Source organism: Stegostoma tigrinum, chromosome 12, assembly GCF_030684315.1.
Source record: "Stegostoma tigrinum isolate sSteTig4 chromosome 12, sSteTig4.hap1, whole genome shotgun sequence".
Classification (NCBI taxonomy): Eukaryota; Metazoa; Chordata; class Chondrichthyes; order Orectolobiformes; family Stegostomatidae; genus Stegostoma; species Stegostoma tigrinum.
The window spans coordinates 61,297,811-61,441,989 of record NC_081365.1 but is presented as its reverse complement, the minus strand read 5'-3'; the positions used below and the strand labels follow the sequence as shown (position 1 = coordinate 61,441,989).

General features: G+C 41.5%; 1 protein-coding gene across 2 annotated transcripts; it reads left to right on the top strand.

The window, feature by feature from the left end:
• The first annotated feature begins 39,924 nt into the window (after positions 1-39,924).
• arhgap31 (Rho GTPase activating protein 31) lies at positions 39,925-143,739 on the top strand. Of its 2 annotated transcripts, XM_048541340.1 has the most exons (13): positions 39,925-40,525; positions 105,640-105,742; positions 116,750-116,894; positions 118,638-118,720; positions 119,474-119,581; positions 122,722-122,867; positions 124,244-124,442; positions 127,093-127,217; positions 131,575-131,634; positions 134,810-135,151; positions 135,254-135,430; positions 137,249-137,541; positions 140,620-143,739. In XM_048541340.1, exons 1-13 carry the CDS (start codon positions 40,423-40,425, stop codon positions 142,807-142,809), a joined length of 4,074 nt encoding a protein of 1,357 aa, XP_048397297.1. In that variant the 5' UTR covers positions 39,925-40,422; the 3' UTR covers positions 142,810-143,739. The 2 variants fall into 2 exon arrangements, with proteins under 2 accessions (XP_048397297.1, XP_048397296.1); XM_048541339.1 differs by having other exon boundaries at positions 134,810-135,430.
• Positions 143,740-144,179: the final 440 nt, after the last annotated feature.

Here is a 144,179-nt window from a genome sequence, read left to right as displayed (position 1 = left end):
GGAGTGTGACATTGTTGCCGGTTTAGTACTGAGGGAGTGCTGTATTGTCAGCAGATCTGTCTTCGAATTGTCAATTGATTTTTAAATATTAGCCAGAAAGCTCCCAAGAACACCTACTAGTCATATTATGTGCGCTTTGAAAGGCACAAATTATATTTATACTTTACGGCATTCATAACAAGAGGAATTGAGTATCGGAGCAAAGAGGTCCTTCTGCAGCTGTACAGGGCCCTGGTGAGACCACACCTGGAGTATTGTGTGCAGTTTTGGTCTCCAGATTTGAGGAAGGACATTCTTGCTATTGAGGGAGTGCAGCATAGGGTCACGAGGTCAATTCCTGGAATGGTGGGACTATCATATGTTGAAAGATTGGAGCAACCGGGCTTGCATACACTCAAGGTTAGAAGGATGAGAGGGGATCTAATTGAGACGTATAAGATTATTAAGGGATTGGACACTCTGGAGGCAGGAAGCATGTTTCTGCTGATGGGTGAGCCCAGAAACAGAGGACACAGTTTAAGTTTTTCAAAATCCTCTTGAATTTGATTTGCATTTTCCTGACAGCACACATATCCACCTAACTTTGTGTTATCTGCAAACTTCAAAATATCATATTTGTCCTCCAAGTACTTTCCTTATGGTACTCCACCAGTCATTACCTACAAACCTGAGAATGACCTGTTTATTTCCACTCTCTTTTCCACCTGTTAGCTGATTCTCAATCTGTGGCAACATATTATCTCCTGTCCATGTGCTTTGATTTTGTTGATCAATCTCCTGTGAAAGCAAAAGCTTCTGAAAATAGATTTTTTAATTTCAGAATCCTCTCCCCATCCCCCTTTTCTGACAAAGGGTCTAGGCCTGAAATGTCAGCTTTTGTGCTCCTAAGATGCTGCTTGGCCAGCTGTGTACATCCAGCCCCACACTTTGTTATCTCTTGTTTTCCTTATTCATTTTTGGGATGTGGGTGTGGCTGGCTGGCCAGCATTTCTTGCCCATCCCTAGTTGCCCTTGAAAAGGTGGTGGTGAGCTGCCTCTTGAACTGCTGCAGTTGTCCTACTGTGGGTTGACCCACAAGTTCATTAGGGAGGGAATTCCAGGATTTTGACCCAGCGACAACGAATGAACGATGATATATTTCCAAGTCAGGATGGTGAGTGGCTTGGAGGAGAAATTGGAGGTGGTAGTTTTCCCATATGTCTGCTGCCCTTGCCCTTCTAGATGGAAGTGGTCGTAGGTTTGGAAGGTGCTGTCTGAGGATCTTTGGTGAATTCTGCTGTGTACCTTGTAGATAGAACACACTACTGCTACTGAGCGTCGGTGCTGTGGAGGTTGGATATGTGTAGATGCATTGCCAATCAAGCGGCCTGCTTTGTCCTGGACAGTATCAAGCTTCTTGACTGTTGTTGGGGCTGCACTCATCCAGGCAGGTGGGGAGTATTCCATCACACTCCTGACTTGTGCCTTGTAGATGATGTGATAATGGGAGCTGCAGATGCTGGAGAATCCAAGATAATGAAATGTGAGGCTGGATGAACACAGCAGGCCCAGCAGCATCTCAGGAGGACAAAAGCTGACGTTGAAGGGTCTAGGCCCAAAATGTCAGCTTTTGTGCTCCTGAGATGCTGCTAGGCCTGCTGTGTTCATCCAGCCTCACATTTCATTACCTTGGAGATGATGGACAGGTTTTGAGGAGTCAGGAATTGAGTTAGTTGCCCCAGTATTCCTAGCTTCTGGCCTGTGCTTGTAGCCACTGTGCTAATGTGGTGAGTCTGGTTAAGCTTATGGTCAATGATAACTCCAGGATGTTGATAGTGGGGGATTCAGTGATGGTAACACTATTTGAACATCAAGGGGCGGTGGTTAGACTGTCTCTTATTGGTGATGGTCATAGCCTGCCATTTGTGTGGCAAGAATGTCACTTGCCACTTGTCAACCCAAGCCTGGTTATTGTCCAGATTTTGTTGTAATGTGAACATGGGCTGCTTCAGTATCTGAGGAGTCACAAATGGTGCTGAACATGGTGCAATCATCAGTGAACATCCACATGTCTAACCTGATGATGGAGAGAAAGGCATTAATGAAGCAGCTGAGGATAGTTGGGCCTGTGACACTACCCTGAGGAACACCTTCAGAGATGCCCTGGAGCCGAGATGATTGACCTCCAACAACCACGACCATCTTCCTACGTGTCAAGTATGCCTTCAACAACCAGAGAGTTTGGCCCTTGATTCCAGTTCGCTAGAGCTCCTTGATGCCGCACTCGATCGAATGCAGCCTTGGCATCAGGGGCCAGATGAACACAGCAGGCCCAGCAGCATCTCAGGAGCACAAAAGCTGACGTTTCGGGCCTAGACCCTTCATCAGAGAGGGGGATGGGGTGAGGGTTCTGGAATAAATAGGGAGAGAGGGGGAGGTGGACTGAAGATGGAGAGAAAAGAAGGTAGGTGGAGAGGAGAGTATAGGTGGGGAGGTAGGGAGGGGATGGGTCAGTCCAGGGAAGACGGACAGGTCAAGGAGGTGGGATGAGGTTCGTAGGTAGGAGATGGAGGTGCGGCTTGGGGTGGGAGGAAGGGATGGGTGAGAGGAAGAACAGGTTAGGGAGGCAGAGACAGGTTGGACTGGTTTTGGGATGCAGTGGATGGAGGGGAAGAGCTGGGCTGGTTGTGTGGTGCAGTGGGGGGAGGGGACGAACTGGGCTGGTTTTGGGATGCGGTGGGGGAAGGGGAGATTTTGAAGCTGGTGAAGTCCACATTGATACCATTGGGCTGCAGGGTTCCCAAGCGGAATATGAGTTGCTGTTCCTGCAACCTTCGGGTGGCATCATTGTGGCACTGCAGGAGGCCCATGATGGACATGTCATCTAAAGAATGGGAGGAGGAGTGGAAATGGTTTGCGACGGGGAGGTGCAGTTGTTTATTGCGAACCGAGCGGAGGTGTTCTGCAAAGCGGTCCCCAACCCTCCGCTTGGTTTCCCCAATGTAGAGGAAGCCACACCGGGTACAGTGGAACAGTCCCTCTTCTGCACCTACACAGGCCCCAAACCCCAACTCTTCCTCCGTTACATTGATGACTGTATCGGCGCCGCCTCTTACTCCCCAGAGGAGCTCGAACAGTTTATCCACTTCACCAACACCTTCCACCCCAACCTTCAGTTCACCTGGGCCATCTCCAGCACATCCCTCACCTTCCTGGACCTCTCAGTCTCCATCTCAGGCAACCAGCTTGTAACTGATGTCCATTTAAAGCCCACCGACTCCCACAGCTACCTAGAATACACCTCCTCCCACCCACCCTCCTGCAAAAATTCCATCCCCTATTCCCAATTCCTCTGCCTCCGCCACATCTGCTCCCACGATGAGGCATTCCACTCCCGCACATCCCAGATGTCGAAGTTCTTCCAGGACCGCAACTTTCCCCCCACAGTGGTCGAGAACGCCCTTGACCGTGTCTCCCGCATTTCCTGCAACACATCCCTCACACCCCGCCCCCGCCACAACCGCCCAAAGAGGATCCCCCTCGTTCTCACACACCACCCCACCAACCTTCGGATACAACGCATCATTCTCCGACACTTCCGCCATCTACAATCCGACCCCGCCACTCAAGACATTTTTCCATCCCCACCCCTGTCTGCTTTCCGGAGAGACCACTCTCTCCGTGACTCCCTTGTTCGCTCCACACTGCCCTCCAACCCCATCACACCCGGCACCTTCCCCTGCAACTGCAGGAAATGCTACACTTGCCCCCATACCTCCTCCCTCACCCCTATCCCAGGCCCTAAGATGACTTTCCACATTAAGCAGAGGTTCACCTGCACATCTGCCAATGTGGTATACTGCATCCACTGTACCCGGTGTGGCTTCCTCTACATTGGGGAAACCAAGCGGAGGCTTGGGGACCGCTTTGCAGAATACCTCCGCTCGGGTCGCAATAAACAACTGCACCTCCCCGTCGCAAACCATTTCCACTCCTCCTCCCATTCTTTAGATGACATGTCCATCATGGGCCTCCTGCAGTGCCACAATGATGCCACCCGAAGGTTGCAGGAACAGCAACTCATATTCCGCTTGGGAACCCTGCAGCCCAATGGTATCAATGTGGACTTCACCAGCTTCATAATCTCCCCTTCCCCCACCGCATCCCAAAACCAGCCCAGTTCGTCCCCTCCCCCCACTGCACCACACAACCAGCCCAGCTCTTCCCCTCCACCCACTGCATCCCAAAACCAGTCCAACCTGTCTCTGCCTCCCTAACCTGTTCTTCCTCTCACCCATCCCTTCCTCCCACCCCAAGCCGCACCTCCATCTCCTACCTACGAACCTCATCCCACCTCCTTGACCTGTCCGTCTTCCCTGGACTGACCCATCCCCTCCCTACCTCCCCACCTATACTCTCCTCTCCACCTACCTTCTTTTCTCTCCATCTTCAGTCCGCCTCCCCCTCTCTCCCTATTTATTCCAGAACCCTCACCCCATCCCCCTCTCTGATGAAGGGTCTAGGCCCGAAACGTCAGCTTTTGTGCTCCTGAGATGCTGCTGGGCCTGCTGTGTTCATCCAGCCTCACATTTCACTATCTTGGATTCTCCAGCATCTGCAGTTCCCATTATCATTGATGTCAAGGGCCGTCACTCTCACCTCACCTCTTGGATTTCAGCTCTTTTGTCCATGCTTGAACCAAGGCTGTAATGAGATCATCCAACCACCCTCATCAATACTGTTAATAACATCCTCTAAAAATACCAACAGGATCATCAAACACAATTCCCTATTCACACTACCACAATGGATATGTCCAATCAGGTCATTTTTATTAAAAGGTTCATTAAACAAATGCTCTGTAATAAGCACTAACATTTTTCATGGTCCTGATGGAAAGATAATAGGTCTGTAATGCTCTGCGCACTCCCTCCCTTCAGGCTCAAGGGATTAACTGCTTTAGCCCTGTTCCTCATTTGTGTGCCTCTTCTGAAAAAGTGGGGTGACATTTTTCTAATCATCAGGAAATGCTCCAGAACCTATAGAATTGTGGAAGGTGATCACCGGTGCTCCGACTATTTCTGTAGCTACCTCCACCAAAACTCCAGTCTATGCAGGTTTCTCATCCACGTTACCATCCGAGTAAATCTTTTCAGTACCCTCTGCGGAGCCGTCACATCCTTGGGAAATTTTGCTACACAGAATCAGACACAATGAATACAATCTGTAGATCTTTCATTTTGCTTCTGCCATTGTGAATAAGTATGGATTCTGACCTGGCAGTTGCTGTTGCCCCAGTGCTGCCAGGATCTTCCTGGAGGTGGCAGTTCAGAGGCTACTTCTGGGACAGCTGTTCCATCAGTGGTTGAATAGGGCACCAGCAGGCCCAATAGGAGTGCCCACAGGGATGCCCTGCTGGCAGCTACGCTGAAGGAAGGGGTATTGCTAAAGCAGGGAGGAGACCGCAAAGGAACATTTTGAAGATGAAGACACACTTTGAACTGCCAGACAATCAGTATGGAGAGAAACTGCAGCCCAATAATCCAGCCAGCCACTGAAAGGCACTTACGTGAGAGGATCCACTCTTATGGAATCAAAAAAAGGTCCATGGGGAGCCCCTATTTTCTCCCTTAGGGGACCTCTTAGGCTATTCATCACTGTTGGGTAAATAACCACATTTACTCAATATCCCAAAGACTTTTAACCTGGAAAGCCAGGGGTGTGACAAACTGTGAATGTGTTGTTAGGAGGTCTCTGGTGTATATGTTACAGAAAACCAGTCTGAAGACAGCTCAGAGGCCGTTGTTCGTCCAGTGTGAATGATTAATTTGATCTCCAAGATATACACACTACTGTCAGTTGGTGACCATGGAGTTGTTTAGTCGATGGGATTTCATAGGGCAGATGATTTTGGATGATTTCAGGAGCAGTTACTTTAAACCACGCAGTGTCACCGGCGCAGGGTAAGCCAGCAAAAGGCGCCTCCTGTTTCCAGGCCTTTCTGGAAGTGCATTTCAATACGTGAGGTCAGAAAATGTTTAGGAAAAGGAACCTTCAACAAAATACTGCCAAGGCTGTCCCTTGGGCTTTCCACCTGAACTACTCGAAAGCTCTGGACGTCCAGTACTGCAGCCAACCATTTACCATCTTGATTGGGGCCATCCATGTCAGACTATCCCCCAGTTACTGACTTTCTGCCCCTAAAGATCCAACTCTGAACACTTCACAAACATAAACATTGCAGGGCCTGAAACCTTCAAATGGGTTTTCTAAATCAACACTGAACTATAGTTGCTTGCCCAGCATGTGAATTACAGAAGTATTAAGTGTAAATTGTATCTTCTCAGCATAGTCTTTCTGCTGACCATGCTGACTGTTTACAGAAGACCTGTTTTCTTGGTCTGATTACATGTACCTTTAATGGTTGCCTCATTATATGCACACTGTTTGATGTCCTGTAAACCCGCAGTTAATTTTACTAAATTTTCACCACAGTTTGTTATTTACTGCTATCTTCACTGTGACTATTATTTAACACTATCATCTTAAATGGAAGATAGGCCATGCAGTAGGGCAGACCATTTACGAAACTGTGAGTGTGATGCTCTTGAAGCCAGCGTTTAAAGTGAGAAGGCTGGATTGCCTCTTGTGGGGTCATACATTTTTTTGTTGTGACTAATGAGAGCCATGGAAGTTGAAGCAGATCCTGCAACAAATAGCTAACAGGACATAGAACAATATGGGCTTGAACAAGGCGTCACTCAGCGTTGGTTTACCTCCATGCCATCAGTAGCATAATGCTAGGCCAATGAAGCCTTCAGATCCCCTGTTTAGTACGAAGCGCCACACCTTGAAGATCGCAAGGAACAAATGTCCAGCACCGTTACCACTAGAGGGCACTTCTGTATTTAATGGATGTTCAGAAGAAATATTACTTCAGCCCAGCTTTACACACTCACAGAATTACTAACCAAGGAGGTCATTAGATTGCAGTCCACACATCACTGCATTCTGGAAATTATCTTTGCCAGCAAATCATGTCTGTTGTAAACTTTGTAACTTCCTCCAACCTCAAGCCTGCAAGGTAGCTTCATTCCTCTAAATCTAGCCTCTTGAACATTTCCAAGGATAATTACTCCACCTTTGGTGACTGTATTGGTTTGTCTCAGTGCCAAGCTCTGAAGCCCTCTACCAAATCATCTCTCTGTCGCTACACACTTCCCTCACTGGAGATATTTCTTAAAATCTACCTGTTTGAGCAAGTGTTTAGTCACCTGAGTTCCATGATAATGTGGCTCCTGTGAAGCTCCTTAGGATATTTTATTGTGGAAATTTAAAGTTTTGTTCTGGCCCTTACGAAAAGAATCAGCTGTTTTCAACCGTGTAACTGATATAATGTTATTCAATCTGCATGAACAAACAAAAGAAATGGAATACATGATAAATGGTAGGACCTGAGAGGCACCGAGAATCAGAGGGACCTTGGTATGCATGCACACTGGTCCCTTAAGGGCAGGTGGACAGCGTGGTTAAGAAGGCATATAGTATACCTGCCTTTCTTAGTCAAGACATAGAGTTTTAGAGCAGGGAGGCTACGCTGGAATTGCATAAAATATTGTTTAGGCCCCAGCTGGTCTATACTGTGCAGTTTTAGAATACACACTCAAGCAGGGGTGCGATAACCCCGGAGACAGCGAAGAAGAGATCTACCAGAATGTTGTCTTTGGTAATTGTGATGTCAATTTTGAAATTCTTGATTTACTTTGACCTGATTTCCTTTGATACTGTAAGGCTAGCAGCAATCCCTGTGAGAAAGTGTATTTTCCCTTTCTTTACCTACACTCTAGGGGTGCTTAATGGCCTTTCTCAAAGTGTGACTTTCATAGCAGGCTACTCCACACACTAGCACATTAAGCTATTCACACACAAAGTCCAGTCATTGCAGTCAATTTTCTTCTCATTTCTTATATGTCCCTAGAAGACTAAATCACTATCGTATCTGAAAGAGCTGGCTTCCTATTGATAAAGAATGAGGGTAGTCAGCATCTCATTATAGCTTCCTTTTTAGTCTTTCTGTTTGAAGTTTTCCAGACTCTATACAGGCTGACATTCAATGAGTCCACTCAAGATTTTGCCCAACAGTCACTGAATTTATATTCACAGTCATCTTTTGGCTGCAGCAGTTGTTCTTTTTCAATGCATACGTCAGAATTACATGTTTGATATGCTCATAAGTGCTTCATAGTTCTGACCTGTTGTCACGACAGGGGGAGCTGACAGTCAGATCATGACAGAGAGGATTTCTGGCCCCGACAGGCTTAGCAAGCAGTTGTTTTTCTTTCAGAAGTGACTTTGGCAATAGTTTCCTGTGGGCCAGGGAGTCAGTTAGTTCAGCTGACTCGACAGCTGGTTTGTTCTGCAGAATAACACCAATAATGTGCGTTCAATTCCAGCACCAGCTGAGGTAACGGCGAGGGACTCTCCTTCTCAAACTTTCCCCGAGCCTGAGGTGTGGTAACCATCACATTAAAGCACCACTAAGCACCTCTAATGGAATACAAAGATGCTGGAAGTCTGGAACAAACGCAGATATTGCAGGAGAAATTCAGCAAGGCTGGCAGCATCTCTCTCTAAGAAGAGAATAGCCCTAAGATCTGGTACCTTTCACCTTGTGGGCCATGTAGATCAGGGAGCAGATCTCACCAGAAAATCTTGGGACTTGCGCATGACAGACTCCTTGCCATGGCTGAAAAATGTCCACTTTCAGATAATCTAGACATGAAGTAGTATCATCGACAATAGTGTGCACGCCCAATGCAAAAACTAACAAACTCAATATTGATAGTATGATTGGAGGTACTAAATATTCACCAGTATTTGCAGGCAGGCCAAGAAAGTATATCAGTCTTTGCAGCAAGCCTCACACAGAGTGGGAGTCTGCGCGTACAGCATTATTTTAGGTAGACAGAGATATTGTTAATCAACACTGAAACACTGGACATCAACATCCTCCAGTTAACAAGATACTGTCAATCAGCATTGGAATACTATGTTCTGAGGAAGGGTCACCAGACCCGAAACGTTAACTCTGTTTTTTTCCTTCACAGATGCTGCCAGACCTGCTGAGCTTTTCCAGCAACTTTGTTTTTGTGTAGGAATATTAGACATCAATATCCTCCAGTTAGACACAGCTACTGTCAGTCAGCATGGAACACTGGACATCAACATGCTCTAGTTATATTAAGGTATTGACAGTCTATATCACATCTGTTGTCTTGGGCATTCAGTGACTTGTTTCAAATAAACTGTTTCATACAAAATGGGGACTATTTTTTGAAGAATGCGTGGCTTTAAACAAATTATACTTGATGACTTAATATTATTGGCCTATTGACCAGTTTTGTACTTAATTGATGTCAGGAGGAACATTCGCATGACTAAGATCATTCAGTGATAAGATCAAGGAACTTTCATAAGACACCTGAAGTTTTAATGTGGTTATTATTTGAAAAATATGTTTTGCTCCATGCTTAAATAATATTACATGGGCAAGTGACGGCCTAGCAGTTTTATCACTAGACTATTAATCCAAAAACTCAGCCAATGTTCTGGGGACCTGGGTTTGAATTCTGCCACAACAAATGGTGAACTTTGCATTCAATTAAAAAATTCTGGAATTAGGAATCTACTGAGGACCATGAACCCACTGCTGATTGTTGGAAAAACTCATCTGGCTCACTTACGTCCTTCAGGGAAGGAAATCTGCCTTCCTCACTTCATCCAGACCTATAGCAATGTGGTTGACTCTCAGCTGCCCGCTAAAATGGCCCAGCAAGCCACTCAGTTCAAGGGTAGCTAGGGACAGGCAATAAATACTAGCCAACCAGTGACACCCATGAGTGATTAAAAAAATCCTTTTCTTATCACATGCACTGCCATAACTCCCTTGCCTCATTCAAATTTAAATGTTTAGTTTTACAAACACAGATATAGTTAAAAACAACTTGAGACCATTAATGTAAAACCACATTGCTGTTTTCACACAGATCACAGACACAAGTATCAAATTTAATGGTGCATCACATAGGTGATATGTTACATGTTAAACTCTTATTCCTCTTTGTGTTCATATAATTGGTGAAATAGAGCAAAAGTACTTTGTGATTGCATCTTCCTTCTTAATTGTTGACATGGATAATCATTTTGTGTTTGGTTGCTTTTTACTGGCCCCTTGTTGGAGAAAGGTTAGTTCAATCCACTAATATTTGGAATTGAAACGTGTTTTGAACTGACAAGATGGTGAGAAAAGAGGAAGAAATAGTTAATGGCTGTGAATGCAACAAAGTCAAGGGCAGTTGGGACAACAAGACCTGAGATATCAGTTAAAGTTAAAGGGCACGTAGGTGAGTGCGTCATTCAAGACTATCATTGTCAGTGATGAGCTAGCCCTTAACAAACAGCACTCTGATTAACTGGAGAAAGTGCAGATTTTGACTCAGGACGATTGTTCCCATTTCTGGGATGAGGGTGTTTCTGACCAGGCAGTATTTATTGCCCATCCCTAATTGCCCAGAGAGCAGTTCAGAGTCAATCAAATTGCTGTGGGTCCGGAGTCACGTGTAGGCCAGACCAGGTAAGGATGGCAGTTTCCTTCCCTAAAGGATATTGGTGAACCAGATGGGTTTATCCCAACAGTCGACAATGGGATCATCGTCATCACTGGACTCTTAATTCCAGATACTTTATTGAATTCAAATTCCATCATCTGCTATGGTAGGATTTGAACCTGGGTCCTCAGAAAGTTATCTGGGTCTCTGGGTTAACAGTCCAAAATACCACTTGGCCAACACCTCCCCAGTGGGCTCAGGCGTTCAAAAATGGATCTGTTCTGCAATATCTCAGAGATTCATATAGAAAAAAACATTATCTTTACAAACACCGAGTTTATCTTTGAACCAAAAACAGTCTTCTATTTCCACCCCATTACCAGCATGTCACCCTGCTGTTGTACCTGTTGGGGAAAAAAAACATCAGTTTTCCAGCTTGGAAATCTGAAATTCTGCGGACTAATTTCGTATTGAGTACGTGCACTTAGATCTTACATTTTGGAGTCAAGGGCTGATGAGTGAATATTACTCTCAGCCTACCTTTGTAATGTGATTCGTGCTTTATAGGCTATTACTTGGTGTAACCTGAGCAAGAATAATTGTCATCCTGTCACTGGAAGTATAGAGGCTTTCTCTTCAGGCACTGGGCTCTCTGCCTGTCTCAGCCAATGGCGTGCAGGGTCCTCGGCTACCTAGAGCATCCCATGCTTGATGGGATCCATATCTATGGAGGCTAAGAGATGGAAAAGAATGTTTTTGTTCTCTTCTTACAAAATGAACATTGATGAGCTTACCGACTCAAGCACTTGACATTTCCCCAGCCACACTCTACAAGTACTTCCCCACCCCCTTGTGGATAGTCTTTGTTGCAACAATTGATTAACTCACATTCTATTTAACCGTTGTAAATTGCACTCATGTCTTTTTGTCCCTTGAATCACTGTGCCTATTCATTCTAAGTGAATCGACATAATCTTTGTTCTTTAGCAATTAGGGACTGCTAGTTCAAATGTAGAATTAATCAAATGTAATATGAAATGGATTCTGATTTGTCACTAATATGTCTACCCATCTCAGCTCTGTGAAAGTCAGAAATAATTGTGCGGAGAATGTGCGCAGTTAATATATATCTTAAGTTCCAAATGAATTTTTAGACAGTCCATTAACATCAAAAATAAGCTAACAATTTTTAAAAGTTAATATTGGTTATAGAAATGGTCCTTCTATACTCCAGTAACATTGGTCCCCATTATAATCAAAAACACAAATAATACAATGGAATAGATGTTCAAAATTATATCAACAATTACAAGTAGCACTTTCTTCAATAGCTGTATTATCTAATCTTTAATTAATTGTTCTGCCTTTCTGAGCCTTAGACAGTCTGTCTGAATGACTGATGCCAAGCAGGCACTCAGCCAAACCAGAGGAATTGAATTAATACACCCATTATTGCTATTCCGGCTAGTGTCTCAACTAAGTGAGCCGAAGTTCTCAAGCGGCTTTCTGAAGTAATGGTTGTCGATCAGGCTCGACGGCCTCTTTCAGTTTAAGGTGGAACTTTCCGACTTGCTGCTTACTTCCAATAAAGTCTGAGATCAGTGTCTGGGCGCAACAGGAATATGGACCAAATCTGAGCAGACATTTGTTCACATTTGAGCAGACACTATTCTTGTGGGATATTGCAGTACAATTATTTCCACAACATGTCATGATGTCAGTGCTCAGGAATTCACCCTGATTACAGTACAAGTGTCCCTTCAGAGCACTGCTGTGTCAACAGGGGAGCAATTTTGGGCCTTCATAATCCTTAACTGTTTCCATTGACATTATGTGTTTCCACTTGGGATTTCCCCCTTGATTGCTTTATTCGTACCCCAACTACTACCTTCAAAATTCACTCCCTCCACCATTGATGTGCAAAATGTGCCATCTTCAAGATGAATTGCAGCAATTCACCGAGCTTCCTCTGACTACATCTTCCAAACCCTGACTTCTGCCAATTAGATGGATGAAAGCAACATCTTTTGTTTTTTGTGCATGGCATGCAGATGTTCCTGACTAGAGCAACATTTATTGCCCAACCACAACTGCCCTGGAAAAGATGGTTGCAAGCCACTTTCTTGCATAGCTGTAGTCTGGGGCTAGTAAGTACACTGTCTCTTCTATTAGGAGAAAATTCCATGATTCTGAAACAGTGATGGTGAAGGAACGGCAATATAGCTTCATGTCAGAATAGTGAGCTGCTTGGAAAAGAACTTGCAGACAGCGGTACTCCCATGCATCTGCTATCCTTATCTCGTAGGTGGCACAACTTCAGAAGGTGCAGTCAAATGAGTCTTAATGAGTTACTGCAGCTCCTATTTTTGTGGGTGCACACTGCATCTGCATTGAATCAGTGTTGAGGAAGTAAATGTTGAAGGTGTTGGATGTAGTGCCAATCAAGTGGACTGATTTATTCTGGATGGTGTCAAGCTTCTTGAGTTTTGTTGGAGCTGCACCCATCCAGGCAAGTGGGGAGTATTCAACCACACTGCTGGCTTGTGCCTTGTAGATGGTAGTCAGGCTTTGGGGAGTCAGGAGGTGATACATCTACAAGGCACAAGCCAGCAGTGTGGTTGAATACTCCCCACTTGCCTGGATGGGTGCAGCTCCAACAAAACTCAGAAGCTTGACACCATCCAGAATAAATCAGTCTCACTTGATGTGGACAGTGAACATCAAGGTGAAATGATTAGACTCACTCTTTTTGCAGACAGCCAATGTCTGGTACTTATGAGCTGCAAATGTTACATGCAACTTATCAGCCTAAGCATGAATATTATGCACATCTGTCTGCTTATGGTCTTAGCTGATTCAATATCTGAGGATTCGCAAATGGTGTTGAGAATTGTGCAATTAACAACAAAGATCCCCAGTTCTGACTAATTGATGGAGGGAAGGTGTGTCTTAGAACACTAACCCAAGGAACACTTGCAGTAGAATCCTTGGACTGAGAAGATTGACCTCCAAAAAGAGTATTGGAACACAGCCGCTTGAAATTTTCTCTCCAAGCCACACACCATCTTACTTTGGAATTACATTGTCCTTTCTCTACAGTCCCTGGAAGACCCTCTCTAACAGTACATGTGGCCACACCCGATGGAATACAGCAATTCAAGATGGCAGCTCCCCACCTTCTCAAAATCAGCTAGGGATGGGCAACAAATGCTAGTTTAGCGAGAGATGCTCATTATCTTTAAAGAACTTGTGAAAGGGGAGAACTGGTAATTATTTTTAAAGACAGCATATTCAGGAAAGAAGAAGAATGGTATAAAGGTATCATTACAGAGCGGGAGAGAATATCCCAGAGACAATAAGGACAGAATCTACTTGGCTACAACAAAGAAACAATAGAAGGATCATTGCATTCCTGGACATAATACAGACACCACCAATAAGTGGGAAAGATATTGAGAGATAAATTTACAATGAAGAATGTAAATGTAGCTATAATGAGGGACATCTAAAGTATCCAACTATAAGCTGGGATAGCAATAGTGTAAAAGGGGTAGGGGCAGTTGAGGAAGGGCAACAGCTTCTAGAGTGTGTTCAGAAGCATTTTCTACATCAATATGTTTCTACTCCAACAAAGCAGGAGGCATCTGCATCTGGCTTGGGGAATGAGGTCTGTCAAGCGAATCAAGTACCAGTAAGGATACATGTAATTTATAATTACATCACAAGCTTCGATTGTGTATGAATTATAGAAACATAGAATCCCAACAGTGCAGATAGAGGCCGATTGGCCCATTGAGCCTGCATTGACCCACCAAAGATCTTCCCACCCAGGCCAAACCTCGCCCTATTCATAAACCCTGTACTTATCATGGCTAACCTACCTAGCCTGCACATCCCTGGGTACTAGGGGGCAATTTAGCACAGCCAATCCATGCAACCTGTATACCTTTGGACATCTATGGAGAAGGACAAGAACAATCCACAGAAGAATGATTAATTGGGGTAGGGCCAACATTGAAAGATTGAAAAGGGCTTTGACCAATTTGAATTGGAATCCAGATTGGCAATCAAAACTTTAACAGAGCGATGAACTTCCTCCTAAAAAGGCAGTTTAGTTTTGGCACAATCCAGGTGCATTCTAATAAGGGAGAAATGTAGGGCAAACAAATCCAGCTGTCTCAGAATGGCAAGAGAGGTAGAAAATAAGGTGATTTAGCAAAATAGTGCTTGTGACAAATATCAGGCAGATAACACAATTGAGAGGGAGAGCAAATGTAGAAGGAAAAGGCAGAAATTGGTCAAGTAAGACCAGCAAGGAAAGAGTATGATAAGAAGCTGGCAGCAACATGGTAAGGAATTTATAGGTCTGGGCACAGAGTGAAGTGCCAGCGGACATTAAGACAGAAGATGAGTGGTACATGGAGAAGCAGCAGGGTGGTGAGCTGCAGTGTGGTATGAGAAAGAACCATGAATTCAGCACATACAGTCTTTGTCAGTAAGTGGTGAGAGTGTATGCAGCTTGAATAGAGGAGCTAAATACTAATTAGATGGAATAAAGTCTACAGAGAGGAGTGGCACAGAGGGATTTGGACATTCTTATGTATAAAACACAAAAAGCCAACTTAAACGTTCAGTCAGTAATGTGGATGGCAAATGGAATGCTCTGAAGAAATCTCCTGACCTGAAATGTCAGCTTTCTTGCTCCTTTGATGGTACCTGCCTGCTGTGTTCCTCCAGCTCCACACTGTTATAAATGGAATGTTGACCTTTGTTTCAAAAGAGAGGACTATAAAAGTGTGACATTGAATAGTTTTGGTCCCATTACTTAAGGAAATATATACCAGTCTATGAGACAGTCCAGAGAAGGTTCAAGAGGTTGACCTAGAATACAGAGGGATTATTTTATGAGAGGTGGTTGAGTACAGTGTGCCAGTACTTGTTGGAGTTTAGAAGGATGAGAGAAGCCCTTCCTGAAACATACAAGATTCTTAGGAGACTTGACAGGGTAGATGCAGAAAAGTTGTTCCACCTTGTAAGAGAATCCAGGACTAGGCGACATAGTCTCAGAAGAAGGGGTCACATGTTTAAGACAGAGTCATAGTTGTGCAGGTCTACAGCACAGAAAGACGCTCTTCAGCCCATTGAGTCTGCACTAATCAAAACCAAACACCTGACAATTCTAATTTTTCAGCACTTGGCCGATAGCTTTATATGCCTTGACATCACAAATGAACATCTAAGTACCTTGTGAAGGTTAGGATGGTTTCTGCCTCGAACTCCCTTACAGGCAGTGAGTTCCAGATGCCCACCACCTTCTGAGTGAAAAAGCATTTCCTCACATCCCCTCTAATCCTCATGCCCCTTACCATGGGGAAAAGTTCCTTCCTGTCTACCAAGAATATACTCCAGAGATGAAAAGGAATTGCTTCTCTCAGAGCATGATGAATCTGTGGAATTCTTTACCACAGAGAGCTGTAGAGTCTACATTATTGAGTATATTCAAGATTGAGATAGACAGGTTTTTAACCAGTAAGTGAATCGAAAGTTGTGGGATAAAGCAGGAAAATCAAATTGAGGATTTTCAGATCAGCCATGATCTCATGTCGTGGCAAAGTGGGCTCAAGGGGCTGAATAAATTACATCTGCTCCTGCATCTTATGTCATACACTCCTAAAGATATTAAGCCATCCCCATGAGGACTGAAGGTTAAAAATCATAGAATGCCTCTCCAACCCACTGTTGCCTTATTTTATGGCTATTGTGTTCGATGCAGCCATGCACCCAGTCATTGAGAGGCGGGGCACGGATGTGAAATTCCCACAGTGCAGTTTGGAGCCAGAATTGAATTTAATGGTTGCCATATGGGTTTCCTAAGAATCAGGAACCACAGCAGTGAAAGGATGCCAAGAGCTGCCAAATCCAGACAGCAGCAGAGTTTTACATCACTCCTTATAGGTCAGAAGGAGCAGGATTCAGCACCTCTTTGAAAACGGGTCGTTTAAGGAAACTTTCATGCTCCCCTCTGCTGATCATGATCTCTTTAGGCCATGTCACATTCAGCCACTACCATTCATTCAAAACCTGCAAGATTCATTGCTTGGTCATTATTCTTTGATATTGACTATTCTAGAAGCACGGGAATAGGGATAGGCCCCTCGAACCTCTTATTAAGGTGATTTTGGTAAGATACAGAAAAAAGTTTAGATAACAAAGTGTAGAGCTGGATGCATACAGCAGGCCAAGCAGCATCTTAGGAGCACAAAAGCTGACGTTTTGGGCCTAGACCCTTCATCAGAAAAAAAAACTTTTTCTGATGAAGGGTCTAGGCTCGAAACGTCAGCTTTTGTGCTCCTAAGATACTGTTTGGCCTGCTGTGTTCATCCAGCTCCACACTTTGTTATCTCAGATTCTCCAACATCTGCAGTTCCCATTATCTCTACAGAAAAAAGTTTGTTAGGTCGCATGGTGGGAAATCCTCCAAAAAACGTTAAAAAAAACTGACTTAGCCAAAAAAAAAGCCCAGAAAGAGGAATTTAGTTCTCCCTTTGAACTTGCTGTAAGGTGCTAGGGAGTATTTCCTGGAGTTAAGTTTGATTCTGCCCTAGTTTGTTCAATTTCTTGAATTCAGGAGGTATACACCCCTTTGTTATTTCCTGTAGACTTCTTTTTAAATACATTTATGTATTTATTGTTCAGAATAATTATTCAGATAAGTAACACAAGAAACGCGTTCTTATCAGACATAAACGTGTCTTTTATCAAACATTTGTGTAATTAAAACCAGACTGCTGTGCAGCACTTGGGCCAAATCCTACGACCGTAATGTAGCATGACGTAATCTTCCCTGAAGACCTTTAGCTCAAAAGTGACATTCTGTCTCGTGATTAACTGGCTCTTTCTGATTTGAAGTGGACTTGTGTAAAGTTTCTCAACTATAAACCAGAAAGGAGCAAAGAAGAAAAGGAACATGCAGATGGCGTTGCAGATCCTGAACAATTATTTATAATGTGATCTTCTCAGAGTCTGAGACAAAAATTGATATTGTAGTGGAGCTGTCATACTGCAAGTAAGAGCTTGCTCAAAGGGATGGGTTTTACTGAGAAAGGTCTTAAAGGGTCAAGAGTGGGACCTGTACATGAAAACACAACTGCTGAGGGCAGAGTGAAATAACAGAGATGCACAGGAAGATCAAATCAAAGAAACAGAGAGTTCTCAGAATTGTAGAAGGTTGCAAACATAGGAAAAGGAGAGATCATGAAGGCATGTAAACCAGAGTGAAATAAATTTACATATGATTATTTCTGACTTTTGTTGAAGTTTTTTTCTTTGAATTCCTCAGGATAATACACTGATTTATTAATTCAAGGGGAAACCTAACATTGATACTGCTGACTAGTTAGCAAGTGGACTCTGACAGATGCATGTGTTGCTATGCATGCATTAATGATAATTGCCAGTTAGCTGCCTGATCTTACTTCACCTTTGGACCAGGTAGGTTGAGGTACAACCATGTACTTGTTGAAGAAACGTCGAAGAGTAATTATTGAAGAATTCAATAGAAAGCTTGCCTGATCCTAACATACCTGTGAATTGTACTATGTAGTTGATATCTCACATTTGCTTTTTGTTGAACCTCTGCCTCAGGCATACAAAGCATTGCTCGATAGTACAGAACATGAGTATCACTGGAAAAGACACATATTGTTGAAGCATTATCAATTGCATCCACCAGAATGATTCACAAGAATATTAATTCAAGGATACAACCAGCATTTATACTGCTGGCCACAAGATACATCAAATAAAAGCGGAAAAGCTTGGAGTGAGCTGAGATTTACAGAAGATAACAAACTAACAAGAGACATTCAGCTAGTTGAACCTGGAGGTCTGGAGGTATAACCTGGCAAGGTATGAATGATGTCTCAGCAACAGATAACTGAGACACTGGTTAAGGCATGTGATACAATGGAGGTAAAATGTAGTTGTCTTTATAACAGGGAGGATATAGAAGGACAAATTTAGCTTGACATAAAATAGAGCATATAGGTAGCAATTAGCCTTGTCCGACCTGAGAATGTGGCTGGTGAGGAGGAAAGAGTTACTTGCAAGGATGCAGTAGCAGAGTCCAATGAGGGTGACGTCGATTTTTTTTCTCATCCTTAGCTGAAGGAAACTGTAGCCATGGTAGATTGAAAGCCAGGAAAGCAGACTCTCTCACAAGGAATCGTAGAATCCCTTGAGTTTGGAAGCAAGCCATTCAGCCCATTGAGCCCACACTGACCCTCTGAAGAACATTCCACCTGGATTCAACCCTGCAGTCTTGCATTTTCTATGGTCAATCCACCAAACTTGAACATCCCTGGATACTATGGGCAACTTAGTATGACCAATCCACCTAACTTGAACAGCTTTGGACTGGCGTAAGGAAACAGGAGCACCCAGAGGAAACCCATGTGACACGGGAAGAATATGCAAACTTCACAAAGTCACCTAGGTCCCTGGCACTGCGAGGCAGCAGTGTGAACCATGCTACCCTAAATGTGGTGGAAGAGCTGAGACTGATAATAAAGACTTTCAAAAACTGGCTCTCTGCCTGTAGATCTTCATACCAAGAGGCCACAGGTGAATGAGGACATTGGCTGCACATAGAAAAGATCTTTGGTCACTCCAAAAGTAATAACACAATGATGGGAATAGAAGCCATTGACGGAAGTTCTGCAACACAGTTGATAGCAATGGAACCAAGCAAGGGCAGTTCCCTTGCATTGGCCAGTGGAGGTGTATCAGATGAGAATGGTGCTGTCAGCCATACCAAAGGCTACAGAATGGACAAAGAAGAAAAGTGCAGCATGATGACAGTCACAGAAAAAATATTCTGTGAATTTAGTAAAGAATACTTCAGAGAACGGCAGAGGTCCAATAGGAGTTGCTAAAGAGACAAACGCATATTTAAAAGGTGAAAACATATTCAAGAAATTTGGAGAAGAAGGGGAGGTTAGCAATGCAGAGCTATTCTACAAAACCAGGTGCCATGGGTAGGATTTTATGAGAGGCTGATGATGATGGGCATAAAAGGAAATGGACAAAAGAAGAAGGTATTGATGATAACTAATATGGGCTTAGGAGGCGAAGTTAGATGCTCAGCAATTCAATGCAAACGGAGACAAGGAAATAAAGGGTGGGGATCATAAATAAATTCAGAAAGGGCACAGGTAAAAAAACTTGAAGGAAACATTTTTTTCCATTTATTGCTGTGACATCAGGATGTCTGTAGCCCTGGTGTTAATATATCATCATATGTCTGGGGACTTCAACGGGAGTAAAAGTAAGGAGGAAAAGGGGTTACCATCTTTCTAACATCCATCTACATGACTGCATTTAATCAAGATCTACACTTTGCATTGTAGTGTTCAGGTTTTTGTTGATCACTACTCGAAGTAAATTAATTCTGCAATGAAAGGGAAGAGAAAATTTTCTCTTTTGAGTGTCTGTGAGCTTCAAAGTGTTCTCAAATCAGGAATCATGCAGGAACAAAAAACTGTGCCAGCAACTGTTATTTTAACCCTGGCCTGAGTCCATAAGACCATAAGACATAGGAGTGGAAGTAAGGCCATTCGGCCCAGCAAGTCCACTCCAACATTTAAATCATGGCTGATGGGCATTTCAACTCCACTTCCCTGTAGTCTCCCCGTAGCCCTTGATTCCTTGTGAGATCAAGAATTTGTCGATCTCTGCCTTGAAGGCACCTAACGTCATGGCCTCCACTGCACTCCGTGGCAATGAACTCCACAAGCCCACCACTCTCTGGCTGAAGAAATGCCGTCTCATTTCCGTTTTAAATTTACCCCCTCTAATTTTAAGGCTGTGCCCACGGGTCCTAGTCTCCCCGCCTAACAGAAACAACTTCCCAGCATCCACCCCTTCTAAGCCATACATTATTTTGTAAGTTTCTATTAGATCTCCCCTCAACCTTCTAAACTCTAATGAGTACAATCCCAGGATCCTTAGCCGTTCATCATACGTTAAACCTACCATTCCAGGGATCATCCGTGTGAATCTCCGCTGGATGGTCTCCAGGGCTAATATGTCCTTCCTGAGGTGTGGGGCCCAAAATTGGACACAGTATTCTAAATGGGACCTAACTAGAACTTTATAAAGTCTCAGAAGCACATCGCTGCTTTTATATTCCAACCCTCTTGAGATAAACAACAACATTACATTCGCTTTCTTAGTCACAGACTCTATCTGCAAGTTACCTTTTAGAGAATCCTGGACCAACACTCCCAGATCCCTTTGTACTTCTGATTTGCGAATTTTCTCACCATTTAGAAAATAGTCCATGCCTGTATTCTTCTTTCCAAAGTGCAAAACCTCACATTTGCTCACATTGAATTTCATCAGCCATTTCCTGGACCACTCTCCTAAACTGTCTAAATCTGTCTGCAGCTTCCCCACCTCCTCAGTACTACCTGCCTGTCCACCTATCTTCGTATCATTGGCAAACTTCGCCAGAATGCCCCCAGTCCCTTCATCCAGATCATTAATGTATAAGGTGAACAGCTGCAGCCACACACTGAACACTGCGGGACACCACTCGTCACCAGTTGCCATTCCGAAAAAGAGCCTTTTATCCCAACTCTCTGCCTTCTGTCAGACAGCCAATCCTCAATCCAAGCCAGTAACTCACCTCGAACACCATGGGCCCTCACCTTGCTCAGCAGCCTCCCATGAGGCACCGTATCAAAGGCCTTCTGGAAGTCTGGATAGATAACATCTACTGGGTTTTCCTGGTCTAAAATACTTGTTACCTCTTCAAAGAATTCTAACAGGTTTGTCAGGCACGACCTCCCTTTACTAAGTCCATGCTGACTTGTTCTAATCTGACCCTGCACTTCCAGGAATTTAGGAATCTCATCCTTGACAATGGATTCTAGAATTTTACCAACTACCGAGGTTAGGCTAATTGGCCTATAATTTTCCATCTTTTGCCTTGATCCTTTCTTAAACAAGGGGGTTACAACAGCAATTTTCCCATCATCTGGGACTTTCCCTGATTCCAGTGACTTTTGAAAGATCAGAACCAAAGCCTCTGCTATTTCTTTAGCCACCTCTCTCAGAACTCTAGGATGTAGCCCGTCGGGGCCAGGAGATTTATTAATTTTTAGACCTTTTAGCTTTTCTAGCACTTTCTCTTTTGTAATGCCTTCCATACTCAACTCTGCCCCCTGACTGTCCCTAATTGTTGGCATACTACTCATGCCTTCCACTGTGAAAACTGACACAAAGTACTTATTAAGTTCTTCAGCTATTTCCTTATCTCCCATCACTAGCCTTCCAGCATCACTTTGGAGCGGCCCAATGTCTACTTTTGCCTCTCGTTTGTTTCTTATGTATTGAAAGAAGCTTTTATTATCATTTCTAATATTACTAGCTAGCCTACCTTCATATTTGATCCTCTCCTTCCTTATTTCTCTCTTTGTTATCCTCTGTTTGTTTTTGTAGCCTTCCCAATCTTCTGATTTCCCAGTGCTCTTGGCCACTTTATAGGCTGTCTCTTTTTCTTTGATATATTTCCTGACTTCCTTTGTCAGCCATGGATGTGTAATCCCACCCCGGATAATCTTTCAAACACATTCTAAATGTCACTCACTTCCAATTCCAGTGCCAACCAATCTTTTCCGTACGCAATCCTGAGTTCATGTAGAGGGGACACACTTATGGCAGATGAGAGCCAAATTCTGAATGGCCCCTCCAATTTAGGAAATTCCCTGAGAGAGCACCAATTCTAGCCATCCTTTATAATAGGAGAGAGGTACATCATTTCTGACAGGTGTTAACTCAAACAGAAAGATATATGTATACACAGAAATCAATCGATTTTGGCACTGATCTGAATAGCCAGACCGGGCAGTGATTTGTTCGACATCCCACAAACTGCTTCAGGAAAAGCTCAAAGAGTGAGGAAGAGATACCATAGCAGCATGTAGGGAATCTCTGCAGAGTGCTATGATTCCAGATGTTGTAATTACTGAACAAATCAGATCCCAGCCTGAAATACAACTTGATAAGTCATTGTTCGCTTTATTTTTTGTTTTAACAAGGTATTCTCTCGTTGATGAGCATGCAAAGTTGCAGATTGTTTTAATAATAGAACACGTTTATTTCACAAGAAATGAAAATTAAATGGAATAAACACAAACTATTAGCACATAACACCAGCTTAGATTGTGAAACACAAAATAAAATTTTATTCCATAATCGAGAAACACTCCTTTACAGTACCCAAAAACATCCCTTACATATGAGAGGAAACAAAATGTTTCATTATAAAACCTCAACAGGTATAATTTAATTGCAACTTCTTGTGGAATTCCCAGTCTGGCAAAATTTGATGGTCTTTTTCCTGGGGCTTTTATACTCCTGGTTTTAAATGTTCTCAGCTTCAAGCAGGTTCTTCAAAGTTTTATTGAAACACTTCTGGTCTGGGACTAAAATTCCTTACTGTAAGGTGATCTAATTTTCTATTGTCTTCTGTCTTTTTCAGGAGCACTTTTTTCTCTATCTATCTTCACCAAGGACTTCTGCAGAATTACCTAAACTAAAATGAAAAAAGAACTTTATTTTCAGTATCGGCGTCTTCCTGAATCTCAAGAAAAAACCCATTCCAGAACTTTTTAACAGAAACCCTGATGCACAAATTGCTGACCTCACCTGATGGTAAACTCTCCTAATGAAAACAAAAGCCAATTGGTTTGAAAGTGATGTTACCATCAAGTTTCTTTTTCATTTTGAAATAAAGGCATGACTACTGAAATATTCTCAAGTTAATCATTAAACCCTTCAGACACACAGGAAAAAAACCCTTGTGTCACGAATTCAAAGTTTAAAAAGAAAAGAAATCATATACCTTCCATCACATAAGCTTATAGAAAAAAAGTGATCCTTCCTGAGGAGATATTGCATTTGTGGGGAACCAAACTAATATGGTTTGGAGTCCAAGCAAAATCCTTTCCTGCATGTCACTTCTGCCTCCCCATTTCACTCTGAAGCACGTGGGGATTTGAAATAACTATTTCACAATGATTAATTCTTTAAAAGAAAATCAAACCTTGCGAGATAAACCTTCACTGATGACATTTTTTTAAAGATAGAAGTAAATAAATATTTACTAAGCTACATCTATTTTACAATCATATATATTGGCTTTCTGTGTTTTGTTTGAGCTAATAGATCATCTTCCACTTTTATCAATTTAATTTTTTCGAAGCCTGGGTGAGAATGGATTTGAGTTCATCCATTTTCAACTAAGTTTAAAATGTAACATCTTTGATTCTGAGCAGTGAGGCTGATCAGATTGGAAGAGGCCTTCTGATTCTGTGAGATAGCAGAGATGGATGTGAACACTGTGAAGTCATTACTTGACAATGATTTGCAGAATCCTGACCTCCAAATCATTTGCTGGACTGCTGATGATTAAAATCTAAAACGTAAACATGTATTATTATTTCCACGTCTAGAAGTTGGAAGCCCAATTAACTTTGGATTGTGGTTGAAATGAGGTCAGCCAGGTGGACCTCTTAAATGTGAGTTCACTGATTGGGCTGTTAATCTGGTGCAATCAGGGAGCTCTGTGTGATGGATATAGACAGTAATGTCAGCGGTTTTGTTCACTGTGTGAGCGGGATGTGAGGGAGCTGGATCAGTGTCAAGGACTCTCCACATGTGAATAAAAGGTGGCTTGGTGATGGAATATCAATCTCTGTGGAATTATTTCACTTCACAAACATGAAAAGGACAGCAGATGAAAGCATCTTCAAAAATAAGCTTTTCACAACCTTTTCCCCACATTGTATAATTAAACATACTGATTCAGTCCCATTCACAAGGTCAGAACACCACTGCAGATTGGAATGGAAAACAAAATACTGAATGAAAATAGAAAGTGCCAGAGAAACTGAAGAGATCTGGCATCGTCTGTGGAGTGAGAACCTGAACTAACAGTTTGAGTCAAATTTGAGTCTTCTTTGGAACTGAAACGATTTGGAAAAGTCCTGGATATTGTAGTGCTGAGAAAGGAAGGGGGCAACAAGAACAGAAGGGCTGATCAAGGAAAGGCTAAGGGTGCTTGTGGATTAAAAACGTCATAGAACAAAAGACAGAAGGAGTGGTGATAGTCTAAAAAAGCGTGGATCCACGGTAGGTACTCATATTTGCTTACAGAGGAGTTCTGACTGAGAAAAAAATACCTGGAAAACCAAGAAATAGACACTGATGGGAGCAGGAGGCTGGAGGAGGATGTGTAATTATCCATCTGGCTCACTAATGTGACTCCAGACAAGGAGCAATGTGGTTAACATTGCGGCAATGTGGCTCAGTGGTTAGCACAGCAGCCTCACAGCTCCAGAGACCTGGGTTCGATTCCAGCCTCGGGAGACTGTCTGTGTGGAGTTTGCACATTCTCCCTGTGTCTGCGTGGGTTTCCTCCAGGTGCTCCAGTTTCCTCCCACAGCCCAAAGATGTGCAGGCTAGGTGGATTGACCATGCTAAATTGTCCGTAGTGTTCAGGGGTGTGTGGATTATAGGTAAATGGGTCTGGACGGGATGTTTCAAGAGGTGGTGTGGACTTGTTGGGCTGAATGGCCTGATTCCGCACTGTGGGTAAGCTAAACTGTCCTCTGAAATAGTTAACAAACCGCTCAGTTTGTAACAATTGCTACAGAATCTCAATAAAAAAGAAAAGAAACTGGCCAGACCACAGATTTCAACGTAGGCATTGGAAAAGACATCAGCAGAAACAGCCCTGTCACCTCCACAAAGTCCTCCTTACTAGTGCCAAAGCCGGCAGAACTGTCGAACAGACTAGTCAAGTAACAGCCCGATATAGGCATACTCATTGAATAATACCTTACAGACAATGCCCCAGACATGATCATCACCATTCCTGGGTATGTCCTGTCCCACTGGCAGGACAGGCCTGGCAGAGGTGGCAAACAGTAGGAAAGGAGTTGCCTTGCAAATCCTCAACTTTGACTCTGGACCTCGTGATGTTTCATGGCATCAGGTCAAACTTGGGCAAGTAAATCCCTTGCTGATTACCACTTGGCTGATGGATCAGTATTCCTCCATGCTGAACAACATTTGAAGGAAACACTGGCACGATAAGGGTGCAGCACGTGCTCTTGGTGTGGTCTTCAATTATTGCCAGCAAGAGCGGCTCAGCAGCAGCACTACTGTTGGAGCTGGTCGGCTCATAAAGGACACAGCTGTTAGACTGGGTTTGCAGCAGATAATGAGGGAACCAGTGAGAGGGAAAAGCACTCTTGACCTCAACCTCACCACAATAATAGAAACTTTAATTCAGACTGCTCACCACCACAAATGAAAACAAACTTATTGAATGTTTAGTGGCAAATTGTCATTACCAAGATTGGAGCAGAAGAAGTCATTCAAACTGGGTTTTGTAGTTTCCTAGCTGGGGCCAGAAAGAGCAGACACGCTCCATTTGTTATCATGCAGAAGATTTAGGTCTTCATTGCCTTGCTGTATTCCCAACCATGAGATGGCCTCAGAATCCTCAACCCCACATTAACACATTCAGTACCAGTTTGTAGCTACTAATCATCAGATTCTCTGCAACTTAGTGGCCACTTCTCATTCCAAAAGAAAATCGAATGGTTAACATATTAACCAGGTCCAGCCAGCAATTAAAATCCCCATGACCTCATTCTGCTGTGAGCGGGGTGGAAATGAACTGACTCCTACATTCCCACACTGGAACATATGTTGGGGTTCTTCACCTCCCTGGTTAGTTTAGATACGCTCTCAACAGAAACAGGAATATGAAAATAGGGTTCAGAGTCAGTACTTGGAGTTAGGACAAATGTCTGGAGGAAGAACACTAACAAGAATGAGATAGATCTGATTTTGGTTTATAAATTGCAAATAACATGACTTCATGGTCTCAAAATTGCATTGAGTTCCAATGCACCTCCAACTCATCAATTCTCATCTGCCTTTGATGGATATTAAGTTGCAATGAGATTATTTTGAAGAAAAGTAATTTAGTTACCCTGGTCTCCTGGCAGCACTTATACCTCACTCAACATCTCTATAATCAAATTATCGAACAATGAATTATCATCAGTGCTTCAGGATTTGCTGCATGCAAACTGACTGCCATAGTGTTTTCATTGTGAAGCACTTTGGATTGTCTTGAGGTCATGAAAGGTTTCAAAGAAATGCATGCTCTGTCTTTTGGGTAAGGTATCATTCCCACTCTGTTCTTACATTGTCGATGTGGGTGATCTGAAGAAGCAGATGCATCATTGAGTTTACTTACTTGGTCACTGTTTACTTGCAGACACTGACTGGGTTCCCTCAGTCTGGAAAGCAATTCCTCAGCTTGCTGAGATCTTCCAGGCCCGAAGGAATGGTGAAATCCCATTTTGTAAACAAAGAGTAATTGTATAATTTAGGTTTGCAGTTGTGGTAAAATTGCTGTTCTCGCACACACATACCAATGAAAACACAGAAGTTTTAGTACTAACCGTGTGGTGATAAATTAATTGTAAGAATTTTAAAAGTCACTATGCATCTGTGGGCTGATATTGTTTTTTTACATTCTGATTGCTCCTGCCTTTCTTTAAAATGGAAAGTTTTAACTTGAACAAATTGAATTGAATTGAATTGAATTCGTTTTATTGGCACACGTATTCAAATGAGTACACGGAAAAGTTTACAAGTTGTCACTTACAGTGCCATCTTAGGTACAAGGTACCTAGGCACAGATTCTTCAATACAAGTTCTTAGAATAACAGAAGAGAAAAATAAAGAAATAAAACATCCAGCATTACAGATCATAGAAGTAAATTAGAAAATGGAGAAATAGAACAATAGCCCTTTCGACCCAGCCCAGTTGGGTTGTCTCTGGTTCATACTTGGACTTGACTCCACACTGCGCTAAGCTTCACCTTGAGGCTCTTCAGGCCAAGAGACCACTCTGGAATCACCTTAAGACCAGACATCTGTGCTCAGGTCAGCTTGGGCCAAAATATTGCCAAACCAGTCCACCGAGAGACCGCCACGCCAGGCAGGGGGACCTCCACCAAAGTAACACCAAACCTCATCTGAGTTTATCAGAACAGAAGGAGATTTAAAATGGGGCTTTTAGCATAGGAACCTCTGCTGAAGGCGAGAGAGCAAAAAAGAGAACTAACCCTCAGGTATTGACATATAAACCATAATCAAAGAGCTTGCTTTTATACAGTGTGTTTCAAAACTTCAGGAAACTCCAAAGTGAATTGTAGAATCCCTACAGTACAGATAGAGGACATTTGACTCATCAAGTCTGAAGAGAATCCCACCCAGATCCAACCCCCTACCCTATGCCTGTAACTCCACATTTCCTATAGCTAATCCACCTAACCTACACATCTCCTGGATAATATGAGGCAATTTAGCACGGTCAATCCACCTAACCTGCACATCTTTGAACTGTGGGAGGAAACCAGAGCAACCGGAGGAAACTCACACAAACATGGGGAGAAAGTTTAAACTCCGCACAGACATTTGCCCAAGGTTGGAACCAATACTGTGTCCCTGGCGCTGCAAGACAGCAGTACAAAACTGCTGTGCCATGTAACATTCCAGCACATCAAATGAATGACTTTTGAAATGTAAGCAGCAGTTTGAAATGTATCACCCTGGAAACTAGCTGTTGCTAACCAGTAACTTTACAAACTGGGAAATAAACTGGAAAAATAGATTGGAAATAGTGAAAATACTCAGAAACAAAAAACAGAAATTGCTGGAAAAGCTCAGCAGGTCTGCCAGCATCTGTGGAGAGAAATCTGTCAAAGATTCAGGTCCGGTGACTCTTCTTTAGAACTCTGGTAGCTAGGAATATGTTGGTTTTTGTGCAGAAGGTAGGGTCGGGATGGGGGTAAGGAGAAAACAATAGCTGAAGATAGAGCCCAAAGAGAGATAAGAACTGTTGGACAGACAAAGGAGTGGCTAATGGTCAGTCTTGGAGAATTAATAGCTACTAATGGGGACTATTAGTGGCTAACAATGGATTATGTGTAAAAGCAAACCATGTGATAACAAGGCCTGGTGTGTGGGGGTTGGAGAAAGGGCGTGGGAGAAGCTGCCTGAAGCCCTAAAACAGTTGAACTTGTTATTGAGTACAGTAGTCTGTAGAGTTCCCAGGCAGAAAAGGGGGTGTTGTTCGTCCAGCTTCCCAGAACACTGCAGCAAGCCTGTGACAGAGATAATGGGAACTGCAGATGCTGGAGAATCTGAGATAACGAAGTGTGGAGCTGGATGAACACAGCTGGCCATGCAGCATCAGAGGAGCAGGAAAGCTGATGTTTCAGGCCTAGACAAAGGGTCTAAGCTCAAAATATCAGCTTTCCTGCTCCTCTGATGCTGCTTGGCCTGCTGTGTTCATCCAGCTCTGGACCTATTATCACCAATGTTCAGCTGTTTTGTTTGAAAATACGTGTTCCTTTTGTTGACAAAAAATACAAACAGGGCTGTGTAAATAAAATCTGTAAAAAGGGTTTCTGCAGTTTTAAGTGCTCCTTTGTGCAATACTTTCTTTAATAAAGTGTGGAGCTGAATGAACACAGCAGGCCAGACAGTATCAGAGGAGCAGGAAAGCTGACATTTTGGGCCTGGACCCTTCCGCTAGGTTTCCTGCCCCTCTGATGCTGCTTGGCCTACTGTGTTCATTCAGCTCCACACCTCGTTATTTCAGATTCTCCAGCATCAGCAGTTCCTACTATCTCTGAGCTTCTTCTTTAAACTCATACAAGTTAGATGGGTAGAGCACACAATGTAATTCTGATGTAAAACAGGAAATCAAATAAAGATACATTTAAATCTACTTTCATACGATAATGATACCTATTTCAGGCTTTCAGAAGACCTCACCCAGTGCCAAGCCAATAGGCAGCATGTTAAGTATCAGGCATGTCTATCTACTTGAATTTGACCAATCCCATTGAGGTTATTTCTACAACGGAGACAACAATAAAAGTGATGTCGAGGGTCTTCTGACTCATGAACGCCCCAAAGAAAGATTCTTTTTCCAAAAGAAATCAGGGTCCTCTTAAAGAAACAAAGAAACAAGTACATCCGTGCCCCATTAAAAAAAATGGAAAACCATTAGGCAGATGTCACCTTAAACTTAAACTGAACGAGTTTCTGGATTTCTCGAAATCATGAACGTTGGACTATTATTAGTGTCTTAAAGATGTGGAGGACCCACTGTTGGACTGAGGTGGACAAGGTCAGAAGTCACACGAGACCAGGTTATAGTCCAACATTTTATTTGAAATCACCAGCTTTCAGAGCACTTATCCATCACGTGACCTCTGTATCTTGATCTCAGCTGCTGCACTGTGGGTGTTGTCACTTTACGGTTAAAATGTGGAACTGAGAACCATCTGTCTCTTTGGGTGGATGTACAAGATTCCACAGGACTATTTCAGATTGAGCAGCGGAGCCTTCTCCGGTGGATCCTGAGCAATGTTTGGCTCTCTTCCCATTTATCAGGTTGTTCTGGCATTGCCATTTACAGCACCTTATGGTGCACAATTTAGTTGCTGCACTGTTTTGCTGTGCCACAACAGTAACTGAAGTTCAAAAGTGCTCGTCTGGCTGCGACAGTTAAGGCCTATTGAGGCTGTGGAATGTAAATGGAAGTAAATTTTGTCATGGAAATTTCCAACCGACCACGACAGAAGTTATTCTCAGCAGTCCGTTTGGGATTGTTGCTGGAATACGGGGAAGCTGGCGCTCATAATCACTTAAAATAATCTTCCCTTCCCACCCACCTTTCAAGGCCCATTTATGGATGTCTGCCTTCTACAATTGGTGTTCACTTGTTTGCTTTCTGGTCTGCCTACTCTGGAACACGCATACAGCCTTTTCCTGTTGAAGAGGGTCAGCAATTCAAAACAATGCAGCCAAGACTCACAAATCACGCCGATCAGTTCTCTGCACTGAATGTCTGCTTTTTGACACATTTCATTTGTTTTGCAGCAGGTTCCCTGCCCAGAATCCTGTGGCCTGGTTTTCTCCCAAGAGACCCAGAATATCCCCAGGGCCCAGCTGAGGACAGAATGATATTGTCCCAGAAGTCCAGTGCTGAAGTTGGAAGGTTTGCCAATGCTGATTGATCTTATACTTGGAGGTTTCAGTAAGTGACTGACTGCCACACATGATCAAACTATCTTCATACCCCATCTTCAATTCTTTTATAATTAGCGCCATGGCCATAAGTCAGAACCGTAACGTACTGCGGGCATTTTACACCGTAATTCCGAAATGTATTTTTTTCAAAAGGTTGACACGACCAGAACTGGATGCAGATGTAATTAAGTATCTGACTGAGAGACAAAGAAAGGGAGACCCATGGAATCCTCAGATGCAAAGGGCATTTCAAACAACAACCATCCAGAGGAGTTGAGAGGTCTACCAGGACTAAAAGCAGTGCCACCCACTTACATCTCATCATGTCTCTTCTTAATCTCATTCCAGGAGAAAACTTACCCAACAGAGCTGAGAAAACAGGAAAGCTGACATTTCGGGCCTGGACCCTTCCACTAGGTTTCCTGCCCGTCTGATGTTGCTTGGTCAGGAGAAGATAGAGGCTGTTCTTATGGTGATGGTTCTCCTGGCATCCAGTAGGAACCATTGTTTCCCATTACACCCACTGTGAATATGCTCTTACCATGCTCAGATATCTACCCACATTTCATAATTCATTCCCTCTCTTGCCTCTTGCAGGTACCAGTATCACATATACAGTCTCTGCCCTGAAGAAGTCATGACATCTCCTCGTCCACCTCAGAATAAGAAAGCACAATCCCCTCAGAGGAAGCAGCAGCGAGGCTGCTCCTGCACCTTCCCTTAGCTCAGATTGTGGCACCTTGATGGGTACATTAGCCATTGTTGTAAAGCGGAAGTTGACCTCCCTCTGAGAACTGAAACTGAAAGACCCAAAGAAGAGCACCTCGCCCCATGATCTATCAGAAAGGAGTGTGGAAAGTGGTGTAACCTGCCTTTCAGAAACTTCTAATGGTTAAATAAAATAAATACCTGACACTCAATTTACAATCAACAAGCAACAATTTATTTATCCAACTCTAACAGCGAACAAATTAACTAAACTGTTAACAAACTTAATAAACCCCCTTCTAGCTATTAACTAGTGCCAAATAAAATAAGAATCAAATGACATACTGTTCCAATAAATATGAGTCATACTTATATAATATAAAAAGGTAGTATTTTCTATTTTCTTCAGAATGTTCTGTGCCTTCTTCATCGATTCTTCCATCAGGAATATTAACTAGTTGTGCCCTTGGTACCTTTGATTTAGGTGGTACTTTCTCTAAGATTTTGAGAAGAGTTTGAGAGCCAGTGATTTTATCTTGAGAGTTGAGAGCTGTTAACTCTAGCAGATGACAGTTGGTTCTCCTGTCTTTGTCCAACTTCTTTTATACCCTTGATGACATATCAATTTCTTACTATAAGATTGGGCCAATGTTGTCAAAACTATCAGATTTAAATTTAGTAGGTTTTTGTTATCTGAGAGCCCGGTTCAAATTGATTGGCTAAATTCAAACCTTATTGTCTTGGTAAAATTGCTACTTTTAGCCTGCTAACTGTATAAATTTTTGATATAAATGTTTCAATTCTAGTGTTCTCTGTGCATCTGAAAACCCAAAAGCTGCTGCTCACATACAATTTTTTGAATCTCTAAGCATAGCAAAAGCACATCATCCTTTGAAGGGACCATGCACTGCTTTGTCCCCAGGAGTTTTACAAATGAGGAGTTCTAACTTCCTGCTTCCCAATCCATAAGTACACTTCCCAACCTCACAACACTAGAGAACAGTCAGAGGCACAGTTTAGTGAGAACAGCACTGCCACATCTCTGCTGGTGGTTGAGAAAGAAACAGCCAGGTCACCGACACTCCTGGAGACTGGCCAACAGTCCAGACTGAGGCAGAAGAGGGCTCCACCAATGCAATCTGAACCATGCTGCCTGTACTACGCAAGCATCCAGCTGCCTTCTTGAACGTTGGCAGTTGCTATGGACAGCCAAGTCCAGCACCCTCAACATGTGCTGGGTATGTGCTGAGAGCTGCATTCCATCACTCTGGCTGCAGTTTCTCATCACCAACACAAAGTGACAGAGGAGCCAGGGGCCTTGACCTCACTCCAGCTGCCTCTTCCTCAAAAGGATCTAGAGTCATCAGAGACTAGTCTAAACTTAATGGGAAGGAAAGGAAGAACCTTCTGGGAGCCCATAGATGGCATGGGTAATACCAAATCTTTCATTGAAAGTAAATTATCACACTTTTAATAAATGTTCAGTTTTTATCATAAACACTGTGGCTATAAAAACTGGTCAAATGCTAGAATCCTGCAGTGAGTAGCTCACCGCCAGAATTCCCAAATCTTGTTCGTCATCTATGAGGAACAAGTCAGGAGTGTGATGGAATACTCCCCTATTGCCTGGATGAGTGCAGCTCCGACAACACTCAAGAAGCTTGACACCATCCAGGACAAAGCTGCCCAATGATCACAACCACATCTACAATAATCCAATCCCTCCAGCACCAACATGCCATGGCAGCAGTGTGTACCATACCATATACGAAAGGTATCCATATCCCATTAATGAATTTTTAAGAAATCATCTCTGACAATGATTGTGATCTTAGGTGCAAAAGCAAGAATTGTGCCATCCTCAGTACCACACAATGTTCTAAACCTGTTTTAATGGTAGCTATCCCTTCCACAGTGGCCATAACAGGACAAAACTTTGTCAGGATTGAATGGGGGATCTTCAGATGTTGAGAAGATGTCCATTATAACAATGAGCATATGCGGGCAATATCAGAAAGATGGCAGTAGCCCGATTATATCATCATTCAGCAGTCATGCACATGCATTAACATTTAAACGCAGTCCTCAGAACAGAAGGCCAGGAGAATGTATCTACATCAACATTGTATATCATTGCCTTGATTCAGCTGTCTGTTGCTCAAGCCTTTTGGTGCATGTACAGTCGGAGATCGTAAATGTGGCAGCAAGGTGTGGACCGCTCCCTCACCCCCAATCCTCAAAGTACCCAAGAAAGTCGGCATTGCAAATAAGGGAATGGTATAGACATTTTATAGCCCAGTGGTGAAGTGAGCAGCTTCACATATGGACGACGATGATACTAAGGCAACTGATGAATTTTTCCAGGCCACAAGATATTGCTGGTACCTCATAATCATCACCTGAGTTGATTTGTAAAGTTAAATAATGTGCTCAAGAGTATTTGAGGCCAAGATATAATGGGTCAGTGTGTAAAGTCCACACAACATTTTGTGGTAATAGATGTTCTGCTGCTTTACTGTATAGGTGTCTGTTTAATGGTATTGCCCCTTTGAAGGGGTTTACATCACAAAAAGGCCATGTCTCTCAGAAAAGGAAATACTTACACTGCCAACTCCAGTGTGGTGGCATACATTTTCTTTTCCATCGTGCACAAATCATTTGGATGACGATGAAGGCAACAGAGGTCATACTTCATGGGGAGGGTCACAAGTTCAGCTTTTCCACTGAGGTGATCCCCTGATTCCTCACGTTCCCTTCTTCTTTGCCTCCCTGTCAAACCCATCAGCTTCTCCAAAATTCCCACGCAGTCCTTAACTGCTCCATTTCCCTTTGTTAACCCCTGCGTTGCAGCCATACAATGTAGTTAGATCAATCACACTCATGCACAGTTCAACCATCAATACCAGGATAGTCAATAACACACCCTCCCACAGCACCCCTTTCCCTTTCATGGCCTATCATCTCTTACCCTCAGATATTGAGAACCTCCTTAACAATCATCGATTCCTCTGCATCTCAGCATGCTGTCTCCAATGTACACAATTGATGTTCCCACGGTTTCAACCACAGCAGTGGCTCCTGACGATACCTCTTCACTTTCAGTGAACAGACCCTCTGGAGTGAACATGGCTACTACCTCTACCAACATGGATGGATAGCCCTGTTGTTGAATAAGTAGACCACTGGCCTATTTCCAAGCAGCCTCCTGAATCACTTATCATGAACGTGCAGACATTGAACTGGACCTGTGGGATTGACCATGGCCCCCTATCTGGACTGAAGAGGTGCAGACCTCTCACCATGACTGTCCCAAGTGGCCAACTGACCAGCTTTAAGTCCTTTGACTGATATTGGTCACTACACTATGCCAGTACACTCAAACTGAAGGACACCTCCTTTACCCTGACTGAGGAGTTCTCCCCATAGCATTTGAGACATGGCCATTTGGTTGAAATGCATTCAGTGTGTTTGCCACATACATTGTTGGTGCATGTTGCAGAAATAGCAGTGATTTAGCACACTGACACATAGCAATAAGTCCACTTGCTTGACTGATTGCTGCTGAAAACCATGACAAGTTGATTGGTTTTGTTTCTGCACTAAGCAGCAAGGCAACTCAGAGAGCTGTGAACATTCATACTCTGATTATGGCAGCCATATGAAAAAAGGCAAAATAAGGCAGAGATCATAGAATGCCTACAGTGTGGAAACAGGTTAATTGGCCCAACAAGTCCACACCACTCCTCTGAAGGTCATCCCACCCAAAACCATCCACCTACCCTTTCCCTGTAGTTTCCATGGCTAACCGACCTAACATACACACGGCTGGACACTATGGGCAATTTAGCATGGCCAATCTACCTAGCCTGCACATCTTTGGAGTGGCAGAGGAAACCAGAGCACCTAATACAAACCAACACCCATTACAAAGCAGACACGACAAGAATATGCAAAATTCACACAAACAGTTGCCTGAGGGTGGAATTAGTTGCAGAATCAGACTTTCTTTTCTCGACGTTAGGAAGCTTATTTGTTCTAATTTTGTCATATTTTCCTGACTGAGTTGCCCTTGTCCAGTTTGTTCAGGATTTGGGACGATTCCACAATGTGGAACTCTGATATTAGCCTGTCCCGGCCAAACTACCTATAATGATGCGTTGAGGAGAGAAGACCAATCGAATGAATTTTAAGGAGATCCTTGGAGAAAAAAGAAACATGTAGAGGAGGAATATACTAAGAAATAAATTTCAAGGACTGGGAAGCAAGGAGATAAGCAGGGACAAATGCAAATATAGGCCAAAGATCTGGGAATGAGTACAGGCTAAAGCAAGAAACAGCAAGCAGTGGCTGTAAAAGTAGAAAGAAAAAAAAATTAAAAATAGCGAGATGGAGGCCATGAAGTGACTCTCCTCAGAAAGAGAATATTTTTTAATTTGATGCAATGTGGAACAGGGAGGGAATGTAGGTCAGCAAAGATATAGGATAATGGACGAATAGGGTATGTTTCAGGAAGGGAACTTTGCTGTCAAACTTTGCATGAGCTGAAGTTTAAACAGAGTGCAGGACTGTGGATTGACAGAAGGCGTTGGAATAACTGAGATTCAAGGTGACAATGGTGTGAGTGCACATGTAGAAGTTGCCAGCTTCTGCATTTGTTATCTTGAGAATTGTTTGTCACAATCTATTACTTACTGGTTTTCTCTTGTTTATAGGCCTATGGAAAACAAGATCTCTGAAACTGACAGATTAAGAACATAAGAACTGTACAGCACAGTACAGGCCCTTCAGCTCATGATGTTGTGCCGACCTATTACTCTATTCTAAGATCAAACTAACTTGCATACCCTACATTTCATTCTCAACCATGCGCCTATCCAAGAGTCACTTGAATGTCTTCACTACCACTGTTGACAGCACATTCCACACACCCACCACTCTCTGTGCAAAGAACGTACCTCTGACATCTCCCCATACATTCCTCCAATCACCTTAAAATTATGCCTCCTCATAATAGTTATTTCTGCCCTGGGAAAACGTCTCTGGCTATCCACTCTATCTATGCCTCTCATCATCATCATCTTGCAGATATTCACTTATTGTTTAACATAAATCGTAACTGCTGGGTTCATGTGGAGAGAGTATTGATATGAACTTCATTGTTGAAAATTATTAAGATAGTCTCTCAAATACATCTGAGATATTGCAATATATAATTGTCTTTAAAGTCTAATTCGTTTAGTTTATAAGTATAAGGTAGGAACGCACATGCCGTTCACATGAACTACAGTTCCTCATATTTTGCCTCTTTCCCATTTAAACAAATGTCTTTTTCAATAGTTGTCCAGCATGTTGTTTCAGACCGTGCTGAAATACAGTGCTTTTAAGCAAATAAGTGTCATTGTACAACACAGATTGCAATAGAAGAAACTAAAAGTTATGCTGTAATAATAGAATCTTTAGGATTTGGTGTCAGAATGGAGCAGTGAGATTAGTTGTTTCAAGTGCTGATAAGAATGCAGTATTAGAAAGGAAATTACCCAAACAATGAAAAGGCTGGGAGTGAACAAGGCATTCCAAAAATAGCCACACTGTTGTCTCTGCCTTTAGTTGTCAGGAGTCCAGATTAAGCAATGCCAAGCACTGACTGACATCATGGCCCACGTCACTAAATTACCTAAACAGAATGGGATAGAGTCTAACTGAAGACATTAGCATTGTATAGTGCAGCACAGTCTCCCCTGGTTATACCTTGAGAGACTCTACTCAAATGTGTCAGCATTTTGTACATACAAATGCCATTATAAATGTGAAGGATCTTGAGTTTACATGGCTTTGGAAAATGGATCCTGAATTATTATCATTCTCGTTTTGCATTATAGCTATTAATTTCCTTTACAATATTAGTTTATGCAGCTGCTTTGAAAAGCTTTCGTCCTCAGAACACGTAAAATGATATCATAAAAATGAAAGGGTCCTTTAAAGATTTCAGAATGGTAAAAGCCAGCACTGCACAGATTTGGCTACTTGTCAAATAAGCAATCTATGCAAAAAGAATTAACATGGCCTCTCTACTGCCTTCTCTGAGGCTGGTTTATCATTTAAGCCTACCTTCACCTTTTACCCTGCAAAACGCAGCATCCTAAACTGGCAATTCTGAAGGATTGCTACTCCTGGCCATTCTCTACACATCGTGGATAGTGCACTGGCTTCTGCCCGTCAGATGACGATGAAATGGGTCTGTGTTTCATTGGCCTGTTTCTCACCATCTAAGCTCACAAATGGAAAAAACTTTCTTTTGTAAGAATCAAGAGACCCCCTGATATCAATGAAACCCATGGCAGAAAAGGGAGAAAAATACAGGGAATTAAAAGTGAAATGATTCAAATATCACTAACGAAGAAACTGAGGATTTCATTTATATAGCACCTTACACAACCTGATGATAATTCATAGCCCTTTGGAGCCAGGAAAATATACTTTTTTGAAGAGTAGCCACTGTTACAATGCAGAAAACATGGCAGCCAATTTGCAGATAAGATGCTCCTGCTAATAGCAAAGAGATAAATAAGCAAATAATCTGCTTTATTGATATTGGATGAAGGGCTAATATTGATCAGAACGCTGGGAGAATTCACCAGAGTTCCCTCTAAGCTACAGAGTCATGGGTTGTGCAACAATCCAAAATATCCTTTGTAGGCCACAAACGACTCAGTCCTATTGAGGTTGGTTGGCTCGCCGAGCAGGTTTGTTGCTACTGTGCTTGGTAACATCCTCAGTTTCCCATTTCCTTGCCAGTTTGAGCGTTTTGCGCCCATAAGTCTCTAAGGTTTTGGAGTAGATCTGTAGCTCTGGTTGTGGGTGTTGAGTTTGGTTTGCTCACCGAGCTGGTTTGTTGTTCCACAGACGTGTTGTTACTGTGCTTGGTAACATCCTCAGTAACAAAATGTCTACGGAACAAACAAATCAGCTCGGCGAGCCAACCAACATCAATGCCCACAACCCGAGCTACGGGTCTAACGAAATGTCTACAGAACAAACAAATCAGCTCGGCAAGCCAACCAACATCAATGCCCACAACCCGAGCTACAGGTTTATTCCGAAACCTTACAAGTCAGTCCCTTTAAACTACTGTACAGCCTTGCAAGTAAATAAAGGAGGGACCATACACTTCTATAAAACATGGGTGCACTCAAAGATAAAGACAGTAGAGGAAATTTTGGAATTTACCTACTGTACTTCAAAATACTGTCATGGGATCTGTTTGCATCCATCTAGAAACTGAGTGTGACATTATATTTTAAAGAAAGTGCTTCTGACAATGTAGCGCTCACTCAATACTACATTTCAGTCTTTTATTAGTCTTCCAGTCCCTAGCTTGGGATATGAATACCCCATCTTCTGACTCAGAAGTAAGCCTGCTACCATAGAACCAATGCTCAGTTGATGAGGAACTGTGGTGCAATGCAGCCAACAGCAGAAAACCACAGAAAACCAAAGAAAACATTGTTGGGTATGTGGAGGTCAAAATATTTACATTCAATGCAAAGCAATTATCTAATTTATTGTGAAGGAATGCCATTCTGGTAATTTTTTTTCGAATTTGTGGTTTGCAAACACAGATTGGAGACCAGTGCACAATAAGAAAATAGCAACCATACTCTAAAAGGAGTTCACTGAGTGCAAAGTGCTTTGAGATGTCCTAAGGCCATAAAAGGTACTATACAAATGCAAGTTCTGGCAGTCTTTCAAGTGTTTTTTTCACTGCCACAAGATGCATTAAATCAATACAGATTACAAATCTTTCCAAAAATCTTTATCTTTCACACTTTTACTGGACATTTTTGTTGCACTTTGCCTTGACACAAATTGAACAATTCTGATGGTCACGTAGTTGGCTGTTTACTCCCATTCTCTGTACAAGGAGGGACTCAGCTTCTCAGCTCTGGACTGCAGGTTAAAGCAACACAGCTCTATCAAATCATTGCCAAGTTGTAGACAAGTAAAGAAATCTCGGTAAATTACCCAGAGTAATACATTAACAGCCAATCTGTAAAGAATTTCTCTTCCAGAAGAACACACAAAGGTGAGGAGGACAGTAACTGCAGCAGCAAATTTAATATTGATTTTGCACTGGACCCCATGCTTTAAAATTAAATATTTAGTGATGAACTTTGTGATTCAGTTTGCTGGTCATGAAATAAAGTATTTTCAAAGAGGAATTAACTGAATTTGTACACTATTAAACAGCAATGTGAAAAAGATATTTCCTTAATTATGATTATGTCATAACATTTTAGTATACACTTAATAAAAACCATAGGACTTTTTTTTCTTGTGTGTATGAATTTTGAAAGAGACTTTGCAACAGGATGTGGTTTAGCACTGAGCACCAAGCCTGGCCTACACCAGGTTTCCTGTCAGGCTGTGACTGTTAAAGGCTGGGGCCGTTATCTCTCTGCTGTCAGGCCCGGCTAACTGTAACGCTTGTCCTTAGTGCCTCACTTCCTTGGTTTCTTACAGCATTTCCTGAGCACAAATTGATAAACCATTGACATGTTTTGGAAGAGGAGAAAAGGCACAGGAAGCTGATGTTTAAACTCTCAATCTTACAGGGCCTAAGAGGAGAAAAACTCCAATCTTTTTCTACAAATCTGAAGCTGTACTAACTTCAGAGTTTCAAGCTGTTAAGTTGTCTCCTGTGAAAGACAAACAAGGGATCCTATCAGTTCTTTGCATACACAATGTGGACTCTGCAAAAGTCATTGCTACTGCTACGAACTGACTGAAACGTCGTGTCAGGATGTGAGTCTGCATTGCCTGTTGGCTGAGGCAGATTCACTGGGATTTTTTTTTGAAACTGGTGGTTGTTTGCAGACAGCTCTTGTGGTAAAGCAATTTAAGGCACAGGTTCCTTAAGTCATCTTGTTCACCCATGAAGAACAAGGGAGCAAAACAGAAAGGAAAACGGAAGGGTGCGAAGGACACTGCGTTTGGTTGTGACCTAGGTGACTACTTACAGAACTCCGGACAGGATGGTAAAGTAAACCCTTATTATGTTTAAAGTTACAGTTAAAAGCCGCTTCAAAGGGTGTCTCACTGATCATTGATCATCTCCTTCTTTCAAGGTTGTGCTAAAGTGAAATCTGCAACCTGTTAAAAGGAGTATTTATTCTGTCAGTTAAACCTTACTGGTGCTATCTTGGAACTAGGTAAAATTTAAGTCAAACATCAATGGGTCCTTTGTATTTTACAGTCTGATTATAACATCAGATGTGAAAAATCAAAGGAATTTCCATCCAAGTCCTGTACATTTTCAGGCTTTGTGGCTAATCTCATTTTTGTGCAAGCTGTTGATTTTGAATCAATGCCTTTCTAGGCAGAAAAACACTCTATCAAATCACTGCTCCTTGTACAAGTCAACAAGTGGCTTGGTGGACCTACAGTAACACAACAGCAGACTGTTTATTCCACATAATATGTTACACATGGCAACAACTCATAAAATAAAATCTAAACTTAAATTAACAAGATACAGTAAACAACACACATTAAATACTAAGTGATAGTGCACTACAGAAGAGCAATTCCTAGGAAAATGCTTTGGCTAATACTGTTAGCTGAAATTATTTATTAAATCAGGCAGATATTCAGTCCAGAGGAGAATGTATCTTTTCCATTGACAGTGGATAAAAGAGGCGAGGAGGCCGGTATAGAGTATTCAAGTGGCAAGGGTGAGAGGACAGGCAGTTGAGAAGCACTGCCTGGTCTGGAAAATGCTTCACTGTAGGAATTGCTAAATGAAAGTGGGAATTGACTTCAAACTACAAGACTTAATCTTTGGCTGGTTCCCAAACAGCTGGCAAACAGATTTTTCTTGGTGACTACACAAATCAACGATGTTACAAGAGGGAGGAAAGAATTACATGGCTGGAAATTCTCAGCTGTCGGCAGGTGGAAAAAAATAATAATTGCTACACAAACAGGGGTTCAGGAGACGTTGAAAGTCACTGTTAAGCATGTTACAGGGGCTGGCTCCTCAAATGTCTCAGAGTGGGCTATGTGTTCTGTTTTCAAAATTCTATCCTGTTATCAGCATTAACTCAGCACGCTTCCACTGATTGCTAAAGGAACAATGCCTCATTTATATATACATGTACATGCACAAACACACTCCTCTAACTATATGTATATAACGTATTTGATTAATTAGCTATTGTTTAAATTGAAATGCTATTGTTAGTCCTAAAGTTCAAGGAAGAACCAAATCATTCTGCCCCACAGGCTGCAGAATCACTGAGATTACTTATATCATCTCTGTGGCAGCACAAGACTTTACTTCCTGTTCAGTTTGTTGGGAATCAGAGCTTTTCTTCTGAGATTGTGGTGCTGTGCTACATAAATTTCATGTCTGACCACTGTTCAAGTTCTGTTGCTCAAAGGTGGGCAGCAGGCTAAAGGACTTGAGAAGAATCTATTTTTGTTTGCTCAGCTTAATGAAGATGTAGCCTTGATTATAAAGGATGAACGATGGGAACAATGTCATTTGTTTGTGTTAACGTGCTCCAAATCTGATTCAAAGCATTCATCAGATGGTCACTGGGCAAAGTACCATTTTTGAAGGCTTATTTACAACTACCTGGGAGGACGTGTTGGTCATTTATGATTGGAAGGTGTAAGGCAGACTAATGCAATAGTGAATATTTAGTTCCAGTTCATAATGCGGGAAAAGTTCTACACCATCTCTGTCAGTTTTTAGGTATCGAGAAGTTTAGAGCAATCATCAGTAGATCATGATTTGCCTTGTCAGATTTCCACTGTACGTGTATTGGATGCCATATTCAAAGTAGCTGATTTTTATTTATGAAGAAGGTCAGAAACAAGCATGAGGCAACTTACATGTCACTCAGGGCCTGAAGATCATTTACAGAACCCTAGATGAAAATGATGTACAAATATACAGAGCTGTTCACTCCAGTTTGCTGCTGCGTCCTCACATGGGATGTATGTAGTTCTTTGCCATGTACCTGTCGGATTCTCATCACACACCATAAATGCTGCACTTTTATTAAGAGTGCTGAATTACTTCTGATTCTCTTTCCAAAATTTTCTGCTTTATATCCTCCTATGTTGCAGTGCTTCCATTGGGGATACTGACTTTTGTTGGTGTGTTGAGAGATGCAATCTTGCTTTTGGTCAAAAATTGTTGCTGCCCTGTGAAGGGAGTAGATGATCAAAGGCACACCCAGTGTGCTGGATTATCCTCACTTCTACTATCAGGCAGTGAAGCACTATGTATATGAATGGAGGTGTTGACCCTGACACATCTGCATAACAGGTGCTGCCCAACAAGAACCGTTGGGAATTTGTGTGACATTACAGGCTCCACATAAATGCAATCTGTTGTTGTTGCTCCTCTACAACCTCTGACGCTCCGTTCCTTCTGAGTTGTCTTGACAAAGAATTCAATAACAGCATCCATATAAAAAGCGTCCTGTTTTTTTGTCTGGTGTTCGACTCATGGGTTCACATCACACAGTGTTGGAGGTGCGCCAGTTCAGTTTTTACACATAAGAACAATTCCTTCCTGTAGCACATTTCCCTTGCCATCACATTGCTTTTATAATATTATCCACACAATAATTCCGACTATTTGCTACATCCTCACCAGCACTTCCCTCAGTGAGTACAATGCTTTTGCATAAATTTCCTATTTTTCTTTGTGCCATATAACTCCCATTTTACAGTGAAATCCAAATCCTATCCCTCTCAACACAAAAATTTCTGAGCGTCAAGAAGCGATGTTGTCCAGATCTCTGACGACCTTCCACATCCCACGTGCCCTTTGTATTGTTGAATCAAAACCCACTCATATCTCATCAGTGCAGGGGCTCTAGTGACTAAAATCCAACAAAGGCTTTTTGTACATGCTGCCAATCATTTCTCACTCTATAGCTTGGTGAAGGAATTGTTGACACCTCATATTTAAGCTATTATTAATTTGCTTCAGAAATGAAGAACACTCATTGTTATTAATGTTTTGTGATGGGCTGTGCCTTTTTTATTTTTACCCATGAATTTTCCTTCTCCGAAACAATGACTTTTAGACCACATACATCTTCCCATAATTTCTTCAGTGTTTCTTTATTTCCCCCGATCTTGCTCAAAGTCGAGGGACCAAAGGCCCTATGATGTTGAGAGACCCAAATCCAAGTTCTATGCTCATTTTTGCCTCTCTGCCTTTGGGGACTCAGCTCGCTGCCCTTCTGATTCTGCAACTCAAGCTCAGTCCTGATGTTGGGGAGAATGTGCTTGTTGGCATAGAATAACACAAGTTTTACTTCACAGCTAATTTTGCTACCATTGCTCGTCTGCCCTTAGTAAACTGCGTAATGTAAGATTAAAGGTCGTGCCTCCTAAATCCAACAGCCTTGGGATCAGGCCTTTGTCTAATCAGAGATGATGGGAGGTCAAATATATTCAATGCACAAACATTTTATGAGTAAAGGCCTCACCTTGACTTTTATCAATCACATCCCTAATAGATTATTGGTTTTCCAATTGGACAGCAACATCAGGTTTAGGGTAGCAATAAATGGTGGAGTGTGGCATGCAAACGGGAGTTACTAAGTTGTTTTCCCATCTGAATGATGGATATGTGCTTTCGAAAACCTTTTCTATTTAAGTGTGTAGTAATAGTTACATCATCATGTAAATAACTAGAAAAGAAGACCACTAGAAAAGACATCCTTGTTTTGAATTCATATACAAAATGAATTAACTCATTATCAAAGAACAAAATAGTTTAAAAGGTAAACTGTGTTTTAATGATTCTTTAATATTCAATCATTAGTCAAACTTAAATTTCCTTTTAAATACAGTGCACCCATCATCTATGCTGTTGTATTCTTTTCCATTCCTATTCAGGGATGTTTCAGTGTAAAAGATGTATGTACTCACTGGAAAGGGGAAATACTTTGTGCTTAATCATCTTTTTAAACTTCTGTAATTTTACTAATTAGCTGATTAACCCCTTATGCAGCCTGTGTGAAATAAAATGCTTTGGAAGCTTAAGAATATCTTTCTATTTTGAACAACAGGTAGAATTGGGATTACACATCATTATTTTGTAACTGTTACATACACTGCCAGTTGTGGCTTTATTATTATGGCGCAGTGCTAAATGGTGGCAAGGCACTTACCCCAGGACCGAAGGGAATATCAACACTAACTGCTCTGAGTCTGGATGAACACAGCAGGCCAAGCAGCATCTCAGGAGCACAAAAGCTGACTTTTCGGGCCTAGACCCTTCATCTCTGATGAAGGGTCTAGGCCCGAAACGTCAGCTTTTGTGCTCCTGAAATGCTGCTTGGCCTGCTGTGTTCATCCAGCCTCACATTTTATTATCTTGGAATTCTCCAGCATCTGCAGTTCCCATTATCTCTGCTCTGAGTCTGTTGCGTTTTTAGTTGATTGAAGATTTCATCAGCACAGAGCGACAAGTGTAAGATTGGAAAACTAATGTTTTAGAAACAAAATAATTTAATGAGACTTTTTAAATCGATTTTGTTTAGTTTGTGAATGAACAAGAATACTCTACTTTGTGCAACTGGTGTGATTCATCTTACAGCAAATAGGTAATGTCAGAGGTAGCAAGCATTATCCAACGCACAGGAGGTTGAGGAGTAACCTTGTAGAGGCTTATGAAATCATGACGGGTGTAGATAAGATGAATAGGGTAGGGGAGTTCAAAACTAGAGAGCAGAATTTTAGGGTGAGAGGAGAAAGATTCCGCAGTTTGTCTGCGGAATGAACTACCATAGGAAGTGGTAGATGCAGATGCAGTTAAAACATTTAAAAGGCATTTTTGGATAAGTACATGAACAGGAAAGCTTTGGAAGGATATAGGCTAGACGCAGGCAAAGAGGTCTAGTTTAGTTTTGGGAAATCTGGTTGGCATGGATGAGTCGGATCAAGGGATTTGTTTTCGCGCTGTATGACTGTATGACTTGATGGCTCTAAGGCTTGACAAAGAATAACAAGAAGTGACATAAATACAGATTGATCCAATGATCATAGATCTCAGGGAAAACCAGAAACTGGACTAAGAAGTGTCAGATTAAGGTGGTACAGCTGGCATTACACTTTTTGAGGATCTTCAAAGCAATCTCTATATACGTATATTGCACATAGAGATTAGACTGACTATAGAAATCCGTATATACACAATAGCCAACTAGTATTGGTTCGGAGGGGCAAAGGGGGAATTTCTATTCTGTTGGAAAATTTAATGTCAAAGCAGTCACTGATATCATGCTCCTCTGTTATGCAATCTTTGTCACTGATGATCAACAAGTAAAAATAATTTATACTTTTAAAATTTCTGTACACTGTCACAATGACTAATTTCAATGGCTTTAAAAACTTAGTTGTGATCATGAGTCAAACCCGGGAGCAGCAGATTAGAAGTGAAACCTGAAAGAATGCTCCATGTTGCAGCAGGGGAACCTGAGATTCCAAAATCCGCCTGCAGTCAGCTGTGGTAACAATGCAAGCAAAGCCCTTCCCAGGGCTTCAGGTCCACTGAACAAGCCGCAGAGTAAGGACAATGAGAACTAACGAGTGGCTCAAATGCCAGTGATCAAGGCTCAGATGAGTGAGGTAGATTGGACAGTGACCAATGGAGTATAAGAATCCAGTCAATAAGTGCTGTAAGGGGACAGACACAAAATTAAGAATGACAATTTGAAAACAAAATAACTTTTTTAAAATTAAACTTGTGAGCTACTGTTGAAGACGTTTCCCCCTAGATGCACGCCAGGTAATGGGAAATGTGCAACTGCACTGTTACACAATCTGAGTTGCCACAAATGCCGAACATTGAGCAGCCAGGAAAGCAGGTAACAATTTGTGATTTTCAAAACTCTTCGATTCAAGTAGCGCAGGAACCGACAGCTAATTCCGGCCATAGGCTTCCCTGGACAGGCCTGATTAATGACAAAACAACAGCAGTGAACAAAAGCAACTTCTACCTTGAATTAAGGATTTGATTTTGTTTTGGAATATTAAGTGCATTTACAATTCAGTTAGGATTTGTGGATTGTGGCATTCCCAATAGAGATTCGTGTGTTGGCTTTCCTGCTCCTCTGATGCTACTTGGCCTGCTGTTTCCTCCAACTCCACACTGTGTTGTCTCTGATTCCAGTATCTGCTGTTCATGCTGTCTCTGAAAATGGGTGTAACCTGTCTTTCACCAACTTCTAGTGGTTAAATCAAATAAATCCTTGACACTCACTTTACAATCAACAAATAACAATTTATTTATCTAACTCTAACAGTGAACAAATTAACTCAACTATTAACAAAGCGAACAAATCCCTTCTAACTACTGACAATCCCCGAATAATGCAAGATTCTAATCTTATGATGTTCCAATAAATATAAGTCCCACTTAAATAACAGAACAATAGAATTTAATCTTTCAAAATTACAGTCAGGTTACGTCTTCTGGAATTTTCTGTGTCTTCTTCATCGATTCTTCTGTCAGGAATGCTTTCTCTGTCAATTATTCTGTCAGGAATCTTAGTTAAGAATCCCATATTACCATTGTGATAGATAGTGCTTTCTCTGAGAGCTGAGAGCTGTTACCTCTAGAAAATGACAGTTAATTCTACCTTTTTTCCAACAGCCCCCCTTCTTTGATACCCCAGTGACATATCAATTTCTGGCAATCAGATTGGTCCTAGGTTGTCAAAACAATCGGATTCAAATTCGATAGGTTTTTGGTTTCTAAGTACCTGGTTCCATTTGATTGGCTAAATTCAAAAGCCTGTTGTCTTCGTAAAAATGCTGCTTTGCCTGTTAACGATGTGGCCTTTTGATACAAATGTTTCACTTCAGATGCTCTCTGTTGATGCAAATTTTCAAGCTGCTCACGGACATCTCCAAGCACAGTAAAAGCACAATCTTTTAAAGGGACCACTGAAAGGTAATTCACTGACAGTGGTGAATAGATGAAAAATATCATGCATGGGATGATGCGAAGAAAAGCCAGCCAGTTGTGCATGATAACACTTCCGGATGTTAAATAAATAAGCTTACTTTCTATTGGTGAATACTTCAGGAACACAGGTGATTTAGTTGTTGAGGATGAAGGACAAAAAATGTGGCACATGGCTCAGTGATTAGCACTGCTGCCTCACAGCAATGAGGACCTGCATTCAACTCCAGTCTCCGGTGACTGTCTATGTGGAGTGTGTCCCCATGTCTGCATGGGTTTCCTCTGGGTGCACCAGTTTCCTCTCATAACCTAAAGCTGCGCAGGTTCGGCGGATTAGCAGTGGGAAATGCAGGGTTACATGGACAGCATGGGTCTGGCTGGGAGGCTGTTCTGAGGGTTGGTGTGGACTCAATGGGCCAAATGGCCCACTCCCAAGTGTAGGGATTCCGTGATTACAAAATTAATACTGTTGATTTGGTGGCGGGGAAAAAAATGTTCAGTAGTATGTAACAGCACCTTCCAGAAGATAAAAAAAATCTCTTAAGCTTGATGGCTTTTATAGCACTGTGGTAGTATCCCTACCTGGGTCTGGGTTCAAGTCCTACCTTCTCAAGAGGTGGTGTCATAACGTCTCTGAACAAGTTGATTTGGAAAAAAAAAATCAATTCATTCAAACTGCTATAAAGGAAGATTAGCTTCTTTATTATTGAGTTACCATGCTTGAAAGGCACAACTCTAAATAAATACATAATTGGAGAAAGATAGGCTCCAGTTCTATCACTCACCAGTTTCTGGAATGCAAAGGTTTGTACGCATCTAACCCATGTTGGACCCATTCTTGTCACTGTCTGATGAGATATTGTCAAAAGAGTTTTATTTTGGTATTGATGTACCCCGTTTTGGAAATGCTTGATTTATTGGTTTGGAGAACTTTTTTGGGGAGGTAACGGCCTGGTAGTATTATCGCTGAACTGTTAATCCAGAGAGCCAGGTAATGTCTGGGGACCTAGATTCGAATCCTGCCATGGCAGAAGGTGGGATATGAATTCAAAAAATATCTGGAATTAAGAATCTAACGATGACCGTGAATCCATTGTCGATTGTCAGAAAAACCCATCTAGCTCACTAGCGTCCTTTGAGGAAGGAAACTGCCTTCCTTACCTGATCTGGCCTGCACATGACACCAGGCCCACAGCAATGTGGTTGACTCTTAACTGGCCACTAGGCAATCAGGGATGGGCAATAAATCCTGGTCTAGCCAGTGACGCCTTCATCCTATGAGTGTATAAAAAAAGCTCTGCACCTTGTCTGAGTCGACCCTGCCCTTGAGGTTTTTTTGCACCCTGCCCGGGGAGTCTGGAATATGGGAACACAGTCTCAGGAAAAGGCATCCATCATTTAGGACTGGCATGGGAAGAATTTTCTTCACTGAGGATTTTGAATCTTTGGAAATTTCCACCCTAGAAAATCGTGAATGCCGCAATGTTGAGCCTATTTAAGACTGAGATTGACAAATTTTTTGGTCTGTCAGAGAATCAGAGGAGTGGTTGAATATATGTAGTTGAGAGATGAGTATATTGAATGGAGGACCAGGATCAAGGGTGGTGTAGTCTACTCCAGCCCCAATTGCTTATATTTTTATGTTAGTTAAGAGGAAGCTTTATTCTATGTCAAATGAAGGCCATACATGCCCTGTGATTGTTTACTGGGAACAAAGCCAAGGGAGCTTTAGTCTGTATCTAGTCTTACTCTGTACCTGTCCTGGGAGTGTTAAATGGGGACAGTTTGGAGGGAGTTTTTCTGTCTACATGTTTACCCATATTGTACCTGTCCTAGGAGTGTTTGCTGGGCAATTGTCATGACCGTTTCCTGGGCAAAGGTCCCAAATTTATTACAATTTCAGTTGGGAGACCTCCAAATTAAACCCGTCTCTTGGTTTGTTGCTGCAAGGTCAATTTAAAATGGATGCCTCCCCTTGTGTTTACCTTTTCCAAATTAAAATGTCCTAATAGTTCAAAAGGAGATAATTTTACCAGACTTTCTTGAGTCAAAGAATGGGGTTAATAGCTACTCAATGTGAGAAATGATAAGAAAACATGACTTACATACACACAGATCAGAAATGTGAATTGAGCCAAGAGATAAGTTAAAATGATATATACATCAATCCTGGATTCCGGGAAGAGTGGATGGCAGAACGTTGCGGCTATTAAGTTGGCTGATAGAACACAGATAGCGTTAAATGCTGCTGTTTGTCATGAATGTTGATTTTGAGACTCTTGATTCTACAGATTAGTTGACAGGTCTTTTTCCTGTTTCATTTTTTGGTAACTTCACTGGCTGGCCTGCTTTTAACAATCAGTGAGAGAATTTTTCTTTACTTTTACAGCACAGGGGTGTCTAGTAGCTGTCCTCAAAAGAATACGTTTGCAGGTCCATAAGTAATTCAGGACTATGATCTGCTGTCATAACACAGGGTCCAATGAGATATATTCTATACCTAAACCCCTGATGTACCTGTCCTGGGACTATTTGATGGGAACAGTGTAGAAACAGCTGAAGGATTCCAGTTTAAAAGAGTAGGGGAAAGCTTTACTTTTTATTTAATCCTACCCTCCACTTATTCTGGAGGACATTGGATGGGGACAGTGTCAAGGAAGCTTTATTTTTAGTTTACTTTCAGTTTAAAAGAGCGGAGAGAGCTTTACTCTGTACCTAACACTGTGCTGGCCCTGTCCAGGGATTGTTTGATGGGGATAATGTCAAGGGCGCTTTACTCAGTATTAAATTTTAACACTAGTGTCAGGGCTTCAAAAATCATGAAAATCCACCAAATCAACATCTCAAATAATGAAACTCATGTAACTAAATGAGAACGTATAAATTTAATGGTAAATCCTATGATGAGCAGTTTAGTCCCATCTCACAATTCAGAGTTGAGGTGGACCAGTTAATTTTCCAGGACTTCTCTTCAGCTTCTTCTATGGGTTCTTCTGCATGTTTGGATTCTTCCTTAGTTGGCAAAGTATCCTCATTTTGAGCCTAGAAGAAATCATATCACCAAGTAATTTCGCTGTGAAATATCAGCAAACTGTACATCATTGTTATTATTTCTGATCCAGCTGTCTGCCAGTTATTTTCTTCTGATCGCAGAGAACAATATGGCAATTGCTGGAATTTCTCCAGTCCACATTGAAAGGTAGAAGTTAGGGAGGGACATGGCAACTGAATGAATTTATGACCATTCAAAAGGAGTTGGTTAATCAATCAAATGATGAAGAGAGGATTAATTGATCAATTACAAGGAGATCAGTGAGGAGGATCAATCAATTTGCAGATGATTGTTCAGTCAGTGAGGAAAGGAACATTTGATTAGTAGGTGAGATGATAACCAAGCTAGCAATGAAAAGGTGATCAATCTAATAGCGAGGAGAGGATCAGGTATCAGTGAAGAGAGGAGTGGATCAGTTAGTGAGGAGAAGAGCAATCGATTCATGGGGAGAGTATTGGGCAGTGGGAGAAAATCAGGAACCAAATCAGTGATGAGAGAATCGATCAGTGAGGAGAGCATCAATTGATCAGCAAGAGTTGATAAAGATTGATCAGTGACGAAAGGATCAACGAACAGTGAAGACAGAGTTGATTGAATAGTGATGAGTGGATCGGTGATCAGTAAAGAGGATCATGTGAGGTGATCCACTTTGAAAGGAGTAACAGGAATACAGAGTACTGGGCTAATGGTAAGTGTGGACGAGCAGAGAGATCTCGGTGCCCATGTGCATAGATCCCTGAAAGTTGCCACCCAGGTTGATAGGGTTATTAAGAAGGTGTATGGAGTGTTAGGTTTTGTTGGTAGAGGGATTGAGTTTCGGAGCCATGAGGCCATGTTGCAGCTGTACAAAACTCTGGTGCGGTTATACTCGGAGTATTGCGTACAGTTCTGGCTGCTGCATTATAGGCAGGATGTAGAAGCATTGGAAAGGGTGCAGAGATTTACCAGGATGTTACCTGGTATGAAGGGAAGGTCCGAGGGACTTGAGGCTGTTTTCATTAGAGAGAAGAAGGTTAAGAGGCGACTTAATAGAAACATACAAGATGATCAGAAGTTTAGATAGGGTGGACAGTGAGAGCCATTTTCCTTGGATGGTGATGGATAGCACGAGGGGGTATAGCTTTAAATTGAAGGGTGATAGATGTAGGACAGATGTCAGAAGTAGGTTCTTTACTCAGAGAGTAGTAAGGGTGTGGAATGCCCTGCCTACAACAGTAGTAGACTCAACAACTTTAATTCACTTAAATGGTCACTGGATAAACATAGAGATGATAATAGGGTGGCACGGTGGCTCAGTGGTTAGCACTGCAGCCTCACAGTGCCAGGGACCTGGGTTCAATTCCAGCCTCGAGTAACTGTCTGTGTGGAGTTTGCACATTCTGCCTGTGCCTGTTGGGTTTCCTCCGGGTGCTCCGGTTTCCTCCTACAGTCCAAAGATGTGCAGGCTAGGTGGACTGGCCGTGCTAAATTGCCCGTAGTGTTCAGGAGTGTGTGGGTTATAGGTGGATGGGTCTGGGTGGGATGCTCCAAGGGGCAGTGTGGACTTGTTGGGCTGAAGGGCCTGTTTCCACACTGTAGGGAATCTAATCTAATAATGGAATAGTGTAGGCTAGATGGCCTTCAGATTGGTTTCATAGGTCGGCGTACTGTCAAGGGCTGAAGGACCTGTACTGCGCTGTAATGTTCTATACTTTATGTTCTATGTCACTGACCCCTATTTATCCTGCTTCCTCCCATTACTCCAAATCAATGCCCAATATTAGTGCAAGGTCCATCACTGATGGTTGAAAGGTAGGTCATCTGATTCTGTACAAATAGCTTTCAATAGTATTCCAATTGTAACTGACAACACCCACAAAGACCTAAATTTCCAAAGTCATTCAGATCTATAGACCTTTTACCTCAGACACAGACAACATAGTGGAGCTATTGCGTATTTATCAGTAACTTCTTTTGGACTAACAACACTAGATGTTGAAAGTATAAGCTGAAATTGTAATAGATCATAATGTGAATGCATCAAATGATTAACCACTAACCAAGCTGGCAATTGCAGGCTTTCTTGTTCATCAACAAATTATTAATTACTGTAACAATTGCAAAATGATACAGATGCTGGAATTCTGAAATAAAAAACAGAAAGTGCTGGAAATAATCAGGTTCGGCAGCAGTTTTGGAGAGAGAAACAGAGTGAATATTTCAGGTGAATGACCTTTATCAGAGTTGGCAATTACTCTGAACTACCCTCTTCATTCATAGTTTTGTTTTATACATGGATAGTATATCTAAATAAAACAATTCAGAAGTACCGAGACTAATGACCCCAAAATTTTCCCAGTAATATAGAGATGCATTTGAAACTTATAAGAGCTTCTGTATTTTACCAACTCTGAGTGTTGTTTGGTTGCAATAATTTGTTTCTATGTCACGTATATCTCAGAGGCAAATACACAAAAATAAACTCGCAAAAATAAACTACGGAGCATGCAGGAATTCACTTTGATTCCTTCAGTGTGAAGAGGGCCTCATGTCTCCATTACCTATTGGTAGTTATAGAGTCATAGTGTAGTACAGAAACAGACATTTTGGTCAAACTCACTGGTCAGATATCCTAACTTAATCTAGTCCCATTTGCTGTCATTTGGTCCATATCCATCTAAACCCTTCCTATTCATGTACTCATCCAGAAGCCTTTTAAATGTTTTAATTGAACCAACCTCCACCACTTTCTCTGGCAGCTCATTCCATACACGCAACACCCTCTGAGTAAAAAGGTTATCCCTCACGTCCTTTTTAAATCTTTCCCCTTTCACCTTAACCTTATGCCCTCTAGTTTTTTATACAACTAAAATCCACCCTTCTTACAGGAACTAGAATGATGTCCTATAAAATTGGTTAAATCTGAGTTACTGTCCTTAATCAAGAAATTCTTCAGGCCAACCCAAAAGAAGCTCAGCAGGGAGTCTTTGAATTTATTCAATATATTGAAGCAATTAACTACATTTCAAATGTAGCAGTTCTGACATATATCATTTTAATTACATTTATTTGCAAAGACTTGGATTTTTATCAAGCCACTTATTCTGATGATAGAATGCGAATTTATTTTTGTGTATTTGCCTCTGAGATATAAAACAAATACCCATCATTAAAGATTGAGTAAAATTGGGCACTAGCATATTGAGTACATTGTTACATTCCACTCTAATTTTCCTTGATCTTTTAGGGTCATCAATGCACATGAATTTTGTCCAGGTACTTAGCTTTATAATAAGTTTACAATTACGTCAAGAGTTTCAGGTACACCCACAGACATCTGGGGATGTGGTAAATCTGCAGTCCCAGGGAGTATTGAAGATTTTCTCTTCCTGTAACTCCTGATAAGGTTTTCCAATGCACCAGAAAAAAAAGATAAAACTTGCCTCTTATGCTGACTCTGGACATCACTGTTGTAGAGGAGGAAGAACACAACCAGAATCAGTAGATGTGGAGACTTAAATACCATTGCAGTACCAAGCACCCAACCTCTTCCTGTGCAAGTCCATACCCTAAAGAGTGTACAGCTTTCACAGGAGCTGGCTGTAGATCTCGCTGTGTCTCTGCAGAGGAGATGGCTCACCTGCTAAATCTTAAAGCCCCATTCCCCTTTCAGCATAAATGATGATCACACTGACCCAAGACATTTACCAGTCTGAATCTTTTCAGGCAACCACAGGGGCCTGTATCAGACAGCACTGGCCCGTACTTTGAGATAATCACTGCCATTTTCCGTTACTCATCAGATTTGGCATGGCCACACGGCAAAGAAAATGCAGACAGCGTAAAGTTTCTGCAGATTCCTGACAGCTCTAGCGTGCAAAGATGATATCTTGCAATCAACCCTGCAATCAGAAACCGCAAAGTGATTTGAAGGATTTCCACTTCATCAACCCTGAGATAATGATACACAAGCAGGGATCTGTCATGATACATTTACTATACAAAGCTTAGTAATTAATGTATGCTCAAGCACTGAAATGCACTCTATTCCTAATGAACTAGAGTTAAGGAGACTTCACGCATCCTGCTGAAAAGCCTGCTCAAAAGTTTTGATTGAGCTGGGGGTGTTCTCCAATGCTCCCCAGAGAGAGAAGCAAGGAATGTCGACATGTGCCATTTCCAGAAAAACATTATTATAACAGAGGGTCTGAGATATACTGAAGGAAAGAGCGAAGTAAAGCAGAAAAATCTGGACTGTAAGAACTGGGGCTGAGGATTGTCGTGCATCAGCTGATGGGAGCATTGCTTGAGAAAGTATTGGTCAGACATCCGGCAGAGCGAGGATGATGGTAAAACAACACGCCATCAGAGAGCAGGGAGCTCAGGGGTAGAATGGTCAAGAAGTTGTGTGGTCATGCTCAGCGAGGTCACAGGGCAGCTGGTTGAGAACAGGAAGGTGAGAAAAAGGTGGCCATGAACAAAGAGGTCAGAGAGCCGGATAGTCATGCAAAGGATATCAGGAGGCAGTGTGGTAATTGCCAAGAAGGTCGGGGGACACAGCGGTAATTACCAGGAAGGTCAAGGGGCAGAGCAGTATTTACCAGGAAGGTCAAGGGGCAGAGTGGTAATTACCAGGAAGGTCAAGGGGCAGGGTAGTAATTATCAGGAAGGTCAAGGGACAGAGCAGTAATTACCAGGAAGATCAGGGGGCACAGTGGTAATTACCAGGAAGGTCAAGGGGCAGAGCCGTATTTACCTGAAAGGTCAAGGGGCAGGGTAGTAATTATCAGGAAGGTCAAGGGCAGAGCGGTAATTACCAGGAAGATCAGGGAGCACAGCGGTAATTACCAGGAAGGTCAAGGGACAGAGCGGTAATTACCAGGAAGATCAGGGGCACAGCGGTAATTACCAGGAAGGTCAAGGAGCAGAATGGTAACTACCAGGAAGGTGGAAATCTGAAACACACAAAAACAGAAATTGCTGGAGAAACTCAACAGGTCGGCAGCATCGGTAGATGGTTTTGAGTCTTGTGACCCTTTTTCAGAATGCTCCATAAAGACTCCATTCCATTCTCCCAGTTTCTCCGTCTCTGCCCAAACTGTACCTACAATAATGCCATCTTCTGAAGGGGGCCTCAGAAATGTGCTCCATTTTCCTGAACCTAGGTTTCCTCCACACTCTGGTAGACAGGGCCGTCAGCCATGTCCAACCCTCTCCCATACTTTATTCCTCACCTGATCTCTTCCTTATCTCAACACCAATAGGGTCCCCAGTACTCACCCTTCCAGGATCCTTTTCAAGAGGATTATAAACTACCATTTCTACCACCTCCAGCAGGATACCACCAGCTGACTCATATTCCCCCTAGCCTCCCTTGTCAGCATTCCACAGGGACCATTCCCTCTGGGACATTCTGGTTCATTCTTCCTCCACTCCTAACAACTCCTCACACTCCCACAGCACCTTCCCTTGAAACCACAGAAGGTGTAATAAGTACCCATTTACCTTCTCCCTCTTCACCATCCAAGGCCCCCGACACATCTCCCAACTGAAGCAGCGATTTACTTGCACTTCACTCAATCTGGTCTACTGTATTCACTGCTCAAAATGTGATCTGCTCTACACTGGGGAGACAAAACACAGATTGATTTTTGTTGAATGACTCTGCTCTGCCCATAATAATGAGGCTGAGTTGCCTGTCACTTCAACACACTACCATGCTCCCATGTCAACATTTCTGTCTCAGGCCTGCTGTAGTGCTCCAGCAAAGCTCAGCACACGCTGGAGGAACAACACCTCATCTTCAGGTTAGGTATCTCACAGCTTTCAGGACGTAACTTTGAGTTTAACAATTTTGAAACATGAGCTCCTCATTCCATCTTATTACCCACTACTAGACCCCTAGGTCTTGCCTGAATGGGTTGCTCCCAGCACAACCAACCTAGTTTGAACTACTCACACTTGCTGTTAGCTTCTATTGAGCATTTACTTATTGTCTGGTTTACTATCAGCAACTCCTTGTCTGCTTCTCTTTTTTGTCTTTTGACCCTGTCTCCATCTCTTTGACGCACTCTTTTCCCGCTCATGAACACTCTGCCTGTCTTCCTCAGATGCCCGGCCTTGATTGTCCAGTATCTCTGCTCTGGACAATTTTCTTCCCTTGGCTTTCCTCTCTGCTGCCTGCTACTATGGTATGTTAATACCCGCCTTCCCAAACAACAGTCTCCAAAAGGGCATAATGCAGCAACTATTCACTCGAAATGCTGAAGTTACATTGCCTTGCCCACTGCATGCTACTTATATGCAGTAAGGAATCAGAAGGCAAGTGATGCTCACTTACTGATAACCTAACTGGGAAGGGGCGCTAAATCCTAGTTAGATAGTTACTTTATGAGCTTGTGTGACATATTCAAGTTGCACACAAAAGTTCTTCCCAAACCCCGCCATTGAAAAAAAACAAACACTTTAAACTTGAGAGAACCTGTTTCTTGATTTAATCCCCCAGTTCGGGTCGCTGGATTTTGGCATCACTGTTAATCAGCGCCCTTCCCCCACATTCTCCCTTCCTCACCTTCTTACTCCCTGGAGTTGCATAAGATACCATTTACAGTTTCAATGTGATTTCTATTTGGTTTGAAGTTAAAAATCCGGACAATATTTCGCACATCAATGGGAAATAAATAATTGGGACAATACATAGCAAGCTTGTCGATTCCTACCAGCCCATTTTGCTTTGCTAGTGTAGACCATTAAACATTTTTCACCATTTGAAGAACATTTTACGGGAAATCCAATAGACCTTAGCTAGGATAATACAATTTAATTAGAATTGTTACTTTATTACAGGGGTAAATTATTTTTACTACTTACAGCACCAAATCTTTAATTAACTTTAATTGGCATTTGGCATTGTTGAACACATTGGATAAGACAATACTAGAGAGGGTAATAGAGAACCTGATGATAGAAAGGCTCTATTGTTTATTCTTGATGGCGAACAGAGAAACACTCCTGCTTTACCAAGTCTGCGATGAAACCTAAATTATCATTTTAAAACTACTTCTTGCTTGTAATCCACGTCTTGCAGGAATGGCCTGATGAAAAACATCACTTTACTACTCCACAGCCTTTAACTTTTTCTCCCCATTCAGCTGAGAGAAAAGTGAGATTAACTAAGTAGTTAGAAATTGATTCAACTGATCTCACTGACTGTCTATAGAATACAGCACCTTAATGATTCATATCTGGCCTTATTTCGCTAATGCTTCCTCTGTGATCTGAACGTATATACATACTTCATGCGTTTTGATGCCTTCCGTGGCATATTTGAAGGTGGGGAAGGGTGGGGCACGTAAACTATAATGGATCAGCTTTCACTCCACTTACAATGTTTCCCCCATATTTCGCAGTTTCGATAAGGTTCCAGGCACCTCATCCACCCTTAGGCCTAGTGATTGCCACTAATGTTCTACCTCCACCATAATAATATTGTGGCTGGGCAAAGTGGGGAAAGGTCAAGTAACCTGGTCAGTTTCACTGCACAGACTAAAATCTCGTCCCCACCTGCCTAACCTGCTCTTCCTCTCACCTATCCCCTCCTCCCACCTCAAGCCGCACCTCCATTTCCTACCCACTAATCTCATCCTGCCCCCTTGACCCGTCCATCCTCCCCGGATTTAACTATCCCCTCCCTATCTCCCCACCAATGCTGTCCTCTGCACCTATCTTCTCCTCGATCCATCTTCAGTCTGCCTCTCCTTCTCTCCCTATTTATTTCAGAGTCCTCTCCCCATCCCCCTTTCCTGATAAAGGGTCTAGGCCTGAAATGTCAGCTTTAGTGCTCTTAAGATGCTGCTTGGCTTGCTGTGTTCATCCAGCCCCACACTTTGTTATCTTGGATTCTCCAGCATCTGCGGTTCCCATTATCTCTGATCACAAAGGAGACAGATTACCTTTGGAGCTCTGAACCCCATCTTCCTTTTCATGCCTGCCTCTCTGAACTCAAAACATGACAAGACTCCCACCTCCCTCTCCATCTCACCTGTGACTCAAAAGGGTGCACAACTAAAATGGCCAGGCTTTCCTGAAATCTTACATCCTTCTTCAGGTCTCCCTGAGACCTCTTGTTATTTCAGCACTGCTCACATTTGTGTTCAGGTGCTGCTGGAACTACAGAACTACTGGTCAGTCAGATTGGTGGAATTTCCTGTGGGATAGAAGTTCAAATTTTACTTCATTAAGCCCACCCATTGTGTACTATCACTGTTTGATGGCTATTGGGCACTGTATCACCAGCAGTGGATTCTTAGGGGTGTGGGGGGTGGTGGAGATTTGGGTGGACCGGGGTAAGGAAATATACCTTCTCACCACATAAAATTTACCCAACTGTATCTCCCGCTTGTAAGGACACATACCAGCTAATTATCCTGTTCAATAATAACACAGGGGATCCTACAGTTTTGACTACAAGGCTTGTTACTGTAAAATAAGATATCAGGTGCTGTCTTGTATATAAGGTGCTCAGGTCAGTTAGAGAACCACCATTGGATACCAGGGAAGTGTTAGAATATGACTAATATAACACTATCTTCTGCATCTTGTTAACACTACACTCTGCATTCCATTCTATTACCCTGATGTACTTATGTAAGATATGACTTGTCTGGTTAACATGCAAAACAATGCTATTCAATGTACCTCAGTACATGTGACAATAATAAATCAAGGGTAATGAAACCTTGGGATTGGTTTTACCACAGTTAAAAGGAATAGGTTTTGAGAGGCCTACCTACTAACTCTATTTTTCTCTCCACTGATGCTGCCTGACCTGTTGAATATTTCTGGCATTATCTGTCTATATGTTGTTTACATACACTGAATCTTCAATGGCTTTCAAAATGTTCTTTGAGTTATAAATCTGACAAGATTTGGACATTTTTTCACTGATGAACACCATTTTACAAGATGTCAAGACAGTGTGAGTCCGAGAAAATGCTTACAGTCAAGTTAAATGGCTAGCTGACATAAACAAATCTGACCTTTGTACGTAGACTTATTGGGATCAGAATTACACTGGAAAACAGTGCCCAAAATGTTGGTGGGAGCAGATTCATTCATAACTTTCAAGAAAGTTAGATAGCTATGTATTGGAAAGCGAAGACATTGTAGGGCTATTAGGGAAGAAGGGAAATACAGTTATGTTTGAACATCTCTTTTAAAGCTGGCTAAGATGGAATAGATGTTTTCACTCAGTACTAGACTGTTCTATAATTGGTGACTGCGTGAGACCGATTGTCAGTGTAATTGTTCACATGTTCATTGTTAAGTGTCACATATGGACATTAAAAGCTCAATGCCATCCCATCAGTGTGATATCTCATTATGAATTCAAACTGACCATTAATCAGACCATTAAACCTGATACATCTCTGAATAAAAAATAACAGTTTCTTGGATTAATTTCTGAGTATGGCTGATGGACTGAGACTTCTAAGTCTATAAATCCATTTTAGGGCATTTGTGGCAGAGTGCTAATATCCTTTCATCTGAATTAGAAGATCTGAGTGAAGCCCCACCTATCCTGAAGCTATTTTTTCACGTAGGAAGAAGAATAGACTATTCAACCCATTGAGGCTGTTCTGTCATTTAATACAATCATGGCTGGTTGAACACTTCAGTGCCCTTTTATTCACTGTCCCATACCCCTGTATGACATTGAAAACCAAAAATATATCAACCTCAAATTTAAACCTAGTGAAAGACTGAGCTTCTACAGCTCACTGAAGTAGAGAATTCCAAAGATTAATCAGCCTCTGAGTAAAACAATTTTTCCTCATCTCTGTCTTAAATGGCATTCCTTTATTTTTCAATTGTTCCTCATGGTTCAAGGCTCCCCAACATGAGGAAATATCTTATCTGCATCTACCCTGTTTATCACGTAAAGTGTCTTCTATGTTTCAATGAGATCACCTCTGATTCTTTGAAACTCTTGAGAATACAGGATCAGTTTGCCCAATCTCTCTACACTGGACAATCCTGCCATCCCAGTCCTGCCATTCCAGAACAAGTCTAGCGAACATTTTTACTTCACCTTTTCTAGCAACAATATCTTTCCTGAGAAAAGGAGACCAAAATTATAAACTGCACTATGGGTGCAGTCTGATTAAGCGCCCGTACAATTGAAGCAAAACTTCACTATTCACTAAAATCCTATTGTAATCAAGGCTAACATTCCCTTAGTCTTCCCAATAGCTTACTGCACCTATGTATTAGCCTTTAGTGATGTATTAACAAGGACACCTAAAGTCCCATTGCGCATTTACACTGTCTAACCTTTCAAAATTTAAGCAATATTTTGCACATCTGTTCTTCCCATCAAAGTGGACATTCTCAGCTTTTTCTATGCTTTATTCAATCTACCTTGTTCTCACACATTCACTAAGCCTGCTTAAATCCTCCTGAAAAGCTTTTACATTTTCCTCACAACACACATTCCTGCTTCACTTTGTGCCATCTGCAATTTATGAATATTGTATTTACTCGCCACACCCAAATCACGGATACATATTACAAACAGCTGGTGTTGATTGATTGACTCTTACAGAAGCCGACCAGTCACAGGTTGTCAATGTGAGAAGGGCACATTTATTCCTACTCTCAATTTTTGGTCTTTTAGCCAATCTTAGTCCATTCCAGTACTTTATCTACTATTCCCTATGCTTTAATTTTGCTTACTAATCTCCAGAGGACCTCATCAAAAGCCTTCTAAAAATCCAAATATATAACAATCATTAACTCCCCTTTGTCAATTTTGTTAGTCATACTCTCACAATATTCACACAAGTTTGGAAACCACGAATTCACATTTGCAAAACCATGCTGAATATGGCCAGTCAGATCATTTTCCTACCAGTGTCCATCTATCACATCCTTTATGATAGATTCCTGCATTTGTCCTCACACTGATATGAAGTTGGCATATCTGTTATTCGCTGTCTATTCCTTTGTATCCTTATGTAGTGGGATCATATTTGGGAGCTTCTAATTTGCAGAAATCATTCCAGAATCTACAGAGTTTTGGAAGATGGTTATCAATGTCATGATTATCTCATCAGCTACCTCCTTTGACCCTTTGGAATGTGAACTCCTGGATTCTGGAGACTTATCAGCTTTCAGCAGCATTAATTTCTTCATATATTTTCTTGCTAATCCTAATTTCTATAAACTCCTGTTCTCCCTAGTCACTTGGCCCTCTAATTCTGGGGGATTATGGTGGCTCAGTGGTTAATACTGCTGCTTCACAGTGCCATGGTTCAATTCCACCCTGGGGTGACTGTCTGAGTGAAGTTTGCACATTCTCCTTGTGTCTGCGTGTGTTTCCTCTAGGTGGTCCAGTTCCCTCCCAAAGTCTTAAAATGTGCAGGTTAGCTGGACTAGCCATGCTAAATTGTCCATAATGTCCAGAGATGTATAGGTTAAGTGGATTAGCCATGGGAAATGCAGGGTTACTGGCTTAGGGTGGGGATAATGAGTCCAGGTGGAATGCTCTTCGAAGCGTTGATATTGACTCGATGAGCCGAATGGCCTGTTTCCACACTGTAGGGATGATGTGGTTTCTTTTATCCTTCTCAGTGAAAACAGACACAAAGTAATCATTTAGCTTCACTGGCATTTCTCTATTCCCCATTATAAATTCTCTTGACTTTGCTTTTATTGGACCCGTGTTCATCTTAGCTAATCCTTTTTACGTGCCTATAGAAGCTTTTACAATCATTTTTTATGCCTTTGCTAGAATGCATTCATATTCTATTTTTCCCTTCCTTAGCAGTTTCTTGCTCTGTTCCAAATCCTTCCCATTCCTCAGATTTATTACAATTCCTGGCCATTTAATAAATGTTTCTTTTAACTGATCTAAACAGGTTGATTAAAGTAATTAGCTCAAAGTTCAACCTGGCCCAGAGTTTGTCCTAGCATGTCCAAGCAGGTTAAAATATTTCAGGGATGTTATTACACACCACTAGGGCAGGTGGGACGAGAACTTAGATCTCCCAGCCTAGAGGTAGGAACACTACCACTGTGCCACAACAGCCTTTTCCAAGCAGCTTGATTAAGATAACTGTAATTAAGTTCAAGAGTTAGAAGGATTGTAGCATTGAGGGTTTGATTGGATAGGGATAACAAAGTAATCATACACAACAGCAAAGAGACATTCCATCCCGATAGCCGAAGCTCAGTGCCTTTGAGCTCTGACTGTTTGCTGCTTCATATCTAAACTAACAAATTGGCATCACACAATAATTGGGATAGTGTCAGAATTCAAGATGTCAGAGCTGAAGTGTCGCAAAAATTGCTGGCAGAAATCCCATAATTATATTAAAGCCATTAACTTTGTTCCACAATACGTAACAGTTGCATCCAACATATATATTTTGCAGAAGGGATAGTGAACCATTCTGATTAAAAGGCTGCACTGAAGGCATTATTTCACAGATTTTGTTTCTTTGTTGTTTACCCTCTATTTACTGTGTATTTATGTGAGCGTGCATGTGTGCATGTGTGCGTGCGTGCGTGCATGTGTGCGTGTGTGTGTGTGTGTGTGTGCACCTGTGTGCATATGTGTGTGTGTGGGTGTACGTGCGTGCACTCATGCATCTGTCTGTGTGTGTCTCAGATAGCCCCTGAAAGTTTAGAATGGTGTGAGGAGCTAATAGGACATCTGGACCTTGTGAAGGATGGAACCTTAATCAATAAAACTTACAGATTGAGAAAGAAATTAGGCAATTTATGATCAAAGAGACAGATAAAGGGATAAAAGGATTAATGAAAAGAATGAGAAAAGAGACAGGTTCGAAAATAGAAAAGTAAATGTAAAATTTTTCTTAAAAAATATTTCGAATAACAATTCACTATCTGTGCAAATAAAATTTAACTGTTTAACTTATTACTTATCTGGGCCAGGTTCTAGGAACATGAAATTTCTAATTTAAACAGTATTTAAGCTATTGAGTACTATTGCTTTCTGCAGCAATTTTCGTTCAGTATGGCATTGTAAATGCAGCAATTCCTTGAAACTTGTGGTGGTCTGATGGTGAGCTTCTAACTTCATGATGGAAATGGCAGAAGGGAACTAGACATCTGATGAGTCCGTGAGGCAGCCCTCCCAGTTTTGGCATTAGCCTCCAGATTTTGGTAAAGAGAACTTTGCAGGGTCGCCAGTGCTGAAATTACAGTTACTGTTTCTGGTGTCTAGGTCAATGTCAGGTGGTCGGGTCTGGTTTTGTTTCTTTTTTTGAGATTTTCCAGTAATTGTTAAACTGAATGGCTTGCCAGGGCACTTCAGAGTCAACCACATTGCTAGCTTGAGTCACATGTTGTCCAGAGCAGGTGAAAATGTGACTTTCTTTCCCTGAAGTTCATTAATAAAACTGTAACAAGGTCAGCAAAGTGGGCCTCATAGAATATGAGTTCCCTGATTTGAGCTGTTAATCTGGTCCAGTTAGGGAGGTCAATCTGACAGATGCAAGCATGACCGTCTGACATCCTGTTCACACCGAGAACTATCTCTTATAGAGCTGGATCAGTGTTAAGGGCTTTCCACATGTAAACAAAGGGTGACCTGGTGATGGAATACCAGCCTCTGTGGATTTATTTCAATGGCATCATGTGTAAGGCTCCTGAAGAAAACTGCTCACAAAAGTTGTCTTAGAGTTCAGGTAAGCATTTCCGGCATCATGCCATTATTTGGGAAGCTTGGCTCATTCAATCCTGCCATTGAGGGCTGGGCTCAGTATTTGGAAAAAATGCGTTGCTTTTTCTGAGCAAATGACATTGGGGGTAGAAGAAAATCCATATGTAATTCTCCCAACAATTTTTGGACACATAGCTTTTACAGTTATTAGGAACCTAACTTTCCCTGAAGCACCAGATACTAAAACCTTTTAAGAGTTGACAGATTTAGTTAAGGAATATTATGACCCCAAATCTCTTCCAATTCTGAGTCGCTGTTATTTTTATTCAACAATTCAAGACACAAGAGAATCCATATGGGATTTTTGATGAGGTTAAATCAACTGGCAGATGCATATGCCTTTGGTTTAACCCTTTACGAGATGCTGATAGATTGTTTGGTATGTGGGATTACTGGCTGAAGAACAACTGGACTTCAAACAGGCACTACAATGGGCTCTATCATTGGAAAATGCAGAACAGGGAGGGTATGAGTTGCAGGGTATTCCAATAGAAACGGACACCCTCACCAGTCTGACTGAGACGGGGTAACATCACTTGTGTGAAGGCAATTGCATAGTCTCACTCAGGACAAATCCTGAACAGACAGACTTTAGATCAGCTTGCAGCAAAACTCCAAAACAATGCCAAGCTTCAGCCAAACAGTTAAAGATTTCTTCAGGGCCCAGGCCGGCAAACCATTGTAGTTGCTGCAGGAGTGCAGACTCAAGATGGTAAAAGAGACTAGCCTGATATTGAGTAAGTGAACTCATAGGCTGGTATCCAGGGGCATGCAGACCCTAGAAAGTTCACCTACAGCTGCTTTATTTCTTATTAACATTTTGGTCAGAACCAATCAAAATGTACGCCTGGTTAAGTGGTCATCCAGTTCTAATGGAAGCCAATACTGGCGCGGCTGTTTCAGTGATTGTAGGATCAGTCTTTAACAAGATTCAGTCTGAACTTCAACCCTTAAGTTTGCGCAAGAGCTCAGCTAAACTGAGAACCTATGCTGGGGAACATTTACAGATTAAGGCTACAACTTTGCTTCCAGTTTCTTATGAGAAGCGGCAGGTTCAGTTATTACTAATTGCGGGCTCAAACCTGATGGAGTGATATTGGTTGAAACAGATTCACCTACTTTGGCTCAACATTTTTCAATTAGAAAATGGTTTCCTGAGTGAAGTCCTAATGAAATACCCAGAAGTTTTTCAGGAAGGTCTAGGGACTACCAAAGAAGGCAAGGCCACCATGCATGCTAACCAGGAAGCAACTCCACAATTCTGTATTGCCCACCCGGTGCCTTTTGCCTTACAGCAAAAGTAGAAGCAGGAATCAGAAGGCTGGGAAGTGAAGGAAACATCGAACCAGTCCAGTTTGCAGACTGGGCAGCATCTGTCATACCAATTGTGAAGCCCTATGGGTTCACCTTTGTGGCGATTTTAAACAAACAGTGAACAGCTTTTTGCAGCTAGATAAATACCCAATCCCTCGCATAGCAGGTGGAGGTTGGGGGGAGGTGGTGGCCTTCCGTCAGAAAGCTGGACATGAGCCACGCGTACTCACAATTGCAGTTAGATGTAGACTCTCTGACATGCTACAATTAATACCCATAAGGGTTTGCACCAGAATATGACACATACCATTCTGAGTATTGTAAGCCTGTGCAATTTTTCAGTGGATGATGGAGACCATTTTGCAGGATCAACTCCAGGTTGCCAATCATCTAGATAGAGTGCTACTGACAGGGAAGACCAATAAGGAGCACTGAGCGAACTTGGACATGGCCCTTCTCCCAGGTCAGTGCACACCTTAGAAAGGAAAAATGTGTGTTCCAGGCATCTCTAAGTGACCTACTTAGGCTACATAGTTGACTAGACTAGGTTACACCCATTGGAAGATAAAGTGAGTGTGACTGAAGGTGCCCCAATACCCATGTTTGTACCAGAACTCAGGTCATTACTTGGGCTGGTGAATCATTACAGAAATTTCATACATAACCCAGCTTGCATCCTGAAACCTTTGCATCAACTCTTAAAAAAGGATCAGCCTTGCAATTGATCATGTAGCCAAACCATAGCTTTCAGAGAAGTGAAGAAACACCATGATCCTAAACAAGATCTGGTATTAACCCTTTCGGGGTTGTGTTAGTTCATTGGTGGCCCAATGGAGAGGAATGCCTAATAGCATATGCATCCAGGACTTTGGCTAATGCAGAACGTAAATACAGCCAAATAGAGAAGGAAGGTTTAGCAGTTATACTTGGAATACCTTTACAGATGTAAATTTATAATAATAATGGATCACAAACCCTTGCTAGGTCTACTTAAAGAGGACAAGGCAGTGCTGCCCATAGCTTCAGGCTGAATTCAGTGGTGAGCTCTAATACTAAGTGTGCATAATTACAAGTTGGAACACCATCCAGGAGGCCTGGTCACGAATTTGGATGGAATGAGCTACCTCCTGCTGGCAGATACACCACCAGTGGTACTGCCACCAAACACACTTCTAGTCACAGCTGATAATATCAGACTTTGGATGCAGAAAGATCTGCTCCTGACAAAACTGAAACCGCTGGTGGTGATGGGAAAACCAAAGTGCCATCACATCTTGAATAGAAACGTTTTTGGACCCAGGGAAACCAGATCACAATGGAGGAAGGCATATTAGTAAGGAGTTCAGATATTGGCTGATCTCCATCAGAGTTATCCATGGGTTTCCAAAATGAAGATGTTACGTCTGGTGGCCAGGATTGCATGGCAGCAAGGGCAAAAATTACCACCAAAAGCTTCCCCACATTCATGGGAATGGCCAGGTAGACTCTGGACTCAGTTACACATGGAGTGTGCAGGCCCTTTCTTGGGATCAATGTTCTTCCTCATTATGGAGGCCCACTCAAAATAGCTGGGCATGCAAAGAACTTATTCATCGCACACAAGGTTGGTAGAAAAACTGCAAGCAAGATCTGCAAAACACAAACTCCTGGAAGTGTTTGTCACACGTAACAGGCCTTCGTTTACCCTGCAGGGAAGTTCAGTATTTCCTGAAGTCAAATGGCATTCAGCTCCATGCCATCCACCATCCGGTGGCCAGGCAGAAAGAGCAGTCCAAACGTTGAAAGTAGGCGCTAAGAAATAGCCTGCAGATTCACTAGATACCAAACTGTCCCAGTTTCTGTTTGATTATAGGACTACCCCTCATGTAACTACAGAGTTAGTTCCAGCAGAGTTTCAAATGGGGAGAACACTCTGCACCAGGTTCAACCTGATCTTCCTCAACCTGTAGGTGGAGGCTGAAACGGCATCAGGAATGCCAAAACTAGACAGAAGACTCCTCTAAGCAAGGGAGACAGTTTACTTCAAGGGACAAAGTTTCGGATGGGAACCACAGGAATGGTCCTCCGTGGGTAAGAGGTATGGTCAACATGAGTTCAGGTCCAGTGGTGTAAAATGTTCAGGTAGGTCCTCAGCAAGCATGCGGGCCATATTAAAGCTGCAACCTCACAAACAGGACAGGAGCAAAACGTGCCCAGCTCCTCGGAACAGTCAGATAGGTTGGTGGAACCTATGGGTTCTCCCTCTCCATCGAGGGAGTGTTGTAGATGCCTCTGAATTTGAGATGGACGTGGTGGATACCACCGCCTCAATGCCTCTAAAGAAGGAAATGAATTTCTTCCAAGATGCTCTGAACACAAGAGGCGAGCTTTTGTGAGTTATACTCAGCCAGTATCAGAGGCAGAGGCAGAGGAAGCTAACCCGGTGCTAAAATGTCCTAGGAGGAGCTGCGAGAAAAAGAACCAGCCTTTGTCATCAGACTCAGAGGGGGGAGGCCTGTAGCAATTATGATGAAGTCATACAGGTGGACTTCACAGAAAATGAGTTCTCTGATTGAAGCTGTTAATTAGGGAGGCCTGGCTGACGGATTTAAACAGGACTGTCAGACATCCTGTCTCTCCAACAGCTAGCTCTGACGGAGTTTGATCTGTGTCAAGGACTTTCCACATATAAATAAAAGGATGATCTGCTGCTGGGATATCAGCCTCTGTGGAGCTGTTTCAATACTGGGTAGCTGTTAACAACAATGACAATGGTCATCATTAGACTTATAACTTCCCTTTTTATTGAGCTCAAATTCCACCATCTATCATAGCAGGATTTGAAGCCAGGTCCCCAGAATATTACCTGGATTACTGGACTAACTCTCCAGTGATAATACCACTAGGCAATTGCTCCCCAAAGTGCACATAGAATTACACTGGCTCTCATTTAAGATTGCTCATGCCTCTGACATTCAACATCCACTTGCCAAATAATTAATACTTTATCTCAGACTGTATAAATATTGGTTTTCCCCTTAAATTGCTATTCTCGCCAATTGTTCTGATAAATGTAAGACGAAAAGTTTTGAAAAAATTTACAGGATTCGTTATATATGTTTACAATAACACAGGCTGAGCATGGGGTTAAAATTATGTCTTTATTAGTTGACTGAAAAAAGAATTTAAAAATAAAGAAAGAAAACTCAAGTCTTCTTTTCTGGGTTGAGGAAATATGTATTCATGAATTAATTTGTACTTTTTAAAAATATATTATTAAGACTATTGAATAAATTCCTTGTTGTTATCCTGAAATTTGCAAGTGATGTTTCAATTATTCGCTAAGTCTGTTGTCCAATTTGTATCTTTGATACCACATTTACTTAGGAAATGAAACTGGCAGCTAATCATAGACATACCAGCATATCCAATTTCCACAAATAAACGAGACATTTCACCTACAACATAGGCTTTCTGCATTATGTTTCAGCAGATCGTTAATAGTTTTTGTAATAAACATATACTATATATAAAAATATGAGTGTGAGAGCAAGAACGTAACAGGAATTTAGATTTTGATGCTATTACAGTGTTCCCTCTAAAAGTCCTCTCCTTTGGTAACATTTACAACCTTTCACGGCAGCAGCAGTTTGCTTTGTTTACTTCTGTCAACATCAGAAGTTGGCACTGAAAGTATTGCAATACAAACACTATGTTGGTCATTGCTGAGTGTGCGGAAGGACTACAAACAATTACTCTGGTCTGCCAATGAATCAGATGTAGATTTACCATTGACTAGTTTGCAAATTTGGGTAGGGTACTTGTGGATGGAGGCAGGAAGTTAGAATTTAGTGTCTGTAAAATGCTAGGGGGAAAAGCAATGTGTAGTCCCTTTAAAAGATAATGCGGTTTTTTTCTATACTTAAGAGACTTAAAATGGATGTCTATGAGCAGTAGCTTGAAAGTTTGCAAGTATATAAAGAGCACCTGAATTGAAACATTTGTATCAATAGGCTTTACAGATATGAGGGCAAGCAGTAGCTTTATTACCAAGACAGCAGGCTTTTGAATTTAGCCAAGCAATTTGAACCAGGCACTTGGATACCAAAAGCCTATTAAAATTTAAGTCTGATGGTTTTGACAACTTAGGACCAATCCCATTGTAAGAAATATTGATATGTCGCCAAGAGTATGAAAAGAAGGGGGCAGCTGGACAAAGACTCCAGAGCTAGCTGCCATCTGCCAGAGCTAATGACCCTCAGCTCTCAAGAGAGACACTGGCTGTCACAGCATCCTCTATGTCTTAGAGAAAGCATCATCTAAATAACAATAGTACCAATGGCACACCGGTTAATATTCCGAACAAAGGAATTGACGGAGAAGGCACTCCTGACAGAAGAATCAATGGAGAAGACATAGGATATGCCAGATGAAATGTAACCTGGCTGTAATTTCAAGAGACTAAATTCTACTTTTATTTATTGGAACTGCATACCATTAGAATCTTGCTTTATTTGGGAATAGTTAGTAGTTGGAAGGGATTTATTTGGTTTTTTAATAGATTAGGTATTTTGTTCACTGTTAGATGAATATATTGTTACTTGTTGATGTTAAAATGAGTGCCAGGGATTTATTTTATTTAACTGTTAGAAGTTGCTGAAAAGCAGGTTACACCACTTTTCACACTCTTTTTACAGATTACAGTGCAAGGTGCTTCTCTTTTGGTTTTAGTTCTCAGAGAGGGGTCAACTTCCATTATATAACAATAACATCTGTTTCTACAATCCTGGTCTGGAAACCTGGGATTCTGCTTTGAATGTGAGCAACAACATACAAAATATTGAGAAAGAATCATGGAAGTAGAAAAGAAATAATTAAAATCACTTGCATTTGTACAGTTCGTTTTCTTATTTTGGATATCCCAGATGCAGCTTAAACATAAGCAACTGTTCTACAGTTTGAGTAATGACATAGTTATCTGATAGTCAACCCACTGCTCCCCTGTTGTCATAGATAATGCATTCTGGCATGAACTTGACAACTGTCACCAAACTCTGTGTGTGCCTTTAGGTTGTACAATTTGATACCCATTTAAAATATTATAGTTTAATCAAAGGCAGCCTAATTTCTGTAGAGGTAACTAAAAGGTTCTTGACACTTTTAAACTTAAACTCCACAGAACTGTCCAAAGTAAGCCTTTCACTGATTTACCACTTTGAACAAGACTATGCCTTTTTTTCATTCTTATACTCAATAGAAGGACTGCATTGTGTTAAAAGTATTTTCCTGTTTGCCTTTTGCAGTTCTTATTTTATTAAAATAATGACGTAATTCTTAAGTTTGTATCTAATGCTGTGTAGCAACCTCTAGTATGTTTCCTTAAAAATTCCATATTTTCTATGGAATGATTGTTAACCTTTGACACTTGCTTTGGAAAAACAATGGGCTGAAATTGGATTTCTGACAAGAAAAAAGCCTGGTTCATTTCCATGTGTTTTGTTTTTAATATCCTTTGTGAAAAGAGATAGTGTTTGAAGCAATTTGCTTAGTTACTTTGTGACTATGCCTAATTTGCCAATAACAGAACATATAATGTAATCATTTTGTTCTTTAGATTCGTAAATTCTTAAAAAAAAAATCAGCTGTGCATAACTCCTTCTATTTGCCCTCAGGTTCAAGGTTTTATGAATACATTTGCACATATAAATAATTTGTTGCTCTCATTGGCAATGTCAATATTTTTCCTTTAAGGCATTACCTTGTGATGTTCCATCTAAAAATATCATACAGGAAACCATTTAAGAGACTTCTTATGTCCACAGGGTGTTTCATGTATTGAAAATAAATTATACATTTACTGGACTCCAAAGACTGTCTCCTGGCATTCTGTTTGATTTAAAAAGCCCCCAACTTTTGAGTTTGCACCCATCTCAGTCAATAGATAGAACACCATAATGAGACTGCACAAGTTCAGGATTAGGGCGGCACGGTGGCTCAGTGGTTAGCACTGCAGCCTCACAGCACCAGGGACCCGGGTTCGATTCCAGCCTTGGGCAACTATCTGTGTGGAGTTTGCACGTTCTCCCTGTGTTTGCATGGATTTCCACTGGGTGCTCTGGTTTCCTCCAACAGACGAAAGATGTGCAGGCTAGGTGGATCGGCCATGCTAAAATTGCCTGTAGTGTTCAGGGGTGTGTGAATTATAGGGGGATGGGTCTGGGTGGGATGCTTCAAGGGGCAGTGTGGACTTGTTGGGCTGAAGGGCCTGTTTCCACACTGCCGGGGATCTAATCTAATCTAAAAAATATGCTACAGGTGTACACCAGGGATGGTGCAATATTATGTTTGCCCATTACATATGTCCCTATTTTGTTCTTTTTCCTCAATGAGAATGAGTTAATAACCTTTTTAACATTGCTAAGCAAATTTTAAATTTACCAAAGTGAAAAAAAAACTACAAATGTATCATTGCTGACAGTCCCAAAGATGTTAACTCCACGGATGTTTACTTGCCAAATATACATTTCCCATTTATAAAAATATACTTTATCATCCTCTGTGTACCAGATGGAGATGTGCATGGCTTATGTCCACCTTAGGAATGTGAAATTTTCCAACAAATACCTGAATAGATCAGCTATATTGTCACTGTGAATGAAGTCAGTTATATAGCTTTTGTAGCACATAGAATCCTTTGAGCTACATATGCTGTATTACAGAATCATTCATTAAAAGCAAACCTTTAAAGTATTCCTATTTAAGCCAAGAGTTTTGACTTTCAATGTGGGTTGCCTGCTGCAAACAGCCACACACTTCTGGAGCCACTTATCCTATATTGTGTAATCTATCCAAAGTTGCTGATAATACAAAAATAGGTGGTAGGGCTCTGATTGTATTGTGTTGAGGACCTACGGAATCTGCAAAGTGATATTGGGTTGAGTGAGAGGATAAGAACTTGGCAGATGCAGTTTAATAGAGAAAAGTGTGAGATCATGCACTTTGGTAGGAAAATTAGCAGGTAAACTGTTATTTAAAGGGAAAGGGAGCCCAAAACATACGATACAGTGTGAACTGTTCATTCTTGTGTAAGAAACACAAAACATTAGCAGGCTGATGCAACAAGTTAACTATGAGGGCAAATTGAATTTTGGCCTTTATTACTAGGCGGGTTAGTTTTTAAAAAGGGAAGTCTTGTTACAACTGTACACGGTGTTGGTGAGGCCACACTCAGATAGATCTTTGGTCCCTACATTTTGGAAAGGATTCGTAAAGCTGAATCCTGGGATGAAGGAGTTGATTTATCAAGTGCGGCTTTTTTCATGAGAGTGGAGAAGAATGAGAGGTGACCTTATCTAAACATACAAAATTCTGAGGGGGTTTATCAAGACAGACTGTAGAGAAGATGTTTTTGCTTATAGGATAATCTCAAACGGGCGGACATAGTCACAGAATAAGGAGAAACTCATCTAAAACTAGATGTGAGGAAATTTTTTCACCCTAGGGTTGTGAATGTTCGGAATTCTCTACCCCGGAAAATTGTGGAGGCTAGATCATTGAAAACATTTAAAGAGGAGGTAGATAGAGTTTTGAAATATCAAGGATTTGAGAGATAGAGGAGCTGGAATAAAAGAGGAGTTGAGGCCTCGAATAATTACGCCATGAGCTTATAGAACAGCAGGACTGGTTTGAGGGGACAAATGGCCTGCTCCTTGATCAGTTTTATTTGTTGTAATATTGTGAAAGAGATGTAGCTTGCCCAAAGAAAAGCCAGTTCTGAAGAAGGGTCACTGGACCCAAAACATTAATTCTGCTTTCTCTCCAAAGATACTTCCAGACCTGCTGAGTTTCTCCAGCATTTTCTGTTTTTGTGTCCAAAGAAAATCCATAATTTAGTGTATACATTACTATAAGTGAGTTACTATAAGTTACTACAGTGAGTTGAATACGGAAAAATCATGGATTAGAAAATACAGTTCTCAAAACACAGTAACCAGCTCCAAACAATTATCTGACAATATCAATAGCCCATTGGAGTCACCTTGTAAACCCAAATTGTGCGTCATCTCTGCATTGAGATCCTTTGACATCAATAGACACCACTAATAGGCAATGATACAATCAGATAAATGTTTTGCCCTCTGCTGTTACAAAACCAAATAGAAACTCCCAGATACTGTTGAGACTCAAACAACATTGGTCTCGATCCCCAGGGGTTCTGTCAGGCTCCTTCCCTTGCAGTTAGAATAGGAGAGGAACAGAATTCTCTTTGTCTTCACTATACCACAAGAATTGAAGAGCCATTATTCTTTAATTTAATGTAATGGTTGTGTTATGAGAATGTGTTTCTCTTCACCAGTTATTACAGAGCTAGCAATACAACTGCACAATTTATGTAAAATTGTAACCCTAAAGAGTCAACCAAAGTAATAGTACATTTTTCAATGATTGCATCTCATGTTGTATTTGCTACATATGCATACCCTTTCTTAAATACATTTTCTACTTTTATGGGAAATTAAAAACACATGGCAGTCTGCAATAGGACTTAAAACGTCTGAAAGCAATACATGGATAATCAAGAGTTGTAATTGTTAATATATTCAGAAACAAAGTAGGCTGATGTGAATCAGAACGTGAGGTTTTTACAAGAACAGTCACCTTCATGCTCCCTTCAGGGATAGCTGATCCAAATACTGCTCTAGGGAATATCATTGGTATCACAAAAGTTGTGGACATGCATTTTCATGATAATTATCAATTCTATATTTGAGATTATATTTCCTTTGCAAAACTGTAAAAAAGAGATATTAGCCATGCAATTCAAATTACTGCAGCTTTTTTTAGCTCATTTCAAAGCGTATAAGAAACCAGAAATTCATAATGTTTACTTAAACTGCATCGCATACTGCAATTGTTCACTGCTAAACCATATAACATGGTATATGCATCATACCATATGCATTATACCTTTCCTTCATGTGAGCTGCATTGTGTATTTTTTAAAATAATTTACAATAACAGTAACATTTTTTAAAAACATATCAGAACTATTTATAGCAGTAGTGCATTGTTGCTGGACATCACTATATATAGATTCATTTTAAACAATGTGTCCACCCTGTGCTGACACTTTGAAATTTGTACTTCCTTTGTATAACCTGATCCCCATACTAATTTTGTGTAGCCCCACTGAATTTTCTCAGGCTGGGCCTTTGAAGTCTTTATTAAGCTTTTTTTTACTTTGCTTCTCTTAGTATACAATGAAAGCACGTTGTGGCAAAAACAGACAAAGAAATCATTATTGCTGTACACCCAACTTGCTCATCTATTTATTCCAGTCTACTTAACTTGCTAAATTAAATCCAGAGGAACATACGCACACTGATGGAGGAGTATATTTTTGGAACATTGTGGAATGAAGCTTGATCTTTGTTCTTGTTTTTGCTTTGGTCTTTGAGTTTAAATCCAGGCTAATAATGCTGAGATTATTCCCACAGCTGCCCTCCAGCAGTAACTCTGCCAGCGTTTGTTGGCTAAGTGAGACTACAGCTACCTTGTGCTCACAAAGGCACATGTGCTGGTGAAGATGTGATCATTATCCAAAATCCTTTCTCCAACCCTAGCAAAGTTTCTATGATCTTCTTAAGCAAAGCTGGGGGAGGAGACATTCTGAACAATATGCTTTATTTTTAAAGCTCCCAGAAGACCAATGTCTACTGCCTGGCCCCAACAGGATCCACATCTGCCCCTGTGCAGGCCGGCAATGAGTAATCCATGCATATCTTACTTCACAAATATCTCCCTGTCCTGTCCTCAAAACCAGATATTGTACTTTAATACTGCAGAGATAACTCTTAGCCGCAGCTTTATTCAATGCTCTTTAAATGTCAGCTTTCTCATACTTAGTGATTGCTTTCAGTTTCCCTGTAAATGCACCCATAGTCTTAACTCATAGCATACAGCGCAGTGCACGGAATCAAGTACCAAATTATTGAAGTGGCAAAACAAACACAAACTGCAGGAAGTGTTAGTGATTATTTCCTGTGAAGTTTTTCAACGTATGCCAGTGATCAACTATCTGGTTTACTGAGGAGCAGGTCTTGTTGTATTGAACTTTGAATTTTGCCAAGTGCTTCTCTCCTCACTTGACACACTGGTCACTAGTTCAACTTTTGGTAATTGGGAGTCTTCAAAGCAGCACTGTCCCATGATCATCATCAGATAAATGTTTTTGCCCCGGCTGTTAGAAAGCAAAATAGAAACTCCCAGACATGACACAAGAACCAGCACCATTAGTTTTCATCCACAAGGCTTCTGAAAGGCCCCTGCACTTGGATTTAGAACAGGAGAAGAACAGAACTCCCTCTGTCTTCACTCTACCAGAGGAATTTAAGAGCCATTATTTATGGGGTAATGTAAATGTAACAAAAAATAAATTTTCTGGGACATGTTGTACAGGATCACCTTGGAGAATAGCAGCTCAAGGGGACACACAGGAATTTCTATCTCATACCCAAAATAGACAGAATGTCACTCAGTTTCTCAGATAGCAGTAGTTCCCATTCAGTTTCACTCCATTCACTGGACTAAAATCCAAAGATGATCTTGTTGTAATGGTTCTGAAAGAGATAATGCTGGAGTTGCATTAGCTCCAACCAACTTGATGATGGCACCCAGGATTTGGATAAAAAAAACAGTGAATCGAGCCACACAAAGTTCCAGTAGAGACAGGCATGGCATACTTGTCATACTTGTACACGACAGACTTGTCCCCTGATAGATGTTACTGTGCCCAACTAGCTAATTGCACCTATAATCAACTGTACCCATAACTATCCTGCAATAAGTATACCTTATTATGGAAGGTAGGTGTCTCTTCTTGTTAAGTGCAGTGGACTATTCTCTACCACTGATGAATAGACATGCCTCTCAGCATGAAAAAGATTGATGGCTGTGAAGAATCCCAACAAATCAGCTGCCAGTGTTGACACCCAAAGTTCAATACAACAAAACCTGCTCCTTAGTAAACCAGCTAATTGATCACTGGCATACGATGAAAAACTGCACAGGAAATAGTCACTAACATTTCCTGCAGTTTGTGTTTGTTTTGCCATTTTGTTTCCAAGGAGTCACTGTTGGGATGTTTGTACAATATTCACTCAGACCCTTCATTGTTTCTGATTAACAATGGGAGAACAAACTAACCACAAAGAGAACATTGTTAGCTCAGTATCGACTTATGGCTGATGAGTGACGTTATTTGGGTTTGGCTTCATATTTGCTCTAGAATTTGAACTCATTGGCATTTAGAACCTACAATTCCAGATGCTCCAGTAGTTTAGAATACAGTCCATACACCTCTGGGTTGGATCAGAACCTAGACTGGAAGTGTGTAGAAGAATGAATTTAGCTACTTAACTGTTTCCACTTGATTCTTCTTAATGTCAAATAGCTTCAAATATAAACTGAAATCCAAATAAATCTTAGTTGGCAACAATTAAGCTACTATCTGATGAGGGTTATGGTTACATTACAGGAGATATTATTTAGCAGCTTAGATTGTGAGAAATGGGGAAAATCAAGTGGGATGTCAGGTGAGTACTTGTTCATTGTCACGAGAAATGTTGTATTTTCACACAGAATTCCAGATATTGAGAGAGGGGATCCTTGCTGGACAGTGATGAAATGCCTATTAATAGGGAATTGTTTTTGTTGTCAACAGCCTCATTAACAATGAATCACACCTTACTAATATTCAACTTCATATTCTACACCCACTGTGATGAAACTAGACTCTAATAATTCCAACATGAAAGTTGAAGCAGGTACACGATGTCATGAGTTCTCTGCCATCTTGAAGGTCCACCCACAGTCTCAAGGGATAATCTAGGGCACCACCAGTGTCCTCCATCCACAGATACTGGCACCTGACTCCTGCCAGCCTCTCAGAACCCTCACAGTACCTCTCAATCCACTTGCTGCTTGATTCAGTGTTTTAAAACTGCACTTGGGACAGCACTGCATTACAATGCTGCTGCAAGGACACTTTATACACCGGGTCACGCATCCAGTTCCCAGACTGGGCCAGGCTGCATCTCAGGGTCACTCAGCTTGCTGTCTTAGCACACAGTTACATTGTACCTAACCTATGCTCACAATATCCCAGCATTGCCTTGTCTTGGCTCTCAGTGCAGTCACAAAGACCTGCAGCTTGCCTTGTTGCTCAGCAGTCCCCAGTCAAGAGGGTGGACATCCTGCCATACTCCACATTACAAGGTCAATCTCACAGCTAAGATAATAAAACGTGAAGCTGGATGAACTCAGCAGGCCCGGCATCATCTCAGGAGCACAAAAGCTGATGTTTCGGGCCTAGACCCTTCATCAGGGCCTGCTGCGTTCATCCAGCCTCACATTTTATTATCTTGGGTTCTCCAGCATCTGCAGTTCCCATTATCACTGATACAATCTCACAGCTGCATGCTTTGCAAGCAAATGGCCATATCTCCAAGTATAAGAGGAGTGCTTCTAAGTGAAGTCTGTCAAGACTCCTACCAGTCAGTGGCTCCCAGCACAGTAAGCCCAGGGCAGCCTCCAAGACCAGTCCAAAAGCTTGGCCATGGTCAGATGTCGGGTCGGGCTGGTCTTGGTCAGGGCTTCCAGGCCTGGTTCCAGGGGTAGTAGTTCATAGCCATAGCAGTTAGTCTGGGAGTTCATGCTGACCCAGTTGAGGAGATGAACAGGCTTTACTCAGGGCTATGTGAACTTCTCCTTCAAAACTGTCCAGTTCAGTTGTTCAAAGGGGTGGGCCACAGACAATCCACTGTATCTGTCAAATAAAGTTGAGACAGAAAGAGGGCAAAAGGGACTTTGGGAAGGAGTGTGGGGAAACCTTTCCAGAGCTCAGGGATTACAGGCATGGAGGTGGAAGGGACGATCAGTGCCCAGGGGGTGGTATCTGTCGGGTATCTGTAGGGGGAGATAGCTTTTTTTAGACCTTTCAAAATGTGACATTCACAATGCCCGCATACAGGCTTCTCGCATGGAGTATCAATCACGATAATCACAATGTGTCAGTTACAGTAGGAGTAACACAGAGGTACGAGCAAACAAATTTAGCCTCAATCACAGAGTGTTTTAACGAATGTCAGGTTTTATTTGCGACGAAACAGCCATGCCATTGATGTGCAATCAAGAGGTTTTCTTTCCTCTCTCTGTCCTCTATGTCTCTGTGCAGTTCCAGGTTCCACAGCTGGCCTAGAGGGTGCCGCCCTAACCTGGCACCCATTGGCCTGGGAGATTTGGTCAGGTGACCTGGTAGGGGGGCGCGGTACGATTGCATCGACAGGGCCTGGACATGCTGAGTGTGTCCTGGTCAGGGCAAGTGCACCCTCGTCAGCTTCACTTCTGACAGGACAGAGGGGGACAGGCAGAATGGAGGTGGAAAGCCCTGTCACTTCTAGAGACTCCTGTTTGGAGATTACTGAGGGGTCTGTGTGTGCTTCCTGCTCTGACTGGGTACCACCTGGCACTGCCATGTCTCCACATGAAGATTTGGGGCGGGGTACCAAGTTCTCTGTATCCCTGTCCACCATGCCTTCAATCCCAAACACGATGGCAGGGGAATGGAGTGTAGGTGTGTGTGTTTCACTTACAGACCGTGTCGGTGTTATACTCTGCTCCCCGTGGTAACCATCAAGATATCCATGGAGGCAGGCTGCAGCACTCCTGCAGCCTCAGGCAATGAGACTATTGCCTCCACAGCACTGTCTGTCGCTCCTGTTCCTCCCTGTGGATATGGATAAAATCACTCATTGCCAACACATAAGGGTCATCTGCAGCCAGGGGATGGGCAGGTACCTGGCCTCCAGCGCCCCACTGAGTTACAGCAGCCTGGGGCATTCCTGCCTCTGTCATCTAAAGAGCTGTCACAGTAAGACACTCTCCAGATTATGTTCCCATGCTCTGGGACCCTAATATTCCCATTTAAGTGTCAGTATCTGATGGGTCATGCTGGATCATAAATGCAGGAGGCAGCCTTACGTTCTCCTGAAGCCTTGGAACTCTTTTCTTGAAAGGTGTTGCAGGGACTTTCTTGGGATGAGTTGATTGACAACCAAGACAATGGATATTTCATTTGTATCTGCAGGACACAAAGGAGAGCAGTTAGTACACTCAATGAGTGCCACTGACAGCAGGCTGACTGTAGGAGTTGTGATGGAGTGTACTCAGTTGACAGGAAATTGATGCCTCAGCAGTGTTGCAGGAAGTGCTCTCAGTTCTTCACTAAGATGACTTAGATTTTCTCCTCATGGGGGGAGGCGGGGTGGTGGGGAAGATGATGAGGAGCCTAATGTTGGGATACCCCTCTACTTGTCCAGGCATTTTCTGCCCTGCAGTGAGCTGTCTTCTCCTGCAATGAGGGAATGGAGTGATGGAAATGGGTGGCACAGTTGTCTGTACTGATACAGATGGGCCAAAGGTGGTGAAGTGCTCCAAGTGAGAGAATAGGCAGGGCAGCAGCCATATAGGATTAGTGGTGTTGGAGGTTGTGGGGTGTAGAGATAGGTGATGACGGAATATGAGATAGTAGGAACTGGAGATGCTGGAGAATTTGAAGAAGGAACTGGGCCCGAAATGTCAGCCTTCCTGCTGCTTCTTGCTCCGCTGTGTTCATCCAGCTCTATACCTTGTTATCTCTGACGATGGAAGATGTTGGCTGCAATGATGAGAGTTAGCAAGCATTGATTTTTTTGGGCAGTAGGGGTGGTAGTAGGATTACAGTGTTTGTACGGTGTGCAGTTATCGAACTTCTTACAGCACTGCTGGGAATTTAGAGGGACTGCACGTTGTGGTGTGGCCTCCTCTGCCAGTCCTGGTGCAAGAGAACATTTCTCCTCTGCATAGCGCCTTCAAACAGGACGTCCAGGTCACTGTCTGCAAAGCGAGGCTCCAGTTGCCCCCTGTCTGCCATGTGTCGGGGCAAACATCAAGAACCATGCAGGGCAGCTTCAGAATGCCAGTGTTTGTATGTAAGTGGGAGCCATGGCTGGCAGTGCTTTGTGGAATATCAGGTGAGTGGTGGGTTGATCCAGCTATAGCAAGATGGTGGAATCGGGCTAACATTGAATGAGAGGAGCACCAGAGGGGCATGGTAGGAAGTTATTGAGGCTCATTTAGGACAATACAGTGAGAAATCTCACTGGGCTTCATAGAGAGAGCCACAGCCCCCTCCCAAAACTTGACGAAATCGACATTTAGCCAATCTTGTAAGATTCAGCCTTCTTTATGTTTAGATTTTTAAAATCTGGAAATGAAGTAAAAGGCGTGAAACTTTTGAGTTGTGTTAAGAATCAACTGGTTCCTTTGCGTCCTATGGGGGTGGAAATCACATTTCTGAAGAAGGGTCTAGGCCCGAAACATCAGCCTTTCTGCTCCTCTGATGCTGCTTGGCAGGCTGTGTTCAACCAGATCTACACCTTGTTATCTCAGTCTCTCAGAATGTCCATTTGTCCTCGGTTGTACCAACATCTTCTCAACGCAACAAGAGTTGGGAAATTAATGACAGCAATGCCCACAACTCAAAAATGAACTGAAAATGAGCACCTCAGCTCCCTTGCTAGCTCCCTCAATATAGCAGAGCATTTCTTTAGTGTTCGACCAGAGTGAGAGCTTGTGGTTTCCTACTTTGTGGCTGCTTACTTCATCCTTTGCCAGAATTGACTAATAAAGAACTTTCATAACAGAGATCAGCATTTTTTGAACTGCCCATTTTTGGTTAAACTACCTTTTGAACATTCAGACCTATAAATCCAGAGGTATGTTTGTGCATGACCTTCTAACATTATTGTAATCAGGAAAGCCTGTAGGTTTGTGCCAGAAACACAGGAGCCAACAGGAAATGTACTTTGCTAAACCAGACTCTTACTAATATCGTCTTGATACATTTTTACAAATTAAAATCCAGTTTGCGTGTGAACCTTAAGAACTGTCAACAAGGTTTTCTGGAATCCATGTCAACAAGAATATATAGAACGACTCTAGGACTACCAGCTTATCATAACATCTACATAAGTATATTAGTCAGCTTCAGGCATTGTACAAACTTACAATTTGATTTCCCAACCTTTTATTGAGATAGTGCTCCAGAATTTTTAACCATTCCCCTATAGACAGCAGGTGGCACCTCAGTTTGGTGCCTCAGGGTATCTGAAAGATGGCATCCTTGGCAGTGCACAACTCCTTCAATACAATACCACACCGTTGTGCCAGTTTATATTCCTGAGCTATATCAGCTACATATTTGATACTCTTGGAATGTTAGACTCTTTCCATCATAGAACCATTTACACTGGATAAAATTCTGGCTTGGAATTTAGCGCAGAATTGGTGCATAAGCCCTTTGGTTTTTTTTGACTGAAAGGCTTAAGGAAATTGTTGTGTATTCTTTTGAGTCTATCATTCAGAAGGATAAATGTCTGTTATTAAAGAGAAGGTAGATAGAGTTTCAACTCGACTGCAGCATGTGTTTTCTTCGATCCTTCATGGTATATGGGTCTTGTTGGTGAGATCAGTATTTATCAGTCAACCTTAATTGTCCAGAGGACAGTTAAGACTCAATCATGTTGCTTTGGGTCTGGAGAACTAGAGTTATACAGCACGGAAACAGGGTCTTTGGTCCAACTCATCCATAACGACCGAGTTTCCCAAATGAAACCTGTCCCCCTTGGCTGCATTTGGCCCATATCCCTCTAAACCTTTTCTATTCATGTACCTATCCAAATGTTTTTTAAATGTTGTAACTTTACTTGCATCTACCACTTTGTCTGGTAGTTCATTCTGCAAATGAATCACCCTCTGTGTAACAAAGATGCCTCTCAGATCCCTTCTGAGTCTTTTTTGACTCACCTTAAAAATTTGGCCCCTAGTTTTAAACTCCTCCACCATAGGGAAAATCCACCGTTCATGGATTTATAAACCTCTATAAGGTAACCCCTCAACCTCCTACACTCTAGCGAAAAACTACCCAGACTCTCCTTATAACTCAAACCTTCCATTCCTCGTAAATTTTATCTGAACCCGCTCCAATTTCATAATATATTTCTTATGGCAGAGTGACCAGAACTGTACACAGAGGCAAACCAGACTAGCTTACCATTCTTACCATATTTGTAATTTTTTAACTGGGGCGCAATGAGATTTGTTCTCAAGATTTGGTGGTTTCACATTGGTTGTAACCAATATCATAGATCTCATGTCACAGTTACAGTGTGGAAAGAGGCCATTTGGCCCCTCACATCTGTGCCAACTCACCTAATCCACTCACCTGTCTTTTTCCTATACCCCTGCTTATGTTTCCTTTTAATTATTCCATTTCTTTTGGAGGATGGTTTAGAAACTGTTTGCCCCACACTTACAGGTGGTGCTTTCCAGATCCTAATCACTTATTGCCAATATCAAAAGCTTTTTTTTAAAGTTGTTTCTTTTGCCGATTGCCTGCAATTGCCATCCCCTGATTCACAATCCTTCCTCCCGTAGAAACAGTGCCTCCCTATTTACAGTGTTCCATCTCATTTTCAAAGTTGAAGTCCCTCATGATTTTAAACACCTCTGTCAAATCTCCTCTTTTCTTCCCTTCCCCAAGGAAAACAGCTGCAGCCTTCTCCAGCCGTCTACATCACTGATGTTGCCATCACTGGAATCATTCTTTTGAATTTTTGTTACACCCTCTCTAAATGTCCAGAACAGGGACAACATTGTTGAGTTGAGGCTGAATCACGGTATTATAAAGGCTTTTATTGTTTCATCTATTTGTACCTTGTGTTGTGTATAAAACCAAGGACAGAATATTGTTAATTAACTGTTTACTCAACCTGCCCTACCACTATCAATGATTTGTCACAAGTACCCAAAGTTTCTCTGCTCCCTCAATACCTTTACATTTGTATCCTTTATTTTGTACTGCCTGTTCTTGTTCTTCATACCAAAATAAATCACTTCTCACTTCTTGGTATTAATTAATTTTTTACAACATATTTGTTGTTTCCTCTAACCTGTCCACATCTCCTTGAAGTCTACCTCAATCCTCCTCACTGTTCATAATACTTCGAAGTTTTGTTTCAATGAACACATGTCACTTTTGTCGCGTTAGCAAGTTTATTACCTGGAAACATCACACAATGAACATTTGTGATGCAATGGGTACAAACACATTTTGTCCTCTACTAGCAGAGAGAACTTACCTTCTTAAAGTCAACATTAAATGAAAATTGATTCTCATTGATCCATCAACCCAGAAAATTACAAGGCTTTGAAAAGTCAGTATATAATGTGGCTGATAGACAATGACTGGATATAGTAGATCACGGTACATTTTACATATCACTTAAACAGGGAGTGAAAAGAGAGATGTATTTAAATCAACATCACATGAGGTACTGAAGAGTAATCAGAATAGTGATTGTGCTTTCTGGCTGTCCTCCAGAAGAATGCTGGCTTTCAATTGTAATTGTGTGCCTTTTTTTTCTGAAGGACTTAGTGAAAGATTTAAACATACGGAACATGTAAACTGGTTGTCTCCAATGCCTAAACACTACAGATCCTGTTTTACTTGTTCATGGGATCTGGGAATCACTAGCAAGGCCAACATTTGTGGCTCATCTCCAACTGCCCCTGAGAAGTTGGTGGTGAGCCATCGTTTTGAACTATTCCAGTCCATCTGTTTCAAATACATCCACAGTGCCGCTGGTAAAGAAGTTCCACGACTTGATTTTGTGACAATGAAGAAACAATGATGTAGTTCCAAGTCAGATTGATGGCGGTGTTTCTGTGCATCTGCTTCTGTTTTGACCCCTTGACCTTCTAGATGTTCAAAGTTTCGGGCTTGAAAGATGCTGTTGAATAAGACTTGGTGTGTTGCTAGAGTACATCTTGTAGATGATATACATTAGTGTCACTGAGCATTGGTGAAGAGGGTGAATGTTAAAGGAGGTGGGAGTGCCAGTGAAGTGCATTGATTTGTCATGAGTTCCTGTGGTGAACATCTCAAGTGTTATTGGATCTGTACTCATCTCGGCAAACAGGGAGTATTGGCTATGGCCTGCAATCATGGACATTTGGCGTGTTGTACACCACCGAATTCCCAGCTTCTGACCTGCTGTTGTAGCCACTGCAATTGTACAGCTGATCGAATTCAATTTCTGGTCAAGGATCAACTCCAGATGATGTTTGAGAATTCAGAGATAGTAATGTCATCACGGAGAGATGGTCAGATTCTCTTTTGTAGAAGATGATTATTACCTAGCATTTGTGTGGCATGACTGTTACTTCCACTTCCCAGCCCAAGCCAGAATGTTGCCCAGGTCTTGCTGCAATGGTCACAGACTGTTTCAGTATCTGAGGAGTTGCAAATGGTGATGAACATTGTGCAATTCTTAACAAACATCCCCACTTCTGAACTCAGGATGCAGAGATGGTCACCAAAGGTACAGTCGAGGATGGTTGAGCCTAGGCATTATCCTGAGGAACTTTACAGAGATATTCTGAGACAGAAGTGATTGGGCTCCAACACCCACAACCATCTTTCTTTGGATATGACTCAAACCTGCAAGAGTTTTGTCCCTAGTTCCCACTGATTCCAGTTTTATTACAGCTCCTTGGTACCACACTCAGTCAAATGTGGACTTGATGTCAATGGTAAACATGTTCATCTCACCTCTGGAATCCAGTTTCAGGCTTTGACAATGCTTGAACCAAGACTGTAATGAGATCAGGAGTGGCCCTGGTGAAACCCAAATTGAGTGTTAGCAAGCAGATTATTGATATGTAAGTTCCACTTGATAACATATGGTAATCCCTTATGGAAAGGTAATCCTTTTCCATCACATTGCTAAAGACCCAGCGAAGACTGACGGGACAGTAATTGGTCAGGTTCGATTTACCCTTTTTTTATGCATTGGGCATGTCTGGGCAATTTTCCATTTGTCAAATAAATGCAAGTATTGCAGCTGGAATGGATCAGTTTGGCTAGGAACATGGCTAGTCCTGGAGCACAGTTCTTCATTATTATTGCCTCAATCGACAATACACCCACCATATGTAAGTAAATATTAAAAGGTCAATTAAACTTGGTAAGAGCTGAGTTGACCCCAATATTACTTTGCCCTCACCGTACAGTGGTTATTTTGGGCAGACAGGACTGGGGAGACTGTATTGATTGTAAGAGGACTGGAAAGAGGCAGATGGTGCTTCCTTCAAAAGGACAGTACCCTATCCAATTCCTTCCTTTCTCCCCACCTGGACATTACAAGTCAGACCCACTTATAAAGATGCTTGCCCTGGGTCCATATGGACATTCATTCTAGGACTAGTTGTGCCCTCACCAAGATCTAGTGCTGCTGGGATTGCCAGAGCTGCCTGATTTGTCAACAGTTATTATTTTATTCATTCACTGGATGAGGGCATCGCTGGCTGGGCCAGCATTTATTGCCCAACCCAGGGCAGTTGTGACACAACCACTGGAATCACTTGTGGGCCAGACAAGGTAAGGATGGCAGTTCCCTTCCCTAAAAGGCATTAGTGAACCAGATGGGTCTTTCCAACAATCAGCAATGGATTAATGGTCATCATTAGGCTCTTAAATTCAGATATTTATTGAATTCAAAGTCCACCAGCTGCTATGGTGGGATCGAAACCCAAATCCCCAGAACATCACCTGGGTCTCTGGATTAACAGTTCAGCAATAATACCACTCGGCCATTGCCTCCCCAAGATCCAGACAATCTGAGTCCCTCCCACTGAGGAGTACCAATTTAGGTTGTCCATGGCACAATATAGCCGTAGGCTAGGTGTCTTATCAAGATTTCAATGGTCACTAACTTTCCTTTCATGGGGTTTGCCCCTCTGCTGCCCACCAAGATAGATGGTACACTCACAAGAACCATGCCGCAGTTGCATCTGCCTCACAGCTTGAAGAACAAGGGCAGAAATCAAGTTCTGCTCCTGGGCCGACCATAACTTCCAGCCTTTAAACTGCGAGAATTTAATCTGCCTCTAGATTCTGGATGAGAAACGTTTCAGGCAGTGGAATACAGCACAGCCTGAATTAGATTGAAATAGTTGAGAAGGTCTGCTTTATTGACACATACCAGTGAACACCAAAAATGTCTTTTCATGGACAGCTTCCTTTTAAAAAAAGTAAAATAAATGGGCATATTCAGAAAGCTATCCAGAGAGATGTAAGGATTTAACTGTTGGTAGGTTTTGATATTTGAAGGCCAGAATCTACATACTGTGCCTTTTAATGTAATTTAAACTTAGGCAGAAACACACAGTCACATACTGTTCAAACTTATGAATACAGAAATTCAAGCAGCCAGCATGGGAGAGTCTCCAGATCTTTCATTCATCCTCTTTGGGCTGGTTCCAGCACTAAGAGAAAAAACATGTGCAGACAGTGGTGACTGCGGATCATGTCTAATCCCAGGCTGGTTACCATGGACATCACCACGCCATCCTCATGACTCACAGATGCAATCCGGGGAGGATTTGCTCCTCTGCGAAATGTCAGGAACCCACAGTCAATAAAAGAGAAGAACTTGCATTTATATGGCACCTTCACTATGGTCAGTGGAGTACTTTTGAAGCACTGTTGGAATATAGGAAATGCAGCAGTCAATCTGAGTATTCTAAGTCCTATTCTAAGTCCCACAAGCACCAAGCTGATCACGACCTGCCTTTGACGGTGTTCCCCTTTGATAGAGAAATAGACATTGGACGCACACATTTGATTCTCTTCTGTACCTGCCTGAGGCTCAACAATGTGTTGAAAGGTTTTGCATGTAAGATAGTAGAGAGTGTTCTTACAGCCTGGTGCATTCAACATACAAAATCAGGTCAGTAGTTTCATTCAGCCCCTTGAGCCTGCTCACAGCTGATCTGTTCATGTTTGAATTCTATATTCCCATCCACCCTGATAACCTTCATCCCCATGGCTAACAGGAATCTGTCTAGCTCAGTCTTAAATATATTTGATGACACCACTTCCACAATTTTCTGTAGCAGTGATCCAAAGTTGCATACCATCTGAGAGAAAGGACCACCCCAAATTTTAAAGCAACGTCTCCTAGTTCTGGTCTGAACCACAAAAAGACACATCCTTTCCATGTTCACCTTGCCAAAAACATTCAGTATCTCAGACACTTCAATCAAGACACCCCACACTATTATAAAATCCAATGGAGGCAAGACCAGCTTTTCCATTAGACAATCTGCTCATTCCAGATATCAATCTAGATATATCTTCATACGATCTCTCCAGTCGGAAACAGGCCCTTCGGTCCAACAAGTCCACACTGACCCTCAGAGCACCCACCCAAACCCATCCCCATTTTACCCACCTAAATCCACACATCCTGAACACTACGGGCAATTTAACATGGCCAATCCACCTAGCCTGTGCATCTTTGGACTGTGGGAGGAAACCGGAGCACCTGGAGGAAACCTAAGCAGACACAGGGAAAATGTGCAAACTCCACATAGATAGTCGCCCGAGGGTGGAGTCAAACCCGAGTCCCTGGCGCTGTGTGGCAGCAGGGCTAACCACTGTGCCACCATGCCTCCTCCTGGTAAATGTAGTAAATGTCCTCCATACCACCTCCAATGCATTTACATTCTTCCGCAAATACTGCACGGAGTATTCAAGATGTGGTCTCAAAAATGCCCTAAACAACTGAAGCATAACTTTTAGATTTAATTCTTCTCATGATAAAGGATAGACAGGAGTTCTTGTGGCCCAGTTGTACTATCCCTGCCACTGTGCTAGAAGGCATCGGTTAAAGTCCTACCTGCTTCACAGCAGTGTAATACTGTGACCAATCCAGATGATTAAAATATCAAAAAGGACAGAATCCCATTAACCTCCATGATCATGTGCTGTGCTTGCATATAAATGTCTGTGATCAAATACCAGAACACCTAAATCACTATGTACCTCTGTTTAAGTGATATTGTACTTTTTTCTTCTTCCAGCTGAAGTGAACAATTCTATATTTTCCCACAATACAATCCATCTGCCAGACTTTTGCCGAGTCAATCAAACTGCTTGCACCCTTCTGAAGACTCCTTATGTCTTCTTCCTTACATACTTTCTAAAGTACCTTTCTGTCACCTACAAAGTTACCTGCTATGCTTTATCTCCCCTCAACTGAATCCTTGGCGTAAATTGTAAGTTGAGGGCCGTGAACAAACTCTGGTAGGTCTCTATTCACCCCATCCTGCCATTCAGGCAAAACCCATTTGTGCATACTCTTGGTTTTCTGCCAGCCAGACAATGTTCTATCCAGCCTAGTATGTTACTCTTCCATCATGAGCTTTCATTATCAACAATAATCTCTGATGTGGTGCCTTATCATGTGCCATTTGGAATTGCAAGCAAAGCATGTCTATTTGGCATCTTGTTATCCATAGCATATGTTCCTCCTTTAAAAAAGTTTAACGAATTGATTAGACATAATTTTCTCTTCACATACTCATGCTGTCACTTCCAGATCAATTTGACGTTTTCTAAGTGCGCAGCTATAACCTCTTTAGTGGCCAATTCTAACCTTCCCCACGATTGGTGTCAAACTCACAAGCCTATACTTGCCTGTTTTCTGTCTCCCTCCCTTCTTGAATGTAGGGGTTCTATCTGAAACTTTCCAGTCTGGTAGAACCCTTCCTGAATCCATTGAAAATCTGTTTTAACATCTGTTATCTTATTAAACATCTCTTTTAAGACCCAGGACAATGTCCATCTGGACCTGGAAGCTTGTCAACCTGTAGTTTCATCAGTTGGCTCAGTGCCTCTTCCCTGAGAATTGAAACTTTCCTCTGTTCATCTCTTCCTTCTAGTTCCTGACTTATAGCTAATATAGAAACATCTGCCAAGGCAGGAGCAAAATATTTGTTGATTTCAACTGCCATTTGCTTGCTACGGATTAACAACTACCTTTCCTTACTCTGTGGAAGACCAGCATTCATTTTTATGTACTCTTTTCTTTTTCATGCACTTGTAGAAATTCTGGCCGTCTGTTTTTTACATCCTTAGCTTGCTTCCTCTGATAGTCTAATTTGTTGCTCCTCATTCAGTCATTCGCTGTAGTTCTTCATATTCTGACCAATAATCTGACCTGCTCATCATTCATTCACAGTTATGTGCCTCCCCTTTGTGTTTGATGCCTTCCCTAATTACTTTGCCTAAACATGGACAGTGTGTCAGCCCTTTAGAATTTTTCTTTATAGGCAGAATTACACTAGGTAGTCTGAAATATCCCCTTGAATGTCTGCCACTGTCTCTCTACTGACCTATCTCCCAGCCTAGTATGTCAGTTCACTTCAGCTAGCTCAGCTTTCATGCCCAAGTAGCTGTCCTTATTTAAGTTTAAGATACTAGCCTGACACCACATTTTCTCCCTCTCAAACTGGATGTAAAAATCTTTCATATCTTGGTCACTTTGAGGTAACTTTGCTCTGAGAACTTGAATTGATCCTTTGTCATTACACAATTCAAATTCAATTCACAGATTCCTTCCGAAAGAACTAATCTGATTGCGTATCAAATGTTTCTAAACATGGGTGTGCTAGTTGTTGTACAAATTTTTCTGAAGAAGGGTCTGAAACATCAGCTTTCCTGCTCCTCTGATGCTGCTTGGCCTGCTGTGTTCAACCGGCTCTACACCTTGTTTTCTCAGATTCTCCTGCATCGGCAGTTCCTACTATCTCTAATAATATAGCTGTCAAGTCTCCTGTACAACTGACCACTTCTTGTTACATTTCCCCATTTCCTTTGATTTCTTCCTCTTTGCCAGAGTCCTGTTCAGCAGCTAATTATTATATCAGTCTGTCGATTCTACTATGTTCAGACAGACTGATGGGCAGGGAGCAGCCCTTCAGTTTTGCTGAATTTACTTCCTCTTTTTCCTATTGTCTCTCAATCGGCAATCTCTCTTTTTCATGTATCTTTCTCTTCCCTGGTTTCTTTCTCTTCTCACCTATCTCTCTCCAGTTTTCTCTCTGTCTCTGCCCTGTTTCTCTCTGATTCCTCTCTAACTATTTTCTCTCCTGAAGTCTCTTTTGATCTCAAGTCTCTACACCTTTCTCTCTCCAATTTCTGTCTCCTTAACCCATGTCCTTCATCAGCCTCTCTTTATTTTTCCACAGAGTCTCTCTCCAGCCTTTAGCCTCACTCTTCCTCCACAGTCTGTCAATCTCTGGCATGAGTGCATTTGGTTCTCAGATGTCAGAAAAGAAAGGTAGAAACATGATCTCGTCCCTGTCCCTCAGATATTTTGAGAACTCTTGAATAGAAAATAGAAGTGGACAACTTGAAAACATGAGCTCTGGATCTCAAACTGATTGATAAATCACCCTAACCATCATTCACTGTGTATAGCTTTTCAGTGCAAATATCTTCCTTATTAAAAGACTACAATCTTCTCCCAATCAGCACAGCAAAGCTGCAAAGCTGACAGTTTGATTTGGTCATTTCGTAATCATTTTTCAAGTTTATGTTTTATATTGTTCCATGTCATTGATCAGTGTGTGCTACACTGTGGGATCATTGATTGACTTGCTGTTGGTTGTCAGGTTGTTCAGCATTATATTCAAGGAGCAAGTGATGTTAGACTGCGAAATCAAAATGGAGAAAACATTTCAGGCAAATGTTTCCTGGTTATGTTCTAAATTCCAATATTAGTTTCAAGGGTTGACTCCGAGCCATATTCATTCTGACAGGGAGACTGTAGCAGAACTGCAAACCAAGGATCCAGGCTAAATGTGATAATGGGAACTGCAGAAGCTGGACAATCAAAGATAACAGAGTGTGAAGCTGGATGAACACAGCAGGGCCAGCAGCATCTCAGGAGCACAAAAGCTGATGTTTTGGGCCGAGACCCTTCATCAGAGAGGGGGTTGGGGAGAGGGTTCTGGAATAAATAGGGAGAGAGGGAGAGGCGGACCGAAGATGAGGAGTAAAGAAGATAGGTGGAGAGGAGAGTATAGGTGGGGAGGTAGGGAGGGGATAGGTCAGTCCAGGGAAGACGGACAGGTCAAGGAGGTGGGATGAAGATAGTAGGTAGGAAATGGAGGTGCGGCTTGAGGTGGGAGGAAGGAATGGGTGAGAGGAAGAACAGGTTAGGGAGGCAAAGACAGGCTAGACTGGTATTGGGATGCAGTGGGGGGAGGGGACAAACTGGGCTGGTTTTGGGATGCGGTGGGGGAAGGGGAGATTTTGAAGCTGGTGAAGTCCACATTGATACCATTGGGCTGCAGGGTTCCCAAGCAGAATATGAGTTGCTGTTCCTGCAACCTTCGGGTGGCATCATTGTGGCACTGCAGGAGGCCCATGATGACATGTCATCTGAGGAATGGGAGGGGGAGTTAAAATGGTTTGCGACTGGGAGGTGCAGTTGTTTGTTGCGAACCGAGCGGAGGTGTTCTGCAAAGCGGTCCCCAAGCCTCCGCTTGGTTTCCCCAATATAAAGGAAGCCACACCGGGTACATTGGATACAATATACCCCATTGGCAGATGTGCAGGTGAACATCTGCTTGATATGGAAAGTCATCTTGGGGCCAAGGATGGGGGTGAGGGAGGAGGTGTGGGGGCAAGACCTCTCAGTCTCCATCTCAGGTAACCAGCTAGAAACTGATGTCCATTTCAAGCCCACTGACTCCCACAGCTACCTAGAGTACATCTCCTCCCACCCACCCTCCTGCAAAAATTCCATCCCCTATTCCCAATTCCTCTGCCTCCGCCGCATCTGCACCCAGGATGAGGCATTCCACTCCCGCACAGCCCAGATGTCCACGTTCTTCAAGGACCGCAACTTTCCCCCCGCAGTGGTCGAGAACGCCCTTGACCACGTCTGCCACATTTCCCGCAAAACATCCCTCACACACAGCCCCCGCCACAACTGCCCCCAGAGGATCCCCTTCGTTCTCACATACCACCCCACCAACCTCCGGATACAATGCATCATCCTCCGACACTTCCGCCATCTACAATCCGACCCCACCATCCAAGACATTTTTCCATCCCCACCCTTGTCTGCCTTCCGGAGAGACCGCTCTCTCTGTGACTCACTTGTTCACTTCACACTGCCCTCCAACCCCACCACACCCGGCACCTTCCCCTGCAACCGCAGGAAGTGCTACACTTGCCCCCACACCTCCTCCCTCACCTCCATCCTCGGCCCCAAGATGAGTTTCCATATTAAGCAGATGTTCGCCTGCACATCTGCCAATGTGGTATACTGCATCCACTGTACCCGGTGTGGCTACCTCTACATTGGGGAAACCAAGCGGAGGCTTGGGGACCGCTTTGCAGAACACCTCCACTCGGTTCGCAACAAACAACTGCACCTCCCAGTCGCGAACCATTTTAACTTCCCCTCCCATTCCTCAGACGACATGTACTTCATGGGCTTCCTGCAGTGCCACAATGATGCCACCCAAAGGTTGCAGGAACAGCAAATCATATTTCGCTTGGGAACCCTGCAGCCCAATGGTATCAATGTGGACTTCACAAGCTTCAAAATCTCCCCTTCCCCCACTGCATCCCAAAACCAGCCCAGCCTGTCTCTGATAATAAAATGTGAGGCTGGATGAACACAGCAGGCCCAGCAGCATCTCAGGAGCACAAAAGCTGGTCTGTGGGCCTGCTGTGTTCATCCAGCCTCACATTTTATTATCTTGGATTCTCCAGCATCTGCAGTTCCCATTATCACTGATACAATTTTAACCAGCCTGTCTCTGCCTCCTAACCTGTTCTTCTTCTCACCCATCCCTTCCTCCCACCTCAAGCCGCACCTCCATTTCCTACCTACTAAGCTCATCCAGCCTCCTTGACCTGTCTGTCTTCCCTGGACTGACCTATCCCCTCCCTATCTCCCCACCTATACTCTCCTCTCCACCTATCTTCTTTTCTCTCCATCTTCGGTCCGCCTCCCCCTCTCTCCCTATTTATTCCTGAACCCTTTCCCCATCCCCCTCTCTGATGAAGGGTCTAGGCCCGAAACGTCAGCTCTTGTGCTCCTGAGATGCTGCTTGGCCTGCTGTGTTCATCCAGCTCCACACTTTGTTATCCAGGCCAAATGTGTTGCATCACAGTTCCAAATGCCGCCATGACAGATGGTGGAATTTACATTGTATTCCTAAAATCAGAAATGGAATGCTACTCTCAATAATGATGATTATATCAACATTTATGGTAAAAATACTATTCTTTTCAATGATGTCATTTAGGGAAAGAAATCTGTTGTCCCTAGTCAGGAGTACACATGATGCCAAACCTACAGCAATGTGTTTGATGTATGCTGCCTTCTGAATCGACCGAATTCGGCATTTAGTTTAGGGGCAAATAGGAATAACCAACCAATGCTGAGAGCTAATGAATTTAAAAAATCTTGTTCATAGTTGGATCCAAAGAGTACAGGATCAGACAGCATGGATTAATCCAACATATGGGATTTAGGGTTTTGCCAAACGTATAAAAAATGGCTAATCTCAGGCTAATTTTGGACATAATTGGGAGAACTTCTGTTCACAATCATTTAATGAAAGAAAAAGGTTTTCCACTAAAATCACAAACATTCATTTGAATTGTTCTAAATATTCTTTAAAGGGGAGAATGTCATTGACTTCCAGTTCAGAGAATCCCCACAGTGTGGAAACAGACCCTTTGGCCCAATAAGTCTACACTGAACCATCCCTCTATAACCCACCTAAGCACCACACCCCTGAACACTACGGGCAATTTAGCATGGCCAATCCACCTAGCCTGCACATCTTTGGGCTGTGGGAGGAAACTGGAGCACCTGGAGGAAACCCATGAGGACACAGGGAGAATGCGCAAACCCCACACAGATGGTTGCCCAAGGTGGGGTTGAACCTGGGTCCCTGGCACTGTGAGGCAGCAATGCTCACCTCTGAGCCACCGTGCTGCCCAATTGAATTCCTGATATGGGAGCGTATCTCATGAGGAAACATTGAGTAGGTTGGCCAGATATCCACTGGAGGTTGTAAGAAATAATCTTGTTGACACTTATAAGATCCTGAAGGGACTTGGTAATAATGTTTCCTTCCAGTTTTTCTGTCTTGATTGCATCTGTTCTGATGATGCCAACTTCCACCGAAGTGCCTGCAATCTGTGCTCCCTTTTCCTCAAATAAAGATTCCCTCTCCACCTCCTGTGGTTAGCAGGGCTCTCACCCTGTCGCGCTCATTTCCTGCTCTTCTACCCTCACCTTTTCACCTCTCTCCAATAATAGGAACAACAATAGGATTCCTCTTATCCTCACTCTCCACCTCACCAAACTCTGTATTCAAACGATCATCCACTGTTCTTTCCTGTCTCCAGCAGGATGTTATCACAAAATGTAACTTCCCCACACCTCACTTGTCAGCATTCCAGAGGGTCGTTTGATCCCTGACATCCTAGTCCACTCCTCTGTTACTCCTGATATTTCTTCACCACAGTCCATGGCACCTTCTCATGCAATCACTGTAATCACAAAAGCTCTTTGACTTTCTTACTCCTTGCTGTTCAAGGCCCCAGACACACATTCTAAGTGAAACAGTGGTTGACTTGTATTTTTTTTTCACCTTAGTCTACTGCGGCTGCTGCTCATATTACAGTCTCCTCAACATTAGCAAGATCAAACACAGACTGAGTGACTGCTTTGTGGAACATCGCTGCTCTGTCTGTAAGAATATCGCTGAGCTTCCAGACACTGACCATTTTAATATACCACCTTGCTCTGATGCTAAAATTTCTATCCCAGATCTGCTGTAGTGTTTCAGTGAAACCCAACACAAGCTGGAGGAACAATACCCCATGATGGTTGACTATGCCAGATTTCATTTGATACCCTATTAGAATCAGGAAATAAGTATTTGCATGATAGTAAAGAACTTAAATGTTGCTAAAAAGAAACAAGAATTCAAAGCATTTTGTCTTGCATTTAGCAGAACTAGGAGTCAAGAAGTAATTTTGTGGACTATGTCTCAACAGGTTGACTGGATGGATTCTGGACAGATTGTATGTGGACTTTGGAAAGAGTGAGCATATTAAAGAGAGGGCTTATTAATGAATGACCTCTTCGAAATCAATTATTTTTGTGTTCTAATTGTCCAATTGCTTTTCTTATACTCATTGATCAGTTCAAGGGTTGAACTAACGCCACTGTTAGATTAAAAATCATTTTATCCTTTCAGGCATACATTGTTTGCCAGCAATACAACATATTGTAAAAGTAAGCTCGTGCCAGAACTATCTGAGATGTCTTGATATATTTACCACAACCAATTCTTCTTGCAGTTGAGCTGCTGATACCATTTGGAGAAAGATGCCCACATAGTGCCTTAGGCAGTAGAAGTATTCTGGTTTGATTAACAGTAAAGGTTTGTTATATGTTAGAATAGAATCCCTACATTGCAGAAACAGGCCATTTAGCTCAACAAGTCCATATCAACCCACAAAAGAACATCCCACCCAGGTCCATCCTTGTAACTCTGCATTTCTTATGTCTAATGCACTTAACCTACACATCCCTGAACATTATGGGTAATTTAGCTTGGCCAACCCACCTAACCTGCATACCTTTGGACTGTGGGAGGAAACCGGAGCACATAGCAGAAACCCACATAGACACGGGGAGAATGTACAGATTCCACGAAGACAGTCACCTGAGGCTGGAACCAAACCCAGGCTCCTGGTGCAGTGAGGCAACAGTGTTAACCATAGAGCCACGGTGCCACCCTTGGTAGCTAGTCACATTATTCCTAAGGTGCACAATTGTCTTTTGTGAAACATCTGGCTCAATTTAAGAATAAATACATGTTACTGCCTTAGCTACGTGATGTTAACCATGTGAACAATTATTGAACCATAGGAGTTTAATGCAGCACATCAAAGACAGTTGAAAAGAACAGTCCTTTATATTCTATTGTACTTTTCTTGTTATGTCAGTTAATTCTTTTGAATATGATTCTACTATCTTTACATAGCAAGGTAAATCAACCCAGTTAAACTTATTGACAACTTAAAGTCTCACCTAAAAGCAATATAAGATCATTAAAGAAAGTTTACTGATAGATCACAAAACACATCTCCTTTAAACTTACTCCTATTTTATCTTAAACCTATGCCACCTGTAATTGACATTTGTACCATAGAAGAAAGACACTGACAATCCATTTTATCCATCTCTCTCATAATTTTGTAAACATCTATCATTCTGCCCCTAATCCTTTGATGTTCAAGATGTGAAGATTTGTGTTGTGAATGTCACGGCTGAGAAAACTCTGGTCACCTTAATGCAGAAAGAATGAGTGTCATTCTCTTTCTGCTAGAAGCCAGAAAGCAAGTGAAGCTATAATTGAAAGGAAACAGGAGGAAAGGCCTCTCAGCTGACCTGTGAAGCTGAGCATCTCAAAACCAACTACTCACCTACCAACAGCAGTGCTAACGGTAACACCCAATGGCTACATTGGCCTTTCAACTAAGATAATAAAATGTGAGGCTGGATGAACACAGCAGGCCAAGCAGCATCTCAGGAGCACAAAAGCTGACGTTTCGGGCCTAGACCCTTCATCAGAGAGGGGGATGGGGAGAGGGAACTGGAATAAATAGGGAGAGAGGGGGAGGCGGACCGAAGATGGAGAGTAAAGAAGATAGGTGGAGAGAGTATAGGTGGGGAGGTAGGGAGGGGATAGGTCAGTCCGGGGAAGACGGACAGGTCAAGGAGGTGGGATGAGGTTAGTAGGTAGCTGGGGGTGCGGCTTGGGGTGGGAGGAAGGGATGGGTGAGAGGAAGAACCGGTTAGGGAGGCAGAGACAGGTTGGACTGGTTTTGGGATGCAGTGGGTGGGGAGGAAGAGCTGGGCTGGTTGTGTGGTGCAGTGGGGGGAGGGGACGAACTGGGCTGGTTTAGGGATGCAGTAGGGGAAGGGGAGATTTTGAAACTGGTGAAGTCCACATTGATACCATTAGGCTGCAGGGTTCCCAGGCGGAATATGAGTTGCTGTTCCTGAAACCTTCGGGTGGCATCATTGTGGCACTGCAGGAGGCCCATGATGGACATGTCATCTAGAGAATGGGAGGGGGAATCTGCTACACTTGCCCCCACACCTCCTCCCTCACCCCTATCCCAGACCCCAAGATGACATTCCACATTAAGCAGAGGTTCACCTGCACATCTGCCAATGTGGTATACTGCATCCACTGTACCCGGTGTGGCTTCCTCTACACTGGGGAAACCAAGCGGAGGCTTGGGGACCGCTTTGCAGAACACCTCTGCTCGGTTCGCAGCAAACAACTGCACCTCCCAGTCGCAAACCATTTCCACTCTCCCTCCCATTCTTTAAATGACATGTCCATCATGGGCCTCCTGCAGTGCCACAATGATGTCACCTGAAGGTTGCAGGAACAGCAACTCATATTCCGCTTGGGAACCCTGCAGCCTAATGGTATCAATGTGGACTTCACCAGTTTCAAAATCTCCCCTTCCCCTACTGCATCCCTAAACCAGCCCAGTTCGTCCCCTCCCCCTACTGCACCACACAACCAGCCCAGCTCTTCCCCCCCACCCACTGCATCCCAAAACCAGTCCAACCTGTCTCTGCCTCCCTAACCGGTTCTTCCTCTCACCCATCCCTTCCTCCCACCCCAAGCCGCACCCCCATCTACCTACTAACCTCATCCCACCTCCTTGACCTGTCCGTCTTCCCCGGACTGACCTATCCCCTCCCTACCTCCCCACCTATACTCTCTCCACCTATCTTCTTTACTCTCCACCTTCAGTCCGCCTCCCCCTCTCTCCCTATTTATTCCAGTTCCCTCTCCCCATCCCCCTCTCTGATGAAGGGTCTAGGCCCGAAACATCAGCTTTTGTGCTCCTGAGATGCTGCTCGGCCTGCTGTGTTCATCCAGCCTCACATTTTATTATCTTGGAATTCTCCAGCATCTGCAGTTCCCATTATCATTGGCCTATCAACTGTTCTTCACAGAAATCAGATACTGATCCTTACATTTTTTAAACTTTATCCATTTTGGACTCAATTCTCATTTCTAATCTACGTGTGTGTGTTGTATTAATATTTCTTCTCTGTTTAGTGAGTAATGATCTCACTGTTTCATTATAGCAAGAAAGCCTGGCTGAATTGACACATTCTTTCAAAATAAAAATTCATTTTGTACAGGAGAAAGATATCCAAAGGGAAAGGCTCCTGTTTAAATTAATCTTGTTTTGTACAAATGACAGGGTGGATGCATAATGTGGGTGAGCCAGTTCATCCATCTTCACCTGGGAACTTAAGGATTTGAGATATCTGTCTGGAACCAGAATAACTGAGGAGAACCTCACCTTTGGTCTGGTGGTGACATCTTGTAGTTTCAAATGCAAACCTGAAAGAAATTTGGTGATGTCAACCGGGAACACCAAGTCATTCAATTATTCATCATCATCCATGAAGCTGGCATATTTTCCCTTGCTTTCTGCAAAGGTTTATATATTGTCATATCGAGTCCAGAATCTAGTAAGTTTGCCTACTCTGCTGGGCCAGCAAACATGGCTGACGTAAGTGATGTGAAGAGGCCTTAGAAAGGTCAATGATTAAGATCCTTGGAGCTTTTGAAATTGTACGTTGGTTTCATCTCTGGGGCCTTCGTACACATGTGCTCTTACTGGATATTGCAGTGAAGTGGAATGGCTTCCTGAAACTGACAAATCCACTGTTCTTGTCTGTCAAACAGGGGATCCATTAGCTATCGGGTCACAAAGTTCATCCCCTGAAGGCTGAATTTCATTAGAATGCATTGGACTTCGCTGAAGATATATTCCCGCCATTGTTGCGCCCTTCGTTGCATGTAAATCAAGCAGTTCTTCAATGACTTTGAATATTTTTGTGATTCCTCATTCAAAGAGCTGTATCAGTGACATCTGTACTGTCATTGAGCTCTAAGCTGTTACACCAACAGGCATCAAGTGTTGGGATCTGGGAAATTTGAATGTCAGATGTCAAGTCCTCCACTCTTCGAGCAATGGCCTGATACAAAAGGCTACATTTCTCTAACATTGACTTTGCACGAACTTACATCCATGACTTGGATAAGCACCCTCGCCCAGACCTTGTGCACTGCTGGGGCGCCTATTGGATGAATGAATAATTTGATGTATGTTGCAATATAGATACTAATTTACTGTTTTGAGGGTCTCTACTCATACATTTATAAAACATAAAATTTGCTGGAGGAGGATATTCTTCCAAAAACTGAAAGTCTGTCAGAAAGAATGTAAAGCCAACATTCTTAATGTTTCTGGGCTTCCTTGAGCCCACGAACTGCAGAATAAATTGGTAAAATGTCTTTATTTTTCCCACACTGGGGATTGCACCGTTCGACATGCACAGCTCTACTCTGTTGCAAAAAGCACATTTTCAACACATTTTGGGTGTGTTGCTTTTTTCTACTGAAACAAACAACTCGTTTTCACTTCCTGTGACCTCAACCTTCCTGCTTGCTTGGGAAAGAGCCATTTGAAACCTCTATTTAGCAATTACGTAAAACAGAGGATGAGGTGGTTACAAAAGTCCCAACCCAAAAGCTAAGCAGTCACACTCAGAACATACTATTCAAATCATGTAATGTACTCTTCCTGATAGACATGTAGGTTTAGCAAAGCTTATATTACTGCAGGAATATTTTGCTTAATGTTGTCTTGTTGCATCCAATTTCATCTCTTTTCAGTATTGTTCCTGCGTGTGCTGCCTTAATTCAAAGTCATTTCTTTCCAATTATCTGATTTTTTTTTGATCATTTCTAACTAATTCCTACATTGTCATTATTGTTGCTTAATTTGAATTATTGGATAATTCAAAACAAATTTGAAACTAAAACAGACTTTGAATTATTTGAAGTCAGCTATTTTAAATGCAACATTGCATGGATAAAACATGAGCCAACACACAATAAAGGTTTCTCATGCAATTATTTCAGCTGCATTACAAAATGATGAATATAGACACCAAAAATATATTTCTTGAAGGGGGTCCAAGTAACAGCATTCTGCAGTTGTTCTGGGGTGGGTCAATTACCCTGAATTCAAAACCAGAGGAACAGGCTTCCATATTGTCTGGGTAATAAAGGGATTCTCCCTTAACCAATGTTCCCTCTGATTTTTTATGCGCGGCTGATTTATTTAATTGCATTAATCCCTTATCAAGTTGCACATTGGTAAATTGATATCCTAAAGTAGATGGCTTATGCGCAATGTGCACCCACAGGAATCTGAGGGTTGTAGTTAAGAGGGAACACTGCTCTGCTCCTATGAACTTTAGCAGGATTGGGGTTGGAAGCCCTCAATAAGCACTTACATTGAATGAGCCTCTTCCACGCGGCTGAGCTTCAGATAGTCTTAAAACAAAATTTGCTGGAGTGAGTTGTTTTGCATCCTGTCAATCAGATCTTTCCTTGCCCATACAGCTCGATAATGTTTCACACTGTAAACTTCTGTAAATGTGGGCAATACTGCCTCTAGGTAAATGAGTCATCAAATAGCGATAACAAGGTGTAGAGCTGGATGAACACAGCAGGCCAAGCAGCATCAGAGGAGCAGGAAAGCTGACATTTCAGGTCTAGACCCTGCTTTAGAAATGGGGGAGGGGAAAGGGATTCTGAAATAAATAGCGAGAGGGGGGAGGCAGATAGAAGACAGATAAAGGAGAAGATAGGTGGAGAGGAGACAGACAGATCAGAGAGGCCGGGTTGGAGTCAGTACAGGTGAGTGTAGGTGGGAAATTAGGGAGGGGATAGGTCAGTCCAGGGAGGATGGACAGATCAAGGAGGCGGGATGAGGCTGGTTGGTAGGAGATGGAGGAGAGAAATTTCTGAAGAAGGGTCTAGACCTGAAACGTCAGCTTTCCTGCTCCTCTGATGCTGCTTGGCCTGCTGTGTTCATTCAGTTCTACACCTTGTTATCTCAGATTGTCCAGCATTGGCAGCTCCTACCATCTCTCATCAAATAGTGATCTCTGCAACCAATGGGATTGAAGGAATAAGAAAGAAACAGGGAAGCAAGAGGAAAGGAAATTGAGTGAATCAGTCAAATCAGGTACTGGGCAAAGTAAAGAGGGTCAGAAAGATTATATTAAGATAGAAAACACCATTTGTCTTCAAGGACAGAAAGGAGAAGTCGCAATAAAAGTTTAAATTTCAATAAAAATGCTTACAAAGGCTCAAACAACAATTTGTTATTTGTAGAAATGGGCTTCACAAATGTCCCTTTTCTGGAGCAGAGTGGGTGAGAGGCTTTGCAAAAGCATTTATCTCCTTACATTTGAACTTACATTTTTACCAGCTCTAACTGTCTGTGATGAGTTTAACAGTAATTAACATACAAATGCACACATTTCATAACTTCAAAAGGAGATTAAATGTGAGCTGCTGTTTTCACAAGGCTAAGGGCAAAGCAGGCAAATTTCCCAGCAACATGTAGTGAATCACAATCCTCTGAGTATTTCTTCCTCACCACAAGCTGTCGGCTTGTTATTAATAGTGAAAATTGCCAATAACCTTGTTATCGAGACAACAAAACAAAGGTCCTTCCTGCAATAAATTTCACTTTCAATCACTTTAACAGCCTTGAGTAATTGATGATTTAAGACAGTCAAGAAACACATGCATATAACCCTGTCTTGAGGGTGCATTTTGCACAAGAATAGTGTCCATACCTCTGAACCAGGAGGCCCGGGTTCAGGTCTCATCTATAACAAAAGTGTGAAACAGTATGTGTAAATAGATTGATTAAAATGTCTATAATCCTGGATTTCTCAAACTGAGAGCAACACTCAGTTGATAATATGATAACAGTCGTCACTACTCTTGAATAAGACAAGGTAATAACTACAACATTAAACGGAAAATAAAGAGGGCTTGCATTGATCTAACACCTTTCAGCATCTCAGGACATCCCCAGTAAAGGTGGCATGGTGGCTCAGTGGTTGGCACTGCTGCCTCACAAAGCCAAGGACCCAGGTTTGAATCCACCCTCAGGCGACTGTGTGGAGTTTGCACACTTGCTTTGTGTTTGTGTGGGTTTCCGCTGGGTGCTCCAATTTCCTCCCACAGTTCAAAGATGTGCAGACTAGGTGGATTGCCATGCTAAGTTACCCTGTAGTGTATAGGGAATGGGACTAGGTGGAGCGCTCTGAGAGTTGGTGTGAATGAGCCGAAAGGTCTGTTTCCACACTGTAGGGATTCTATGATCTAAGTGCCTGACAGACATTAAGTATAGACACAAGCAATGTAGGAAATGTTGCTTTCAACACGTGCACCACACGCCCCAAGAAAAAGTAAATGTGAGAAATAACCGACTGCTTTTGCAATGTGGTTTACGGAAGAATTAGTAAAGGCATTAAGATAATTCATCTGTTCTCCCTCAGACTGTGCTGTGTTTACGTCCACCTGAGATGAAACCAAAATCCATTCTAAAAAATGACATCTCTGACAATGCAGTATTCCATCAGCACTGCAGTGAATTGTCAGCCTAGAACACAAGAACCTCTGGGTTTATTAAATAGATTCTGGCTACAGATGTTGCCATTTTCATTCCCTGAAAGTTATTCAGAAATGAGTTGGCACCTGTTTCTGAAACAACAAAATTGTTTATTGGAATTTCAATGAAGGGAAAATGATGTTGAGTAAAATGAGCACTGTGTTGATCAGCATATTGTATGCCATGTCTAACTGTCTCAGGGTTCACTTGTCTCACCATCTTCCTATGCAGCTAGTATGCTCAAGCACAGTGTGCACAGGTTATACACTACCACCAAGCTCTTCATCAGCTTCTCAAGAGCAAGTAGAGATGGGCAATAAATGCTGGCCAGCCAGCGACGCACACATCGCACAAATGAACAAATGAAATAAACTACACAATGCATCCAATTCCAGCTTCCAGTGCTTCAATACAGAAGACTCAACTTCAGCTGGCAGGAGTAAGGGAAGGGTGTTGACTCTAACAATGTTGAGAGTTTGTTCAATGTGCATCCATACATGAGACAGTCACTTTCTCAGTTACCATGTAAAGGGCTGCATTGTTGTGTTCACTGACCATGTTGCTTTGTTTTGAATAAACATTGAAGAAAAGAGTAATGGGAGATTCTCCAAGGTGGCCATATGTCATGTAACCCACCTTCAGCCTTTGATGTTGCAATGGTTGTTTATACAGGGCAGGCCCTGAGACCAGGATTTAATTACAACGGTGATTTTCTTTCTGTATTTATTTCCATTCATTGCCATTATCATTATTTCTGGGGTTAATTCTCCGGAATTACTTTAAACAACTCTGCATGAGGGTGAAAGAATATCTAAAGTTCTACCTAAATCTCTGAAGATTCCAAGAGAATACTTCCTTTTTTTACCATGCTTCAGTGCAAAACCTAAATCTGTTTATTGCACACCTTGTGTCTTAATCTCTGAGCACTAGAGATTGTAGAGTGAAAGGTCAAGAATAGACCTGCTCCTAGACAAAGTGATAACTTTAGTGATTTCTGAAATTGCTCATGTCCATTTTGATGACATTTTACATTTCTCTGTCCTGATCTCTGTAATGAGAAAGGTATAATGATGTGACAGTGAGATCAGTGCTAGATTCCAGGGAGACAGCTGTACCAGAGAGAGATATATGTCCCCAAAGCAGAGCGTGTATCATCACATAAAAAGCAAGAATTTGGAAGAAACCCGTCAGAGTTAGACAATGATGGGTATTTATCTTTGACAGAGACAAGCTGTATCTCAAGAAGAGATATCCAAATAAGTTACCAAATGGAATTTAACCATAGATCAGTATCTGTTACACCCCAGTTTACTCCTGAGACCTGGTATGTAATATTCATGAAGTATATACAACTATGTTAAATGCCTGTCTAATACATAGCATGCTAGTAAGCATGAAAAGCAAAGTGCCTACGCAATAGGTTTTCCATGGAAATGCGATTTAATCTGCTTTGACCCTTTTCAAATGCCATGCCTAAATAAAGCAGCTAATTTCATGGCAAGGAATATTATAAGATCATGAAAAAGGAGAAAGTGGAGGCTAAGTGGCCTATTCAATCTACCGTGCCATCAGATCATGTCTGATGTGATTGTGGGCTTAACACCCCTCTCTTGCCTGTCCCCCATAACCTTGACTGCCTTGGTAATCAAAAATCAAACTAAGCCTTCTATATGTTCATATACTGCCAACTCAAGTGGAAAACCACAAAGATTAATAACACATTGCGAGAAGAAATTTCTCCTCATCTCCCCAGATGGGAGATGCTTTAATTTTAAACTGTGGATCTGAGTTGTAGAGTCTCCCACAAGAGGAATCATCTTCTCAGCGTCAATCCTGTGAAGGCCCCTCAGAATCTTATATGGTTCATTGAGATTATATGTTATTTTGCTAAATTCCAATGAGTATTGTTCCAAATTGCTGAACCTCTCTTCATAAGCCAACCACTCCATTGTATGAAACAGCTAGTTAACCCTCTCTGAATTACTTCCATTGCAAATATATCCCTCCTCAAATAAGAAAACTGCACACAGTCATCTAAGTATGGTCTCACAAGTGCACTAAACAGTTGCAGCAATATTTTACTATTTTTAGACTTCATACAAGGCGTGATGGACAATGCCTTAGAATATAACTTCAGAGGTCTTGTGTTGAATTAGGAAAATGTTAGACAGATTAGACATATGGTTAAATAAAGAAATCTGGGAAGATATTCCTGGAGGACAAATGCAACTGCGTGGCCTGTTGGTACGTAAGTCCTATTTGTATTGCTTTGTCATACGTTATAAGTTGTAAATGCGCTGACATTTTAAAAAAAAATTCTCCCAATTCACTCCAAAATATAATGTTAAAATTAGGAATTTAAAATATGTATTTCTTGTCAAAGGTCTCTGTACTTCAGTAATAAATTTTTTATAACAACAATATAGAAAGGTTCAGTAAAATATTATATTAGTATTTGAGCAACCTTTTGAGCTTCTTGAACCTCCTCTTTTCATACAGTTCCTCAAGTCCTCAAAAGCTGTGCAGAATTCATTGAAAAACATGGAATTGTAGATGGAGTCTACAGGCTCTCAGGAATTACTTCCAATATTCAGAGGCTGCGGTAAGGAATCAATTACAACTTCATGCAATTTTATTAATTTGAAATGACTTAAATTTGCAACTGCACCCCACATTTAAATTCCTCAATGATGAGGTAAGTGTTGTCCTCAGATCTGAATGGGTGTCAGCATGTCGTGTTTGAACTTACCAATTTGTCAAGCTTAAAGCTGTATTACAGACTACAACAGCCTTACTCAGTAGAAGTAATTTCAGTCTGAACTGAACACTTGCTTTGTATGCTCCCATAAAGTCCCTCTGATTTTCCTATGACTGGGCTTGAAAAGGTGAAAGTGAGACAGAGTTGAAGCATTTTGCTGTACTAAGTACACTTTATTATAACAAAATTAGGTATTAAGAAAGCATGTCAATGTTATGTCTGCTGAATATTTTAATGAATGGAAGCAAAAGGCAAGAGATTTGTCAATTTTCAATTCTACCTCCTGGTGTGAGTGGGAGCAACAAAGGCCTCAAGGTTGAGGCAATTGATCAACTCCTGGTGAAGAGGCTGGCGTCACTTTCAAATGAAACTACATATTGTCTGCCAATCACAGGAGACAAGCCACTTTTAAATTGTGATTCACCACCGTTAGTTTGTAAAACTGAGAGAGCTTCCAATGCACACTCTACCACAAATAGGTCCACTAAGTCTCAAACAAAAATCACATGAGTCAATCCTACCCACGGATCCCCCTGCCCTCAGCAGCTGGGATTACCCCATATGAAGGCTTGGTATGACAATGTGCATCAGAACACCCATTCAGCAACACTCTCTCTTATTCCCTCCGAGTGTTTCCAACTCCACCCCTCCAATATGCCTCCCCTTCGCAGCACTGCCACCGACCAGCATCCCTGTACTAGCTCTCTATCCTGAGGGGATGCCTCTTCATTGTGGACAATTCTGGACTTGTTAGTCACCCAAATATCAAGGTCAACTCCGTCATCTGTCACATTCACATGTGGCCAGACTTTTCTGTTCCATCATTTTTGAATGTTCATTGTAGCAAATTATAAGGATAAAGTCATTTGTGTCGCACATGCTCAGACGTTTGAATGCCAATGCTGCGTGTTTAGCTTATTATTATCACTGCATGCGGATTTTTAAATTTATTATTCCTTGTTCGTGAAAGATCTCACATCATTGAAACGTTTGGTTTCCAGAGTTCTTTTTATTGTGCCAAGCTTCCCTTGCTCCAAGCTATTAAACTGTATAACATTTCATCCTGAAAGATTTTCTACAAAGAAGTGAAAATCATCTAGCCAAAAGTTATTATCTAAAAGACACCGAGTGGGTTGGCTTTCAGAGAAAGAATAAATCCCCACTAGGTGTATCTTTTAACTTCTATTTTTAATTCAATTCTCATTTATAATCTGTTTGTTTGTGTATTGCTTTATTACTTCTTCTCACGTTTAGTAACCAATAAACTCACTGTTTTGATAACTCAAGGAAGGCTTGTCAAAATAGTTCGGTTTGAAGCACTTGGTCTGGAGAAATGTATCCAAAAAGGCATGGATCTTTTGTACATTAACCTTGTTGTGACTAACTGAGGGATAAGGTGAATAAAGGAGGGGAGTCAGTTCAGCCCTCCTCAGCTGGGAGCTTAACAATTTGAGATATCCCATCTGTAACCATAATAACTCAATGAACCTTGCCTGGGTGTCTGTTCGTAAGAATCAAACAAATATATATTTACAGTAGGAGTTTGTTATCTACTAGCATAAACGAAATAGAACACTATAATTTTACAGATAATTTGCTATCTTTCTTCCTTATAATCATTAATAACAATGAGCTGGTGTGCCTCATGTTTTCCTGTAAAATTGTCAATTGCATTGACTTCCTCAATACATTGAAAAGGTCCTGCAGCTCAAAGACATTTTCCATGTTTGCCATAGGTTGTATGCATTTATTATGAGTAGCAGTGCAATAAATTATTATCTGAAACATATTTGGCAAAGCAATTAACCCTGTCTGACTTGTTCAATTTGGTTTGCTCTTTGAAGCCTACAGTTCAAAAAAAGTGCTGTTCATGATCTTGGAACACATTAAAAAACAAGGATCTGAACTGCAATTGTGACTGGATTGGATAGCTTTTAACTGAGCCTCGACAAATAGTGCAAGTTTTCTTTTGCAATCGTTCAAGTTAAGTTATTGGGAGAAACACCCTAAAATATAGCGATAAACATGTTTTGACAGCACTTCCAAAAGTCATGGCACGGAAACAGGAATGCTGGTGAATAGAAACATCATTATCAGCAATACCCCTCCCAGTTTTGCAGTGTCCTGATGCAGGTATGTATTGTGGCCTTTTTTCATCATCACGAGTTAAACCCTGGAAAGCCCTACTTGTGGTCTCTGTACATTGAGAAATGCAATGGTTCAAAACAGTGCTCAAACACATCCATTAATGGCATTTCGGGATGAGCACTAAATGCTGGCCTTATCTGCAATGTTCATTTCCCAAAGCCAGATGAGAAATAATTACAGTGGACAAATCATATAGCTGGTTTACAAAATAATTAAAGTGTTAATTGAGAAGTGCTTTGAGAGGATTTTTACATGTCTGCTCATTACAGAATAAAATGTTTTACCCAAGATTCATCATATTTATTTTACACCCATAGGATCATGCAGTGTCTATGAAGTAAACTACAATATACTGCTTTCAGTTCTACCCTATTTTGTCATATTCTTGTGGCCTCGGTGAAATCTGTAATAACTTTTCAATAAGTCATTTAGAAAGGATTTAAAACAAGGGCTGGATTTCCCACTCTGATCTGTATGGTGCCAGGGTGGTTAGGATGGGAAAATCTGGGAGGATGGTGTTGGCAACTCCCCAAAACTTTCAATCACTTGTGAGGTTTCCTGCCAAAATTGACACCTGCTACTGAATACCCAGTGCCCCTATTCCATGTGAATTCCAGCACAGTGGGAAGGTAAAAACTCTGAGGTGAGAGTTAGAATAGAGGTTTCTTCACTTTGCAGCTTTGCTATACTTGACTTGAGACTACCAGTGGAAACTGCTAGCACCGTCATCTTCAGAAGTCTGAAATAGAGAGGAAATCTGCAAAATTAAATCACAGAATCGTACAGTCAGAAAGAGGCCAATTAGTCTCTCGAGTCTGCGCCAGCTGCCTGAGATCTGTGACAGAATCCATCTTCATTGGTTCATGTCATCAAACATTAAGGAGTTGAAATTACACCGAGCAAATAACAGGGAAGTACATGTTTTTGCTTATTCATGGGATGTGGGCATCATTGGCTGGACCTGCACTTGTTATCCAACCCTAGTTGTCCTTCAAATGAAGAGCTTACTAGGCCATTTCAGAGGGCACTTAAAAATCAATCTCAGTACTGTGCTGCTGGAATCATACATAGGCCAGTGCAATGTAAGGATTATCTTCCTAAATGGCGCTAATAAAGCTAAAAATGGCATTCGTAATGCTAAATGCAAAACCCATTTGGTTCACTAATGTACATTCTGGAAGGAAATTGCACCCTTACCTGGACTGGTCTTCACAAGACTCCAGACTCTCAGCAATGTTGTTGACTCTTAACTGCCCTCTGAGCAATTAGTGGTGGGGCAATAAATGCTGGCCTAGCCTCATTCCATGGATGAAAGAAAGTAAATTGGCAGGCTTTTAGGATAATCAGTAGTGGTTTCACAGTCAACATTTGGCTAGCTTTTAATTCCAGATGTTTACTGAATTCAAATTCCAACCCAGAACATTAGTCTGGGATTTTGAATTACTACTCCAGTGACATTACCACAACACCACCAGCTCCCCACAAAGCTCCTTTTTGATCAGAAACATTAAACATTGAACCCTTAGTCTGTTGGTAGCTAAAGAGTCACTTCTCTTAAACAATGAAAATTAAACAGAAGAAGAAACTAACTTGCTTTAAGTCTGACACAACATAGCATCCTGCCTACTTCAACCAGTCAAGAAGAGATTTTGTGATCCAGGAAAATACTGAATGAGTGGGGAGTTGAGGTGTATGCTCAAATCTCTTTGTAAACACTGATTCCAGAAGATTGTCTGTGGTTAGGTTCATCTAAAAGAATTGCCACACCCCCAGTCTTAAGACTGCAGTCTTGTACTGGAGTAGAGATGCAGTTTGGTGGGGAAATACATATAGTTTGGTTACATACTGAAACATGGAATGAGCAGCAGCACTGTGCCGAAAAGAACGAATCAAAATGCATTGGCAAAGACGTTCCCAACATCATCCCATCAATGCTGGCCCCAACCATGCTCCAGCTGAAGCCTAGTGTTGCCATGGCGTTTAATACAGGAAATATGCCTTTGGTGCATGCCAATCCTCAATCCAGTTCCCCATGTCCAACTTTGGCAGATTTATTCAATATCCACCATTGCTCCTGGTGAAATTTGTTACTGGGACAGAAATTTCCACAGACCCAGCAGAACTAGTTTTCCTACCAAATTCCCAAATCCCAGTCATTGTATGTCACCAAATAGTTGGTAGCAGTTTAGAAAATTTAGTCCTTATGTTTTATGTTTGACATATTTTAGCACAATCATGTGTTGCCGTTATCAGAGAGATATTAAGAAAACTGTGGGTATCTGTGTGTCTACGGTCACTGAACATTAGACAATAACTTCTCAATTTAATTCTCAAATAAATTTCACCAACAATCCCAACACCCAAAACGTAGTGGAGACTTTCAGCCAACCAGTCCCAGCTGGATTCAAACTCAGGCTAATTTACTGCATCATCCAAACCTCTTGCAAAATTAAAGGAGCAAAATGCCAGTGATTACCAATCTTGGCCCAACTCAAATTTAAACCAGTTATTATCAGTGAGAAAATCTTTGTGCGGTTGTCATTTGAAGAAAGCTCAGTGACGTAACTAGTGAAGTAATTAGAGTGGTTTGCCTTGTGAATGGTGATTGCTGCTAATACATCATCTAACTAAAAACTAGTAATAAAGCACCAAATTACTATTCACTGCCTGACCCATTCCCACGACGGCAGCTGTGGAATTGGAGGTTAGAATGTCTCAATTCAATGGCTCTGGCATCAGGGTGTTTACTGTTGACAAAATTGGTGGGAAGCCGCTACAGAGCCAAGATAGAAAAGTATGTCTTTGATACATATTTTTTCCCCGTGCCAAAGAACATAAAACTAAACTAAGCTCTTCAACAGATGGCACGTCTTGCTTCTGATGAAAATGTTCTACCTACGTTTACATTTCTTACTATCTAATTTACAAAATGGAAAACGTTTACTGGGGGAAAGAGAAAAAACACATTATTCCCAGAAAAGTCAGCGATCAGAGTTCACACCAGCTAGCAATTCAATGTTCATTGAAGGGAAGAAATTGCACAGAGCAACAATTCAGAGTTCAGAGCAGTTGAGAGCTAAGGGCTCAGAAAATAAATCTGCGGAAGAAAAAAGCAGAAGGACAATTCTGAATGATAGAGATCTACTGGACTATGGTGCTTTAGTTTCTGTTAAAGTTTTGACAATAGAGATGTAACATTAGACCAATATTAGATATGGGACTCTGTTATATTTATACGTTGAAGATTCCACTTGGGCTAAAGACCCATCTCAATATCTTCACCGCCTCACCCCAGTCCAAAAAAAAGTTCTTCACTCTCATTTACCATCCTCAGCCTTCTTCACTGCCTATCAACCTTCATACTGAACCCCTTTATGGTTCTTAGTCATCTTCAACACTACCTCACCCATGAAGCCAATCACTCAGTTTCCCCATTTATAAACATAATGCCTCTGGCCTATCATAAAATTTGGAAGTGTTTGCCAAGTTTATGAGTCTGTCAAAATAAGTGAAGATCCTTTGAATAGACATTTGAGAAATAATTATTTTTTACAAGTTCATAATTCTGTCAAAATAAAAAGCTCAGACAAATAAGCAAACAAACCTTGCAAGACAGAATCTACCATTTGAAGATTTCCAAAAGATCTGACATCTACCAAAACTTTACAATGTCCGAACAGATTGATCTGTTCTATAAATAATGAATATAAGTCGATGGAAATGTTAAAACAATTAGCCATTGATCTCATATTGGACTACACTTTCCATAATATATAATATGTAAATGTACATCATTTATAAGGGATAGTTCAGGTGGTGGCTGATTAAATGTAGATCCAAAAACACTCAAGGAGCTTGACATCATCCAGGAGAAAGCAGCTTATTTGATTGGCACCACATCCACAAACATTCACTCCATCCACCACTGATGCTCAGTAGCAGTGGTGCGTACCATCTACAAGAAAGACTGTAAAAATTCATAAAATTTAGACAACACCTTCCAAATCCACGGCCATTATCACCAAGCAGATACATGGAATTATCACATTATCACCAAGCAGATACACCAAGCCACCTGCAAGTTCCCCTCTCACCCACCACCCTGACTTGGAAATATATCATCATTCCTTCACCATTGCTGAATGACAATCCTGAAACTCCCTTCCCTAACCCCATTGTAGGTGTGCCTATAACGATTGGGCTGCAGTGTTTCAAGAAAATAGCTCATCATGACCTTCTCAAGGGCAATTCAGGATGAACAGTAGTAGCTGGTCCATCAGGCGATGCCCCTGTCCCACAAATAAATTTTTAAAAATTAAAGAAATTTACAAAGCATAATAGCACTTATCCAGCAGTTTTTCTGTTCTAATGCATCTCAACAGCTTCCACTTTACAATGCTACTCTTTCACCATGCGGCTTTCTAATAGATAGAAGTACAATCCGAAAACATCATTATTTTATGGTCATCTACCTTTTCCAATCACAGCACTGGCATCACTCACTTTCCCAAACATAGATATAACTCATGATGAGCTGTAAAGGAGACAACACTATTTTTACTCACCTTTAACACTGTCCACCTTCAGTTAATGCATGGCTCTACTTGGTATCAGAAAACCTACCAAAACTCAGCCTCCTCACTGTTCAGCAAAAAAGTTCTGAAATGACTATTTCCAGAAAGATGTTAATAATTTCTAAACAGCAGCGTATGGTGCTCATAGCCTGTCCTTTTTCCCCCTTCACTTATATAGGCTGAAGCAAAAATGACAGTGATAAATAAGGATCAGAACTACTGCAAACACATCTTTTCTCCTAACATTTAACATTTGACTGAGCTTTTGACTGAGCCTTACAAATGAACAGGTCCACTCAAGTTGAACAAAAAAAAACAGTTAACGTTTCGGGTCTGGTGACCCTTTCTCAGAATGGAAGGTTCTGAGGAAGGGTCACCGGACCAAAACATTAATGCTGTTTTTTTCCTTCACAGATGCTGCCAGACCTGCTGAGCCTCTCCAGCAATTTTGTTTTGGTTCCTGATTTACAGAATCCGCAGTTCTTTCTGTTTTTATTTAGTATTCCACTCAAGTTGAGTCTGTTAGGTTTACAGCAGAAATGGGAGGCGGTCTCAAGTGAAGAAATTGATGTGACAGCTACATTCAAGCACAGTTCTATCACTGTCTGTATAACTTTGGGTAGATTGTGATCATTGTTATGATGAGGTGAGGAGGGATATTGGCTCCCTTTCAGCCTATATTTATCAACAACGATGAATATTTTTATTTAATTTTAGCACACAGGCTATCACACCTCAGTTAGAATATAGTTAACTAGATCAAAAGAAAGGATTCAATTCTAAGATTTTACTATTTGAAAGAAAAAGAAATTTTATTATTTACTATCCTGCAAAATACAAAAAATGTGACATGCACAATCACAGGTATTAAGTTTAACAAAACCAGAAGAGTGTGTCTGGTACAAACAGGAAGATAAAAGCAGATAACAAGGTGTAGAGCTGGGGGAACACAGCAGGACAGGCAGCATCAGAGGAGCAGGAAAGTTGACGTTTTGGTTCTGGACCCTTCTTCAGAAATGGGGAAGGGGGAGGGGATTCTGAAATAAATAGGGAGAGAGGGGAAGGAGGATGGAAGATGGATAAAGGAGCAGATAGATGGAGAAGAGACGGATTGGTCAAGGAGGCAGGGATGGAACCAGTAAGGGTGAGTGTAGGTGGGAAGTTAGGGTGGGTATTGGTCAGTGCAGGGAAGACGGACAGGCCAAAGAGGCAGGGATGAGGCTGGTAGGTAGGAGGTGGGGGTGGGGATTGAGGTGGGAGGAGTGGATAGGTGGGAGAAAGGACGGAATGGTTAGGGAGGCGGGGACAAGCTGGGCTGGTTTTGGGATGCATTCGGGGGCGGGGAGATTTTGAAGCTTGTGAAGTAAAAGCAGAGGCTGCCTGATGTGCTCAGAGTTCTTGAGTTCTAAGAGTGGGACCCCGAGTCCATGATTATTTATCCAGTCCTGTTTTGTATGTTGCAGTTGATTCTGCTTCCACCACACTTTTGACTGAGTGAATTCTACATTGCAACAACCACAATAAAGCAATTTTCAAAATAGAAACAGTAAACTTTCTGTTAGCATCTAAGTCATACAGATATAATTTATGTTGAAAACTCCTGTAATGACATTTCAGACTTCTATTATTGTCGGGTATTGGTCTGTGGAGAGGGCCAAGTGGAAAATGTAGGAAAGTAAAGCAGTAGAACACATGCTCTATGTTTTAGATGAGGCTTTCCCCACAATTTGTGCCTAAACCCACAGCATTGCAGTTTTCCATTTCCTTAACGTATGCTTCCGTTGTTCCTGGCCAGGATTGTACACATCAGTCATCTACTAAGTGGTCGTTTTATGAAAGTGGAATGGTGACAAAGGTTTAAAAAAACCAAGATAGCTTTCTAATTTTATGGAAAGAATTATCTGTCAAATCTTTCTTCCATTGATTTCTAGGCACACTACATTATGGCATGAACAAAGTTAATGCATGTTAGCTAGTCACTTATTCCTGCTCTCATCATAATGAAAACAGCTCTCCAAAAACATTGGCTTTCAGGAAAAAGAGAGGGTTGGTGAATACCTTCCCACCTTTACCGTGCCCCTTTTCTAGCTTATCCCGTTTGGCCACAATTCTTTGTGCTGCCATGTGCGGCCATGCTCTGTGACTTCCTCCCTAAATATTTCTTCTTCTCTCATTCTCTCTCCTCTTTCACAATGCTCCTTGAACCTCATCTCAGTGACACAGCTTTTGATCACCTGCGCTAACATCTCCTTTACTGGCTTGGTATAGCACTTTGTTGAATTCAGCTAATGTGGAACCCCTTGGAAAATTTTACTATATGAAATGGCACGACAGAAATGCAAATATGAATATTACTGAAAAAAGTTACCTGAACGATGTCATCATTGATGCCTCACTGCAGCCTGTCACAGGGAGATGATGGTTGCTAGGGTAGTCGGACGCACAGCAGGGGTCACCAGCTATTGCACGACCTATGTCTATGCCCTTGATGAGAGACAGAGGGCCTTTGACCTTCTCTGATGTGGGGCAGCCTTGTTTAAAGTCAGTTGGCTCAAGATGTAAGTCATTAGCATGCACCAACACCTGTAAAAATTTACCCTGAAGAGCACATTATAATAATCAACAAACAAAAACACTAAGAACAAAGGTTAATTCTGTGCAAGTGAATGAGCATTTAATGTGTTGAAATCAGGCCCAATCATAGTTTTGGAAAAACATGTCCCTTTCTCTATCAGACCATCGACAACATATGACTAAACACAAGAAAGTCAATACAGGGAAGCTATTCTTTTAGTTTATTGATGCTCACCCTTTCCCAAATGGTAACTTGCTATCAGCTTGAAATCTGGTACCCTCTGCTCCATTATTTATCATCATCACCCACAAGCTATCCCATCAATTCCGTTAGCAATTCCGGTGTTCTTGTTCGCCATTCCAGTTTCCTGTTTAACAATAAAATTAAAGTGAGTCAAAGTTTCTCCAACACAATGTTGAGAAACAGAAGCCTTTCTCTCTTATTAGCACCTGCAACATATTTGCCTGGGCTTTGCTAGCCTTCCACGCTGCCTCCTTGGTCTTGCTCAAACATGAAATGGCTTTGCATTTTGCTCAACCCTGAAATGTCCTTCCAATCCCGTGTCTTATGCCTCATCAAGACCTCTTTTGTCATCTCAAAAATATTAGCACTGCTATCTCTACCTCTTCCTGAGACCTAATCCAAGCCTGTATCAATTTGAGGATTGGCTTCCCTAACACTTTTCATGTTGTTCTTCCCACCTCCATACTCTATTAAAGCAGGATGCTTCTCTCTCCACCTTCTCTCAAGAGATCAACTGCAAAACCCAGCCCTGGTTGAACTCCATTACCATTCCATGCTTTCTGTGCCCCAGGGGATTGATTATAAGAATCTTTCTCTCAATATTAAAATTCCTTGATAGCCTTTTTCCACTTTCCCCACTCATCAGCTCCAGCTATACACACACCTTGCTTCCCTGACAGAGGATGCTACTTAAGTTCCTCACAGTCATTCTTACATATAATGCAGCTATCTTCTTCTATCCTTCTGCCTGCCATTTACTCTGCTTTCAAAAGCCTCCTTAAAACACTTCTGTCTGACACTGTATTTTGTTCAGTCCGACTTTGATGTTTTGTTTTCCTTTTAAGAATGCAAGAACAGGAGTAGGCCATTTAATCACATGTTCCTGCTTTGTCATTGTCAATGGGAGTTCAATATCATCTGTCCAACTTGTGTCATATCACCAGGTTTCCTAATTCAGTAGTTTCCTTTGCTTCTCAATATCCACTTCTCCTTCACTCAGTCGTGGAAAGTGCTTCAGGATGTTTCCTTTTCACGAGGAGAGTCAATGAAATATAAATCGTTTTCTCTAATTAAATTTGGCAGTGACTTCCACTTTGGATGCGTAATTCATTGCAGCATTACAGTTTCATTGGTCCATTGAATGTATCGTAACCCTCTGTAATTGTGGTACAGGTCAGGCTGGAAGTGATTGCCTGGAAAACAATTTTTCATGTTTTGCACTGATATGGTACTCCAGACAATCATTGCATCATCTTATAATTGCAAATATAAAGACTTCAAATAATAACGTCCTTGTGCCTGCTCTTGTAGGCAGGAGTTCGGTACAGAGCAGCGTCCTGACCTGACTAAGGAAGTGTATCTACAAGATATCCACTGTGTGGGCTCCCTCTGCAAACTGTACTTCCGTGAACTGCCCAATCCTCTTCTCACATATGAGCTCTACAAAAAATTCACGGTGAGTATACATCCTCTTCTGTCGTCAGTTATCTCCACACCCCAGTGATTTGTGCTGGATTCCATCCTGCGGGTAAATGTTAATCCTCCAGCAGCTGGGGAAGTGGCTGCTCTTCCTGGGCACTGAGTGTTGGAAGGGTACCTATGGAAAGGCAGCAGGGCAACCACCATGATCATACTCACGCACAGCAGACGGGTGGGGCATGGGGGCAAGGTCTGCTGGCGGGTTTGCCAAATAGCATTCAAAGCTGACTTGCTTTATTTCCATAATCTGCGATGTAAAGTCATGAGACAATGAGGACTGCAGATGCTGGGAGCCAGAGCCTATAGGTTTGAGGGTGGAAAAGTACAGCAGGCCAAAACATTGACTTTCTTGCTCCTCTGATGTTAAGTCAGGGTCATACTACTTGCCCATGCTATTATCAGCTTGCAGGTCTCAGTGCCGTACTGAATGTCACACTTACTGACTGTGGGATATAGCCACATATTGGCCTAACAGAGGGAATATCACACTTACTGACTGTGGGATATAGCCACATATTGGCCTAACAGAGGTGTCAAACTTCCTGTGAGCAAAGAAATTCAAATGGAGGAGTGACAGCGTAGCCTCTGATGACACAGAACTAACAGGAGATTTAGGTCTCTATCAATTATCCGCATAGAATGGCATCCTATGTCTATCCTTTGCTGAAGTTAGGAATTACATTCTAAACCAAGGACCTCAGCAAATATGAAAACTTTATTTCTCACTTCCATTTGACTTACTGACATTTTTCTCAACAGAAGCTATTTAGTGCAAACTGAAGGCTTTTACTTCCATATGGGAATGTTATTAGTCATTGTTCCTTTACCTTTCCCTTGATCCCCTCTGTCATAGGAAGATTGCAGGCCTCTGGTCACACACATACTCACATAAAGGTAATGTTTATGGAGGCCCTATTCTATTGGCATAGGTCAAAAATTCCCATGTTTGTCATTTATGTGATGTGATTTGTGTTGAATTAACAAGGCTATCTCCAGGCATGCAATACCACATTTAGTTGCACTCCACATGTTGGAGCCTACATTTTGTCTTTTGATGAAGGTGAGGCCTACAGCACAAGTCATACCAATCTGGTGCAGTAAATTCTAAATATATCATCTATGCTTACCTGCTTCTTAAAGGGGCATTTCTTTTTTTCTCAAAGGTTGAAAGAACATACACATCCCTTACCATTAGCTAGTTACTGCTTTGGACGCATAGATTTCTGTATCTGTTTCTGCTTTCCCCTTACGTTTTATTCTTGGCTTTTGCTGAACATGGACTGGTGCATTACAGGAGAATCCATATGGAGTTTTCATCGCATTATATATCTGAAATAAGAAAGAGGAGGAGACAGAATTTATTGGAAGTTGACGCCTTATTGAATAGTTTGTTAACATAGGTAAAAACATGTGCAGTCACTGCACATATACACATATTCATATACAAGTTTGCCTATAAAATTTGAAGAACATTTGTATACATAGGTGCAAACACATGCATATGAGCAAACTGAATTAAGGGAGGTGGAGGTGTACTGACAATGTCACTGGACAGCAGACCAGAACTCTAGGTGTGGGGATATGGGTTTGAATCCCACCCGAGCATACTGTGACTCATCTGGTTCACTGATATCCTTTGTGTAACGACTGGCCAACGTGCCACCCTGGGTGTAACTTTACTGCTCAAAGTTTCACCAAATTCTGTTGTCTTCACCTACAGGAGGCAGTCTCTGCTGAGTCAGAAGAGGAGCAGCTGACCAGAATCCAAAATGTCATTAAAGAGCTACCTCCTGCACATTACAGGTAACAAAGCAGGCTCTCTAACTTCTTTTGCTGTGCGAAACAATACCCAACCAATAATTTGGAAACACATGTAGCTGTATTTTTCAGTGCACTAAATCTGTTTTAGGCAGTTATCAGGGAACTAATCTCTCAGCAACAGAATCATTCCAAGGTGTAAGCACTCTGTAGGGGAATGCAGGCAGGAAATGCAATTGGAAGAAAGGACAGCAAAAGAATGATATCTTGTTAAAATGTTTGTTGCGTACGTTATGTTATTCCAACTCCAAGATATTGCAGAGCTTTGAAACACAGAACTCAGCTCAGTCTGTTTTTTTGTTGGTAATTTGAAAAGAAGAGAATAGACAGATGGGATTAGATTCATTTGGCGGCATGTTCAGCACAACATTGTGGGCCAAAGGGCCTGTTCCTATGTTATTCAGTTCTACGTTCTACGTAATATCAAGGGATTGTTTTACAAGCTGCATCCCCAGGCAGTGCATATTAGACAGACTGACTCTGGAAGGTATAGATGGAACTTGAGTGATGTCTGTTTTGGTTCCATTAAATCCTTTGCACCTATGCGCTGTAACACCAACATACTTATTATGGTAGTTATGACCATTTTGTTGGAAACATACGTATATTCTTGTCAATGCAAAATCTAAATATGTTTGTATTTTTTAATATGGAATATTGAGAAGATATCATTTTTCTCATAAAATAGTGGTAATCTCATTCATATTTTTGTTTTGCTTTCCCACCTTCCTCTTGTAGAACTCTGGAATACCTGATAAGACATTTGACACATATTGCTTCCTTCAGCACAAAGACAAACATGCATTCTAGGAACCTAGCCCTTGTCTGGGCTCCCAATTTATTAAGGTAAGCACCTTATTTTATTCACTGTTGGGATGTGGGCATTGCTAACTGGGCCATCATTTCTTGTCCATCACCAGTTGCCCGTGAGAAGGTAATGATGAGATGCCTTCCTGAATCACAACAGTCCATTTGGCACAGGTACCCCCACAATGCCATTAGGGAGAGATTCCAGGAATTTGACCCAGCAACATGGAAGGAGCAGTGATATATTTCCAAGTCTAGAAGTTGTAACTGAGTAACTTGTAGAGGACTTTCAGGTGATTGTGTTCCCATGCATCTGCAGTCCTTGTCCTTCTAAATAGTAGTAGTCATGGTTTGGAAGTTGGTTTTTATGGAGGATGTAGGCAGAAAATACAATTAGAAGAAAGGACAGCAAAAGAATGATATCTTTACAGAAATGGTAGTGAATTTCTGTAGTGCATCTTGTAGATTGTGCAAACCGCTGTTAATGAGTGTTAGGTGTAGAGGGAGTTGATGTTTCAGCACATTATGCCAAACAGGTTGGCTGCTTTGTCCTGGATGGTGCCAAGCTTCTTCACTGTTATTGGAGCTGCACTCATCCAGACAAGTGGACAGTATTCCATCACACTCCCAGCTTGAGTCTTGTAGATGGTGGGCAGCCTTTGGGGGCTCAGGGAGTGATAATGCCATTGAGCTAATTATGCAGACGCCCAGGCTAACATTGAAATCCCACCACTGTAGCTGTGGAATTTACATTCACTTAATGAACCTCAAGCATAAACCTACCCTTAGTCATGATGATTGTTGAGAATTGTAAAACTCTATCTGTTGCTACATGACTACAATTTCAAAATACAACAGATGTTAGGAATCTAAATAAAATCAGAAAATACGGAAAATACTCAGTAGGTCAGGCAACATCTGTGGAGAGAAAAACAGAGTTAACATTTCAGAAGATGACTTGTTGTATGCACTGGAAGAAGTTAGCGATGGAGCATTTTTACTCAAGTATAGAGACAAGGGAAAGGAGAGGTGGTCAAATAACAAAATGCAAGATCTTTTTTGGGGGCAAAAAGGCAGGAGAGATTAAATCACAAAAGTGATATTGGTGCAAGGTAATAAGTAAAACAAGTGAGTTACGCATTTGAGGAGGTGTGAATGGCTCTATCAGAATTGAGGATATAGAGCAATGTAGGATGGCAAGTTAAAATTGCTTCAGAGATATTAGGAACTAGTAGGAAATTGTAGGCATTTTTCTGAAGAAGGGTCTAGGCCTGAAATGTCAGCCTTCCTGCTCCTCTGATGCTGCTTGGCCTGCTGTGTTCATCCAGCTCTACACCTTGTTATCTCTGGCAAGTTAAAATGACAGGTATTGGAAACTCAGGGTCACAGTTGCAGATTGAGTTCATTACAGTGATCAGCAAATCTGTGTTTGGTCTTTCTCAGTCTATCGCTGATCTCTAGAGATTAGTTACCACCTCCTCGGCATTGAATGAAAAAAAAAATGAAATTTGACCTGGAAAAGGCAGTGCATTCTTACTGGAACCATTCAGCACAATATTAAACTAACCACCCAGTGGGTCCAAAGAAAACATGAAAATGAGATCATCTCCAGGCAGCCAAATTCTCTTCAGATGTTTTTCTCTGGGACCAGATACAAATGACCCAAAGTTGTTTCAGTGACTAATTCAAGTACTTGATGATTCTTCAAATCCTATTTTAGAGTAAACTGTTGGATCCATGCTATGACACTGTTTATAAACAGGAAAAACCAATGTGTGGTCTGACATGCACTAACTCAAACTTCTCAGTTCTGAGGCCCCACTCAGACAGCACTGTGAAGTTAAACCTTAATGGTGTGTGGGCTTGATAGGAAAATATTACATGTGGCCCATCAGAGCAGAAGGAGTTATGTTTTCTTTATTCAATAAAAGGAGACTCATAAGGGGTTAGAAAAGTTTCCCCAGCTGTTGTGCCGAAATGTGCAGCCCCTCCAACCTCAACCATCATTATTGATAACAGAGTATTCAGCTATGATGTTCTCGCATGCCTCACTAAATACAGCAGACTTATCTCTTCATTCAGTTCTGTGTGATGGATCGAAGAGCTCATTGCCAGCTCATTTGCCTCTCTGTCACAGACAAGGTCAAACATCCGATAGGAGAATTCACTGTGGGACACTGCACAGTCTGGATATTTTGGTATGGAGGTGGTAAGGATTCAAAAAACTTCTTGTAAATCGAGCCACAATTCCCATCTTCCCAGCCTGCCTGAAGTTACTGATGATCTTAGCCACGGCAACACTGATCTCAGCAAGAGACCAAGCAACAAATAGCATCTCTACCAGGAAGGCCAAGAAAATAGGGGACTCTTTGATACAATACAATATCTCTCTTCAAAAGCGCAATGCTATCCTGACTTGGAAAGGTATCGCCTCTCTTTCACTGTTCTTGGCTCAAAATCCTGGATCTCCCTCTTAACAGCACTGTGGGTGTTACTGCTTGACGTGGATTGCAGATGTTCATGAATGCAGTCCAATGCTACCTTCTCAAGGCAATTAGGGGTAAACAATAAATGCTGGTCCAGCCAGTGATGTCAATGCCCCTTGAATGAAGAAAAGATTACACCTATCAGAAACCTACTGGGGAGCTTGAGAGGATGTTTTATCCCATAGAGGTATTGACCCTGTGAACAACGCCATCCTAATCAGTGCACAATAAGCCTCCTGCCACTCCCTCCCACTTTGACACGTCAGATAACCAAAAGCTTGGTAAAAGAAAATGCATCTTAAAGGATGAAATAGAGGTAGAGAGCTGTGAATGTTAGAGGATGATTTACGAGCTGAGGGCCTTGGCAACAGTGGAGATAGAACTGAAGGAGCTTACATTCCTTAGGGGGTGCTATCTACAAGTGCTATGAAATCTACACTCCCATACTGTCCCTATTGCAATGTACTTAAGATTGCACACAAACATACGAAGAAAAACAAACCATACAGAAATAAATGCTCCTGGAATGTAAACATCCCATGGGAAATTCAGGTTCAAAATTATCAGTTTGGTGTTGGTTATTACAGGTTCCATTGCAAAATGCTGCTAATGAGTGTTAGGTGTGGAGGGAGTTGCATACCAATCAAATCTTTGACACGATATTTACAGTTCTAGTGCTTTTTTCTTGCCCAGATCAAAAGAAATAGAAGGGTCTGGATATAACAACGATGCTGCATTTCTGGAGGTTCGAGTCCAGTCCATCGTTATTGAATTCATCCTGAATCACGTCAATCAGCTCTTCGTTAGCAACACAGTCCAACTTGCACGGGACACTGAAGGTAGGTGTGAGAAAAGCAACATATTTCCGATCTTGACTATCAGAATTAAATGTGAGCAGGATGCTCATACCCTGTGAGAATGGCCTCTCAACTGTTTGCTCTGCAGAAGATGGTGGTGAACTGCCTTCATGAACAGCTGCAATCCTTTGCATGTGTAAGGTGTGGCCTGTGAAATATTCTACACAGACACTTCAACCAATTTATTACTCTGAAAACACATTTACCCCACTGGTCTGCCTATATGTGACAAACAAGGACTGCAGTTCAAACTTAGTCCACACCAGTCACCAAAAATCCACCTGATCTAATTTCATTTTCCAGCACTTGGATTGTAGTCACGTACGCTATGCTGTTTTAAATGTTCAGTTAAATAGTTCTTAAATACCTTAGAGTTCCCATCTCTACTACCCGATCAGACAGTGAGTTCCAGATAACCACAATACTCTAAGTAAACAAATATTTATTCAAATATCCTGCAAATTTCCTGCACCTCAGCATAAAACTGCACCCCCTGGTTATTGATCCCTGTACTAAGGAGAAAAGATTCTCCCTATCTAACCTGTTATGCCCCTCAGAAAGTTGGACGTCTCAATCAGATACCTCTTCAACTTTCCTCTGCTCTAAGGAAAACAGCCCCAACCTAACTGGTGTCTCTTCGTAACTGAATCACTCCAGTTGAGGTAACACCCTGATGAATATCTTCTGCACTCTCTTTAGTGCAATAACATTCTTCTCATAGCATGGTGATTAGAACTGCACACAGTACTCCCACTGTGGCCTGACTGACATGATACACAGCTTCATTATAACCACCTTTCTCTTGCATTCAGTGCCTTGGCTAGCAAAGGCAAGTACCACAAATGCCTTCTTAACCATCTTAACTCCCTGTCCTGTTACCTTCAAGGATCTATGGACACCAAGGTCCGTCTGATTCTCTGTACTTCCCATTTACACTTACATTTAAAACTGTGATAAAACTTGCAGTGACATTTAAATTACTAATGCACTCCTCAGTAGCATTTCCTGCCTACATTGCAATCAGAAGTGCAAACATTGAGGGTTGGTTGAGGTTAGATTTCTGATAAGCTGCATACATTGTCTATGCCATTGCTAGGTGGCACAGTGAACATGCTCATGCACAAACATAGCTTTGTACTGCCACAGACAGCAACTGCCTGGAATAAAGATACCACTGTCTTTATAACTAACAACTGAGTAAACACAGTACAAGAGTTTTTTTTAAATGGTTATGAGAGTTGTCATCTAAATTTGAAGCATTGATGATTTCACACAGTGATTGTAATAGAGTGGCAGACAGAAGAAATGTGCATCTTCGTAAACAGCATTCCCCTGATCGATATGATTTATCCCCACAGCACACAATCCTATTGCGAAATGCAAATCACTCCCTATTGTCTCACCATCAATGAAGCTTTTAACCTTAGAGGAAGCCCAGGCCAGGACTCTGAGACCTGACCATCCCGCTCGTCTTGAAAAATCACACTGTGCTCCAATGGACACTGGACCTGCAGCAGGGACTATTTATCACACAGTCATTGATCTGCCAGATCCAAGGTAAGCAAACTTCTCAAACCCCATCTCATTTCAGACAGGAATCTAGCTTCTTCCTTCGCACTTCACAACATTAACTACCCACTAGAAATTCTTCACCACTTTCATTGGTTACTTAGTTTTTCTAAAATGTGAGTTATCAAGCATCATCTTATATAAATTTGTTACCATTTAATTATGATGAACTTTAAAAAATATTTCAAACTGATTAATGCTATCAGAGCTAATCACGGAGAGTGGGAAGTTCCTAGATTCATGTCTGGACTGATTTCAGAGGAAATGACATCTCAGTTCCAGTGAGCTAGTGAAGAGAAATGAACAGCGTTCCTCCTCCAAATCCAAATTATGCAAACAATTGTCAAACAGGGAGGTTTTAAGCAGCATCTTAAAGGAGCATTATAATCCAGCCAGTATCCAGGCAGGGGTCACGACTTTGTTATGATCCCGAGAGAGTAAGGAGGACCTGACTCTCCTTCTTTATTCAATTCTGTCCCATTGTAAGTCACAACAAAGTTAGCTTAAAACAAGGGATCCCTTCCCTCATGACTACCATTTCTAATTCCAATCGATTTACGTATAAAAGGAGCCAATTTAACCAGGCCTCATCAGTTACAGAAAGAGCGATTTCATTGGTTCACGAAACTTGAAGAAAAATAAAATGCAACATACATACCCACAGATTAGGAATGAAAAGCGAGCAAAAATATAACAGTAAGATAGATAAATGAATCAGCCTTTGGTTTGTCTACACGGAGTGGGTGGTGGAGCATTATGTTTAGTGAATGTGGTGGCATTGACTCTGCCAGTTGAGCAGTTGATTTGGAAATTTTGGATTCAGCAGATTTGCCGGAAAAAGTTATTCAATTTCCTGTTTGATTATGGCTTTTGACTAGTCACTTGCTTCCAGCAATTAGAGACAGAAAAAAGCTTTCCACATTTTTCCTTTTAACCTGCAGGCACAAGGGTGTCTAGTGACTGTCCTCAGCTGTAACCTTCACAACACTCACTGTTTAATAGCATTACAGCACCAGACAAGCATACATTATAGAGGTACAGTTGGTTTATTACACCTTTTCTTGTGTATCCCTGGAAGGGGAATTTCTGGAGGCTAATTGGAATGCCAAAATCACTGTCACTCGTCTTTGATAAAGAACTCCTTTATATCTTTTAAAGGGAGCTGGACAGTTGCTCGGGAAAGAGTAACATGAAAAGGTATGAGAGTGCAAATAGACTAGCAGTCACATAGAGGAAAACATACAGCCTGCTTCTTTGCTGTACAACTCATTGGTTTAACATACAAACCAGCAATTGATTTTGTTGCTTACTTATCCTGATGACAATGTAAGTCTGTTCCATATTCACCTAAAACTGGGGAAAGTCAAATTGAAGATTTTGTTTTGAAAATGCCCATGTTTCTCAACAGCAAAGAAATGAAAACAGAAACAACAAAACCTTGATTATTGCTCAGCTGAATCTCAATTACAGTGAATGATGTTGCTTAATTAGATCTCTTTGGTCCAGTTTTAAACTGGATTGTACAGTTTGATCCCCAGCCAAACTGCTGGGAGGAGCTCTACAATTGGCCTCAGGAACATAGTTGTAGAAAAAAAGGCAATCACCCATTGAACCTGATCACATTGGGGTCTGTTCATGACAAGTTGGAAGAACTCTTTTTTATAATAGTTACAATGTTTGTGGCTTGTAGGCAATAATATCAGGGCTCTTGATTTGTGGCATTTTATTTTGATATGTATTCTAGAATTTCTCCCTATGTTTTGGGGATTGAATTCCACAATTTTGTCTTTTTTCTGTAGAAATTGTATGGAATGGCATTATCATTCCTCTACCTGCATATTTGTAATTGTCCTTTAATACTTTTATAGACAAAACAAGAAGGAATGAACGGTGCACCAGTTCAGATAGTTGAGCTCTAAGGCCACACAGTTCTGACATATAGATTAGAATATTGCTGCCTTTAGGAGCTGCCTTCCAGTTTGATATCAGTAGGGTAATAATGGGACTGGGGATTGAGTGCTCCTGAGATGCTGCTTGGCCTGCTGTGTTCATCCAGCTCCACACTTTGTTATCTTGGATTCTCCAGCATCTGCAGTTCCCATTATCTCTGGCCCAAAGTATTTTATGAGGTGTTTTCTTTACAGCCAGTGGTGAAAATCATCACAGCAAAAAAGACAGTACTCAAAATCACTGCATCATCCTGACCTAGACCTTGGTTGAGCTGTGCAATGTGGACTTGGAACAGTTAGGCTCTGTTTCAGAGATAGTAAGAACTGCAGATGCTGGAGAATCTGGGATACCAAGCTGTAGAGCTGGATGAACACGACAGGCCAAGCATCATCAGAGGTGCAGGAAGGCTGACGTTTCCGGCCTAGACCCTTCTTTTCTGAAGAAGGATCTAGGCCTGAAACGTCGGCCTTCCTGCACCTCTGATGCTGCTTGGCCTGCTGTGTTCATCCAGCTCTGCACCTTGGTATCTCATAGTTAGATTCTGTGACTTGTTTGGCTGGTTCAAGCATTCTGGAATTCAACATTGAACTTAAATTGCATGTTTGAGCACAAAATCTTAACCTATAATATCCACTTGGTATGTTATTATACTTGCGTTTGAACTGTAAGGAGCCTGTCTCTTCTCTAGGAGAAAAATTCCTGCAAAGACAAAGAAATGGAAATCCATATTTAACCTGGGACGATCAGGAAATGATTCAAAGGGTAAACTAAGCAGAAATGGCAGTGTGTTTGTGAGAGGACATCAATTTGCAGGTAAGGAGAATACTGACACCTGGTGGCAAAAACTGTACCAATCACCATTGACCTGGGTTTAATTCCAATACTGTACACTTATACAAAAATAAAAGGAAATTATGAGCAAAATATTTAACATTTGGTGAGAAAATGACATAATACAGACAGTAGCAGATTAGCCTACCCCTAGCAAACTCTAGAGTACCCCCTCTCGCACCAACACCACGAAAACCACTCCAATTTATCCCTTTTATTTGCTTCAACGCAATCACAGAGATTACAGGCTGTAATCTTAACATTCGGAATTGCATTTCCCCATTCCAAAGCAATGGGCTATTCCAGTACAGCTACTACACTGGTATCTATATATCTGACAATGTTGAAAATTTCCCAGTTGTACTGTAAACAAAAGGCAGGACAAATCCAACCTGGCTAATTACTGCCCCATCGGTCTATTTTCAATCATCAATAAAGTGATGGAAGATGTCCTCTAAAGTGATGGAAAGTGTTGAGCTGGATGACTGATCTTTTGTCCAAATTAACACAACAAATAAGAATGAAGATTTATTGTTCACAATTTGGCACAAGTTGGCACAGGAAACAGCATACATACAGAATGAAAAGAATAGGTGTAGTGCACAGAAACTTCAAAAGAAAGTGACCGTACACTCATTCAGAGCAATTTACTTTTTGGTAACAGTATAAAGTGGGAAAATAAGCTCAATTGGCTTTGCTGGCATTTATTGCCCAACTGCAGTTGAGAAGGTTGTGGTGAGCTGTCTTCTTGAACGACGACAATCCATTTGTCGACAATCCACAGTGCTGATCAGGAGGGAGTTACAGGATTACGATCCAGTGACTCTGATGGAACAGCAATCTATTTCAAATCAAGATGGTGTGTGCATTGCAGAGAAATTCACAGGGCGAGGTGGTGACGTAAAAATAATAAGCACATTAATTTTAGCACACCTTTTAGATAGTAGTGGTCATAAGTTTGGAAGATGGTGTCTTAGTAACATCAGTGTATTTCTTGTTGTTGGTACGCACTGCTGGTATGAACATTGGTGATGCATGGAGTGAATTGTAGAGGTTGTGATGAAATCAAGTGAGCTGCTTTGTCTAAGGTGGTGTTAAGCTTGTTGAGCTGAACTCGTCCATGCAAGTAGCAAGAATTCCATCCTGACTTATGCCTTGTACATGGAGGACAGGCTTTGGGAAGCAGAAGAGGCGAATTATTTGTTACAGGATTCCTTGCCTCTGACCTGTTTCTGTAGCCACAGTATTTATATAATTAATCCAGTTCAGTTATTGAAAAATGATAAGTCATCAAGATGTTGATAGTGGGAGATTCAACAGTGATAATGCCATTGAATGTCAAGAAATGGAACAGTTATATTCTGTTTCAGAGATCATACGAACTGCAGATACTGGAGAATCTGAGATACCAAGGTGTAGAGCTGGATGAACACAGCAGGCCAAGCATCATCAGAGGAGCAGTAAGGCTGACGTTTCAGGCCTAGGCCCTTCTTCAGAAAAGAATGGTCTTGGCCAGAAATGTCAGCCTTCCTGCTCCTCTGATGCTGCTTGGCCTGCTATTTCATCCAGCTCAACACTTTCCATCACTTTAGAGGACACCTTCCATCACTTTATTGATGATTGAAAGTCGACCGATGGGGCAGTAATTAGCCAGGTTGGATTTGTCCTGCCTTTTGTTTACAGTACAACTGGGAAATTTTCAACATTGTCAGATATATAGATACCAGTGTAGTAGCTGTACTGGAATAGCCCGTTGCTTTGGAATGGGGAAATGCAATTCCGAATGTTAAGAGAGTGAATAAAGGTACACTTGAGAGAAGGTTTACGTATGATCTCATTGAATGATGTACTAAGTGGCAGAGGTAGATTGATCCTAGAAAATGAATCAAGAACTTCAAGTAAGGCAGTGGAATCAAAGACATTATCAATGCACAAGATACTGTTTGATCATAGGCTTGGAGAGTTGGAGTAGCAGACAGATCAGATTGATTGCACAAATGCCTACTTTAGTCATTTTTTTTGTGATTTTAGTTGGATGTTTAAATGGAGGTACCAGTATAGGAAAAGTATTGATTAATCTGATGTCATGTGGTATACATCTTCATTTGTGAGAGTTGCTATAAGTCTAGTTAATCCTCTTGATAAATATGAGCTTTATGAACAATTGTACCAAAGAATGAGGACAATAAATTTTTGAGTTTAATTTATACAATTTCAGAAAATGTATGTGTGAATTTCTACCAAAATGTGGTACTTTGACATTTTTATTATGAGGAGAGGGAAGTTAATTTTCACAGAATGCTGGTAACATGATCAAAACTTAAAAACAGAGAAACTTAGAAACTAAAGAATACAGTTAATGAATAGAATGTGAGAATGAAGAAGGAGGCATGTTATTCTATTTCAGTAAAGTTAAATGAACCACAAACTATCAAATGCTCATTATTTTTTCATCACACACAAAGATAAATATTCTTACTGAGGTGGGTGCAATAAAATTGCTTAATGAGTTGAACCAATCTTTATCTCGTCTACCTTGATTCATGTTTAGAATGATTGAAGTCAAGGTCTCCTGCATATCACTAAGGTGCTTTACTTTGAACCACTGGACATCACTCTAATGCAAATTTAGGTAAAGGTGTATAGGTCATTTCCCATATGCATTATGTATTCAGATCACTCACAGGAATGCCTGATACTACTGAACTCAACATGTTATTTATAGTAGTGTGTGTGTGTGTGTGTGTGTGTGTGTGTGTGTGTGTGTGTGTGTGTGTGTGTGTGTGTGTGTGTGTGTGTGTGTGTGTATAAGAGGAAAGGAACACTTATCTTTCTGATCTCCAATGTAAAGAGCCCCAAGTCTTCAGGATCATGTTGGATAGCTCAGACGTTTTCTAAACTTACAGCTCCATTCTCACTAAACATACAGTTGCCCGGAAATGGTGCACACACTCTCCTCCAGTCATGACATTCTGGAGCAAGCACAAATGACAGGGTTCTTGGGGAGTCCTATACAAAAAAAGCCAAAAGAACTGCGGATATTGGAAAACAGGTGCATTGGCCTGACTGGAGATGCTGCCAGAACTGCTGAGTTTTCCCAGCAATTTCTTTTTTTGTTTCTTACCTAAGGGTCTCCTGGTTCTCAACTTCACCTTGTAACTGGGTGGTGATGGGCTGAGAAAAAATGAAGCCCTCCTTAAATGTAAATATACATTTTCAAAAGATGTACATATATATGCAGCACCTACGATTATAATGGCCTCCAAATACAAGTGTGAATATTAGCATACAAAGCAAGCATCAGTGTAAGAATGTTTAAGAAACTTGTCTGGCTATTCCTTCTCCATTCTTTAACGAAATATTGAGTCAAGTTATATCAGACATATTGGCAGCTCTGTTAAAATTCTTTGGGATACTGGCATTCACACAGAACACATTCAAGGTTTGATTACGGGCTGAAATTGACAAAGCCTCTATTCAATTGCAGCAAGGTGACTAAATTAAAAGGTACTACTGGAATTTTAAGAATGCCACAAGAAATGCTCTATACAATGACATTTCCTTAGAATGGTGCACATTTTTATCAATGCAGCTGGAATTTGATTATCATTCAATTTCGTACACAATTCTAGAACATTCCTGAAACCAAAAGAATCTGAAGGTTTCACAAAACATGATTAAAATCCAATACAACATATACACAATTTGATATAACAAAGGCTTAGAAAGAAATACAGTTACATGACCTTAAAAAGTCCGAAAGCATTTCACAGCAGCTTCAATACTTCCCATCTGAAGGACAGTTATGATTAGAATGTAGGGAAAAGCAGCTGCCAGCTAATACATTGCAGAGTCCCACAAACAGCAATAAGAGGAATGACCATGTTAGTGATGTTAGTTGATAAATATTAGCCAGACTTTTGTGGGGAACTGACAATGCTCATTTTCAACCATAGCCAGCAGCTATTTTGCATCCACTAGAAGTGACTTGGACACCCAATTGATGGATCTCTGACAATGGAGGAGCTTTAACAATGTAGCACCCCATCAGTACTGCGCTGGGTGTTGGCTAATCTACAATGTTCAGGTCTCTAGAGTGGAACATGGATCAGTAATGATTTGGTTCAGAGACATAGGTGTACTGCCTGAGCAGTAGCAAAAGGTTACAACTCTAGGTTGTGGTTCATACAGTATTGACAGAAAAGGACAAGCTTTTTTCATTGAGCATAATGTTTATACAGTTTTATTAGGTCATATACCTGTGATTGTCACCCCAGTTTCATTATTCCGAACATACTTTTTCTCATGTCCCCTTTCTTTTCCATGTGTGTTCAAACAGAGAAGGGCAACATTCGACCTGCTAAAAGCATGGAATCCCTTTGCTCTTTGCCAATAGATGGTAAGACATGTTATCCATTATATTATTCTCCAATCTCTTGTTGTTGAAGGAAAATGGAATGTATCTAACATGTTAAATCCAGATTGAAATCAGCAGAGCTCAGAAAGGAAATACATCAAATTAATGTAACCACAGGTTTAAATCTTAAAGTTGAGTATTTCTATGTGAGAACACTTTGAGAAAGTGTTACATTCTGATTGTCATCACCACCAGACCATTAAAGCTTGACCAGAAAATGACATGCAATGCAGTACATTAACAAAACAGCCATGTGAGGATTCTTGTTAGCATTCTGCATCATTTTGGAATTCTTTTCAAATGTCTCATCTCTTCCTTTTGAGGTCATGTTCAATTTCTGAGTACTAGTGGTATAATTGGGCATACTGGTGCATTTGAGCTGCTGAAGCTGACAAAAAGCAAGGAAGAAAATTAACGTAAGAAGAGACACAGATCATAAATAAGCAGCGCATGTAGATTAATTAATTTGTTCACTGTAAGACTGAATACTGTAGTCAACACATCCACTATTGTGTGGAAGCATAAGGTTTAGGAACAAGAGTGGGTTGATTGGCCCTTGGATCTTGCTCCACCATTCCATCGGATAATGTCTAGTCTGGCTTCATATGATTTCAGCGTTCAGCATTTAAACAAAAATATTACAAAGATAGACCAAAGCAGTTTGAAAAATAAAACAAACCAATGTTAAAATTAAAAATAATTCAGACCCTTTGTATTTTAATGAGTTAATGAACAAACTAGTGTGACCGGAGCTCCAAGATTTGAACTCTGTTGTGTGATCTAAGTAAAGTTGCAATGGGTTTCTATATTCAAATCAGCAAACTTAGAGGGGGCTTCTGTGGTACAGTGGCAGTGTCCCTATCTCTGAACCAGGAGACCTGGCTTCAAATCTTGCCCACAATAGAGGTGTGTGAGTCCGTCTCAGTAGACTTGAGACATGAATGGAAAGTGTACCCTACTTCCACCGCTGAATGAAGAGCCCAGCTGATGGTACCTGCCTTTCATTGACCTCTGAGAAGATGGATTGCTCTTTTAAAAAGAAAATCAGTTTAACCACAATGATAAAGGGCTGTAAGGCCTTAGAATTGTAGAAGAGGGATAAAGGCAAAATGGTGGCAAGAGGATTAATTCAATTGGAGGTAATAAAATTTATACCAATTCCCCATGAATATTATCCATGTAGATTGTACTTCACATGATATTTATTGATTGTGTAGGTAAAGTAACACATTTTATTGAAACAAATTCCCCACAGTTGACCAATACGTCTTCCTTCCATTACTACTGTGATAGGTAGATTTCTTAATGAAAATTCCCATTTGAAGGCTGCTTGGATTTGAATTCAATTTCTGCGGTTGCATTGTTTTATGTTCAATGAAATGAGTAATTCCATATTTTTGGCAGAGGCTATGAAGTATTTTCTCTGGTTATGTTGCATTAGTTGGAAAAATAAAAACAAATGTGTCGCAACAAATAGGCTTCCACTTTAAGAAGTGGATTGATGCTAATTTGATTCAACCTCATTTCCCCATTATTCCTAATGTTAGTCAGACAAGTGCTGAGATTGGGAAAACTACATGTTTTATAAGGATGTGTAACGTTGTATCACCAAGAAAACGTAGTCTTTCTGTTACATTATCCAATTGTTTCTTAAAAGGCTTCAAGAGTTTTGTCCCTGCCATCCACCTAGAAGCCTGTTCCTGTTCTACACATTGGACCTGTGAAGACACAATTCATAAATTTGTTTCACACCTGTTTCAACCTGTGTTTCCTTGTTCTCTCTTAGTGTCATAAAGACATAAAGATCTACAGATCTACGGAAAAAAGCTTTCATCTCATCCTCACTGGTCAAAAACAACTATTCTCATTCAAATTTCCAGCATTAGGCCTGGTATACCCTAGGATTGCAAGTGCAAATACAAATACTTCTTAAATGTTATGAGGGTAGTGAGGTCCAGATTCTCATCTCCCTCTGGTGAAAAAGACTTCCATCAAACCTCCTCTAAACCTTCTGCCCTGACCTTAAATCTATGGCCCCAGGTCATTGAGCCGTTCATTAAGGGGAATTGTTGAAACACTTCTGGAAAAGGTCAGCAATCACACGCTCTGAAAGCTTGTGATTTTAAATAAACCTGTTGGACTGTAACCTGGTGTTGTGTGACCTCTGACCTTGTCCACCCCAGTCCAATACCAGCACCTCCACATAAAGTTCTGGAAAAGAGTCAGGTCTGCATGGCTCACTATTTTATATATCTCACTGATGCTCGTGAATCTCCAATTTTCAAGATTTTTAAAGTAAGTTTCTCCAGGCAATTCAGTTTGACACAAAGAATATCCTTTTGACTCCATTACTTTGACAGTATAATGTCTTATTGATCAAAGGAGGTCACAATAATCAAGGAGCAGTCTTCCTGTGACAGAATTCCATTGGTCTCAACATAACATCCTCTGTCTTTGAACCCTGCTAATTTAGTATTCAGTTCAACATTCATTGTTTTTTGCTTGCTGTACCATAGCATCTGGATGGGAGTTAATTAAAAGCCCTGGAGCTCTTTCCAACTCCCCCTTAGCTACTTTGAACAATTCATTGTGTTCATACGCCACTGCTTCATTTTCTTAACACTTTTACACCTCTCTTTTTTTGGAGGCCATTTACTACAACTACATGCCTCAGTACCTTACTCTCCTTCGTTATGATACTCTTTAAAACCTCTTTGGCCATTGTATTGATCATCTGACCTAATTTTAATTTATGTGGTTCAGTGTCAATTTTTTTTCATGATGTTTTTGTGAACCATCTGGGGATGTTTTATTATGTTAAAGTTAATGTCAAAATATAGTGGTGCTGCATGACAGCAACTTACTGTTGTACAACATACTTAGATGCTTGTAGGCCACTGAGCTGAGAAAATTGGAAGATACAGTATTACAACTTGTACCAATCTATAAAATGAGGATTGATGCACTGTAATAAGTCATTTGGCTTCTCTTTTGGTCAGAGGAACCACTTAAGGTCAAATGAGAACGAAGCAAATTGCACCCAAACTGCAAGAGGGCGAAATGGAATACAATGCAAACCGTTCTCTCCAAAGTTAAAGCATTAATTTGTCTGCCTTTTTACTTTAACCTTCTTAAATATTGTATTTCTGTTTCTTAGATGATGAAATAGGGGGTCGATTTAAACATGCTGCAAAGCTGGGAGGTAACCTTTCCCCATCACTGAAATCTTGCACACTTGGCTCAGGAGGTTCTTACAGTCTAGGCAGGAGGCACAGTGATTGGGATCAGGAAGACCTCCTTGGTGCTATTGGAGGATGTGCCAATGACGTTAGTGAAGAAACACCCGACAAGGAGTCAGCACCACTGAGGGCACAGCCAGAGCAACTGAAGGTTTTTCGTGGAGATGCTTTCAATAAATCAGAACCCACATCACCAAAGACTAGACGACTGTTTTATTCAAACAATCCCAATGATTCTTCAGCAAAATCTAACTTCCCAGGTAACTTATTTCCCCTTGAAGCATCGCCACGACATCATAGAAAGCCAATGGCATTGAATATATCTGAGCCTTTTTCTGTGTCTGTGCCATTACACATCTCAGGAATTATCAGCCCCACCACCACATCCTGTAGACAACCACAAAATCTAAAAGACTCAGCTCTTCAAGAATCAACAAATGGGACATCGCGAGATGAAGGCAGTATTCTACCAGTCACCAAAGATGGGGAAGGAGATCCTCACAGTGAGCAGTCTAATTCAGAAAACCAGAAGCCAAATGGTATGTCCCATACACCGCATAGATACTCTGTTTACCTTACACTGTCAATATGATCCAAGTTAGTAAGTGTTAAGCATCTTATTCATACGCTTTCTGCCAAAACTAAAATATTAAGAAGTAGGTTTCATTTGTTTTTTCTCCCCATAGAAAACTGTAAGATTTTAAATCAATTCGAAATTCATAATGTCCTTCATAGCTGAATGCTAAATGGCTGACCAACTATCACAAACAATGAAAGATTTCAGCAACGGTATGAACCTTCAGGAGAGGACAAGACATTTTCCAGGCAATAAGCCCACGTCATTTCAGAAAAATACATTTATTAATAATTGATCACTTTCAGTTGCTTCAAGATGTCAAAGAAAATGTTTTTCGGAAAATTCTTGTTTTACGTACAGACACAACACTATCTGAATTTCAATGACAACAAGATATAAGAGAAGAAGTAAGCCATTCAGCTCATTGACTTTGCTCCACCATTCAATGACATCATCAGATGATCTGATAATCCTCAACTACACTTTCCTACCTTTTCTCCAGAACATTTGATTCCTTTACAGATTAAAAAGTTCTGTCTATCTCAGCCTTGAATATAATTAATGACACAGTCATGACAGCGCACTGTGGTAAAGAATTCCATAGACTCACTATAGTCTGACAGAAGAAATTCCTCCTCATCTCTGTTTTAAATGGGTGAGCCCCTTCCTCTGAGATTATGCTTTCTGATCCTTGACTCTCCCACAAGGGGAAACAAACTCTCAATATCTACTCTGTCAAGCCCTCTAGGAATCTTATATGTTTCAATTAGGTCACTTCTCATTCTTCTAAACTCCATTGAGTACAGGCCCAACCAAATCAATCTCTCTACATAAGAAAACTCACACCTGGTGAACATACTCTGAACAGCCTCCAATGCCAGTACATTGAGTCATAGAGATGTACAGCACAAAAACAGACTCTTTAGTCCAACTCGTCCATGCCAACAAGATATTCTAAATTATTCTAGTCCCATTTGCCAAGATTTGGCCTATATCCTTCTAAATTCATATATCCATCCAGATGCTTTTTAAATGTTGTAATTGTACCAGCCTCCACCACCAGCTTTGGCAGCTCATTCCATACATGCACCAGCCTGTGTGTGAAAATGTTGTCACTGAGGTCCCTGTAAAATCTTTCTCCTCTCACTTTAAATCTATTGGGAGTTTTGGGCTCCCAACCATAGGGAGAAGACTTTGGCTATTCATCCTATCTATGTCCTTCATGATTTTATAAACTTCTAGAAGGTCACCCCTCATCCTTTGACGTTCCGGGGAAAATAGTCCCAGCCTATTCAGCCTCTCTCTATAGCTGAAAACCTCCATCCCTGGCAACATCCTTGTAAATCTTTTCTGAACCCTTTTAAGTTTCACAACATCCTTTCTATGGCAGGGAGACCAGAATAGAATGCAGTATTGCAAGATGCCTAACCAGCCGCAACGTGACCTCACAACTCTTACATTCATTACTTCCTCAGATAAGGAGACCACACTCTGTGTTTGAATTAGTGCCTTGTATAGTTTTAGCAAGACTTCCCTATTTCTATACTCCATCCCTTTGAAATGAAAGTTAACAGTCCATTTGCCTTCCCTAATACTCACTGAGCTTGTAAGCTAATTTTTTTGGTGACTGTGTCCCTGTTCTGTTTAGAAGACTACAGTGACGTTTATATTTGGAGAGGAGGGATTGTTTTCAGCAGTCACTTTGCTAGCTGTCTCAAGCTACTTTAATCTATTGTACTTGGTCGCTCTCAAAATCCATTTTTTCTTTCCTTTTATGTAGATGACCAGGAAATTGAGAAGTCCCTGTTGCAGACTGAGCCACTCACTGATGATTACTCAAATTCATCGTCACAAGACCAGCCACAACCTTTCCCAACTCTGACAAGTCAACACTCTGATCCATTACAGCTCACGCCCTCAATGTCAGTGTCCAGTTCAGCCGCTCCTCCAGACCTTGGTGAGAAAACAACACTGGATGGAACATCAGCTGCACTCCTAACAAGGCAACCGCATGAAAATGGACATCAAACAGAATGGAGTGATGATATGGAAGAGCAAGCAGCAACTATACAGGTTAAATCATTGCATTTTTGAATCATAGATTGTTAGAGTGGGTGCACTTTTTCTTTGTTGTGCTGTAGAATGGGAGCCAAAGTGTACACAAGGGTCTCTGTTGTTTTTTAAAGTGAAGCCTCCACAATCCACCTTCCTGGATTATTTATTAGAATTATTGCAAAGCAACTAATTCCTAATTGTGCAACTGACCACACCGTGTGTCTTTGGGATGCTTTTGATTTTCAGGGTGAGAAGATAGAACAGGTGATATGGATTCAGACCTCCGTAACTCATGGTTACCTGAAAATCAGGTCATTTCAGTTGACATCAGCCAGTTTTGTACATTCCAGGTATCAACGTAGACATCTAGGAGGCAAAATGAGTCACCACCTGAATTTGCCAAGCACTTAGAGAGTGCTTCCATCACAATTATTTCAAGTATTGGTTTCTGAAGTCTTTTCTTCGAATTGAAACTTCCCTCAAATGGTTAGATCTGCCGTGGTGGAATTTGCTCTCACTACCATGCTCCATAAAACACCAACTTGCATTTACCAACTGTCTTTAACTTGGCAAACTGACCTCAGTGGATTCATAGGATTTAATCCTGCAACTCCTGTTAGAAATGAATATTTATGGAAAGGGATGAAGAAATGTGTGTATGGCACTCGTGCCAATTTCAGTGTGGAATACATTTTTGACACTGTCAATATCCACACTTCATAATTTCACAAGTAACGATCATGCAAAGTTATTCTCCGATTGAAGAATCTATGTTTTGCCAGATGACAACTGCCTAAAGGACGATTCTAATATATTCTGACTAATAACTTCTGAACTTCAGATGGTGCACTGGTGGGCAGGAAGAGGGAAATTGTTTAGGTTCAAGTTAGCCACCCATTCCAATACCCACCCAATTTATAGCTGCTGCAATCAGCAGGAATATCCCTAAAACATACAAATATTTTTGAAAAAGGTAATGATGATTCACGCATCAGAAATCTTACATTATGCCAATGCCAGTCATTTACATTAGTATCCAATGCACCACACTAAGCAGCTGCAGAGACACATTGATTTCAAGGTAATGGTCATGGGAAAATCAATTTTTCAGTCAACTGTACATTTGATCTTCTGACAAATGCTTTACCGACCAGCCTTGTGTGTCCTGCTCCTGGGTTTGAGGAGCAGTGCTTCAGGAAATGAAACTTCTAAACAATGCATTCGCTACATTCGCTCATACAATCCAATAGTCAGCTGCAGCCCACCTCCATTCACAGGCACCAGTTAGTACTGGAAATGTCACAACTGCCTGAGCACACAGATAGTCATTCTTCAAATGAAAGCCTTGATATCAAATGGTCGAAATGGATTGTCAGTGTGTCCCTTTAAACAGCACTTTGAGACAGCCTGAGCTATTTCTAAAACACTATACAAATGCAAGTTTTTTTTTCTGGTGACTCATGCTAGCGGACAGTCCAGTAAATACTAAATACACCTCACCTGCCCAGCTAACCACCTCATTTATTGTGAGAGCCTTTAAATACAACTCCCCTCTAGCTCTCCCTAATATAAAGCCCAATCAGACATCAGCCTATCACAGGGGCCCTATTAGTAAGATTTCAATTAGTTAGACTCTTGAAGGTGTAGTGAGGTAACATCTTCCTTCCATTTTCTGTGAGTCACTTGACACCTTTTAGCACTGTGTAATTCCCAAAGCAGAAATTCTCAGCTTCCAAACTGCGTGATGAAAATGTGATTTAATAATTTGCTCTTTTTTTCCATGCCGCATTATAAACAGAGCTCTCTAATGATTGTTTCTTTGCAGGATGTGAATTCAACAACATCTCTTCTGCAAAGTATCATTCTAGTTCAATATCTGACTGAAACAGCTTTGTGTCTTGTCAACCTGCTTTTCATGTGGAAGATGTCCTCTAGCTCAAGAAATAATGCTTTACATTCTCATTGAGTTAGTATTTCTGGGTACGCTTTGCAAATTTCAAGCTGCTGCAGCAGAATTTTACCTGTCAGGTTTGTGCACTGGAAGTTCAGGCACCTCAACACAATTGCAAAAATGAATGAACAGGAGATTCAGCAAGGACCATTAATTGCTGCACTTAAATTTTCACTATATACTCCCTGGTGACCTCAAGGTTGCATGGTTTTGAATTCTTTTCCTGCAATGCCAGTTCAACATACTGTTGTCTCTCTTACATACACTGTATGGTTGCCAGTTAAAGGCTCATCACAGAAGCACTAAACCTAGGTTGCTATGCCATTTCAGCAAGCCAAGCTGTTGATCTCACAGTGATATTTCCTTTTGCTGGTCCTGCTATTTAGGCAGATGTAAAGGATGCCTTGGCATTATTGAAAGAAGAATGGAGGAGTTCTCCCAGTGTACTGGCCAATATTTCTTCCTCAAACAATGCCAAAAAATAGATTGCCTAACATGTTGCAGCACGCAGAATAACTGTCACATTTACCCATATAACATCAATGATTACATTTCAAACGTAGCCAACTAGTTGTAAAGCACTTTGAGACAGCCTGAGCTATTTCTAAAACACTATACAAATGCAAGTATTTTTTTTCTGGCGACTCATGCTAGCGGACAGTCCGGTAAATACACCTCACCTGCCTGCCTAACCACCTTATTTACTGTAAGACTGAGCACGGACCATTGGTTTGACCTGATCATCAGAGACAAATATAATCATGTCTACACTCCATATCAACATTTATTTTTCAACAGCAGTCATTGGACAAGCACTGGGAGCCAGAATTTTGCTTAACGGTATTTCCCGTACTCCAGAATTAGTTTAAATGTTTCTGTTAGCTGAGACCTGATAACCCAGTATGATCCTGGTGCTGTGTATTCCTGATCTATGTGGCTAACACAGCTCATTTATCCTATTGAACCATCCCCTAAATGTATATAAATATAAACCTCCATACTCTTACAATGACAGGCAATACACTCCATCTATCTCTGGTGGAGTTTGCTTTTAGTCAGTAAATGCAATTAATAAATGTTAAAATTGTATTTCTGGTGGACTAAGTCAGGACCTTGTTAAGGTAATTTTGCATGTATTTTCACAGGACACAGATTCATCTGCCAAGGCATTCATAGAACAACTGTGGCCAGAAACGAAAGAGCTTGAAATCAGGGAACCTGACGAGGCCACTGCAGTGAATAACACTGAGGAAAAGATGGAGGACAGGCTTATTCAGCCTCATGACAAGAGTGATATTGAGGACAAGTCCCTGCCTGGCACAACAGTAAAGCCAAAGTTTAAAGGGCCTCAAAGAATACACAGTCTTCCTGATCTCTTCTTATCAAGTCCACCTCCCGTGATTGAAAACAGCACAGAAGTGTTGTGCCTGAATGCCACAAATCACATAAGTTCCAGTGAAGCAAATGATACCAAGATCTCTGATCCTAGCTTGTCTCAGCTGAGTCCATCTACTAAACCATTCAGTGGGTGCTCAAAGACAGAGCTTTCTCAACCAATATCAGACGCAAATATTTTGATGGCACCAATCGAGAGCCCAACAAAATGGTGCAGAGGAGTTTCTATGGGTTCTTTTATCTCAAATTATCCTGAATCTAATCCAGACCAACAAAATGATCCTAACTCAAATGAAAAGCATCAATGTCTGATTGCCCCCCTTGAATTAAAGCATTTGGAGCCTTGTGATCAGGATGGAATCTCTAACAAACTTGCATCAGATACCAGTATTTCAGGAACATGCTCAGAAGATGTTTTCTTCAGCCAAGCAGAACAGACAACAGTCAATCTGTCAAACAACGAATGTGATCAAAAGGAGCAATTGGTAGATATTCAGTTCAGTCAGACACCTGCAGAAGCACAGACTGAAGCCAGTGAGCTCCTGCAACTGGAAGACTGCATGGTCAATGAGACTTTAAAACAGTCTGGCTCCCATTCACCCCAGCTGGATCAAACGGCGCAAGATGGGAAAGAATGTTCGACATTAATGCCTCCAATTGAAATCCCAGGTGAAAGGCAGGAGTCATTATCACCTGATGTTTGTACAGATATAATAGCTCCTAAAGATCTTTATGATCATTCATCTCAATCTGCTAACAAATATATTGAGTGGAACAGTCAAAGCCCAGAGTTTTCGTCCCAAATCTGCAATGGAGAGACTTTTGAAAATAGCTCTAATCTAACCAATTCTGTACAGTTCCCAAATAAAGTGGATGGAATCTCTGTACATGACCAGCTGCATGTTTCACTAACTGAAGACAATTCATTAGCATCAAATGAATCAGACAGTTTATGCATTATAAATGCAGAGGTGACACCATGTTTGAAGGCAACAGAACCTGAGCCCTTAAGGATAACATCTGATAGAAATGAGGAGTGCTGCTTGAAGTCTAATGATGAGGCCTCACTATTTGTCTTATACCCCATGGTTAATGATAAGCCTCCTATCTCTGATAGTTGTACTATTCAGTCAATCCCTATTGGTGTCACTGCCGTTCGAATGACTTATATGATAAAGACATGTCAAGTCAAAGCCATTCCGGTTATTCCACCAAAACTCCAGTTCACCCAGATCCCCCAACCTTTGGCAAAAAAGAATCTCTCTCCCCCCGCACTCCCTTTGGATAAAGTGTTAACAATTTTGCAACCCATTACAGCACATGAACAGAGCAGTCCTGAGAGCAAACATAGATTGGATTCTTCTTTAATAAATTCTTCAGTAGCAGAATGTAAAGATGGGAAAGAAAATGGCCTATCTGGACATGAATGTTCTACCACTTCACCAGATACCTCACTTACGCAATCCAAAACCACCGAAGCCACACCAATTGGGAATAAAACCTGCCAGTTAAATGGGGAAGATGTATTCAACAATCCAACATCTTCCAAAATGGAAAGATCTCCAGTTCAGCAAAAACCTGGGTTTCTGCGGCATGCACAACACAGATCAAAAGCAGGACGGCCTCAAAGCCTCATCCTATTCAGTCCACCCTGGCCTAACATGGAACGTCCTTCTTCACTAGACACCAACAAGGTGCTTCTTAGTCCAGTACAATCCAGCCCTGAACAACTTTCACCATTAGAATTGGATCACTCAGCCCCTGACAGCTACATGCAGGAACTTAATGACAGTCAGAACGGACCAGATGGTGTCACACTCCGAAGCCGAATGAGCATGCCAAAAAGTGGGCAGAGGTTGGAGACCTCAACAAGTTGTTTTTACCAGCCTCAAAGGCGGTCCATGATATTTGAAAATAGAGGGGGCAGGCAAATTGAATGACCCCCTTTTGCTGATTCTACGAACTTCAGACTGGCAAATACACAGATTTAATTGTGATGACATTTTTCAATCACAATCTATATGTATTCTATCATCTACTGCTCAAATGTCTGTAAAAGTTTGAAAATATGCATTAGAACAAGCACAAAACATATGATGTTATGTAGCTGGATTTGTACAAGGTGAGAGCGACAGGTTATTTGGATTAGGTCTTTCATAAACAAAATGCACAAACCTGAGTCGAGTGCTGAACACATCACAACTTAACTATGTATGACTTAAAATGAATCGGGATAAATCCAAAATATACAAAGTAGTGACCAAATTGTTATTTAAAAGTACATTTCATATATATTCTCTAAACAAAATCTGTGCAACAAATGTGAGGATGAGGCTATTACTGTCAAACTGTACAGTACTCATCTTGCTAATAGCTCATTTCTCATTTCAGTAGAATGGGTGCCCTTGCCTGATTTGCTACAAAGAATGCATTACTGTAATATTTATTGGAATTTGAAGTGAATCTCATATGAGGATAAGTGGAGACATTTTACCATGAATGTTATGAGTATGGAATTGTGCATCATTGGTGTTTTAACACACTTAATGATTGACTTCATCAACATCCTGCTTTGTTTATTGCTTACTTCACCTGTTGACCCATTACACTTTGTAACAGAGCAACTTCAGTTCGAATTACTGTACTTTTCAAATTTATACGGATCTATTATACCTCATAGAAAAGAAAGCTATGGAAAATTGTGTCACTCGTTTTTTGGCTAAAGCAGATAATCTACAAAAGATATACTACTGTTTTATTTAACTAGATTCAGCCATCTCAGAGGATAGACAATATCAGTGTTTTTCTGTAAATGCTTCAACATCTCAGTTTCAATGTTTATGTCTCTGTCATGTATTGAAATTATTTCTATATTGTCAAATATTAAATGTAAGTATGTTTTCCAATTCTGAGAATTAAAATGTTTTAATAACAATATATTTCTCAAACATTTTGCCATTTTTATCTATTTTGTATCCTCAAGCATTAAATATTGGTTATAAACTGATCTGAATTTTCAGACCCTTTTAGAAACAGAGTTGGAGGGGATCAGAAGCATACAAGCCCGGCTATTGTGTCAATTTCCCCCATACCCAGTTCTGGTGTTGGCCATTTCGACTGAGATGTGTTTAGGGCCCCAAAAGTAGATAATGAAGACCAACTGGGGCTTTCTATGTGTTGTCACAGAGGTGAGAATCTTTAGGCAGCAGGACCCAGGATTGTGTAATCTTCTTCAGGAATACATGGAAAAGAGGGTGGTGAGGGAACAATAGGCTGTCCACAAACTACAGGATCACCATCTTTGTCGCAA

Bases quoted from the DNA above. Each gene is read 5' to 3' on its own strand.
- arhgap31 (XM_048541339.1), top strand. From the start codon at position 40,423: ATGAAGAACAAGGGAGCAAAACAGAAAGGAAAACGGAAGGGTGCGAAG. The intron at 40,526-105,639 runs GTAAAGTAAACC...CTTTTCATACAG, and splicing joins ACAGAACTCCGGACAGGATG to TTCCTCAAGTCCTCAAAAGC. The intron at 119,582-122,721 runs GTAAGCACCTTA...TTTCTTGCCCAG, and splicing joins TGGGCTCCCAATTTATTAAG to ATCAAAAGAAATAGAAGGGT.